This window comes from Hypanus sabinus, chromosome 5, assembly GCF_030144855.1.
Source record: "Hypanus sabinus isolate sHypSab1 chromosome 5, sHypSab1.hap1, whole genome shotgun sequence".
Taxonomy (NCBI): Eukaryota; Metazoa; Chordata; class Chondrichthyes; order Myliobatiformes; family Dasyatidae; genus Hypanus; species Hypanus sabinus.
Genome location: NC_082710.1, coordinates 33,113,915 through 33,258,093, shown reverse-complemented (window position 1 = coordinate 33,258,093; position 144,179 = coordinate 33,113,915). Strand labels below are relative to the sequence as shown.

At 39.9% G+C, this 144,179-nt stretch overlaps 1 protein-coding gene across 3 annotated transcripts; it reads right to left on the bottom strand.

The window, feature by feature from the left end:
- Positions 1 to 31,080: 31,080 nt before the first annotated feature.
- LOC132394037 (GRAM domain-containing protein 2B) lies at positions 31,081 to 134,703 on the bottom strand. 3 transcript variants are annotated; one of them, XM_059969684.1, is made up of 14 exons: positions 134,498 to 134,703; positions 64,271 to 64,399; positions 59,646 to 59,724; positions 57,180 to 57,249; positions 56,310 to 56,413; positions 55,356 to 55,451; positions 54,677 to 54,748; positions 52,763 to 52,843; positions 51,186 to 51,294; positions 47,989 to 48,102; positions 45,393 to 45,486; positions 43,279 to 43,389; positions 38,766 to 38,859; positions 31,081 to 38,372 (listed from the first exon to the last, which is right to left on the bottom strand). In XM_059969684.1, the coding sequence occupies exons 1-14, from the start codon at positions 134,602 to 134,604 to the stop codon at positions 38,331 to 38,333; spliced, it is 1,302 nt and encodes a 433-aa protein (XP_059825667.1). In that variant the 5' UTR covers positions 134,605 to 134,703; the 3' UTR covers positions 31,081 to 38,330. The 3 variants fall into 3 exon arrangements, with proteins under 3 accessions (XP_059825667.1, XP_059825669.1, XP_059825668.1); XM_059969686.1 differs by lacking the exon at positions 134,498 to 134,703 and adding an exon at positions 90,984 to 91,454; XM_059969685.1 differs by lacking the exon at positions 134,498 to 134,703 and adding an exon at positions 77,187 to 77,622.
- Positions 134,704 to 144,179: the final 9,476 nt, after the last annotated feature.

Here is a 144,179-nt window from a genome sequence, read left to right as displayed (position 1 = left end):
TAATCTCAATGCAATGATATTTGGAGAGGGTCTCATCTCCAATATCTGTGTAGCATTGCTTGAGAAAGGAAAGGAAGAAAGCAAGAAACTATTATATTTTACATAACATCTGTCACTGGGGAAGATGATAAAACCAGTATTAAAGAGGCCATCACAAGACATTTAAAGATAGTTGAAGAGAAAAGACTATTTGATGAGTTTGCTAGAGATCTTTGAAGATTTAACATTCAAGTTCAATAAAGAGGAATCAATAGATGTAGTGATAGAGTCACAAAACACAAAATCCGACCCTTTGGTTCACGATGGAATCAAAGAAAACCAAAATCATCAATCATTATCTTCTTGAATAACAGTGTTGGTCTGAGGAGCTGGTTGCGCTAACCCTGCTCCTTATGTTCTTGTGTAACAGTTCTTTTGTAACTCTGAAATATCCATAAGAATATAATGCAAGTTTACCATTTGTTGTGTAATTAATATCCCTCAGTGAACATAACGTTGGATGAAACAAAACAGATGAAATGGTTTATATAAATATATCAGTCATTATGTATTTTCTCTGGTATGTGATGAGTGAAAGAGTACTACCAAGTGCTACCAAGTATTTATCCTGCTCTAAGCCTTGGGTTTTTGTGGTTTGTGCTTGTTGGAAGATTGGAATACAACATAGAGGTGCCACATAATATAAGAAAGTCTGCAGATGCTAGAAATCCAAAGCAACAACTACTAAATGATGGCCGAACTCAGCAGGTCAGGCAGCATCTGAGGAAATGAATAAACAACAGTTGATGTTTTGGGCTGAGACTCCTTTTCAGGACTGGAAAAGGAGGTGGAAAAGTGTCGGTATAAAAAGGTGGGAGGAGGGGGAGGAGGAAAGCAAGAAAGTGATAGGTGAAGTCAGGTGGGCAGGAAAAGTTAGGGGCTGGAGATGAAAGAGTCTGATAGGATAGGACAGTGGACCACAGGAGAAGGGAAAGGAGGAGGAGACAGGGGCTGGTGATAGAAGGTTCAATACAAGCTTTCTGATCTCGGGATATTCATTACTATTAGTTGAGTGTGCAGCAGAAAAAGGAATTTAAAGCAAACTTTGGAATTCGGACTGATTCAGTGGAAGATATTTAACTCTTTCATTTTTAAAAAGCTTATGTTGTTCAAAATTATCATTATATCCTCTAAAATACATTCTATTTTAATTTATTCAAAGCTCCATTGAATAGAAATTAGATGCCACTAATATTTTGGCATATAATATATTAGCATTATTCAAATATATTGGCATGAACTATTAGTTAGACTTGGTGAGGCTGGACAATTAAAATGAAATCAAGATTTCTTTCCCATTTATTGGCATTTTGGTTCATTTGCTTTTAGTGTTATGTGAGTGAGGAGATCTACTGAAATTTGATACTGTAAGATATTTTCATGAATAATCCATTCAGTTTTGTTGTTTTGAACGTGTTGTGCAATGGCCACGTGGAATAGTTCATTACCCGTATTTTTCTTACGTCCTTCAGTCAGAAAATAAACCAGCAAATGATTCCTGAAATGGAATAGTTTCTGTCTGCATTGTTGATTGCTTTTCCCTGGACTCTCACTAATGCAAAGCAGTCAGCTTGTGACTAATGAAGTGTCAGGCCCCTTCAAACATGAAAAATATCACCCCAAAAATTTTTATTCATGCCAAAATGATGGCATGGTTTGCAGCACTGGATTAAACACAATGTTAAATGGCCTTCACCTAAAGTCCAAGTATGCATACTGTGAATTGATTAATGGTTTCATTAAAGTGAAAACGGCCAGGTTATCTGCTGGGATAACATTTACAAAGAGCGGGCTTTATTCGCAGGCATAATGGGATTTTGTATGCAATTTAATTTAGATGTGAAAGAACTGATGACTTGACAGGCCACTGGCTGTCCAGGCTGCTGTGATTTAATAACAAATGATGCTAATAAGAACTTTTGTGGTAGGAGCAACAGAGAGGAAAGACAGGTCTGAAAGATAGGTTGTATTTATTCAAGGTTCAGGGTTATCTGAGAGGAGTTTAGAAAATACAAATTAGAAATAAAATTATTCCTTCTTGAAATTTATATTAAGTCTGGATGCCAGAATACACAATTGCATTTTGTTGTGGGTGAAAATAAAATTATGTCTAATATGTGGTCAGGAAAAAGATGGCAATTATTTAAAGATAGAATGTAACAGCATGTTAAAAAAATTATTGCAGCCTGTTGTACTTTTTTGGTGTTGACCATATTTATTGTAATAAATAATTACTCATTACTGTACTAGAAAAATACTTGCCACCCTCCCTGTTTAAAACTAAGGAATATTTTCATAATTGACCATTATAAATTGCATTTACACTAGTATCATTTTCTAAATTAACGTGTGTATCTTATTTTATCTTACTCCTATCAGTTGTAAGGATTAATCGGAGCTGTGATGAATGAACTGTTCAGCCTCAGGTTTTCTCTACACAATGTTAAAGAACATAAGCTGCAGTATTGGGAACGTGACCAGAGAAAATATTCCAATATCAAGCTGTGCCCAGAGTTTATTTATCTCAGCGCTCAATTATGTGGTTCGGGCAATATTGTTAAATGAAGTTTCAGTTTATCTTTGGAAAAGGTGAATTTTTGTTGAGAATATCAATATAATTACAATTCATTGGTGTTAAATCCTCGTAAGATACTTGTCAAGGGATTTGGAATATTTTACAATGCTACAGTAACGCAAGTTGCTTGGTCAGACTCCTCATTATTAATATAATCATTGGCTGTTTAATTATGTCTGTTCCTTCCGTGATTGTGCTAAGCTGTGGGTGGACTAGCTAATGCACTGGTTTTGGGTCCTCTGTGTGCTTGCAATAATTGCCGTAACGTTCATTATAATATTGGCCACCTTTATTAATGGGATTATAAACTGTACACCAACCCATTGAACCTTAAAATAAATTTCCATCTAGGACCTAGAACAATTTACTAGATCCTCTAGTTTCTTTATAGTGTTAAACAGCACAAAACAGCCACTTTGGCCTAGCCAACCAAGATGCCCATCCAAGCTAATCCCTTTGCCAGTGCTTGGTCGTAACCTTCTAAAATGACATTTGACTTCATATTGCCGATTAAAGCTTCCATTGTTTACCGATTAAAGTGATGAGGGAGACTGAGGCAACAGTAGAAGGTGAGTGTCAGCTGCCTTTTGATCTCCAGGGAATCGTTCTGCTACTGAAGAGGGGAGGGCCTGCTGCTGTGCCTGAGAACGTTACCCAGGTTTTCTGCATTTTAGATATGGATTTGGACAATAGGCTTTTCTCAGTCTTACAGTTTTTTATATTCTGTGTTTTTCACTCAGTCTTCCTTGTTTTTGTGTTTGTATGTGTGGGAGGAGGAGGTGGGGGGGGGGGGTAGGGGGATTTGGGGTCAATGTGCCCGTTCCATTTTTGTGTGCAGAGGAGGAATTTGGGTGTTTGTTGATCCTGCTGCCGTTTTTTCTTTCTTGGGTTTCATGGCTATCTGGCAAAGAATTTCAGAGTTGTACACTTTGGTAATAAATTAACCTTTGACCATTTCCAACCCATGTACTTGTCTGATTATCTTTTTTAAAAGTTGTTATTGTGCCTTCCTTTGGCAGCTGACTCTGCGTAGATACCGCACTTTGAATAATCAAAAACAGTTGCCCATTAAGTTCCTCTTAAATTTTTCCCCTCTCGCCTTAAACCTCTAGTTCTTGATACTCTAATTATGGGGGAGAAAACCGAGTTCATTCACCCTGTCTACAGCCTATGTAATTTTATACACCTCTGTAAGATCACTTCCCAATCTCCTATGCTCAAATGCAGGGCGGCCAAATTGAGAATGCTTTTTGTAGTGTGTGCTCAAATTGGGAATTATCTTCTAAAATTCTCTTGCATGTCATGGTAATCTTGGGCCCAGATTATTATTGGTTGATAAGTTAGTAACAATAATTATGGATATTTTTAAAGGAAAGAGTTCTGTTGCTTATTTCTGTGTTTTCATTGTTTTACTATTAATAAAAGTATGACAGAGACAGATTGAAATGAACAAAGCATTTTAGAAAACCAGTTCAATAATTATTAGTATTAATTTATTAAAATACAATTGCAAAATAACATCATTTCTAAATAGTATAGCTATTGTACCTCAGATATAACATAAGAAATGTGAAAACACAATTATAAGCTTTGGTGCATATTCATAAAAGATCAAGGAAAGGAAAATAAACACACTCTATTCTCAGACTTTTATTACTACACTATCGATGACAAGCTTTTGTCTACATCAGGCTTGGATTTGGTTGCTTTGAGAGTTAGGTACATAGCACTGGTTGCATCAATGACATTAGTCCAATAATTAGACTTGACCAAGTTCATCATTGAAAACGACTCACATGAATGTGTTGATGAAAGTACCTTGCTCAGTAACTTCTGAACTTGTCTGATTTGGTTACAATTTTCATCATTTCTCCAAGTTCCTTAAGGCCCGATTTTGCACTCAAAGCCTCTTCATTTATCCAAGGCAAGATTATCCAGTGGATGTCCAACATATCTCGCACACAGATTGACAAAACCTGCTTCTTTACCAGTCATGCCAGGTGCTCCATCAGTTGGAAAGGCTGGCACAGCTGATAATGTAGCACTAAGACGAATAGAAATACATTTCCATGAACTAGTATCCTTTGTTAGCTGTTCTACTACATTTGTTCCCATCATTAATATTCTACTTTTTGTTGTGTTTCTTCTCTCTGACAAATCCATAATGTGCTAGTAATTTTTGTGTGTGAAACCATCAAAAAGAAAGGAGCATACTCAGCAATAATTCTTTAACATATTCCCCACCACTGAGTGGTTTTCCCATGTTGAGCAATAAATCTTTGAAACCTAAAAATTATCTTTCAGGTTTGAACTACCTGAAATAAATGCCATCAAAATAATGGACTGCATTTTTGTTGCTGATTTCTCATGAACTTTGTTCCTTTTGTCCTTGCTCACTTTTATTGCAAGTCCTTTTGTGATCAGTTTCATAATGCTGCTTTACGGTAGAAGACCCACACACCACTGTTTTAGAACATAAGGTGCATAATGCTTTCTCATAATTTGCAAAATGCTAATGATAACTTATTTTATCATGTCAAATCTTGACACTCTTGAAAATCTTTGCCAGTTCTCCCATCATTTAAACATTTTTATTTAATTGAAGGTGTATCTGCTTTTCTGAATGAGCTGAAAAGGTTAAACACAATTTAAAGATATCTCAACAACAAACTTAAATAACATGGTTTTATTAATATAAATAAATTTTTTTATTGTGAAAAAATAAAACTTATGGAGGTGCTAAATTACACAGAGTACTTACCATTATTATACGGAAGTTCCAGTGTTCACTCACAAATGACAGAAGAAAAAATATATAAGAAGAGCAAAGTCAATGTCAGCTGCCCCAACAGTTTACTATCTAAATACTGATCTGTACACCAGGTCTTTAAGAATTTCAAAATGGATCATCCAGTGTCAAGTTTTCATAACTGTCTGACTGAAGTCAAGTGAGCAAGAGATGTTTCTTGAGAAACCATCTCTTGCTCTTGGGCTGTGAAAAAAACATTTGCTGCTTCAATTAGCAATGAAGATAATCATTATGTATCTTTTTGATATGGGTGGGGTTTAAAGAATCAAGGGGTAGCACTTCATGTCTGTGCCAACAAATTGTTTGCACATGTCTTCTTGGGCACATGTGCTTCAGGCTCAACCCCTCTCCCCAGAGAGAATAAAATCCTCCCCTTATAATTCAGTCCTTCAAGACCTGGCAGCATCCTTGTAAAACTTTTCTGTAGAAGGGTGACCAAACTAAATACAGTACTTCAAGTGCAGCCTCATCAGCATCATATATAACTGCACCATTGCCTCTCAACTTCTATAAGCAAAACCTTGACTCATGAAGCCAGAAGCATTCCTCATCACATTGTCTACCTATGACTCCACTTTCAGGAAAAATATTCTTGTACTCCAAGTTCCCTCTGGTTTCAACATTCCCCAGAGCCCTCTCATTCTCTGTGGAAGTCCTACCTGAACTTAACTTCCCAAAGCACATTGCAGTGATCTGAATTAAAATGTCCATTTGCCGTTCCTTGGCCTATTTACTCAAATGATCAAGAACCCCTGTAATTTTTGATAGTGTATATGTTCTCCACATCACCACCTATTTCAACATTACCTGCAGGCTTACTAACCATGCCTTGCGTGTATGTAACACCCTGGTTAAGATTTCTACTGCTATGCTGTATGTATTTCATTTTAGCAGTTCTGTAAGAGCAGTCTGTTCTGCTTTCAGCTCGTCTGGATTTGAACAAAGAGGCTTGTTATTCAACTTAGGAATGTGCTGTCAGCCAATCAGGACAGTGGAATTGGGAGAAGGTTCTGGAGAATGCTGAGTTGAAGGTCTTTGTTGGCGGGAGCTGGGGGAAAACGGGAGGAAAGATGGCTGAGGATGCCATCCCTGTTGTACAAGGTGCTTTGTGCAGATAAATGGCTTCAAGGAGGAAGGGCCAATACTCCTGTGCGAGACCTGTTTGTTGGAGATGGATTCCGAGCGAAATTCAGAAGGTGGTGTGTGCCTTCATGCAGACCGAGGGTCCAGCGTCTGAGTAACAGACAAGTTCAAGATGAGCTCCAGCTTAAGTGCACATTTGACTGTTTAAGAGTAATGGGCCCTTTTTATTTTTTTCTTTCTTTCATTTAATAACTGCTTAAATTAATGTTCTTAAATATACTTCTTTGTAACTGTATGCAGTGTACAATCTGTTATTTCTTGTCAGGGCAGTAAATCACACCGCATTCACACAAACTGGGGTGCGGATGGGCGAGATATCCCAACCTCATGGATTTGGCAGGACACAAGTTGTATACGCCCTAGATGTATGACGCCTGAGAAAGGTGGGTTTCTTCGCAGAATCCAGTGGCTATTAGCAAGGGGCCAACAGGCTGGTTTTCCGGAGATGCCTAGTGAAAAGGGGGTTTCATGTATATTCTTGTCCAAACATTGATATACTAGATGACAGACAGAAATGGGACTGGCACTGATGGCTAAGGCATGCCACTAGACATGGGTTCCCAGGAAGCAACCTTCTACTGTCACTCTCTGCTTTCTACCATCAAGCCAATTAGGCAGTTCTACCTGAATTCCATGCAATCTAATCTTCCAGAGCAGCCTATCAGGTGGAACCTTATTAAAGGTCTTACTGGAGTCTAAAAGCATGTCTGCTGTCCCACCATCATCAACTTTCTTGGTTATTTCATCAAAAATAAAATCAATCAGATTAATAAGACATGATCTCCCATGATTGCTTTGAAGATTTTTATTTGCTTTTGTATTGATTATTGTTCAAAAGATTCATGGCTCCCTTTTCCTAAAGGTGTCACTGTTGTGCAGGATGAGAAGAATACTTATTTCTAATGTCATAATTGACTTGTGCTATCTACTTGGATAAGTTTGACAGTAAAACACTAAGTCATAAATAATCTAATCGGTCAAATTGTATCAGTTCACTAAAATAAAAAGAAAATTTGCTAATGAAACAATTGATGCAAATCAATGGTCATCAAATACAAATCTACAATTCTCCCGTTGGTGATAGAAAGGGCTAATTTAGAACGGAAACCTAATTCTCTGATGAGATTGAAATATTCTGGATGCTGCTGGGTTGGATGTTTGGTGCTTGAACGAGTTTTGGTGGAGACAACTGGTGCAAAATTAAAGAGCTGTTTATGACTACAGCAGAAAGAAATCAGGGGTGCACGAGGGTGGAAGGAGAGACCGGTAATTTTAAATACCTGGGCATTATCATATCTGAGGATCTGTCCTGGAATCAGCCTGTAAGTGCCATTTAAAAGAAGGCATGGAAGTGCCTTAGAGATTACTTAGAGATTTGCGCGGATTTGTCACGTCATCCAAAACTTAGAGTAATTTCTATTGCTGCACAGTGGAGAGTATCCTGACTGTTGGTATCACGGCCTGGAATGGGAACACCAATGCCCAAGAATGCAGAAGCCTACAAAAAGTAGCGGATATAGTCCAGCCCATTAAGGGTGCAGCCCTCCCCACCATTAAGCCCATGTAAAAGGAGTGCTGCCACACGGAAGTAATATCCATCAGCAAAGAGGCCACCATCATTCCTTCTTCTCACTGCTACCATCGGGGAAGAGGTATAGGAGCTTCAGGTTCTTTACTAGCAAGTGTAGACACTTCAAACTTCAGGTTACTGAACTAGCATGGATAACTTCACTCACTACAATACTGATCACTAAACACAACCAATGGGCTTTCTTTCAAGGACTCCACAATTCATGTTCTAATCCCTTTTTCCTTCTTTCTTTCTCTCTTTCTCCTAGTTTTTAGTCTTTAGTAAAGTCCTCCCCACTTTGAACATGTATTCATGAAACATCGTTGCAGGAAAGCAACATCCATCATCAGGTATCCCCACCACCCAGGACATGCTCTCTTCTCGATGCTACGATCAGAGCAAAGGTACAGGAGCCTCAGGACTCCCACCACCATATTCAGGAATGTTACTACCCCTCAACCATCACGGTCTTGAATCAAAGGCCTATCATTGAAACATATCGCATAACCTATGGACTCACTTTCAAGGACTCTTCATTGCATGTTCTTGATATTTATCGCTTATTTATTTATTTATTTATTTATCTATCTATCTATCTATCTATCTATCTATTTATTTATTTATTTATTAATTATTATGTCTTTCTTTTTGTATTTGCACAGTTTGTGTCTCCTGTACACTGGTCGAATGACCAAGTTGTGTGTCTTTCATTGATTCTATTGTGGTTTTTATTCTATTATGAACTTATTGAGTATGCCCATAAGCAAATAAACTCAGGGTTGTGAATATGTTCCTTGATAATAAGTTTACTTTGAACTTCTTGAACTTCTCTTTCTTTCTCTCTTTCTTATTTGTTTTTTTGTCCTTGCAGTTTGTTTTCCTTTGCACATTGGGTGTTTGTCAGTATTTGTGTGTACTTTTTCATTGCTTCTATTGTATGTCTTTGTTCTACTCTGAAAGCCTGCAAGAAAATGCGTCTCATGGTTCTAAATGGTGATATATATGTACTTTGACAATAAATCAACTTTGACCTTTGAACTTTGAGATTGTGAGTAGTAGGGGGTATGTATTGTAGGATGAACTTGCTCTTGACAAAATTCCGAGGGACAGAGTAATGTGTGCATTAAGTGACAAAAGAATGCAAGACAAACTCTTCAACATGCAAGCTGTTATTGAATTTTTTCCACAAAAGTCACAAAGTATGCACATATGATCTAATTTTTGAGAGGGTAAGGAGAATAGCAGTTTTGATAGAAATCGAATTGAAAAATCATGGTGCTGATGTGAGATTACAAGGCTGATGTCAACACTAGCCATGTTTCTCAATCAGGCAGACATTTGCACGATAGAGTAGCTGTTAGCTTAATGCTTTTGCAGCACCAGTGACCCAGGGTCAATTCTGTCTCTGTCTGGAAGGGATTTGTATGTTCTGCCTCTGACTGGGAGCTGCTCCAGATTCCTCCGACATTCCAGACGTATGGGCTAGCATGCTGATTGGTCAGATGAGTGTAATTGGCCAGTGCTGTCTTGTTGGGCCAGAAAGGGATTGGGCTATGCATGCCGGGCCAGAAGGGGCTGTGAGCCTGCTGTATCTCTAAATAAAATTAAAAGGCGCTTTTAGTAAGAAACCAGCTAGTCCCAGAAATATGAGAGATGGCAAATCTGAGTAACATGATACCATGTAGTTCTGTCTGCATATTTAAAGCAGCATGCTGTCACATTTGTAATAAACCTGGACATCTGCTATCAGCTTGTAGGAGCAAGCAGTGGCTGATACTGAAAAATAGTATCCCTAGTCTGCTTGAAGGCAAGGGAACTCACTGACCGAATGCACCCTGAGAGATGCTCTGAAGTTAATGAAGTTATGAAAATGTGCATGTTAAATGGTTTCCCTGCATCTGATGGCAGAGTGGCTAAAGACTACAGTTAGCCTGTAAGCACCATGGTTAGGTTATCATTGTGAGTGTGGATATCACAAAAGTAATGTTGTAGGCTCAGTGTATGTGAACCTACTAATCTGCTGACAGTTAGAGAGCAAAGAGAACAAAGAGGATGGTTGTCCTGGGGTTAGAGGACTGTGTGTGTGCATGGGTGGGTGAGTGGGAGGGAGGTGCAGGGCTTGTTTTGTTGTTCAGAAAGAAGAGACTATAGCAGATGCTGGAAATCCAAGGAACACGCACAAAATGCTGGAGGAACACAACAGGCCTGGCAACATCTATGGAAAAAAGTACAGTTGACATCTTGGCCTGAAATGTCAACTGTACTATTTCCCATAGATGCTGCTAGGTTTGCTGAGCTCCTCCAGCATTTTGATTTGCTGTTGTTGCATGGTTGCTAGGTGTGTTCTGTGTTGTTCTGCTGAGCATTGTGGGCACATGATGTTGGCACCAGAATGGGTGGTGACTCCGTGGGTGTGTTAGTGATTAATGCAAATGACATACTTCGCCATATGTTTTGCTGTACGTGTGATAAATAACTCTGAATTGGAGTCTGAACCTGCAATGCGGAAGTGGAACTGGAAAAATTATAGCAGACTGTTCCCAGGGACCAACAGTCTTAGGATTAATTTGCAATAGGGAACTTGGATTTGTTGGTTTGGAGGGCAACGTGCTCTCTGTGTGCCTAGTGGAGAAGTACTTTGCTTTCAGTTTGACCATTGCCTTCGACTCTCTGCAATGGGATGGGAGAGGAAGGAAATGAGCTGTCTCAGGCTAGCAGATGCTGTAACAAGACTGCAGAAGTGAAAATCTCCCAGACTTAAAACATAGTACATAGAACATGGAAATCTACAGCACATTACAGGCCTTTCAGTCCACAATGTTGTGCTGACCATGTGACCTACTCTAAAAACTACCTAGAATTCCCCTAGTGCATAACCCTCTATTTTTCCACTTTGTCACTTGTGGAATGAATATGAAAGAGAGATAAATCTTGAACTGCTAGGATACAAGTCCTGTAAGCAAATAGAATGTGTCTTCTACTTGTCACAATGAATGTACAATGTTATATGCTTGAAGATTTTTATGAATAAAGTGTACTTTTTGGAGTGAGGGCAAAAGGTTCACTGGCATAGTGGGGGTGACTGATCAGTGACCAGGAATAACAATCCAACGAAGAAGGACAGTAAAGTAATGATTGAAGAGAGCCATTTTTAATGTTAGAGACTTACAGTCATTATGTAAAGTAGAGGACGCAGGATTAATAACCCAAACCGTGAGACCTCTTATGCAGAGATGGTGGCCGTGGAGAAACTGTAAGAAATTTAATGCAGCAGCAGCAGACCCAGAAATAGAGAAGAAAATGGGAAAAGATAGTGAATATGGAACACTTTGCAATACACTATCAGAAACGTGTGAGGCCCAATTATGATGAATGGAGGAGATTACATGTGCATATATACAAATTGCTGGGAAATTGTAACTCTATGCTTCCACAATGTGTTGCCCTTTCAGTACATTGTATATCAGACAATTTAATGCAAAACATTTCTAGGAAGACTCAACATGTTCAAGATTCAAAGTGCATTTAGTATCAAAGAATGTATAAATTATACAACCATGAGATTTGATTGCTTACAGGCAGACACAAGTCAAGAAACCCAGAAGAACTCAATTTAAAAATGAAGACCAGCACCCGATCCACAGAGAAAGAGAAAACAAAAACAGAAGTTATGTAAACAATAGAAGTTAGCAACAGCATTCTGGACCAGATTGAGTCCTTAGGTTGAATCCCCGGAGCAGGCCCAAAGCCTTGGTCTCAGTTCATCATATTAGCAGGGTAAATCACTGTGAAGCTCACAGACACAAATCACAGCAGCTGGGCGTGTGTCACAGCCTCAGTGCGAAATCCACCCGACCCTTGCCTCCAGTCCTCACACCCTGCCTTTCCAGTCTAACCACACAGGTGTTTAAATTATGCAGACAGTTGGGTTCACTGTTAACCAGTACAGATTTAGAAACTGGAGTCAAACATTAAGAGCATTATTTGAAAGAAATGGACTTGCAGTTCCAACAGTCAGAATTGTAGCCAGCAAAATCAGTCCCACTGGGTTTACACTGGGGCCAAAGATTTGCTAATAAAAGCTGCTCAGCAGCAGTAGGGTGTTAGGAACGACAGTCACAGTAACTGAGATGTCAACTAGAGTAACCATGAGACTCTAAAGCCGGAATGGAAATGGGTAAAGATGTCAAAATGACCAAAGAATGTAATGCTGATGATTAGGACTGAAATACAAGAACAGCAAATCAACATAAAAGGCCTGGAGGTTTGGAACAGGATACTGTGGGTGCTGAGAAGGTGCCAGGAAGAGAGTCGATGATTAGAAAACCATCCTCAATCCAAGAGTTTGACAGTGATCTAGCACCATAGCAAAGGTCTGAATTATGCACAAGCATCTGTAAAGGGCTGCTTCCCAGAGGGATCTAAGGTAACTCATTATGTGTGGTAAACAAAAACCTCAGAACCTTGTGCAAAATTCTCAAAGGACTCTCTCACAATGAAGCAGTGACAATAGCTGACAATGGTATAAGTAGAGCTGGTGATTTTAAGTGGCATGTACTTTAAAGAAAGGCCTGGAACTGTTGATTGCCACTATCAAAAGCAAATAGATGAACTACAGAAGTAATATGCAATTTTATGAAATCTCAAGCCAGAGTTAGATCCTTGAAGATAAAGCGTATAAATGGGCAGAGCATGATGCTCTCTGCTAAGCATAACACAGCTAGAATAAGACAAGGTTTTCTTGAAGTCTTATAGAGCAATCAAAAATACACGGGAAGCAGTTCCTATTTGCAAATGATTCAAAATTCAGGGATTAGAGAATCAATATAAACTATACAGGTGGGTGTTTGGGAAAACATTTTATGCAGGGTAGTTATGATTGGGAACGACTACCAGATCAAGGCCTTCAAAAGAAAATTGTATAGACATTTGAGAGAGAAATTTCAGGGCTGTGGAGGGTAATTATGGAGAAAAATGATGGGATTGCTCTTCTTGAAGCTGGCTTGGACTGAATGTATTCATTTGCCTTCTGTGTTCTAATAGCAATAAAGGAATATAACTTTGTATCCTTCATCCAAACTCTTGTGTTCATAATCTGTTCCAGACTAAGACCCAACATTTAAATCTGATGCTGGGACTTATACACAAATGTTCAAACGTTTATTTATTAGCAAAGCATATATCCTTATACAACTCTGAAATTGGTCTTCTCCAGATAGCCATGAAGCAAAGAAAGAACATGAAAGTCATTCAGAGAGAAACATCAACCTCACCCCTTCCTCACACAAAAGAGAACTCCTGATCATCCATAATTATCCCAATTATTTGCCATAACATATCCAATATTATTGTGCTCTGCTCACTTGATTTTGTTGCATTCACCTCTTCCACCCGTCCAAAACACCCAATATGCAGGCTTGGATCCAATTCTTTTAACAGACCAAATCCATTCAGCAATCAAAGTCCTAATTTAGAGTATTGTGGGCAGTTTTGGTCACCTACCCACAAGAAAAATGTAAGCAAGTTTGAAAGAGTGCAGAGAAAACTTACAAGGATTTTGCCGGGTCTGGATGACCTGAGTTATAAGGAAAGATTGAATAGGTTAGGACTGTATACTTCAGAATGTAGAAGACTGAGAGGAGGTTTGATAGAGGTATACAAAATCATGAGAGGTATAGATAGGGTAAATGTAAGCAGGTTTTTTCCATTGAGGTTGGGTGGGACCACAACTAGAAGTCTTATCATAAGGGTGAAAGGTGAGAAGTTTAAGGGGAACATGAGGGGAAACCTTTTCACTCAGAGGGTCATGAGAGAGTGGAATGAGCTGCCAGCACAAGTAGTCAATGCGAGCTTGATTTCAACATTTAAGAAAAGTTTGGATAGGTACATAGGTAGTAGGGATATGAAAGGATATGCAGGTCGATGGGAGTAGGCAGTTTAAATGGGTTTGGCATGGAATAGATGGACCAAAGGGCCCATTTCTGTGCTGTACTTCTCCATGACTCTATGACTCCTGCAATACAGAATTCCTTCACTAAAGTCATCACCAAAGCATATTCTCCACTTTTAAGACACTCTTGTGACAAATGTCTTTGACCAAGCTCCTATTCCCCACTCCTAATATTAAATCTACATTTAATATTTTTGATATTGCTTTTACAATCTGTTAAGTAAGTTCACCACAGTGGGTGATGTGTTTAAAATGAACAACTAGGGAGAAGATATATATATAGTGTTAAATGATAATGAGAGATTCTCTGTGTTAAGTATCGTTGTATCATGGTTCTGCTGGGTTGAATGGTTGTTTCAGTGCTGCAGTTTTAGGAGGCTATTAAAGTTCATTGTCTTCTTGTAGTACTGTGAAGCAGACAAAGAAACTATTTTAATTTCACATTTGCAGATGAGATTTCTTAACTCTCAAAGCAATATTCACTGTTTGTGGTATTCTAATTGATCTGTATGGAGTCTCCATGGCATTTGAAAATGTCACAGACATTAGAACCCAGCTGAAGTAAAGAATGGAGATAATAGACCTTTTAATATTCCTGTCACATTCTCTACATTGAATAATTCAATGGTAATTTTATCTCTTTGCCTGAGAATTATTTCTTGTTTCTCTTAACCCATTTAACCACCAACCACTACCTAAATATTTGGTCAAAGCAATTTTTTTTCTGGAAAAATGCTGTTGTGCAAAGCACAATTGACTTTAGTAACATTCTAACCCAATGGTACAGCTGAATAAATTTAGTAGGGAATTGATCTACAGCCAGACAAGAAGGTATGAAGAGATTTTCAGTGAACTATTTTTAATTCAATGGAGTATCTTTTATAAATGAGGTTACTGACATTGCCCAGGTCATCTAGTAAACAAACATGATATCATGTGTGTTGGTTTACTCTGGTATACACATTGGGCAAAGTCAAAAAATGAGTTTCATTCATGTATATATGTTGCTGAGAGATCAAACGCCCAAAACAAATGCAAATGGTATTTGCAGAGAGAAAACGTCAGAAAGTCAAACCACTGTGTCCTATATCGAACTTCACAAGCCTGCAACTGTTACCAAGCAAATCTGCATGACTTTGCAGAGTGCAATAGTAGCAATTTGGAGCCATGCTAATTCTTTAAAGTTTCATCAAATAACCCCCACCATAGACTCAAACTGCTACAGGATGATATTGATTGCTATCAGATCAATATTTTTATCCTTGTAGTAGTTTCCATGTAAAAAAAATGTAAAAAATTCTGCTCAATCCTGCTACCTCTTCAAGGTGTTCTCAAGCCATCATTATACACTCAAAGGTCACTTTGATAGGTACAGGAGGTGCCCAATAAAGTGGCCACTGAGTGTATGTTTCCTGCCTTCTGATGCTGTAACCCATCCACATCAAGGTTTGACATGTTGCATTTTCAGAGATGTTCTTCTGCACATCACAGTTGCAAAAGGTGACTATTTGAGTTACTGTTGCCTTTATGTCAGCTTGAATCAGTCTGGCCATTCTCCTCTGATCTCTCTCAGTAACAAGGCACTTTCGCCCACGTAACTGCCACTCACTGGATGTCTTTTGTGTCTTGCACCATTCTCTGCAAACTCTCGAGACTATTGTGCATGAAAATCCCTGGAGGTCAGGGGATACTCAAATCAACAATCTGGCAGCAACAATCATTTCACAGTCAAAGTCACTTAGATCACACTTCTTCCCCATTCTGATATTTGGTCTGAACAACAGTTGAACCTCCACACCATGTCTGCATGCTTTTACGCTTTGAGTTGCTGCCACATCACTGGCTGATCAGATATTTGCTTTAGTGAGCAGGTGTACAGGTGTACCTAATAAAGTGGCCAATGAGTGTAGGCACCGGCATTTTCCTTAACACCGACCTTGGGTTAACAGATCAATAGTTCCCTATTTTGTTTCCTTTTTAAAAATAGTGTCATCACATCCATGGGAGCAATGCCAAAGTCTACAGAGCCCAGTGAGATGATAACTGGAGCATCAATTATATCCAGACTGCCTCTTTTAAAACTCTGAGATGTGGAATATTGGGCTCTTGGGGTTTATCAGTTTTCAACCTCACCAACTTCTTTGACTAATAACTAGTTCCTCATTTTCGCTAGTATCAGGCAGGGGTTTTATGTAATTCCTCTGCTATTTCTTTATTCCCCATTATAAATCCTCTGTCCTAGTCTGTAGGAGACCCATGTTTATCCAAGAACTCTTAATCTCCTATCTACCTCACTGTGGTGCTTGCACTTTATCTCACTTACCTGCTCTGCTCTTCACTTGCTCTGTAGCTGCAACACTATTCAGCAGTCAGTTTCTTCTTTACTACCTTGATGCATGGCATCATTAGCCTGGATTAACACAAAGGCTTTTCACTCTATCTTGCATTAGGGTTGGGGTTAGGCCATAAACGTACACTCAGTGGCCACTTTATTAGGTACCTCCTTATCCTAACAAAGTGACTTCTGAGTGTAGAATAACAGAACACCTTGAAGAGATACTAGGATTGAGCAGAGTAATTTTTTTTTTGTTTGGAGAGATCAAAGGGTAATAACATCTTTGTTTTAATCCCCCTTTAATTTTTGACATTGGTCTCAGTCTTAAACTTTGTAAGCTACATCGCTTCTCTGGTGCAGTCATTCTTCTGGAGTTTGATGTGATGCTCAGGAAACCTGAATACCTTCCAGAGTTTGGGAACTTCTTCCTTTGGCAAATGCAATCGAAACATTTTGTTCCAGAGATGTTCATGAATGTGTAATTATCCCGCCCAATATCTTATCCACAGTAGCCTGACCTACTTCAGTGATGACCTCTTCCTACAAAGCAGAATGATAAACCTATAAAGGACCTTAAGAGTATCGATCGTGTTAGTTTTCTTTATTCACATTTTAACCTGAGCAATTTGGTAAAGATCTTGATCGCTGCCACTTTGGCACTCAGATTGTGTGATGTGGGCAAAAGTTAGTATTGATTGAATATAGTTCAGATGAGTATGATAATCACTACAAAGTCAGGAGCTTTCATTATCTGTTTTGGGCAGCATGACAAAGGGTGTGGCCATTCTATTTATTTTGATCAACATGGCATTACTTTTGGTTGTTTAGCTGCATCTCGACTTGAGGCTTCTGTTGAGCTGGCACTAGTTTAAATAGGCGTTTGGCTTAACACAAGTATGGGTCTTGTGCCCCTTAATACCATCTTCAATCTAGAAGAGGTAGCTGCGAAGTGTTCACACTCTGTATATTCTTCCAAGCTTTTTGTAATGAATTAATTCTTTTTCTACATCTGATTGGTAGCTCTACTTTTTGACTCTGGTGTATGTCTTTCAGTGTCTCACCTGAATAAATTTTGTCCATAATCAGGTTGTTGGCAGCTGACCAATGCACATATCAACGGCTTCACTTTAATTTAAAAATTGTTGATTTCCTATTGTGGCACATACTGTTTAAGCTACATAACTTCCACTGCTCATTGATTTTGATACTGTGCGAGCTCCTTCATTGTAATTTTCACTGATGAAGATTGAACTTCATCCTGCGTCAATCGCGACAGACTGTGCTTAGACACTTTTTTTTGAGGTTGAAGCACTTTGTTCTTCTTTGTGAAAGTGCTGCACTTGTTTTGGGCAGTCTTCAGTACATTTTTGAGCAATTTTCTCCAGCTTTTCTCAAATTCTATGCCAAATGTGACCATGTGTTCCAGGTTTGTATTCGAACTCTCACCTTTGCTATAGCTCTTCAAAGTTCAAAGTACATTTATTATCAAAGTCTGTATGCATTATACAACCTAGAGATTTGTCTCTTCACAGGCAGCCACAACTATTCACCCAACTATTACATAACATTGCTATTATGCACTGGTTTATGTTCTTCAGTGCTTTTAGAAAATATCTCTATTGATATGGCTATTTTAAAAGCACATTCAAATGTTGAGTCTTACATTTTCAGTGAATAGATTGAGTTCTCTCATCTGCAAAGTTTCACATGAACTTGTAGTAGTTCAAGAAGTTTGGCAATATAACAACATGGCAGATGGAGTACACTGTGGAGAAATGTGACGTCATTCACTTTATTTGACGAAATACTGAAGGGGCAGGTTGATGTGTCTGTGCACAACTACATGTATGTTAAATAAAAGCATGGACATGGGGGATGGCTTTAACTGGTGTATTCACACTGCAGAGGGAGAGAACAATGTGCACGTGTAGACAAGAGTGCATGCGCAAACAACAGATCAGTATGTGGTGCTAGGGGTGGTCATTGTTCTAAAAGAAACAGATCCATACATTACACTTCCTCCCCTTTAGATTAATGTAACATAAAACTGTACATGTATAAAACTTTCAATTTCCCTTTCATAAACCTATATTCCAAATAAGCATGCCTTCACAATGACAGTCCATAACAAACATCACGGTTCTAAAGGTTCGGTCTTTTGGGTGGAACTCTGTTTCTTTCAGGATAGTGCCTCTGGACCTGTGGAGTGGTGTCAGGTTTGGCAGGTGTCCTGTCAACAATAACGTATTCATTGCATGTCAGGACCTGTGGAGTGGCATTAATTTTGGCAGTTGTCTTGTCTAAGATAATGTTCTCAGTTTCCAGTGTCACATTGCTGTCGGTGACATCATCACTGAGAGGAAAGTCCTTTGACTGTAATGTGTCCATCTTGTTGGATGAGGTCGACTCAGGTGTGTTCTTCAGGTGAGCATCCAGTATCTGGTCCACTTGCCATCTCTACGTTCGATCTCCAACATCCACTGTGTACATCAGTGGTCCAAATCTTGTAGCTATTCCAACCAGGTGTCCACATGTCTTCTTGGTAATCATGCACTAGGACTTCCTATCTATACTCGAAGTTCCTTGCTGCTTCACCCGGCTGAACTGTTTATTTTGCACTTTGCTCCGTAGATCTGGTTTCAGGAGGTCTATGCGGGATCTCAGATTCCTGCTCATGAACAGCATTGCAGGCGTTTGATTTGTCGTCACATGATCAGAGTTCCGATACACAAAAAGGAGGTTGTCCATCTTGTTCTGTAGAGAAATGCCCTCCTTGTCCATCACTTTAGTGGACTTCTTGAAGGTCTGGATAAGCCTTTCAGCTAATCCGTTCTTTTTTGGGTGGCGAGGAGCTGACTAGAAATGTCTGATGTCATTTTTCTTCATGAACAGTGGGGATTCTGCTGACATGTATTGTGGTCCGAGGTCACTCACAGTTTGTTCTGGTAAACCGTTCCTGGTGAAGATAGATTGCAGAGCAGAGACAGAATTTGCTGAGATAGTTGACTTCATTGGTCTAACCTCCAGCCACTTCGAATGAGCATCCACACCAATCAGGAAATGGAGTCCATGAATGGCCCAGCAGAGTCAATATGTACTCTTTGCCATGGTGATGTCGGCCACTCCCATGGGTGTAACAATGTCTGTAGGGGGCGCATTTTGAACTTTTTGGCATCCCAAACAGCTTTTGCTCAAGTCTTCAACCCAGTTATCTCTTCCCAGCCACCACATGTAGCTCCAGAAGAGACTCTTTATCTTGACTGTACCCAGGTGTCCTTCATACAGACTTCCTACACTCTGCTGTGCATGTTAGAGGGAACTACAACATGAAATCCACACACCATCGTTTTTTGACATACCAACAGTTGGTTTCGTCTCATTGAGTTCTCTGGAAACATAAGGTTACCATCAGCTGGCCATCCTTGCACGGTGATGTCATAGACTTTTGACAATGTCAGGTTATTTCTCGTTTCTCTTTGTATTTCTGAATTTGTTACTGGCAACTGCTCCAGCAATGTTGCATGGAACATTTCTGCTGGGTCACAATATGACTTTTTCAGTTGCAAAAGTTGACAACATGACAAGCCATTAATGTTGCTATGTTGCCTGGTAGCCTTGAACTCCATGTCATTAGTGTGGGCTCCTAGGAACATTGCCCAATGTTGTAACTGGGTAGCAGACATCAGTGGTATTCCCTTCCTGGGATTGAAGATAAACACGAGGTGCTGGTGATCTGTCACTAGCATAAACTTCTGCCTGTAGAGGTAGAGGTGGAACTTCTTTATCCCCCATACAAGATTAAGGGCATCTCTGTCAATCTGTGCATAGTTGTGTTCTGCACTCATCAGTGATCTTGAAACAAACGCAATTGGGTATTTGGATCCATCTTTCATAGTGCGTTCGGGTGCTCGGATCCATCTTTCATCTTCCATCTTTCAAATGGCTCCAGTGCCATAAGGGGACACATCGCACGCCAGTGTGATGGGCAGGGATGGGTCATAATGGGTGAGCACTTCATCCGATGTTATTAGTTTCTTTGTTTCCTTGAATACTCTTTCACATCTTTCAAACCATTCCCAATTTGCTCCTATCGTTAACAGTGCATTCAATGGATGCAGCACTGTAGCAATATTTGGGAGAAACCTGTGATAGTACTTTACAGGCCTGAGTACGACCTGAGTTCTGAGTTTTCCAGTTTGGGTGCCTGCAGCTCTGCCTCATTCTTCTCTTGTGACTTATGTAAACCATGTTTGTCAATGACATGTCCACAATATGAGATATCATTCTTGAAAAATTCACATTTTTTGCTTTTTGCACACATGACTATACTCACTCAGCCTAGTAAGCACTTTACCAAGGTACTGAAGGTGCTCTTTATCACTTTTGCCAGTCACAATGATGTCATCAAGGTAACATTGTGTTCCTGGGATATCTTGGTGCACTTAGAAACATAGAAACATAGAAAACCCACAGCACAATACAGGCTCTTTGGCCCACAAAGTTGTGTCAAACATGTCCCTACCTTAGAAATTACTAGACTTCCCCAAAGCCCTCGATTTTTCTAAGCTCCAGGTACCTATCTAAAAGTCTTTTAAAAGACCCTATCATATCCGCCTCTACCACCGTTGCCAGCAGCCCATTCCACGCACTCATCACTCTCTGAGTAAAAAATTACCCCTGACATCTCCTCTGTACCTACTCCCCAGCACCCTAAACCTGTGTCCTCTTGTGGCAACCATTTCAGCCCTAGGAAAAAGCCTCTGTCTATCCACAGGAAATGCCCCTTATCATCTTATACACCTCTATCAGGTAACCTCTCATCCTCCATCACTCCAAGGGGAAAAGGCCAAATTCACTCAAACTGTTTTCATAAGGCATGCTCCCCAATCCAGACAACACCCTTGTAAATTTCCCCTGCACCCTTTCTATGGCTTCCACATCCTTCCTGTAGTGAGGTAACCAGAACTGAGCACAGTACTCTGAGTGGGGTCTGACCAGGGTCCTATATAGCTGCAACATTACCTCTTGGCTCCAAAATTCAATTCCATGATTAATGAAGACCAATTCACCGTATGCCTTCTTAACCACAGTCAACCTGCGCAGCTGCTTTGAACATCCTACGGACTCGAACCCCAAGATCCCTCTGATCCTCCACACTGCCAAGAGTCTTACCATTAATACTATATTCTGCCATCATATTTGACCTACCAAAATGAACTATTTTACACTTATCTGGGTTGAACTCCACTTGCGACTTCTCAGCCCAGTTTTGCATCTCATCAATGTTGTGCTGTGACCTCTGACAGCCCTCCACACTATCCACAACACCCCCAACCTTTGTATCATCAGCAAACTTACTAACCCATCACACCACTTCCCCATCCAGGTCATTTATAAAAATCATGAAGAGTAAGGGTCCCAGAACAGATCTCTGAGACACTCCACTGGCCACCGACCTCCATGCAGAATATAACCCGTCTACACCACTATTCGCCTTCAGTGGGCAAGCCATTTCTGGATCCACAAAGCAATGTATCCTTGGATCCCATGTCTCCGTACTTTCTCAATAAGCCTTGCATGGGATACTTTATCAAATGCCTTGCTGAAATCCATATACACTACATCTACCGCTCTTCCTTCATCAATGTGTTTAGTCACATCCTGAAAAAATTCAATCAGGCTCGAAAGGCATAATCTGCCCTTGACAAAGCTATGCTGACTATTCCTAATCATATTATACCTCTCCAAATGTTCATAAATCCTGCTTCTCAGGATCTTCTCCATCAACTTACCAACCACTGAGGTAAGACTCACTGGTCTATAATTTCCTGGGCTATCTCTACTCCCTTTCTAAATAAAGGAACAACATTCTCAACCCTCCAATCCTCTCCTGTCCCCATTGATGATGTAATGATCATTGCCAGAGGCTCAGCAATCTCCTCCCTTGCCTCCCACAGTAGCCTGGGGCATCTCGTCTGGTTCTAGTTACTTATCCAACTTGATGTTTTCCAAAACATCCTCTCCAGCACATCCTCTTTCTTAATATCTACATGCTCAAGTTTTTCAGGTTGCTGCAAGTCAGCACTACAATCACAAAGGTCCTTTTCCGACTAGTAAAGATTCTCTCAGCTACTACCAATGATTTAGGGCTCCAGTGATTTTGTAAAATTGTAATTGTAAATACCTTACCTGCTGACTTTCCAGGGGTTACTAATTTCTGGAAGAGACTGCATGTTCTTGGGCCCATTAATCTAAGTGTAGGGGCTCTCTTTTGCTCCTCCACATTGTTTGCGTTACAATACAGTTCAACCCTCTTTTCAACAATTCAGCAATTGCCAGCTTTTATTAGCTCTGTCAAGTTTGTCAACTTTCCCAACTGAAGCCATTGCCACGTTATTTTCACTTTAAATTCAACAGTTATGCACTGTACTCATGTCTTTGTAAGCGTCTGTGACAGCTTTCTGGTGCTGTTTAACTCTCACTGTTTTGTCCCTTAACTGTCAGTGCAGTTGGTGATATTCTCTGACATTTAGGTTCATACTCATCCTCAATTTGTTGTATCTGTGCACAACTATATATCAATTAAATGAAAGCACGCACATGAGAGATGGCTTTAACAGGTGAATTCATATTGCAACGTGAGGGAGAAAGAACAATGTGTGATGCATAGACCACGGTGCATGTGTAGACAGAAGACCAATATGTAGTGCTAAGGGGGGGGTGGGGGTGGGGCATCACTGCTCTAAAAGAAATAGATCCATACATTATATAAGAGAATCTTTAACATGAAAAAAATCGGCAGATGCTGGAAATCCAAAGTGACACACACAAAATGCTGGAGGAACTCAGCATGTCAGGTGGCATCTATGGAAATGAATGAACAGTTGACGTTTCCGGCTGTGACTCTTTTTCAGGCCTGAAAAGGAAGGGGGAGATGCCAGAATATAAAGTTGGGGGGAGGGGAAGGAGGATAGCTAGAAGGTGGGAGGTGAAGCCAGGTGGGTAGGAAAGGTGAAGAGCTGGAGTGGAATGAATCTGATAGGAGAAGAGAGTGACTGCAGGAAAAAGTGGAGAGCATTTTCTGCCTCAGACACCAATGGAATTATTGACCGTTCAAAACCCAATTATGGTTTATATATATCAGAATCAAAAGCTGGAGGGATTAGGCAGGAAAATAACTGAAATGGAAGGTCAGCTCTAAGCTTGTTGACTAGAGGAACAGGCATAAGGGTCTAAATAAAATACACCTACTTTTGCAAAGAAGTGGAGATGTTTTTAAAGAAGCTGTAAAGTATTTCTGCTATAGGTAGATGCTCTGAGCTCCAGTCTTGCATTCTTTTGCTTTAACAAGTCCAAGGTCACTCATTGATCTGAACATTAGTCTTAAATGCTTGTGTGTTTCAGTTTAATGAAAGTACCATCACTGTCCACCTGCATTTTGAGATTGCTGTGAATCACCAGACCCTTTAAGTGTACAATTTCTGAATATAGGCAATGGTTTTGTTGCTTTGGGTAGCATCTAATTTTCTTTTGTCTGTCCCTATAATAACTGTATGTTGCAGCATTCAAGCCCTAGAGCTCACCAGGGTGTACCATGGTAAGTATGGAGAGCTGATAAACTATAAAAAGCAAAACTATTGGGAATACTCAATAAGTCAGGCAGCATCTGTGAAGATGGATAAAGTGTTAATGTTTTGGGTTAATTCCAGACCAGAACAAGGAAAAATTAAAAACCTGGCATGGGTATAATTTGCAGGGAAGAATGGAGAGAACAAAATGTATATCTGGTAGGATAGAAGCAAATGAAAGAATGGATGACACTGACATTTATTCAGAGAAGTTCTTCTTGGACTGTGTACAGTATACATGATCAAATACATCACTATATCATAACTTATGCTCATCCAATGTAAGGAAGCTTCCTTATTAACAAAAGCAATAAACAGATTATGGATTTTCAGTAGCATTGGCTATAACTCACCTGTTCTTCACCATTGAAAGTTTGTTTTAGTTAAATCTGCTGTAATTTCATTATTTTGATGTTTTCTTCATAAACAGTACAGACATAAAGCCTAGAGCTGTAATGCAGGTTTCATTTATGCTCTTGGAAGTTTGATTTTGCCCAGTGAAGAAAGAATATGATTGAGAATGGAATTCCTTTGTCATGGTCCCGATTGTTAATTCCCTATCTTGCCCCTAATCTCCTTTGATTATGCCTTGATTCCAATCAGTAATTTCCCATTTACTGTTAATTCACTTGATGACAGCACACCATCGAGAACTGCAGTATAAGAATCCTGGTGTCACAACCACTGGTTGTCAGTTTGTTGGTCTATTCCTGTGTGATAACTTTGTTTCCTGGCTGCTTAGAACCATTAGTTCTAAGTTCAGCTCCAGTTTCAAGACATTTCATGAAAACCCCGTCTCTGTCAAGACTCCATGTCATAGCTCTATGTCAAGATTCCTCCTGTTTGCTGCTCAACGTTCACATCTGTGCAAGCATCCCCAATTCAATCTCTGTGCCTTTGTCGTACACTTGGGTTCTCCTCAGTCGCTCTGTGCAACAAAATGAACTGGCCATAATGAACCCAGCAGACTCGAATCCCCTGCAACAAACCCTCTCCAGCCAGGGCTCTCTACTGGGCCTGCACAATCAGCTGCTCCGGGATGTCGTGGACAACCTCCGCTCCCTGTCAGTGAACGTAAAAAAAGATCAGTGAACAGGTCGACTGAGTATCCGCTCATCTTAACCATCCACTCCGGGAATGCTGTCTGACCAGCCCGGATAGCCTGTAGTGGCATCGCCCGATGTGTCAACAACACGACTGCTAGGAGAGCTGTACATACCTGAACCAGAGCCCTACGCTGGAGGTCTGGGGAAGTGCCGGGCCTTTCTGCTGCAATGCTCCTTGGTGTTTGAGCAGCAGACATCCACGTACGCCACGGACAGATCAAAGACTGCTTACATCATGGGGTTGTTGCAAGAAAGTGCCTTAGCATAGGCCACGGGATAATCAGACAGAGACCTGCTCTTCATTCCCCACCCTCATCTCAGAAATGAGGAAGATTTTTGACTATCTGGCCTGTGGTAAAGATGCCGCTAAGCGAATACTTGCCCTCCATCAGGGCCCACGCGGTGTTGCCAAATACTCTGTGGAGTTCCAGACTCGGGGTGTAATGATGAGGCACTCCAGGAGGTATTTCGGCAAGACCTCTGTGACATGGTAAAGGATGAGTTGGCGGCTAGGGATGACACTGACAGCCTGGATTCACTGATCTCTCTAGCCACCGGGCTGGGTAACTGACTCCGAGAACATCAGAGAGAGAACCAGTCACCCTACACCTTTGGTCACCCCATGGCACGCTTTACTACCTTCTCCCAGCCCTGGCTTCTCTCCTCCTCCTGCTCCTAGAATAGCTCCTGGTCCGGATGTTTCCACCCCGACAGAGGAACCAATGCAGCTGGGACGGAGCTGTCTTCCTCCCACAGAGTGACTCCGGAGATTAAGAGCAGGGGATTGTTTCTATTGCGGTCAGTCTGGCCAATTTCGAGCTAACTGTTCTCTTCGGCCAAAAGGGAGGGCTCACCAGTAGGAAGCGGGACCCTGGTGAGTCAGACAACATTCCCTTCTGTCCCCCAATCCCGGATGCAGATCCAAGCAACTGTAAACTACAACCAACAGTCCCTGTCTCTGTCCGCCTTGGTTGACTCTGGTGCTGAGGGACATCTGTTGGATGAAAACATAGCTTCCCAGGCCGGAATTCCTCGTGAACCGTTGAGTACCCCTCTGGAAGCCTGGGCACTGGACGGAACACTTTTGGCCTGACTCACTCACTGTACACCACCACTGTCTTTGATTCTCTCTGGGAACCCGACCGGGAACAGGTACAATTTAACTTAATTTCCTCTCCTCAAGCTCCTATAGTTCTTGGGTACCCTTGGCTAAGCTGCTATAATCCCCACATTGATTGGTCCACTGGAAGTGGGAAGATAGCCAGCTGGAGTCCATTTTGTCACTCCACTTGACTACAGTTGGCTCTTTCCCCTGTAAAAGCCACCACAACCTCGTCTGCCATTGGAAACCACCCCCCACCCCCCCCCTCCCCCCACCGACTTGTCCAGGGTTCCAGTGAAGTACCACGACCTGGGACAAGCGTTTAGTAAGCAACAGGCCCTTTCCCTGCCTCCACACCGATTATGCTACTGACTTTCTCCCCAGAGCTTCTCTACCCACCAGTTGGCTGTATAACTGGTCCCGACCGGAGAGGGAAGCAATGGAGAGTTACATCAGTGAATCTCTCGTGGCGGGCATTATCTGACCCTCATCCTCCCTGGTGGGAGCCGTGTTCTTCTTTGTGGGGAAGAAGGATGGTTCACTACATCCCTGCATTGATTACCGAGGCCTAAATCATATAACCATAAAGAACAAATATCCACTGCCCCTCATAAACTCCGCTTTCCAACCACTTCACGGAGCCACCATCTTCCCGCTTTTGAACTGCTTCACGGAACCACCATCTTCTCCAAGTTGGACCTACGAAGCGCCTACCATCTGGTCAGAATAAGGGAGGGTGATGAGTGGAAAACAACATTCAATACCCCTCTAGGTCACTTCGAATACCTGGTCATGCCATTCGGCCTCACCAATGCCCCCACCATCTTCCAAGCTCTGATTAATGATGTCCTAAGAGTCTTTATTAACCATTTTGTATTTGTTTATCTGGATGACATCCTAATCTTCTCCAGCAGTTTCCAGGAACACGTCCATCATGTCCATTAGGTTCTACAGAGGCTTTGGGAGAACAAATTATTCGTTAAAGCTGAGAAGTGTGAGTTCCATGTCCCCTCCGGCAGCTTCTTAGGGTACATCATTGAGATCGGGCAAGTGAGAGCGGATCCTGAGAAGATCCAGGCGGAGGCGGAGTGACCAAGACCCACGACAGACAAGCAACCCCAGGGATTTCCAGGGTTTGTGAACTTCTATCGCCGTTTCATCAGGGATTATAGTCGGGTGGCAGCGCCCCTTACTCGACTCACCTCACCTACGACCCCTTTTCACTGGGACCCCAAAGCAGACGCTGCCTTCTCAGAGCTGAAGAGGTGTTTCACGTCCGCTCCCATCCTGGTCCAACCAGACCCCTTTGTGTCAACTCATTGTGGAGATCGCAGCCTCCGACTCTGGGGTGGGAACGATCCTCTCCCAATGTTCAGGCCCTGATCAGAAACTTCATCCCTGTGCCCTCTTTTCTCGCCAGCTGTCCCCCACTGAATGAAATTATGACGTAGGGAACTGGGAGTTACTGGTGGTCAGACTTGCTTTGGAGGAGTGGAGGCACTGGCTGGAGGGAGCAGAGCATCCACTTGTCGTCTGGACCGATCACAAGAACCTTGAATACATCCAGACCGCCAAATGCCTGAATTCCTGTCAAGCCCGTTGGGCATTATTTTTCGGCCGGTTCAGGTTTACACTCCCCTATCATCCGGGGGTCCAAGAACAGGAAGACTGAGGCTCTCTCCCGTTAATACATTTCTGAGGAGGGCCTTCCCAACCCTGAGACCATCCTTCCATCTTTCTGTGTGGTGGCTGCCCTCACCTAGGAAATCGAGGCCATAGTCAAAGAGGCCCAACGGGCCCAACCTGACCCAGGCAATGGACCCTCCAATTGCTTTTTTGTGCTCGATTCCATTCGATCTCAGGTTGTCTTGTGGGGGAACCTGCTATCCCGGGACTGATCGGACATTGTCCTTTCTGAAGAGGCACCTTCTGGTGACCCTCCATGGACGCTGATACCTGTTCCTTTGTCTCTGCCTGTTCTGTTTGTGCCCGTGGAAAAGTCTCCCACCGACCACCTGCTGGATTGCTTTGTCCTCTACCTATTCCTCACCATCCTTGGTCTCACATAGCACTGGATTTTGTTATGGGACTACCCCCTTCACATGGGAACACTGCCGTACTCACTGTGGTGGACTGCTTCTCCAAAGCTGTGCACTTTGTAGCCCTTCCCAAACTCCCTACAGCTCGGGAAACAGCCGGCCTTCTCGTCCATCATGTCTTCCACCTTCACGGGATTCCTTCGGACATTATTTCTGACTGGGGTCCCCAATTCATCTCCCAAGTCTGGAGATCCTTTTGTCAAGCCCTTGGAGCCTCAGTAAGTCTGCCGTCCGGCTTACATCTGCAGATGAATGGTCAAACGGAACGGGCTAACCAGGATTTGGAAGCAGTACTGCACTGCATAACCACCAACAACCCGTCTGCCTGGAGCACCCATCTCGCTTGAGTAAAGAACACCCACAACTCCCTGGTCAACACCGCTACCAGAATGTTTCCCTTTGAATGCTCCCCTGGTTACCAACCCCCTCTGTTCTCCGCTCATGAAGAGGACATTGCTGTGCCTTCTGTTCAGGCCCAGCTCCGCTGGTGCCTCAAGATCTAGAAGGATGCACGCACGGCCCTGCTCTGCTCCTGAGGATTACCGATCGCCATCGGATTCCTGCACCTGATTATCAACCTGGGCAGAAGGTTTGGCTTTCTTCTAAAGACATCCCCCTCAAGAACGAGCCCAAGAAACTCGCCCCTCACTTCCTGGGACATTTCCAGATTGAGAGTGTTATCAAGCCCACAGCGGTCCGACTCAAACTGCTTAGATCTATGCATGTCCATCCTACATTCCACGTTTACCAATTGAAACCGGTATCTGTCCACCCTTTGTGCCCTCCGGCTCAACCACCTCCACCCGCCTGGATTATTGACGACCACCCAGTGTACACTGTCAAGTGATTACTGGATGCGCACCGCCGAGGCTGGGGCCTCCAGTACCTGGCTGATTGGGAAGGATACGGCCCAGAGGTATGTTCCTGGATTCCCTGCTCCTTCATCTTGGACCCATCCCTCATCCGGGATTTCCATCGGGACAATCTGGACAAGCCTGGTGGATCACCAAGAGGTTCCCTTTGGGAGGGGGAGTACTATCTTGCCCCTAATATCCTTTGCTTATGCCTTGATTCCAATTGTTAATTTCCTATTTACTGCTAATTCACTTGATGACAGCACACCTGGTCTCCATCAAGAACTGCAGTAGGAGAACCTTGGTGTCACAACCATTGGTCACCAGTTTGTTGGTCTATTCCTGTGTGTTAACTGTGTTTCCTGACCAATTAGAACTGTTAGTTCTAAGTTCAGCTCCAGTTTCAAGATATTCCATGAAAACCCTGTCTTTGTGTCAAGACTCCATACCAGATCTCTGTGTCAAGATTCCTCCCGTTTGCTGTTCAACGTTCATGTCTGTGCCAGCATCCCCAACTCCATCTCTGTTCCTGTGTCCTGCACTTGGGTTCTCCTCAGTCGCTCTGTGCAACATCCTTGGCGTTCAAATTTGAGTTGCAGGAAGGAGATAAATACCTCCAATTGATTGATGTTGGAGTAGGTTAAAGGGTCGACACAACATCGTAGTCAGAAGGTCTGGACTGTTCTCTGTTCCAATGAGCTTTGTTGTATTTTTATGTTAGTTGAATGCCCTTAAGTGTTTTGTTTAACAGCTGAATTTTCTTTGAAGGAAAATGATTTAGTTGTGTTTGTTATATACTTAATGTTATATTTTTATATTTAATTTAATGTAAATATTTTTATCCCACTAATTTGGAGTGATAGTTTGGGAGGAGAGGGAAAAAACAATGGAGTGGGAAGAAATGCACTGTTTATTCACATTGATGTGTCATAATTTTACACTAGCAAGACTGTAAAATGTGATTTGCAATGAAGAAACTGGCTGAATCTAATTACACAAGGGCTGCAATAAAATCAAAAAAGCATTCCTTTCTAATTTTAAAATTATTTTCTCCCAGCAGCCAGTTTGATTAACACAAAAACAAACCTTTAAATAGGGTTTTCCTGTCAGTGGAATAATTCTCTCTTAATTCATGCTTAAAAGTATATTGTATGTTTGTCTAACATACGCTTGGATTGTGAACATTGTAAATCTACATCTAGTGGATATTGCAGTATTTGTATTAATCTACAGTGGTCTCTGTTGCTGCCAATTAAAGCGAGTTTAGGAAGTGTCCTATCAGGATCACATGTAACTTAAAGAAAAGCTTGGACCAACCTTGATTTGCTCATGTCCCTTTTGGAAAGAGCTCAATGGGCTAGGTGATTTTACTGAAGTAATTTTCAGTACGTCAGGTGTCTCAACTCTTAAAATGGCCTCACAGTCAAAGTAAGGAAGCTTTTCCAATAAGTTTATCATTTTAGTACGTCTTATAGCTCCCAGAAATACCTTGACATTTATTTCAAATCAAAAAGTTCTTTTTATAATACCCAGGCAGGAGAAGCAACTTTGGGAGTATGGCTCAATGGCATTTTTAAACAGAGCTTTGTCTCAGTTCTTGTTTATAAATGAGGGATTTGAGCAGTGGTCAGGTTTCAAACCAGAAAAAAAAGAATGGCTTAAATCTAATATCATTGTAGTGCTATCTTGACTCTCTGTTGTTGCCAGTTCCTCAAAAAAAATCACAAGACTCATATCCTGGAAGTTGTTTTTACCCACCCTGTCTCTTCTGCTTCCTGCTCCAACTCATTCACGTAATGATCTATTGTTATGTACCCCATAACTGGGTGTCTAACCAGCAGAGAAAGAAGAATTCGTTGGAGTCTGGTGGTACCAAACTAAAGGTGTTTATTAATAAAAATAAGCAAAAACCATACCAATAATGCAAATATACATATAAAACAAGTTATCAGTAATAAACCTGAAAGTGTAGGAATAATAATAATCAATAATAAACAAGCTCTATCGATGTCTAGGGGTAAATAAATTGTCATAGAAAAATATAAAGTTCAGTTCATGAGTGCTGATGTAGTTATGGTTGTTGTATTGTAATCGTTGGAGAGAGAGAGCGAGCGAGATGTAACAGCTACAGTCAGGCAAACCTTCCTTTGCTTTCTTAATCCGTCGTATCGGTGTGGACATTCAGTTCTGACCTCTCCGTCCTTCAGCTAGACCGTTCTTCTGTGGTGGACTCGTCACTCTGACATGAGTGGACACACACACAAGTCCCCACCGGCCCTGCTTTAACACTGTGAGCTTTACTGACCGATCTCCTGATTCGGTCTTCGAAGCCCCCACCTTTCTTGTGGGTTCCAACACTCAATCAGTGTCCACTGGTGTGTCTGAAGGGTGTCTCTCCAGACCTGTCTTTTATCCCCACTCAGGGGTCTCAGCTATCCATCACTCCTGAATGACTGTGTCCATTAAATAAGGCCACTCCTTCAGTCCACTGAGGAATGTTTATGAGCAAAATAGTAGAAGATAAATAACCCTTGCAGAAGTCATAATACAGTAACATCAACTCTCTCCCCCTTTTATCTGTAGCATATGTTCTTGCCTGGGCTTTATCTGTCTCTCATGGTCAGCATAGCAACAGTAATAGTTCGTAGTTCTCAGGAGGCGGGGTTGGGAATGGTTAACTCTTCACCCCATTGTCCATCAGGTCTGTTCATCACTTATAACACTATAAAACTATCTGCAATGCCTTGTATAGAGCAATGCCCTCATTTTCTTTAAAAATAAACTAACACCATGATACTTCTCACAAGTTCACTGGGCAAAGAGACAGATGACAGACAAAATGTCGGAGGAACTCAGCATGTCACGCTGCATCTATTGAGGAGAATAAACAGTCAATGTTTTTGTTGAAACCATTCATTAGGACTCGGAAGGAAGGGGGAACAAGCCAGAATAAATGTTGGGGGAGGGAGGAGGTAAGGAGTACAAGCTGGCTGGATGATAGGTTAAACCAGGTGAGGGGAAAGGTGGATGGGAGGAGAATAAATGTGAGGAAGATTGCAGCATCTGCAGAACATGTTGTGTTTGTAAAAAGACAGATAAGATTGTTCTGTTAGATATTAATCTCGATGAATTAAATGGTTGTACAAAACTTGTTCGTGATATTCTGGTATATACAAGTAGAAAGTGAACTCTAAGGTAGTGTGAAACATGTTTTAAGTTACAATAGCAAGTAACTATCATTAATTAGGTTCTAATATGTGCACTTGGTCAGACAATGTCCAAGAGAGATACTAAAAAATAGATTCATTGAAAATTAAAAGTAGTTATTTAACACTGAATACAGAAATGCAAAGAAGATACAATTTAGAAATGGAAATCAATATGTATTTTGACCATCAAATAGAAAAATACAGAGAATAAAATGCTTCAAAATATTTTGTAATACAATGCATACTAAATCACAGCTGAAATAAAGAACATTTACTGTGGAAGCCTAGTTTGGTCTTTTTGTTTAAAAAAAATTTCAAAACACTCAGCCTGCCTATATAGGATATGTTAACTTTAGTTACAAGGATCAAAGCAATCACCCTGACATCTTCTCTATTTTTCTGAGCATCTTCAATCTGTATTGAGTTTCATGAAACTACAAAGGCTGCAAGAAAACCTCAGATGTCACAATCATTAGAGCTTAGCATAAAAATGAAACATTAGTGATTGTAGTCACTAAGGAGCCAGAAATTCTCTATGGAATATGATACTTAAAATAAACTGTAATAGGAGCCAAACAATGGTGGATCGAAAAGCAAACCTGCAGGAACTAATGCGTGCACATTTGTACTGCTATGTAAAAGATACCTACGTTCAAGAGCTTAGATCTATATTTACTCAAAAAGATGCTAAAATGTGATATTTTGTCAGTGTCCTTGAACCAATGTGTAATTCCCAGTGAATGGAGCACAACCAGCTTCGGCTTGGATCCCAACAAAGCTTTTTTCTGTATCTTCAGATTCAGATTCCTTTTCTCTTCCTATTAGAAGAGAAAATCACAATGGGCCTGGCATCCTTTTGGAACCACTTTGAAGCACTAATACACCGGTCTAATTAACAAATTATTAATCATGACAGTCCAACCTGCTTGTTAATCAATACAATGCAAAAATCCCATTTGTTTGTTGTATATTTGATTGCTTGAGTTCTAATGTAGTATCCAACAATTTAAAACAAAGGGAGAAATGATTTTAATTTACTGAACTTGATAAGCAAAATGCTTCTTGACTGTTAATGTGTATGCCTAGAGTTATTTCAAACAGATGGTATAACAGGTGTTTATGAACACACACTGCTAGTACAGCCAAGTGCATCTCACAAAGTGATATGTGCCAACAGATGGCTGGTTTTCCATTTTCTCTTTGTAGGATACCTGTTAAGAGTAATTAATGAAAATGAAATCCTAATCAGGTATTCTTCAATAAAACACCTGTTTCTGAACTCATGTAATTCTAATAGTGAAATGTATCGCTATCTGGCAGGATGAGTCAAAAACTAATATTAACTGCTCATTAATGATATGCTGTCAAAGTTACTATTGTCAGGAGATAAACAGAAGCTGAGATTTCTTAAAAGAGAAAATCAGAAAACTGCAGATACTAGAAAGCTGAAATAAAAACAGGGCGTTCTATAAACAGTAGGACAGACGTCATTTGTAGAAAAAAAAAAGTTAACATTTCAACTCTGAGATCCTTCATCAAAATCATACTGTCTTCCCAAACCAGAAGCCTAGGATGAGCCCAGCGATCTGCAGTCTGCTGAGAGCTAGATCTGTGCCACTCAAGACTATTAATCCAGAATGCTACAAGTTGAGGTATGACTTTCGTAAGAGCAAAAGGACAACTCTGACTGAAGCTAGAGACATAATTATTTGCATTTCAGCTGTTGCAGGGTTTACATGCCATTATTTCAAGGCAGCATAAATGACAGTGAAGTTTCACATTTTGATGAACTCAATGCCTTTCATGCACACTTTGAAAGGGAGAACGACACTACACCTGCAGCATCTGGTGACCCTATGATCTGTCTTGGGAGTCCAATGTCTGAACATCCTCCAAAAGGGTGACCCCTCAAGACATTGGGCCCTGATGATGCAACTGGCAGAGAAGTGAAAAACTGTGCTGACCAACTAACTGGAGTATTAAGGAACGTCTTCGACCCCTCACTGCTGCGCTCTAAGCTTCCCACCTGATTCAAATGGGCAGCAATCATCCCAGTGCCCAGGAAGTGCAGGGTGCCTCAATGACAATTGGCCAGTCGCACTCATATCTACCATAATGAAGTGCTTTGAGTGGTTGGTTAGAATTAACTCCTGCTTGACCAAGGCCCTGGACCCAGCACAATTTGCCTACCACCACAACAGATCAACAGTAGACACGATCTCACTGGCTTTTCACTCTACTTTAGAGCACCTGGACAACAGCAATACATACATCAGGCTGTTGTTTATCAATAATAAGCTGGTGTTCAACATCACTATTTCGTCAGTGCTAATAGCGAAGCTTCAAAACCTCAGCCTCTACCTATCTGTAACTGGATCCTTGACTTCCTTATTGAAAGACCACTCAATACAGGTAGGTAATAACATCTTCAGCCTGACAATCAGCACAGGCACACCTCAAGGATGTGCACTTGGCCCTCTGCTTTCCTCTCTACCCTCATGACTGTGAGGCAAAGCACAGTTAAAATGCTTTAAGTTAACAGATGACATTATTTGTTGGCGAAATGTCAAGTGGTGACAAAGAATACTGCATACAAAAATAAGATGGATTGACTGGTTGGGGTGGCATGGTACTGTAGTGGTTAGTGCAATACTTGGCCAACTGCTGCAAGATCAGGGTTCAATTCCCACTGCTGTCTGGAAGGAATTTATATTTTCTCCCTGTGACCAGGTGGGATTCCTCCAGCTGCTCCAGTTTGCTGCCACACTCCAAAGACTCAACAGGTTAAGGTTAGCAAGTTGTGGGCATGTGCTGTTGGCACTGGAAGGATGGCGACACTTCAACCATAACAGATTGGAGAAGCAGACTTAATGGGCTGAATGGCCTAATTCTGCGAAGGCCTTATGGACATTTGCAGGCTGCCCAGCACAATCCTCACTGATTTGATTTGATGCAAATAATGCTTCTCACAGTATGCTTCGACATACATGTGACAAATAAAGCTAATCAAGTGGTGTCACAACAAGCTTGCACACATCGGCGAGATCAAACAGCTCTGCACTCCAGACAGGGGAAGTCAACAGAACATACCGAGTCTTCATTGAGGGGTCAGCAACAGAAAGGGCAAGCAGCTTCAAGTTCCTGGGCCCAACACATCAATGCAATCTTGAAAAAGACAAGTCATCAGTTCTATCTCATTACAAGTTTGAGGAAATTGGGAATGACAATAAAATCTCTTGTAAGTTTCTATATAGAAAGGAGAACATTGACTAGTTGCATCACAGACTTGTAAGGAGGCTGAAGTGCACAGGATATTAAGGAGGTGGTAGATTCAAATCTGCCTCAAGCAGAACCCTCCTCACCATCGAACACATCAAGAAGCAGTGCTCTAAGAAGGTGGCAGCTATCTTGAAGGACCTTCAAAATCTGGGACATGCCCTCTTCTCATTACGACCATCAGGAAGAAGGTACAGGAACTTAAAGACACAATGATTTAGTAACAGCTTCTTCCCCTCCACCATCAGATTTTTTTTTTTAAACTTTTTTTATTGCATTTTTAAATGATTACAAAGTATGAAATCTATTAGCACTATCTCATTATTTTTTTGGCACTATATTTACTTCTGTATTTTATAGATCCTAGTCTTTGCACTGTACTGCTGTTCCAAAATACAATTTTCATGTCATATGTCAGTGATAATAAACCTGACTAATTGAGAATTGGTCAAATTAATTTTAAAACTCCAGTTGAAGTTTTAGAATCAAAATCCTTCAATTTATAGCTTTTGCTGCAACGTTTTACCTTATTATAACAGAAGATGTTTTATTAGAATTAGACCTCCTTTATGTAGATGATGCAAGATACAAATTGCATGATTAGAACACATTGTGCCAGGCTGTGCTCCTGTGTGGGCAGCAACTCTGTTTGTAGTTTTCTGCCACAGAGCAGACAAGGTGCCAAAACCAGATGATACATGACTTTTCACTCTGCTTCTGGAACCTGAGTTCTAAAGCAGTTTCACATCATACTGGGCTGGATGTATCACAAACTTAGCCTCTGGTTTTATCTCATCTATGGCTGACAAACACTGACCATATTTAATTAAATGGGGTTAGGGAGTTTCATTAATAATAAACTAAACATTCACTTTATAGTACATTTAATTTATTGTAAAAACTTGCTTAAACTTTTAAGATATTGCTTTTGAACAGTGATTAAAAAATGTGAAATTTGTCAACAGGGACAGTGCCTCAGGGAGGGCCTCAGTTTCTATTACTTGCAGGTTGGTGCAGATTACAGAACAGATCTGTGGGCTATCATAGAACCTCACAGGGTAAAGAAATGTGTGCCATATCTAGCCATTTAAACTAAAGGCCCAAATCATTAATTGTCTTCAAGTATTAAAATAGGCTGAGGAATACAGGTTATATATGGATTATGATTTGTGAGGTTGGGAAAATTTGTTATGCTGACTAGGAAACTATACTTGGGAGAAGAATTCGGAGGATTTAACACATTCAGGTATAAATTGGTTCGGTTCTTCAGATTAACCAATTAGCAATTTTCAAATCGGATTCCATGATTTAAGTTTGGTTACATGCTCTTTTTGAGAGCCTAGAGACCTTCATGTCCAGAATTAAAGGTTTTTGCCAATATGAAAAATGTTTCCTACTTTATCCTTGTACTGTGTTTCCATGAAAAGAAAAATGGGACCAAATTTCTCAGGTTAAGCTAGACTAGATAAACTTAAAGCTAGGGAAGAAAAAACCTGTTTATGTAGGCCCAAAAAAATTGTGTTTTGGAATCCATGGTTGTTGCTCAGAAGTAAATGTACTTCTGCATTAATGTTACTGAAATTTTTCTTGGTTCATAATGATGGCATTGCCCAGATCCTATTATTAACTCAAAATTAACTCATTAAAACAAAAGATTTGCACATAATCTTATTACATGACAATCCTATATTAATTAAAACAAGCTTTCCCTCTGCTCATGACACATCAATCCAGCTCACTCCTCAAACTTGTAATTCAACATTAGTTTTGCAATGATTAATGTATAAACTTGATGAATGTCATTTCTATGTACAGAGTACAATAATGCCTACCTACCTTGTGAAAGAATAGTACAAATTTTAGTATGCCAAAACTTTATTTGTAAAACAAGTGAAATTAAATCCAAAATTTTAAGATCTCAGTTACAATGTATAAATAGCGGATTGCAATAGCTGTACATTTACTCAGTAATGTCTATAGTGCATTTAATATCACTGTGCAATGCACCTACTAATCTGAAGCACTGGGGTGGATTTTAATCCTCAGAGCCCAAGCATGGTGTCAAGGTGGAAATCAGACAGGAAGGATTTTGTCCTCCCATGCCTGTCTGTGATTTTTTTTTCCCTCTACATTGCTAATGTGATCAACCATCCAATGCTCAGACACCAAAGGTAAAAAAATATTTTTATGTTCTTGGAAAATTCTGCACTACAAAAGCAATTTCTAACTTGTCCAAAGTTTATTTTGCATCATTAGACAAAGGGATATTGCATATATTGTACTTTATTCATAATAACCCTAATGAAGTGTCATAGCCAATGGCTCAACTACTTTTAGCTGGTTGGCATCTTGTAAAATACATTACAGTGGAAGTACATAAAGGCCCTTCAACTTTGAGTATTGCTTTGCAAAAGTTTAATTTCTAAATGAAGGACTTGCTGGTCAATGGAATTTTTTTTTTCACATGTAAGGGAAAATAACTTGCATATTTCCTCCGAAAGGCAATGCAAAATTCCTTTAAATATAGGACTGGAGCTTAACAATCTTCACTCTGTCCTGCAGAGTTCACTTTACATTCCAGAGATTTATGGACTTGCTGGGCACAAAATGTACTGATGATTGGAAGCACAGAAGTTCATTCAGTTCCTTCAAGAAGCTTTTGCAGATTCTTCTGTATCTGAAAGACAATATAGGGAGAGAGATGAAATGGGAAATACAGCCACACACTCATTAATTTATTGGGTTTTTTTTGCAAAATTTTCTACCAATATAATCAAAGGAAACAGAATTCAGATTTTAAAATAAACATTTAAATTTAATTTCCTCTCATGAACATAAGTGCACCATTTTCACATCTTTGCAATGGGTGTCAGATAATACCTGAAACTTCCCAAAATGATATCGTGGACTCAGTTGCAATTTGAACACTCATCCTCATTTAGAAAACTCTGTTATCTTGACCCATTCAGCACCTGAAACTTCATACACTGAACTCATCTGTAATATTTTTTCACTCAAGAAGAAGCTTTGACACAATAATATAATGGTATTTGAATAATTTTTTGCTCACCTTTTCCAGCTTTGCAAGATTTTCATTTAATTCATCATAGATGACATCAGTATTGACTTGGTATGGTAAACCCATGTCATGCTGAATGAAGGAACTACAGAAAATAAAAGTGAATGCAATAAATTCTACGTATTACTAATTCAAGTCATAACTGAACACAAAGTTAAACAATAGATTTTAACTGCTGTCATTCATTATTATATTCAAATTTTTTAAAAACTCAATAACTGAATGGCACTGCAAGGAAATAAAACACATTGTATCAATTATAATAACCCTTCATTTCTCACCCAATATTGCCGCTTAACCAGAGCAGATCTTTCTATAGGTAGAGCTAAACCCGACTGGGTCTGGGAGTGGGTGAGGCAAAAGAAAGAATGACTTCACCTACACACACAAATCTCAAGCTGCTAAGCTGACTGAATAATCCATTCTGTAACCCATATTGTTGTATGGTTGTTCTGCTGATTTTCAGGATTAATAAAGATCCAGGTTTTAGAGTTAGAGAATGTAGGAACTCATCCATGGAGAGGAATAAACAGCTGACACTTCAGGCCAAGATCTTTTACCAGAAAGCAGAATAAGGTAGAGGCAGAGGAAGGAGGACAAGCTAGGTGACAGGTGAAAAAAGTAGGTGGAGAAGTGTGGATAAAGTAAGAAGCTAGGAGCTGAAGAATCAGACAGATTAGAGTGGACTATTAGAGAAAGGGCAGGAGGAGGGGTACCGGGGAAGTGATAGGCAGATGAGCAGTAAAAAGGTAAGAGGATTGGGGAATAGAAAAGGGAAGGTGGGGTGATGGGGAAATACTGGAAGTTAGAGAAATCGATGTAATACCATCAGCTTGGCGGTTACCCAGATAGAATACAAAAGGCCTCATCATAACAGCAGAGGTGGCCATGGACCAACACGTCAGAATGGGAAATGGAATTAAAACGGTCGGCCATTGGGAAATCCTGCTTTTTGCAGATAGAGTGACAGTTACTTGATAAAGCAGTCCACGTCAGGTCTCACCAATGTAGAGGAGACCCATCTGGAGTACTGGATCCAGTAGATGAATCCAGCAGATTCCCAGGTGAAGTGCTGGCTCACCAGGACCGTTTGGGGCCCTGAACGGAGGTGAGAGAGGAGGCGAATGGAATGGTCAGTGGGACCTTTTTTTGGTGATGGGGTCCCACTGAAGATGGTGGAAGTTGTGGAGAATGATGTGCTGGATGTGGAGAGGTGATAGGGTGGTAGGTGAGGACACTATGAACTCTCTATTCTTGTCAAGATGACAGGAAGAGGGCATGACTGTAGATGCCCCGGAAATGGAGGAATGTGGGTGAGGGCAACATCAATGGAGGAGGAAGGGAAAACCCACTCTTTGAAGGAGGAGGACATGTCTATGCCCTGGAAAACAAACATCATCCTGGGAATCTCCTAGCTTTTTACTTCATCCCCCCCCCCCTCCTGCTCACCTGCCTTCACCTATCACCTTCTAGCTTGTACTCCTTCCCCTCCTCCCACCTTTTTGTTCTTGCTACTGCTCCCTTCCTTTCCAGTACCGTTGAAGGGTCTCAGCCCAAAACACCAACTGCTTTTACAGCCCCACTGATGTAGTCTACCCGCTGAGCATCTTGTGTGTGTGTTGCTCTGGATTTCCAGCATCTGCAGAAACTCTTGTGTTTACGACACTGCTAACCATTGACTGGAAAAGCCTGAGGTACTAATATTTCCCTTGAGCTAGCTCGATAGTTGTAATGTTTATTGCTCATTAAGCATTTAAGAATAAGCCAAGGAGACAAATAAGAATTTGAAAAAAATTCTTCAGTTTAACCTTTGTGGATAGGTCATATTCATCCCTTCTGAAAACATGGTACCATATATAATCAACATGGTCAACAGTAAAGGTGGCCAACTTTTCCATTGGTTTTTATGAAGTTCAGGGCAAGTATCTGTAAAATTCATATTAAGGGCTGTTTTTGTTTCCAATGAAATTCAAAGACACAGAGTGGAATGCTATGTTGTCTATTCCTGCATTAAACTGTTCCCCTCATAAGTTGAAGAACTACCAGTAAGATGGCAGGGCTTGCGAACACCGGGCCTCTCGAGGGCCAACTGAAGGTGCATTTTTTCCCCCTCGTAAAATTAGTTTTTTTAACGATCCAACGACAATTCTGCTCCAAGAATTTTGAGTACCGCTGGGCTACTCCATCAGTGAGCTGCTCGTTGATTGGAGCTGCTGGACTGGTATTGGCGGCAGAGTGGCCAAGGTGTCAAAGGAGCCAGTCGGGACATCGGGAAACCAATCTGCCAGGATATAGGAGGAGCCGGTTTGTGTTCGGATGAGCCAACCTGGCTGCAGACTGTTACTCACAAGCATCAAAGTTGGTGCAGTACAACCAAGGGAGATAGTCTCAGACATTTCACTTGCGATCGCAGAACTCTGTTGGACAGCGATAATATAAGTTTCCACAAGTCTATTACCCTTGTCTGGTGAAGGGACAGATGACATAGGAGCTGTGTAGCCTTGGTTGCAGTGAGAGTTAGACCTCAAGCCTCTGATTTGCCTGTTGCTGCAGACCAAGTGAGAAGACGTGGAAGCCTTACAGCGTGGTGTCCATGCTTGGCTGTGGCCTGGCCTTTCCCCATTGGTGCTGCCCTCCAGTGTTTGAGCAGAGGAATGACATACTGGACTGCATGTATCTACACACTGCTGGGTTGCTGTACCATCGACTGATGGACACTGTCACTCAGGGTCTTAGGCTATTAATATGGTTTTTCTCTCTCCCCCCCCCCCCCCCAAGTAAATATGCTTTTTTGCTCACTATTTTGAATGTTTTGCACCTTGGCCCCTGAGGAATGCCGTCTCTTTCAGCTGTATCTATGTCAGCTTGGAATGATAATTAAACTTGATTTGATTTTAATAGCACTAAAGTGGTGAAACATGTTCCCACAATAATACAAATTTCTGCATCAGACAACTTTTAAAAATTTGGGGTACAGGTTTCCCCCGCTATCTGAAGGTAGATTGTTCCTATGAAACCATTTGTAAGCCGAAATGTCATAAAGCGAAGAAGCAATTAATTTATATGGGTGTTTATATAATTTATACTGAGTGTTCCCAGAACCGAAAAATAACCTACCAAATCAAACCAAATAACACATAAAACCTAAAATAACATTAACATACAGTAAAAGCAGGAATGATATGATAAATATACAGCCTATATAAAGTAGAAATATTGTATGTATGGTGTAGTTTCACTTATCAAAATCCGAAAGACAACGAGGGGGGAGGGGGAGGGGGAATCAGCATGCACACAACTGCCCGCACAAGGCTTCACGATCACGGTAGTCTTTCTCAGGGTAAACACATGTATAAAGCAGGTGTCTTTTTCTCGTAAAAGCGAAAATCCTCTTTGGTTAGCGAAAACAGGTACTAATGTAGGTCTTTCATAACAGCGAGCTGTCGTAAAGCGAACATTCGAAAAACGGGGGCCACCCGTACACTGCAGAAGTGTGTTTAACACTGAGCGTTCTCAGACCAGCCACGAGTTAAAAGTGGCACTCCCCAAGCACCTCTCGAGCTTGGGCCATTAGGAAACCCACTTTGATAGCTTCCTCTCCTTCAGGAGCACTCTGCACCCACCAATCTCTACCACCCCTCTGCTGTCAGTGGGGTCTGTCCAGCTCCTGGCTTCACAATACATTTGGTAACTGCTCCTTTCCCACCTGTACTTCCCTTCGTATGCTCAGCATGAACAGTGAGTAAGGACCTTTCAGTAGAGCTTAATGCTATTGTATCCTTCTGGGCTGCAACATAATTGCAATCAGTTACCATGGCGATTAAGTTTTTGAATTCTGGACCACTGTTGCATACGTGCAAGTTTAAATTCCAAGTAATGAAATAATGTTGAAACTGAAGTAGTTTCAACAATGAGGTGCTGACGCTTCATAGTTCTAATGACCTAGATACAAACTTGACAACAGCGGTGTCTGCGTGGAATATGCTCGTTATTCCTGTGACTGTGTGTGGTCCCACTGGGTGCTTAGTTTTCCTTCCAAGTCCCAAGGACACATGTGTTGGTTGAGTTAATGGGCCAGTGAACATTGTTGCCGATGTTCTTGGGACTGACAGACTTTGATGTGAACATGGAGGTATGGGGCTGAGGCGGAGAGTAAAGGAAATTGTGTAGGTTTGATGTAAACAGCCGCCTGAAAGTCAACACAGATTGGGTGGGCCAAAAAAAAAGGATTGCCTCCATATTATAAAAGCCCAACTGATTCTGATGCCTTTCTGCAAAAGTAATCTGCCACCTTTCTGACTCCAGACTCAATGTGATTGACTCCAAATGCCTCCTCACCTCAGGGGTCATTAGCAATGGCCAATGATACTCTGCCTTTGGCAGCCGTTAGAAGAGCACTAGAACCCACACAAAGACTGTTTGCATGTTGCTCAACAACTATTTAGCATGTTTCCCCATGCCAATTTCTAGACCATCGATAAGCAAACTGAATGCACATACTCACTCTTTGTGGTGTGCCTGATATTCTGGCAGAGCTCCCAGTGAAGCTAGGCGCTGCTCCAAAGCACAGATCTTTATGCCCATATAGAAAGATGAAAGGACTAGCACAATGACTCTGCAAACAGAACAGTTCTTTAGCAAGCATTCACGGTATCTTGGTGCAGTTACATTTAATGTTGAAATAAAGAACTTCTAATGGATTTTACATTTTGTTCTTTGACCTGTTCAAATTTTTTTTGTCAAAGACTATGTATTTGTATTCAAGTTGAACTTCAGTGTTGATAGGTATAGAGCAGTAATCAGCGGAAACAACTGAAGTTTTTAAAAAATGTACTGCAACTCTTAAATTAACAATTAAAACACTTAACTGGCTTACTAACATGCTGTTGAAGTTTCATAATTCACTATATTATTCTTAACATTAAACAAAATCAATGAATTATACAAGTACAATGATTAATAAGTTTTATTACTGTTCTATTAACAGTGTAAATATTTTGAATGGGACAATGGAAAATTCTCATTAATAACTGACAGTTAAGTACCAATTTCTTTTGTACTGAATTCCTTCATTGCGTTTCGGCCTAATCCTGTGACTCATGGTTCTACAATCTTTCAGCTTCTGCACTCTAAGTGATTTAGGATAAAGAGACTTTAAGCAAATGTACAGAGGCTGTAATATAGGGTGATGTCAGGTGTGTGTGTGTGGGTGGGGGCGTTCTAGTAGGATAAAAAAATGGCTAGTGTATTATGTTAACCATATTCTATCTGAATCCCTGTTGTTTACCATATGGTGTAGGTTTTCACCTTACTGTTATATGACTACAAAGCCAAACAGAAGCAGCATGGGCAATTGTGCTGTTTCTGAAAGAATGATTCCATTCATTTGCAAATTAAATGTTTAGATAATTTAAAGTGCCAATCTCACCATGGTCACCGAGTCTCAGGAAAAGCATTCATAATTAGATGTTGCAGGAACTCCACTGATCGACACCTGTCCATCACCTGCCTTTGGTGCTCTTCCCCATTCCCTTTCTTCCATGGTCTTCTACCCTCTCCTATCAGAGTTACCCTGCTCCATAGCTTTATCTGTCACCAATCAATTTTCCAGCTCTTTACTTCACCCCTTCCCCCTCCCAGTTTCACCTATCACCTTGTACTTCTTCCTCCCTCGCTCATCTTATTGCCCCGACCTCATCTTTCGTTCCAGTGCTGATACAGGTCTCCACTCAAAATATCGACTGTTTACTCTTTTCCACAGATGGGTATGGAGGTGGGGGGGGGGGGGCTGAAAGAAAAGGGGTGTATGTGTGCATACTTGGATTTCCAGCATCTGCAGATTACCTCGTTTGTTCTAAGAAAGGCCAGGGTCTAGGAGGTTCAAGAGAATAATGATGGGAACGAAAGGATTAATGTATGATGAATGTTTCCCAGCCCTGGGCCTGTACTCGGTGGAGCTTAGAAGCATTGGGGGGGGGGGGGGCGGTAATCTATTTAAACTATCAAATATTGCAAGGCTTAGATAGTGAATGTGGAGAGGATGGTTCCTAGAATGGAAAAGTCAAAGTTCAGAGGGCACAGCTTCAGAATTGAAGCAAGTCCATTTAGAACAGAGATGAGTAGGAATTTCTTTAGTTAGACAGCAGCCGAGTTGTGAAATTCATCGTCACAGATGGCTGTGGAGGCCAAGTCAATGGGTATATTTAAAGCCGAGTTTGCTTAGTTAGGGCATCAACTGTTTATGGGGAGAAGACAGGAGAATGGGGTTGAGAGGGATAATAAATCATTCATGAGGAAAGGCGGAGCAGACTCCATGGTGAGTGGACTAATTCTGTTACGTCTTAAAATGATCCACTTCAGCAAAACTCGATATCAACTCCACACAGTTATCCACTAACAGGCTAGTGACGACTTGCATCAAATAGCCTTTCAGACAAAAAGTCTTACATTTTGTGCTGGGATTCAAATCTGCCATAACCTGATCTGGGACTGAGTAGATGTATTGTGATTATTGTGAGTTCCACAAATACATAATACACTACTCCAGAATAGATTCAGAGCCATATACAGAGTCAAGAACACTTACTGATTTATTTTGTAATTAAAAGCAATACTCACAAGACCAGATAAAGCACCAGTAAGGTAGTTACTGACAGATGCTGTTCACCATTCACTCTTACTTTATGTAATAAACCCCACACCACCGAATGTCCTGCAAATATACAACAGATAACAGTACAAAAGTAACTCGGAAATGCAAAGTCAGTGACTAATTTCTCTGCAGAAAGCAAATGATACAGTGTGTGGCAGGATGATAGTTATTGATCTGGAAGCAAAGGTCTTGACATGTTTATCTGCTGACACTAGTTTGAATCTCACTACATCTCAAATTCAGCTAGTTAAGTAAATCTAGTTTCAGTAATTGTAACCAAATGTCCTTCAGGGAATGAAGTCTGACTGTATGGATACCAGTTCAAGACAAGAAGGTTGCTCTTTACTGCTTTGTTAAATACCCTGAAAACTGTCACAGCTCTACCCCAAGTGGCCTGTTTCACATACAGTATACCATAATGGAAGACAGCTGATTACACTGCCAGATCTAGCTCAAACTGCATCAAGTTTGCTGACAATACATCTATGGCTGACCTCATCACCAACTATGATGGGTTGGCATACAGAGAAGAGGTAGAGAAGCTTGCTAGATGGTGTGAGGAACAGCAACCGGAATCTCAACGGACAAGACAAGAGATGATTGTGGACTTCTGGAAGGCGCAGTCGACCACTTTCCATCAGTGGCTCTGCCGTGGAGAGAGTGAAGAGCATGGAGATCCTTGCTGTGCACATACGGACGATCTAACTTGGACCCATAACACCACCTCATTAGTCAAGAAGCCACAGCAGCATCTACAGTTTCTCAGGAGAATGAGGTGTACAAAGCTCCCCACCCCTATTCTAACAACCTTTTACAGGAGCACCATTGAGCATTTTGTCTGGCTGTTTTCAAGGCATTGGACACAAGACCCTACAGAGCAGGGTAAAAACTGCAGAGAAGATCACTGGGGTCTCACCACCAGCCCCATTTGTGACATTTACTGGGAGCATTGTACACAAAGCATTATTGAGGCTTGCTACCAGCCATCCCACAATCTTTGACCTACTACTGTCTGGAAAGAGATACAGGAGCATCAGGACTAGGTAAGACAGATTGGGCAACAGCTTTCTCCCCCCAAGCTGAGAAACTAATGGATACCCTGACACCACTGAAGTCTCATTATTAGGACAGCATGCTATTTACCGTACTGTTTATTTCTGCTACACAATCCATGTGCATTTTGAGTTGTGTTTTATTAACTTATTTGTGGTAATATTTTGTTTGATATGCTATGTGTGGCATATATATTGTGGGTGCACCATGGTCTGGAGGAACATTGATTCATTTGGTTATATAAAAGTACAGCCAAATGACAATAAACTTGAACTTGGTGTCCTTCAGAGAAGGAAGCCTGACTGTATTGTCACTAGATTCAAGGCAAGATGGTAGCTCTTAATCACTGTTAAATAGCCTGGAAATTTGTCATAGGTCTATACCAGGGGTCAGCAACCTTTTTGCCTCTGCGGGCGCGTATTAATGAGTGGACGGTGGGCCAGATAAATGCCATAAAAAAAAAACTTGAAATATGGGAATTATCCATTTAAATACACCTAGTTATGTTTTGCCTCAAATTAATGAACAACGCACGCTAGAAAATCATTTGTGCTTAAGGTTGCCTACCCCTGCTCTATACCAAGTGACCTACTTCCCGTACAATATCCCGTAATGGAAGGCAGCTCATCGCCGCTTTAAAGGGCAATTAAGGACAGGCATTAAATGCTGACTTGACAAAAAAGCCTACATCCAGTGAGAGAAAAAAAACTAAATATCAACTTCTTTTACAGAAGCTAGATGGCTGTATTGGAAAGTTTGTGGTGAACGGATATCTAGCAACACGATTGCTGTTGGATTGCTCTTCCCTCACTTTACTCCTCACACACTCATTACTGTATAGCCAGATTCTGATCGAAGTCCATCGACAAGTTCCTGGCTATATCACCATACAGGGCCGAACTTCAAATAACCAGGTGACAGAATACAGGAAGGAGATAGAGCGCCTAGTGGCATGGTTTCAAGGTACAAAACTTTCCTTCAAACGTTGGCAAAGCAAAAGGACTGGTCACCGGAAGCAGGCTGGAGCACGTACCCTGTGTGTATCAATGGTGCTGGGGTGGAGATGGTTGAGAGCTTCAGGTTCCTGGGTGTAAACTTCACTAACAGCTTATCCTGTTCAAATCACATGGACACTATGGCTAAGAAAGTACACCAGTGCCTCTACTTCTTCAGACGGCCAAGGAAACCTGGCACAACCCAGTTTTTATAGATACATCATTCAAATTATTCTATCCAGATACATCAACCTGCACTGTGCTTTCTCCAAGTTAACACAATATTCTGCATTTTGTTATTGTTCTTCCCTTTACACTACATTGAAGAACTTATGTTTTGAAATGATCTCCGAGAAGGCAAACAAAACAGTTTTTCCCAGAGCATTTCTCAGAGCATGTGACAACAATAAAACAATTACTCCTCTGAGGAGGAAAAAAAACACTCAGGACTCTGTGAAGAAAACATTTTGTGGAAAGCTTTTCATATGCAGAAGAATGAGATACAAATACTCACTGCTGTCATGATAGCTCCTCCTCAAATCAGCTATCTCTTCTACGTGAACGTCAGCACGCACAGGAATGGCATTCTTGTCCACTTTCAATAACGCTTGGCTTGTGCTGTTAAATTCTTCATAGACAAATTAGTTATTTGCATTTCAACATTTTGTAAAAGAAGCATTATTCTAAGCCCATAGAAAATGTCATGAATCCATGTATTCAATACTACAAGTATTCTTAAAACAAAGTTAAGATGAAGCATTTTAATAAGTTGCCAATTATTTTTAAAACCTGTGGGGAGCAGATTAAATTAGGCACTAATTTTCAATTCAAATATATATATAATTGTTTCCTATTAAAATGCCACTACTCTTAATCCACTTTTCTAATGTTATGCAGAGTAATAATAACATTTCCAGTGAACCAGGCAAGTTTAAAGGGTATGAGGGGAGCAGGGCCCCTGGTCAGTGTAAAGGGAGCATGGGGAGTGGGTGACTGATGAGTTAAAAGGAACATAAGAAACCAGTGAGGCTCATGCCAAACCATAGGGATTTCTGAATAATTGGGTACTGGATTATTAGTTTTACTGTACTGCTAGAAGTGAATACTGAGTACTGTATTAAAGTTAAATTGGAGAAACTTGCGTACAAGAAATATTAAGAGTAGAAGAACCAATTTACATCTTTTGATTTTTCAAATATATAGACTGCATGCGTAGTTTTACTTCAGACCACCCACCTGCTCTTTGACATTTATATTACATATGAGCAGAAGTAGGGCATTCAGCTCTTTGAAATTACTGTGATGTTTAGTGTGGTTCCTATTCTATATCTGTTATATTCTGTCTCCCACCCCAATATCAGTGATATCTTTTGTCTACAAATCAACCTACCTCAAACTTGGCTTCTGTGTTAAGACAGTTCCACAGGTTCTCCATCTTTTGAAGATCTCCTCATCTCACTCATAAATGTTTTGTCCCATAGCCTGAGATTGTGACCCTCTTTCCAGACATCTTCTTCCTCTAATCAATTATATTTACTCATCTCGACCATGCTGTGGGCAAATTGGTGAACCAAGAATTTTGTAAGGTCATCTATTTGGTTAGACCTTTGGATGGCTTTGTGAGGTCACATCAGTTTTCACTCTTTGTGCTCCCTCTCCTTTACAGTGGCTTTGAGCTTATTCTGGTCTGTGAACTTTGCAGGTCGTTGGATTGAGATGCAAGTAACAGCCTGGTGTGAGTGAATACTTTTCCCCATTGTGCTTCTGCTACTCTGAGTAACTTTAACTAATTCAAAGCACATGGGGAATTGAGTCTGCAGCTGACTTATTGCTATTTTTTCCCCCGATAGCTATTAGGGCAGCTTCAAAATTCTTGCTTTAGCATAATTTTTTTTAAAAAAGGTAAAGCACATTTAATAGCAAAATTCAATCATTACTAAGGAAGTATGTAGCATCAGCCAAGTTGAACAGCTCCTCACTGAGCGCTCCCTTCTGTGAAATGATCACTTCATTACATTCATGTCTCTTTTAAACTGTAACCCTTGTGCAGTAACCTGAAAGGAGTTCTATTTTGGAAGTTGGTGAGAGGTGCACACCTGCAGCAGAGATTTCAGGATTTCCCCTTATGACTGCCTGTCTTAATTTTCAACATTTAAGGTTCTTTTTAAATTATGCTCAACAATCACAAACGTAACCATTCAAAACAAAATGTTTAATCAAACTTTGCTGTCCTCTGAACACATCGGTATGGTGATGCTATCCATCTGTAATATTCTGCCTATAAGCTGCTTTTGTGAGTCTTAACATCCGATAAAGGGCTGCTGTGCTGCAGGAGGCATCACGACTGCTCAGTTGTGGGAGATCTCATTGAAACTTATTGAATATTGAAAGACCTGGATAGAGTGGATATGCAGAGGATGTTTTCTATAGTGGGGGAGTCTAGGACCAGAAGGCACAACACCAGAGGGTGTCAAACACTATGGGGAGAAGACAGGAGAACAGAATTGAGAAAAATAATAAATCAGCTATTATGGACTGGCAGAGCAGACTTGATGGGCCAAATGTCTTACTTCTGCTCCCATTCTTATGGCTTTATTCCTAAGCTTTTAAAATAAAGCACATACCACAAAAAATTCTAATATTTCAAGTTATATTAATTTTTTTGGTTCATCTCAACTTTTGAACTTTTCAATTGTCTTTTTTTGTATTGAACTGTTGTAGGATAATCTGAAATTCTATCCTATATGTTGCCAACTTTATTTTGCTGTTTTAGCCATTTTTCAGAAGTATATGCACTCAAAATGCAGTGGATTCCAGTTAATTGGGCCATTGGTTAATTGGGGCAGCTGCATATTTGGGACAACTTTGAAAGAACAAAAAAAAATCTATAAAATAGCCAGGATTCCCCTCCACTTATTTGGGAGCTATGCTGCTTAATTGGGTCAGGAGACTGTTGCTCAACAGTTCTAACTAGTGTCAGTTGTGGGAACTTGTGTGGCTATTAAACACTATACTGTGCAAAATGTTTAAAGTTGTGTCAGTTCTGTGTGTTTGTGTTCAAAAAGCAGCGATTTTTCTCACTGATAGTTGGCGAGAAATATGCAGCAGGACAATTCAGAACTCTTTCACTTACTGTGGGTTCAAGCACTCAGGCCTGGAGATGCTAGAAATGGCTGTGAGTGAAATTATTTCACTACTTCAACAAGTTAGAAACTATTAAGAGTTTGAAGGTTATCGACAATCATCTTGAATGTTACAATGAAAATGAAAATTTGGAGGATGCAGTGCGAGAAGGAAGTCCATTATATGTACTAGATGACAGCACCAATTGTGTTCAGTTATAGTCAATCAAAAGAACTCCAAAGTGTACACAGGATTAATTCCTGTCAATAATTATTAGGAATTAATACACAGTTTTAAGTACTGTAGCTGTATTTGTAGTGTTCTAATTTGTTCTGTATTTCACTTAAACACACAATTTGTTACTCAGTTAAATGGTGGCTTGTCCTTTTTATTTTTTCCATGAAACCTCAATAATTGGGCAGGCGCTTAATTAGGCCAAATGTACTGGTCCCGATGTGTCCCAATTAACCAGAATCTACCGTATTACCTTTTATCTGCTGGCTTTATGGAATTTGATGTAACCTTATTAGACTAGAGCCAAAAATGGCATCTTATTAAGAATTGCCTTAAATAATAAATGCAATAAACCTTGGGAATTTTCTGACTCTGGAGTCTGAGAACCAGAACTGCTGAATTGCTCCAATTCCCGTCTTCTGCATACGGTTGGAAAATCTGTCAAATCCTCTATATTGAAATCCTATCCAAAAAAGAAAGGATCATTTCCATTAGGTTCCTTGTGAATTTATATAGATGTATTAGCAAAAATCAATCCAGGCATAATATACATCCCAGGTACAGTAAAACCATTAATCTGGCTGACAGTTTCCATTGAACTGGACGTTATTCTAATTAACAATCCAACACACTTTCAGAAAACTTTTCTTTAAATTAAAAACTCATCCAGATGCTGATTCAGGATTTCCAAACAATCACATAGTAGATCACTGGAAATTTACTGCAGCCTCACTGTGCAAATATATCTATGTTCACGGTCAAACTAGCAACCAGCATCATGAAATTACCCCATTTATCAGATCACTTGAACTATACCGCTTAGAAGCCACCTGCACACATTGACACCACCTATTATTGTCAGGAAGAGATCACAGATGAAATGCACAATTGACATCGAAAGCACAAATTTAATGCAACATTCCTTAATAAAATTTGTGGAAAGCTGGGAAAAATTACACTCCTTTTAATGGAAGAAGCTGCATTAACAAGTTCTGTTTCCTTAAGTAGGATTTTTTTAAAAAAGACTTTAGAACATTTATTGCTGCGTGCTGTTTCAACGTTTGCACAGTATAACGTACAGGGAATATGCCTGGTTAACTTTGTTTAAAGATGTCTCCATCTGAAACTAATTTCAATTTATGCATGTTGCTTTCCTCTACCAATGAAGTACACAGAACTGCTGTGGAGATTGCCATTTGATGTAGTCTTTGGGATCAAGTAATGCTTTTTCACTCCGTTATCTTGAGGAAAGGAAAACACATTATGAAAGACTTCCATTCTTTTTTTATTCTCATAATTAAAATGCATAACATAGAGAAGTATCTTTGAAGTAACAAGTTTAACAACAAAAGAATGATTTTTTTTTGGTTCTGATATTATCAAAGCACTCAAAAAAAAACTAAAGAAAGAATAGCTCTGATCCGAGCCTTTCAGAGACAAAGGACTGCCTGTGTTACATATCTTTAATCCTTCGAGTTTATTGTTATAAGTTCATCCTATAAGGAATTGCAAAGTAGTTTAAATGTCTAGAGTCTGCATTATTGAAAAATTTAGTTCTGTGTCTAATGCAAACCAGAGGAAAACATTAGCATATGATACACTTTATGTTATTTTTGATTGCTGAAGCACTTTGAAATAGCTACATGAAGTGATTGGAATAACCTTCAGGTGAACAGTGAATCACAGGCACATGTCAGGTTTACACTTCAGTAGAATTGGGTTTAAAGTGATTTCTAAATCAGTCTTCAAAACAACTTTAACCTAAATATTTTTTAAGAAACCTATTATAAAACAAACACATTGAAATGGAAATGAGGATCTCCACAAGGACTGAAAAACACGATAACTATAGAAACCAGCCCCTTGAATCAGTCATTCTGCTGCAGATCACAAGATAGGAGTGATAAAGATTACAGTAAATTTCCACTTACTATAGGCAAAGATGTTGGGCGCTCAGCTCTGAGATTATTTTCAGTAAGGGGTGGATTTGGACTGATATCATCAGATCGCTCCTAAGAAAAGGTCAATGTACAAATCAGAATTAGAATATTGGATTTGGTACGAGACTTTGTTCAAAATTTACAGTTCATACAAGATTCTGAAGGGCTAGACAAAAATTGAAGCTTCAACTGATAGGAGGCTCAGGAGTGGGGGATGCCATTTCTGGATAAAGGCTCACCCATTTAAGATTGAAACAAAGAGGAAATCCTTAGGGGGAGTACAAACCCCAAAAATTCTCTGCCTCAGATCCATGAATACCAAGCCATTATATTTACTCACAGTACTACGGCACTGCTTGGAAAACTATGGCTTGAAGAACAATGAAGTGCATTCAAAGCATCATGAGTTATATATGTGTAAATATAATGTTCTATGCCCTACACAGGCTTATTTATTCAAATCCTTGCATACTACAATTACAACGGCCATGCCGGTTATCTTTAATGGTTAGTTTAAAGAAATAAATGAACATTTTAACCAATGAGAAATTCAGATAAGGAACAACATAATGGCTTGAATCTTGTAAAAGGCACAATGATGGAACCACACAGCTTAAACCAGTTCAAATACAGCAACCTCCTGGAAATGACGAGTTAACAGTAGCATTAGACAAAGTATCTAAGTATATTGTATAGGTTGAAATATTTATCGTTAATACTTCGCAAGTGCTATAAGCAATGATTTAATTCCAGTGATAGCTTTGGCAGATGGCAATTCTGGAGATGGGGCCTTTACTGATGTATTAAAGCTATTCAGCCAATACAGTAATTGCTTGTTTAGGGTAGCTCTCCACTACATTGTGCAGCAAAGGCTCACACCAATATGCTGGAATCCAACCTCCCTGCACAAGATCATGCCTGGGATGACAGCAGTGAAAACAGCATGGTTCAAGTGCAGATGACTAAAGACATGTTTACGGAAAGGCAAGATAAATGGTTTGCTTCTCTCCCCTTAAATTAAAAATGGAAGCAATCCAGTGCACGGGACACAACCTGTGACGATGAAGCCTGATGGAAAACAAAGTTCTATTGAATTCAAAGCTAAAGCTGTGGATACATGTTGACATGTGGAGATGCAGAATGCTGCAGTGACGTAATCCAGCAAAACCACATGGATACTTCAAGAATGGGACTTTAACACTGCACTAGTGGGAAGGCAAACCCATGACTATTAGGCAAGTGATTAAGCCAACAAAATGTTGTGTTGTTATAATAGCTAATTTCCCCCAATTGTTGGAAAATAGGGAAAATGTCCACTGAAGGGCATTTAACTAATGATTTACTTTCTTTTTTCTGATATTGCTTCTGCTGTTTACTTTCATCTTGCGTTTTTGTTTTGCAATTTTGAGGTAATAGTGTCGTTTCTCCTCTTTGAGATAAATGAAAATTAGGGATGGTTAAATATGGATAAACAAACAAAAAGTAAAATGCCTGCTCAGGGAATACAAGTTGACCTGACGCCCACTATCTGTAAGGAGTTTGTACATTCTCCTCTTGACCACTTACTTGGGTTTCCTCCAAGTGCTCAGGTTTCCTCCCACAGTTTAAAGACTGGTTGATTGGTTGATAAATACGTTCACTGGTCACTGTAAATTGTTCTGTGATTAGGCTTGGGTTAAATCAGGGGTTGCTGGGTGGCATGACTCAAAGGGCAGGATGGACCAATTTCACACTGTAGTAAAGTTTGATCAAATCGGGAAGGTCATCAATGGACATGCACAAGTTATCTCCATCCCAAATCCTTTGCCATAATAGTGAACAAAGTTTCATGTCGTGCTTCATTGAAAAAAAATCTCCTCGATCTACAATAACCTAACCTTTACATATTCGATCATCTATACTTACCTCTAGATGTAAACAAACAGATTTCAGAAGCTTGTAGGTTGCATCCCTGGACAGCAATGAAACAAACATAAACTGCAATAAAAAAAAGTTCAACATGGTGATGTTGATGCAATCATGATGAGGACATGCCAGTGACTACAGTTGATCAGGAATCTGAGGGGATTTGGTATTTCATTAAAACTCTAGCATATTTCTGTAGAATTACAGTGGAGATATTATGACTGGCTGCATCACTGCCTGGTATGGAGGCTGCAGATGGGTGTACTCTTAGCCTCTTCACCATCGAGGGCATCTTCCAAAGGCAGTGCCTCAAGAAGGGGGAATCCATTATTGAGGACCCTCACCACCTGAATAGGTCCTGTTCTCAGTACCACCATCAGGGAGGAGGCACAGGAGCCTGAAGGCCCACACTCAATGTTTTAGGAACAGCTTTTTCCATTCTGCCATCAGATTTCTGAGTGGTACTATCTTGGTATTCTTCTTTTGCGTTATCTTTTTTGTACCTTTTCCATATCTTGCTCTGTATCACTGCCACAAGAACAACAAATTTCATGACATTCGTCAATGATAATAACCGATTCTGAACTTCAATAACAAAGGAAGATCTGAACTCAATGGTAAGTCTTATCCAACAAGCTGAAGCATTCCATGGAATGCTGCCCAACAACTGGAGACTTACCTTTTCAAATTCAGTTGATATGCATAAAGCATTTGGCACCAGCAAAGCAGTTTTGTGTTTCTTAATCTGAGTCACAGAAAAGGTAGGTATTGTAATCTGATGTGGGGAAAAGCAACACAAAGTTACAATGGCACAATTGTGAGCTATCGACTTTCTGCCATCATTGTGAATTATGCCGAGTTACATTTTAACTTGTCTTTCACTTGACAGGTAAAATTTGTAAAGCTCATCTCCAAACTCTGCATCCACCTTATCAGGTTTCATACCCAGTGGCTGCCTATTGAAAATTAATTCCAAAAGATGGAGGGCAAGGTTGAATACTAGCCTCTTGGGTACTAGCCTCCACAGTATCTAAGGCATCGAGAAGCTGTGCCTCAGAAAGGTGGTGTCCATTATTAAGGATTCCCATCACCCAGGATTTGCTCTCTTCTCATTGTCATCGTCAGGACTGAGGTCCAGAAGCCTGAAGGCACACACTCAATGATCCAAGAACAGTTTCTTCCCCCCTGCCATATGATTTCTAAATGGGCACTGAACTCATGAATACTACCTCGCTTCTTTATTATTTCTGTTTTGGTACTTACACTAATTGATTTACTTTTTTTAAATATTTATTATTATGTATTGCATTGCACTGCTGTTAGTTAACAAATTTCACAATATATGCCAGTGATATTAAACCTAATTCTGAGATTGTTGTCAAGGATGGATACAAAACTGAAAATTCAGCAAGTTATAATGCATGATTATTGCTTTATATATTTATAAATGACACTTAATAATTCACTTATTAATACAATAAGTGTGGTGGATTTCTCACTGGACATTTCTCATTAAGCACCTTCATACTTGTGTACAGGAAGTGACATTAAGCAACCTTGAATCTTGATAATGGCCAGCTTTAGCAAAGACTTCCTCTCTCCCCTTACAAAGAAAACATTAAAAGCTTTAAACCTTTATATCTCTTCCAAAGACTTTGGAATTAAAACAAATCCAGTTTTCAGACACAAACAATTTCCCTTGGTATAGAATGTCCTTTTGTAAAGCACAAGTAAAACCTAGAAAAAAAAAGAAAATTTAGTGCCGAGTTTATTTCTTATGCAATAAAACTATTTACTTCTGTCTTCCTTGTTTTTAGGCCAACAATATATTGTGTTTTAACAGCTTATTTTCCCCCAATCCCTTGTTGTTGAAAAGTAGGGCAACATCCACTGAAGAACAACCGCCTAACACTGCTGAACTGCAAAGCACAATTCTGGCTTCAGGCAATTCAGAGTTCTCAGTTGGAGTGAAAAAATTGATGCTACATTTTTGCTTGGGGAGGGGAAACCATGCTATAACCAAAACATGTGATTCCAACTGTCAAAGTGCACTAGTGTCAGCAATGAAAGGCAAGGTTAAATGTAGCTGTGCACCCGAAACAGCGGCCATTTCAACTATTGTATGTTCACAATGGTCAAGAAGATAGCAGCAGTTGGTGGCGAACTGTGTACAGATATGCTATAAGCCAAGCTCCACACCAAATATGGGAGAATATGAGTACTGTTAATTCTGATTTTCTTTTATCGTGTAGGAAAATTGTGTTTTTGTTGTATACATACATTAAATTTTGTTGCATCACAGCTCATGGAAGCAAAACTTCTGAAGCAGAGCTCAACACACGTGTTATTATATTGCACATTTAGGATATACAGGGGGCAGCTCTCGACTCAACCAAATTCAATTAGAATGCAGGAGTGATACGAAACACCATTCTATCAATGATACTTATTAGGTTCACTTACAACACCAAACACACAAGACATAACCAAGAATGTTGCTTACTTTGTTTTAATGATTCATCCTTTTCAATGTCTTTAAAGATCTTATGATAAGTTGCATTTGTCTTCGAAGGCTGGAGAGGAAAATCAATGAGATTTAAAAAAGTAAATAATCAGTTGTTCCTGTACAATAAAAGAGAGAGAGCTCATAAAAAAAATGGGGTTGTAGCAGTTTCCGATGTATTCTAGTTTTCTATCCATGAAATAACCAGAGCTACTCATAACCATATCCTGGGTGTTGTCCAAGATACCATATGCAACATCTCAAGTGCACTTCATTTAAAATTTGAGCAACAAGGTCCTTATTCAAGTATAGTCATTAATGCAATACTCATTAAATATGCAAATGCAGATCTTCATACATGCAAAGGGACCTGACAAACAATGGAACCAAGGCAAGTAAGACAATTTCCAGGGTGCTGAGCTTACCAATTATTTGAAAAGGTCACCAAATTTCAGATGTTTCCATAACTGTTCCTTAACAGCCCTTACATTTTGCCACACAGGAACTGTTTCCTCAAAATTCTGCGTGTTCTTTTGAACATTTATAATCCATTTGCACGACACCAGTTTGATGCTGAAGCAATTGCGTATTATCATATTCTGCTAATGACGCTGCAGGTGTCACTGTTACACAGCTTTGATTCAGCCTGTATTTCTGGCATTGTGTACAGTCTGCACACTTTACCTGTGACCATGTGCATTTCCCTTGGTGCTCTGGTTTCCTCCCACATTCCTTACACTTGCTGGTTGTTATGACGATAGCTGCTGTAAATTACCTTCAGCATCGTTTGTCTTGTGGGAGAATCAGGAATTGTTAACTGGCATGTTAGAAAGAATGTTGCAGGAAAATAAAAGGAGTGGGATATGTCCAAGAGTGGACAGAAATGTGATGGGTTGAATTGCATACCTCATAAATACATGCTGTATGAAAATAACGCGATGGGCATCGTGTATTAGTCAGTATACTCAATGATCCAAATAAATTGAACTGTGACCCACAAATCATGTATAACCCATCCCTGCCACCACCAGCTACATAGAAGTTGTGGAGGCCTTGGACTGTCAGCTGAACCCACACTTGCTTTGGAGGAGATGTGAAAGGAGAAGAAAAAAAAATTGGTGTTTCTTCTTACAATCCCTATTTTTAAATTTACAATGATTAAAACAGACTAGAATTCACTAAACAATACTATTGACAGAAATACTGAAAATGACCAGTGTACACAGCATTGCTCTTTGAGCAAAACTCCCTTAAAAGCTTAAAGGAAAAATATTCAGAGAGTTGCTTAAAAGTATTACCATTGCAACAAAATATTCAGATTACAATAAAGAAAACCATAAGACACAGAAGCAGAATTAGGCCATTTGTCTCATCCAGTGTGCTCCACCATTCGATCGTTGTTGATTTATCTTCTCTCTCAAATCCATTCTCCTGCCTTTCCCTGTAGCCTTTGATGCCCTTACTAATCAAGAACCTATCTGTTGTAATGTGAGTATTATTAAAAATAAGTTAATACTACTCGGGAAGTTGTTGGTAGCCAGAGGCGGGATCTGGGGTTGGCGGGGTCTTTATTTCTGCTCTTTTTACTCCCAGTATGCATTGTATATAGTTCCTCCACCCAGGCTGCATGAGGTACCTGGAAGCCTCTGTATTGTAAATATCATTTGCCGTCCAAGATAAAGATGCTCTTTTGGCCATCAAGTTGTCGAGTGGTCTTTTTGTAAATAAGAAGTTACCACACTATCAATCTCTGCTTTTAATATACTGAGTGATTTGACTTTCAGTTATCTGAGGCAATGAATTCTACAGAATCCCCACCCTCTGGCTGAAGAAATTCCTCCTCATCTCCATGCTAAAGAAATGTCCTCCTTTTCCAAGGTTGTGCCACTGGTCCCAGAATCTCCTATTAATGAAAACATCTCTGTACACACTCCATCTAGTTCTTTCAATATCTGCTGCATTTCAATGAGATCACCTCTCATTCTTCTAAACTCCAGTGAGTACCAGCTCAGAGTCATGAAACACTTTCACTCCCGGGATCATTCCTGGGCAGTTCCCCTGGGTCCTCTCCAATGTCAGCCCATCCTTTCTTAGATTTGGGGCCCAGAATTGCTCACAACCCTCACAATACACCAAATGTAGTCTAACCAAAGACTCCACATTTTCAGAACCATTCCTAAGTGTATTTTGACTTCCAGGACTCAATATTTCAGTAACCTTGAGTGAAGTAGAATAATTCAGTTAAAGAAAATGCAGCCCCAAAAGAGGAATTTAAATATATATATAGCCAATTAAGATCTATTACTTTTATTATCAATCTCTTCACTACATGCAAAAGGCCATACTAAACTAACTATTTCCAGGCCAGAAATACACATGGAAAAGTCTGCAGCACTTAAGATGGTTAATTATTTTATTATGGGAGTTATATGATCTGGAGAAACTAGAGTGTAGTAAATTACTCACATTGGAATGTTTTTTTCTTTCAAGCTTTGTTTCATAGTCTGTAGAACCGGATGTAAAGACTGCATCATAAGTCTTTGATCTGAAAACCAAATATTTTTAATTATTTCTACAGGTGATTAGCATTTACAGGAGTTTTTGTCCAAAATAAACAAACAGTTGTTTACCAGTTCTGAACTGGAAATGGCAGCGACCTTAGGAGGGTCCAAATTACAGACCTTATGTCTAGAGAGACCTTGGTGTGTTAAGTCCATAGCTCAATGAAGTGAAGGTAGTGAAGGTAGTGTCTGATATGCTTGCTTTCTTAGGCTGAGGTATTGACTAGAGAGTTAGGATGTCATGTTACAGCTGTACAAATCATTGTTAGAGCACACTTTCGTATATTGTGTACAATTCTGGAGGCCATACTGCAGGAAGGACTTGGTGGGAATATAGTGCAGAAGAGAGATTACCTGGTCCTCCTTTCCAGGTAATGGAGGACTGCAAGTTATAAGATTGGATAGGCTGCAATGCGGAAGCAGAAGGGTGCTATTATATACGTTTACAAAACTATAAGCCACATACATAGGATGGATAAATCTTTTCCCTGTGGCAGGGCTGTCTAGAACAGGAGGACGCAGGCTTAAAATGAGAGAATTTAAGAGATCTGAGGGGGTGAGCTTTCCTACAGAGGGTGGTAATTACCTAGAACGAACAGACAGTGGTACAGGCAGACACAATTACTATATTTAAAAGGCATTCAGACAGGTACTTTGATAGGAAAGCTGTAGCGAGAAACAGGCCTAAAGCAGGCAAATGAGATTGGTGTAAACGGGCTTTATCGCTCACATGGATGGGCTAGGCTGAAAAGGCCTTTCTCTCGTTGTGTGATTCTCTGATAAACAACAGTTATCAATTTAGTGATGAATGTGAAGACTGGCACAACAGTGGCACTCAAACAGTTCAGCAAACCTTTGCTGCAGAATATGCAGATACAACCTAAATTTCAAAGCAGTAAAGCTAGACTAACAGTGCAAATTCCCTTTCCCCAAACCATATATAACCATATAACAATTACAGCACTGAAACAGGCCATCTCGGCCCTTCTAGTCCGTGCCGAACGCTTACTCTTACCTAATCCTACTGACCCACACTCAGCCCTTAACACTCCATTCCTTTCCTGTCCATATATCTATCCAATTTTGCTTTAAATGACAATACCGAACCTGCCTCTACCACTTCTACTGGAAGCTCATTCCACACAGCTACCACTGAGTAAAGAAATTCCCCCTCAAGTTACCCTTAAACTTTTGCCCCCTAAGTCTCAACTCATGTCCTCTCGTTTGAATCTCCCGTACCCTCAATGGAAAAAGTCTATCCATCCCCCTCATAATTTTAAATACCTTTATCAAGTCCCCCCTCAACCTTCTATGCTCCAAAGAATAAAGACCTAACTTGTTCAATCTTTCCCTGTAACTTACGTGCTGAAACCCAGGTAACATTCTAGTAAATCTTCTCTCTACTCTCTCTATTTTGTTGACATCTTTCCTATAATTCGGTGACCAGAACTGTACACAATACTCCAAATTCGGCCTTACCAATGCCTTGTACAATTTTAACATTACATCCCAACTCCTATACTCAATGCTCTGATTTATAAAGGCCAGGATACCAAAAGCTTTCTTCACCACCCTATCCACATGAGATTCCACCTTCAGGGAACTATGTATCTGGATCACTATGTTCTACTGCATTACTCAATGCCCTACCATTTACCATGTATGTCCTATTTTGATTAGTCCTACCAAAATGTAGCACCTCACACTTACTAGCATTAAACTCCATCTGCCATTGCTCAGCCCACTCTTCTAACTGGCCTAAATCTCTCTGTAAACTGAAAACCTACTTCATTATCCACAATGCCACCAAACTTAGTATCATCTGCATACTTACTAATCCAATTTACCATCCCATCATCCAGATCATTAATGTATATGACAAACAAAACTGGACCCAGTACAGATCCCTGAGGCACACCACTAGTCACCGGCCTTCAACCTGACAAACAGTTATCCACCACTACTCTCTGGCATTTCCCATCCAGCCACTGTTGAATGCATTTTACTACTTCAATATTAATACCCAACGACTGAACCTTCCTAACTAAACTTCCGTGCGGAACCTTGTCAAAGGTCTTACTGAAGTTCATATACACAACATCCACTGCTTTACCCTCGACAACTTTCCTTGTAACCTCTTCAAAAAAATTCAGTAAGATTTGTCAAACATGACCTTCCACGCACAAATCCATGTTGACTGTTCCTAATCAGACCCCGTCTATCCAGATAATTATATATACCATCTCTAAGAATATTTTTCATTAATTTACTGACGTCAAACTGACAGGGCTATAATTGCTAGGTTTACTCTTAGAACCCTTTTTAAACAATGGAATCACATGAGCAATACGCTAATCCTCCGGCACCATCCCTGTTTCTAATGACATTTGAAATATTTCTGTCAGAGCCCCTGCTATTTCTACATTAACCTCCCTCAAGGTCCTAGGGAATATCCTGTCAGGACCCGGAGATTTATCCACTTTTATATTTCTTAAAAGTGCCAGTACTTCCTCCTCCTTAATTGTCATAGTTTCCATAACTACCCTACTTGTTTCCGTTACCTTACACAATTCAATATCCTTCTCCTTAGTGAAAACTGAAGAAAAGAAATTGTTCAAAATCTCCCCCATCTCTTTTGGCTCCACACATAGCTGTCCACTCTGATTCTCTAAGGGACCAATTTTATCCCTCACTATCCTTTTGCTATTAATATAACTGTAGAAACCATTTGGATTTATTTTCACCTTACTTGCCAAAGCAACCTCGTATCTTCTTTTAGCTTTTCTAACTTCTTTCTTAAGATTCTTCTTACATTCTTTATATTCCTTGAGAACCTCATTTACTCCATGCTGCCTATATTTATTGTAGATATCTCTCTTTTTTCTAACCAAGTTTCCAACTGACACCTTTTCTGGAAATTATACAAAAGAAAAATTAACTTAGTGCGGTGAGGTGGAAAAGCTAAGAATGATAAATATGGTCCACAAGATGGGAGGGAGGAATTATAGAGTAGAATTTAGTAACCAGGTTTATTTACACAGTAACTCAGAGATCTGTTCATGATTAAGATAACAATGGGGGACATTCAATTAAGACAAATCATGTTCATGGTGCTTAAAATACAAATAGAGCATCTGAGTGAAGGTAACAGAACTTTAGGCAATTGTAGGGAATTTGGTGAACACTACAAATGGATCCTGATATGATCAGGAAAAGAACAGGATATACTTAGTGAAGCACCCAAGGAATCTATGGTTCTGACTAGCTCAGCTCACCAAATTATATCGATTTGCTAGATTCACTGTTTTAAAGTTCCAAAAGCATTATGAAGCTGAAGGGGAAAGGGGCCAATAGAAGAGACAGCCAGAATTACAGCAAGGATGGCATCATTTCTTCAAGGAAAAAGACAGCCAAATCTAAGTTACTGCTTAGCCGAAAGGCCATCCCCTGAGGTAGACGAGAATGCAAATCACCTCAATCCTTAATGCAGTATCTTAAACCCAAATAAATTCAGTTACTTGTGTCAATCTTCAGAACACAAAATGAAGACGGTTGCTAATGATTGCTTAATTCAGTTTGCTTCTCCATTCTTCAGCCAGAAGGGCAGTTTCCTCATGAAGGCAAAAGGCCAGCCAACATCTGGATGGCCCAGTCAAGAGATACTGCCTCACAGGTCCAGTGACACAGGTTCAATGCTGACACCCATTACTGTTTGAGTGGAGTTTGCACTTTCCCTCAATGATCATATAAATGGGGACTTGAACAAATTAACTAATAAAACTGTTTGATTTTCTGAGAAACAATACAAAACGAAGTTTCACTGGTATAACAAAATTTAATTTGACAACAGGAAAAGTTAAATGTCAAAATATATGCGTGTTCAAATGAAATAAGTACTACCGGTAATATTTCCCTGTCACTAACTTTTTCATGCTGCATTATAAAATTGTGTCACAATTGACTACTTTGTTTTTATATAGAACACTCTCAAGATTTGTTCTTCAGTAATATTATACACTTCATAAGCACAAAAGACCGCAGACACTGGAAATCCAGAGCAACAGACACAAAACACTGGAGGTTATCAGCAGGACAGGCAGCATCTATGAAAATGAATATACTGTTGACATTTCAGGCCAAGAGCCTTCATTAGGACACCTGCGGCTTTCATTTAATTAAAATCAACGTGGTTAGGATGTATGTTGCCTGTTATTGAAAAAGGGGTTTGTGTTGGCAGTGACCTCTTCTATTCAAGTGTTCAGATGGGTTATACATAGTTTTGTTCAATAGTAGAAACCGAAAATCAAGTGTTTTATTTGCCATTCTTAAGTTTTGTACTGGCAATTGAAGTGAGAAAAATAGATACAATTTTGATCTTTCAGGGATGAGTAGTGGATGAGGTTAAAGCTTCAAAACAACAAATATTTATGGAAGATTTGCCTCAATGCAAACAAAATAACAGAGAATTAAAATACTGAATACCGTGAAGCGTTCTGTGAGCTTCATTGGAAGCTGTCAAGTTGACCTTACCTTGTTAGACCAGTTTTCTTTTTAGTTTCAAAGATTTCTGCGTCCAGGTTCAGAGACTGTAACTGTTGATTAAGTGACTTGCCATTTTTCTTCGTCTTTTCTTCCAACCCTGCATTTTCTGGCTCTGAGCTGCAGACAGATTTATAGTTAGATCAACCCAACACAAAAGGAACATTCTACAAGAAAATAATAAAGACAATCTAGTTCTGAGCAGGTTACCATGGCAATTTTGTTATTGCATTGGCGAATTTTAATAAGGTTCACTAAGCTGAGAGTTCACGGTTCACAACTATCCTGTTATATAATGGCATCCATTGATTTTCTGAACAGTGGTGTGTGCACTATTATAATAAGATGAGCCACAATATAGCTGCTTTATACTGCCTTCATTTTCATTTCAATCCAAGAGGCCAACATCTGTGAACTAGCTTTTGGCATGTATCCCAATAAATCTTGCTTTCTCATTTCAGAAGCAGACTTACAAATTGGTTTTATACTATACGAGACCTACACCAATAGTACAAGCTTTGATATGTGGATCTTGTGCAGCCAGCTGCCACCTGAATGTCTTCATCCTAAAATGCTCCAACACTGTTTGCCAGATAATGATCAAGAATGTGATCCTTCAGTGTCTTTCCTTTCCTCACACCAGATATGTCGAATACATTTGCGCTGCCCCAACAGGTTTCTGGCTGAAATCAGCAAACTCAGCTCAGGTCCACATTTGAATTGTAACGTTTATGTGCAATTATCTGCACTTAATTGGGTATAAAGGAAAACTGCAGATTGCTGGAACAACACACAATTTGTTGGAAGAGCTCAGTGGGTCAAGCAAGCAGCATTTTCGGGGGGGGGGGGGGGGGGGCGGGCGGCAGGGCGATGGTAGAAAGAACTGTCGATGTTCCAGGCTGAAATCCAGCTCTCCAATTACAGATTCCTCCCCCGACTCATCAGAACAGTTATCTGTCTGGTTTCACAACTTGCATCAAGGTGATACAGTTAACTGGGTTTTAGAAAATAAAAAAGACATTTAATTTTTTTTTAAAGTTTTCAAGATTATTGCCGATTTTCATAAGCAGTCTGGTCATAGCTTCAAACTATAATCCAGTTAATATTTAAACCGCAAGAAAATAGAAAGATAAATAAAAGTACCACACAAAATACTCCCTGATGTATTCATAAAGTTATTGAATCATATATTGTAAAACTTCAATGATTTAGTAGGTAAATTGCACACTAAATCAATACAGCAGACTTTAATGATTTATGCCCTGTGCTAACAACCAATTTATAAAATACATTTAACAGAACAAAAGATTCCCAGTGGTATGATTAACACATAATATTTGGCACTGAACCAGGCAAGGAAATACTAAAGCAGGCAAACTAAAGCTTGGTCAAGGAAATAGTCTTCGAGACAGAAATAAACATTTAGTGGCAGTCAGGTTTGAGCCAGCACATGGCATATTTGCCATTATTAGTTGAAGAAATGAGTTACATGTTGTACCTTAGAAAACTAGCTGGGCGAAATCCAGAATAATACATTCAGTTCTGGCCTCCCATTACCGGAAAGATGTTGGGTCTCTGGAGAGGCTGCAAAAGAGGTTTACAAGGATGCCACCTAGATTAGAGGTTTGTGTCATAAGGAGACATTGGACAGAGCTGGATTGTTTTATCTGGAGCAGCAGAGTCTGATGGAGATCTGATAGACGTTCATAAGTTTGAGAGGTAGAGAAACAGTAGATAGCTGGTACCTACCGCCCCTGCCAAAGACTGAAATGCTTAATAACAGAGGACATGTACTTAAGGTGAAAGGCAGCAGGTTTTAAAAGGGACATGTGGAGCAAGTTTATTTTAAAAAGCCTGATGGGCGTTTGGAATGCACTACTGAGGTGGTAGTGGAGGCAAATAGTGGTGTCGAAGCAGCTCTTAGATATGCATAATAAGGTGGAGGAAATGGAAGGTTTTGGACACCCTATTGGAATAAGGAATTAGTTTAGTTCAGTATTTGACTACCAGTTTAACTTGTTTGGCAAAACGTCATCTGCCTGTTCCTTGCACCATCCTGTCCTCAGCTCTGGGACTGTTGCAGCATTCTAGACTTGACATCTAATCAGGTAACTTGCACTTGGTCTGTTCAGTTTTTTTAAAATCTCCCTTTGCTACTCAAGACTAACTTGCTTCCTCTCCTTTCCAGTTCTGATGCAGGGTCCTGGACCTGAAACTTTAATGGTTTCTCTTCTCAGATGCTGCTTAGCCTGGCGAGTGCTGTCAGCATCTCCACTTTTAGTTTAAGGATCATTTTATTATGATACTTGAAATAAGCATTTCCAAATAAAAATACCAAACTTCCACATCAAAAAATTTAACTAGCACACCAACAACCCCAGTACACAATTATTTCCCAGTCCCTCACTGCTTACGCTTTGAATTCTTCCATATTGAAGTGTATGAAGTCAAATATCTACCACCTCAGTCCGCTCATTTAACCACTAACACCTTTTACAAACAACTGGCATCTTCGTCAGTTTATTTTGCCACCTAGTTTTATTTTCGACAAAGAACTCTGAAACACTACGCCATTTTCTCATCCAAGTTATTAATATAAAATGACTAGTTCAGGAATCAGGACCGTTCCCGGTGGCATCTCACAGACATCGATCTGCCAAGAAATTACCCATTTATTCCATCCTTTAATCAACCTTCTTTCCATGACATTTCCTCTAATACCATGATCCCTTATTTTTTTGAACTACCTTTAAGCAGCACCTTTATCAAACTTTCTTTCAAAAACCAGGTGCTCCCTACCTTCACTCTCACCCCCCTCCCCCCGTGACAGCTTCAAAAAGAACTTGTCAAACAGCATTTCCCTCTTAAAAGACCACACACTAATTATGGATACCAGCACTTTGCCAAAATAGATGTTAAAAATAAACAATTATTTGAAAGGTGGAGAGAAAACGAGCTGTGGTGTTATCTTCCAATCTGTTGACACTGTTGCGGAAATCAAATAATTTTTAAAAATTCATCATTAATTTCTCTGCTTTTGAAGCAGCTAACTTTTTTTAGAATGCTATAAATCAGGATACGAGTTTCAATGGATTTGTCTGGCTCTAATTTTTCTTCATTTTCACTTTTTATTGATATTAATTACCTTTAAATTCCAGTTAATTCTTTATTCTACTAATAACGACCCTATCATTGTCTCTAAAATTCCCAGAAGTATAAATATGACAAATGCAAAAGGTTGGCTGAGGCTAGAACTAGAGCTCATGACTTAAGGGTGAAAGGTGAAATGTTTAAAGGAAACAGGAGGCTGAACTTGTTCACATTGAGGGAGGTGCCAGCTGAAGTGGTTGACGCAGGATTTATTTCAACATTTGAGAAATTTGGATGGGAGGAGTATGGTGCAGGTGAATGGGATGAGGCAGAATAATAGTTCGTCATGGACTAGATGGGCCAAAGGGCCCATTTCTGTGTTATAATGTTCTACGGCTGATTTTTTAATGCTCTATTCCCTCTTACATAGTAACATTTAGCAGGATATTTTTTTAATCAAGTGTTTCTATGACCATTTCTTTCCACTTCAATTTTTTGGTACTTTAAAAAGGTCAGTACTGTTTGCAAACAGTCATTTCCATTGGAATATTCCCTGTAATTTATAAAAGTAAAATTCTAATGTATATGATTCACACCTAATGTACTTACAGTAGCTTTTATATGCCTAGAACTATATAGATCCTAATACTGAATTTTCCAAATTCTATATTTATGAAGCCAAGAATACCTCTGCTTTTAGCAGCTTTTTTATGAATTCTATATTACTTGCTATTTATCAAGGCAAACCTGGTTCAAACACAACATCCTTCCCACTCTGTACAAGAACGTCTTGCACTGATCTAACTGCGTACCTGTAAGAACCTCACAGAAACACAAGTAAACAGCTGCCACCGAGGCTTACAAACAGGACAAACTCGGAAAATGACCAAATTTTAGTTTATTGGAAATGCATTAAAAAGCATAAAGTGGTGTGTGTGGGAAAAACGTATGGAGGGAATTCCACTCCTTAAGGCCTTGGGCAACTGAAAACATGACCTCCAAAAGATAATTACTTTTTAATCAATAGCCTGGAATTGTAGACGTATTAATTTTGGGAATATTCCTGGAAGATTACATAGTCAGGGACGTAAAAATTTAGCAAAAAATTTCAAAACCAACATTTTAATAATGAGTGACTTTATATCAGCCCCAATTCATACCACATGTAGAACTTAGATTGAGAGTAAGACCAGGTAGAAAATTCATCTGCAAGAGCTATCAAAGATAATAGATGAAAGATTTCAGCAGATGATGCTACACAAATTACAATTTCACTCCTGAAAGCGTTGGCTCTTCTTCAGGATAAAGTCACTAATCAAGACATCTCATTTAAAAAAAAATGAATCCAGCCACCTCCTAACTTTTTACATTCCAACAAGTTTGTATAACATTTTCCTGAATTTTAATCATTGGATTCTACCATTCCAGTGAATGTACACAGCACTCTTTCACTTCAAATGTGGAATCCTAAACTGCTCAAAGCAGAGTTAGGTACTGAGGAGTAGTTTTGATGGCTTGGCTGTGATATGATTTAGTACTCACACTGCCCTTAATCCCAAGAATCCTGGACATTCATTCCGATCCTTCAGATCAAACTGAACGTCCAATAACCTTTATACCACAATTTTAAACAATTAATTTAGGAATTATTTATTAATAAAAGTTACAAATGGTTGAAATAGACAATCTTATGCAAGCTCATCTGAGGTACATTTAACACTTGGAACCACAGTGGTTCAGTTTCAGATGCACCTCAAGAAAGTGGATAGAGACCATGGCTAGGTTTTACAATGGAAACTGCTGGCATTGGTATCCAACTTCCCAATGTTTTTATTGAAGGAAATTCAGAACTGGATCTTAAATAATTTGCAGACTATGCCTTAGTTAAAGGCTGTGATGATGCAAAGTTGTAAATGTGGAGACAGGCACCACGTGCTTGGATGACACAGAGGGAAACCGTGCAATGTATTAAATGAGTATTATGGAGTAACGTTGATCTAGTAAATATTAATTCAAACAAGGGCTAGTATTGTAAATACATTCAGGACACTTGCAAATAGCATTCAGTTCTTTATGTAAATTGCAAGCATTAAATTGAAGTTAAACTTGCCCGCAGACTAAGAGATTGCATATGCAACAGCCAACATAACATCATTGGTTTGTGTTAATTGGTTGGATCAAGCTAGGCCAAGTTATTTATATACCACTGTGACTGAGTTCAAGCTGGCAGACCAGATGGATGTTGTCACTTAGTATATCAAACATGGTCACAGGGATGAGCAATCAATATTTTCTGTGTACTTGCAATACTTTGGCACTGTATCATTAGAGGTTGTTTTTTGAATATTTGTGTTCATTAATTTCTCCCAAAGGCATTTGGGCCTTCAGAGTTGTCTTATCAATTACAATGTGCTTCCACTATGTATCTCAATGGAACCATTTGTCAATCCCAAAGTATTGAAGTAAATGTCATTGTAATTATTGAAATTGTATTTAATCACCTACTGCCGCCTTTGATCTTAAGGGTATAAAAATGTGAAGTATTTCTGAGTGTGAGAGCCTCTACTGACAGTGTCTTCAGAGTGATGCCAGGTTGTTGTGATGAATAAAGACTTGTATATCACCAACTTCAGTGTCTCTCTCGTGACTTCAATCACAGTCACAACACAGTGCAAAATTAAAAGGAACTAAGATTGGCTCCCTTAAGCACATCCAAGAAAACTGCACGTCTTTCCTGGTTTTACTAAGGACAGTCGCAGAGTGTGCCACAAGCTGTTCTCAATGCTCTACAGCATGGAGGCACAACAAAGAGTAGATTTCTCCTCATTCCTACATTTAATAAAAAGACAAATCCTTTTGAGCATCGTGGTTGACAGTCAGGTCCTCTGCAAATGAAAGAACTGCTGACAGACCATGATAAACAAATCTGGAATCCAGTTTTGTTAGTCAGTAAGGCCAGAAAGAGGAAACAGAAATAAGGAATCAGGCATTCACAAGCACAACAGGTGTAAACAAAACATTTGTTGCTAAACCAACATTGCTAATAAAACTAGTATTCTTGAAATTACATTTTAAAAATGTCAGCAACCCAAAAGCAAGTTCCTATTGGAAAGTCTGCAGAAGCAATTGAGCAGTCAAGTATTTTAAAGATCAAATCAGTAGTATTTTACCCAACACTTTAATATATCATTTGTTCTTGTGAATAGGTATTTTAGTATATGCAAAATGTCTTGATATTGTCTTCATTTTTACATATGACCTTAACATTATCCAGAATACTATATCAGTGAGAGTTAAGGGACTGAATAAAAATTACATTCACATTTACTTGGAAGGAACTTCAGAATATATCCAACTCTTTTCAACTCTTGGTTACAGACTCAAGTGCCCAGCAATTAATCACAATCTGCTCCTAACTGAGGAAAGCAGCTTAAAATATTTCATTCAATCCTTTACTACAAAACTGTGAACATGGAATGTACAAAAGTCTTCAAATCTCCAAAAACCTCCTAGTTGGGGTTTTTCCAGAAGTAACAACACTTTGAATCAATGTGCTCCAATCATAACAGAAAAATTCCCTAACAAGAGAGGACCTGCAGATGCTGGAAATCAAAGCAACACACAAAATGCTGGAGGAACTCAGCAGGTCAGGCACCATCAATGGAAAAAAGTACAGTCGACACTTAGGGCCGAGTCCCATCGGCATGTCCAAAATGTACCAATGGCACAATTATTGTTGACAGAATTTCAGTGGCGATGAGGAGGCATATTGGAATGATATAGATCAGGTGGTGTTGCAACCAACAACCTTGCACTCAACATCAGGAAGACCAAGGACTTGATTGTGGAATTCAGGAATGAGATCTTGAGGGAAACAAAACACACACCCACACCCATGCTCATTGAGGGATCAGCAGTGGAAAATGTAAGCAATTTCAGGTTCCTGAGTGTTAACATCTCTAAGGGTCTATTCTGTTGCTAACATATTGATGCAATTACAAAGAAGACATGACAGCAGCTATATTCCATCAGGTGTTTGAGAAGACTTAGTACGTCAATAAAGATGCTCTCAAAATTTCTACAGATGTACCATGGAGATCATTCTAATTGTATGCATCACTGCCTGGTATGGAGGGGCCACTGCGCAGGATCTGAAAATGCTGCAAACTCAGCAAGCTCATTATGGGCACTATCCTACCCATCAAAGATATCTTCAAAAGGCAATGCATCAAGAAGGCAGCACCTGTCATTAAGGACCTCTATCCAGCCTGGGCATGCCCCCTTTCCTCTGTCTGCTACCATCAAGGTGGTGTTACAGGAACCTGAAAACACACACTCAATGGTTGTAGGAACAGCTTCCTTCCTCCCTTGGCAATCAGGTTTCTGAATGGACAATGAACCCGTGACCACAACCTTACTCTTTTTCTTTTTTTACACTACTTCTTTCTCATTGCAATTTATAGTGTTTTAAAAATGATGTATTGCAATCTTACTGTTCCATTCTGGACTCCTTCCTTAGAAAACTGATAAGGTAACAAATGTGCTCAAGTGCCACATACAAATAACTGAAGATCAGCTGGAATGCCAATTAGATAACCTGACATTTAACCTTGATATTAAGGCAGTTGTTCTTCCAATGAAAGGTATAAAGGGAAAAACAACCGTCTTGATATCAAAGCAATGTTTCCACAATTATATTTTTCATAATTTCCGTATGAATAGGAAAGGTTGAGGCACATGGACCAAACGCTGCATGAAGGGTGATTGTTTTGGATGTTGGGAAGTCCGTCATTGGAGTCACGGGACATTGCAGCAGGAGATCATCAGGACAATCCTACACCCAAACATATTCAGCTGGTTCAACCATCTCCAAATGTCACAAGTGGTGCTCTTTACTGTCAATTTCTTAGGGCTCACTTGCGTTTAATTCCGCTCAGTTAACAAAGTAGTTCTTGTCCATACACATACATTGACAGTATTAACAAACTCAATCAATGATCAGCAAGGTCCCTTGACACATTACTATCACTACAGTCCCTTTCACTATTTACACTGGCAAAGCTAAGACATGGCAGAAACCAATGAGGAACAATTACTACTGTCTTTTGCATCTTCTGTGGAAAGCAATTCAACTCCTGTCTTCCCAAAGCCTTTCCTTTATATAAAAAAAGCCCAAGACTGTTATGGAATATTGTTCTTTTGCCCGGATGAATTCAGCTCCAATAACAATGAGCTTGTCAACATCAATGACAAAAAAAAAACAACAGTTAATTAGCACCTGATCCATCATCCTGAACATTCACTCCAGTACAGGCAGAACCTGCACCATCATCCTCACATCAAACTTCAGTAACTTGCTAAGGCTTTATCCACAAACCTTCCTGAAATTTGTTACTTAGAATGAGAAAAGCAGTGGGTGATCTCTTCTACAAAATTCCCCAATGGTTTAAGAGGCTGATTCATCACCAGCTTCTTAATAGAAATACATATGTAATGCTTCCCTTGTTGGTTACTTGTATGTTCAATTAGATATTAAAACAAGAACTGCTTTTAATAAGTTTGCTATTCAATTGAGAGTCAACAAAATCAAAATGATGCAGATTTAAAAGGTATTTAAAGAAATACAATATTTTGACTTATTGGCAAACACAAGATGAATGGACAACATGGCAAATCCATTTTCATATTTACAAATAGAATTGGTATATTATTGTCACACATCCTGAAATTAGTGAAAAAATGTTCCCATATGTAATGTTCATACAAATCAATTCATTACAATACATTGAGGTAGTACTTTGTAAAGTAATAATAATACTAATAATAATAATAATCAGAATAAAGTGTAACAACTGCAAAGTCCAATGCACATGGACAATAAGGTGTAAGATCACAAGAAGTTGTGAGGTCAAATGTTCATCTTATTATACCAGGGAAACATGCAGTAGTTTTATAACAGCAGGATAGAAGCTGTCCTTGAGCTTGGTGGTATGTGCTTTCAAGCTTTTAGGGTTTAAGGATAGGGATGAGTCCAAGTCCAGGTCAAACATCAGTGATCCCAAAAGTTGTGTTATGGATACTGAGGAGACCAGCCTTCTCTAGGTCAGAAACAGGTTCCAGATTGGGTGTCCAGTTCTACATACAGGTGGGAGTCAAGAGGCTTGTAATACCCCCAGGTTGGAAGTCTGTGCAAATCAAGGTCCATGCAAGTCTAGAAATAGAGGCTTGATTGTCAACCATGACTATGTCCAGAGGGCAAAGCCAAATGTTGGAGCCCAGAGCATGGCGAGTCCAGAGGTAGAAGCCTGAAGGTCAAAGACTGAAGGTAGCAGCCCAAAGGAGACATGAAAGCTCGGGTCACTGGGGTTGGAAATCCTTACAAGTCTGGAAGTTCAAACCTGTGATTGGCATCCTGGGTTGAAGTTGAAGGCCAGATAACTGAGAATCCGGGGACAAGGACTGAAGGCCTGGAGGGAGCCTGCCCTGGGGATTGGAAACTTGTCTGGCTGTGTCAGTAGTTGGGTTGGAAGGATGGGAAAGGAGGTGCTTTTGCTGTCATAGCCTCATTTTTGATTATTATTGTTGCTTGTGTTGTTTAGTGTAAACTATCCATATGCTATATTTGAACTGCAGTGTGTGGCAACCTTTCTAGCTGCTCCCAGCACATCCTTAGGTGTTATGGTTGTTAACACAAGTGAAGCACAACACTGTATGTTTTGTTGCACATGTGATAAGTAGTCTGAATGACCCTAAATGGAGAGAGAGGGACTGCAGATTCTGAAAATCTGCAGCAATATACAAAATGGAGGACTGCAGCAGGTCAGGCAGCATACATGGAGGAAAATAGATAGTTGACATTTCAGGTTGAGACCCATTGTTCCAGTTGATTCTTGTTCTAGAGAATTTGTTTCTCCTTACCCTTCTGAGTTTGAGCATTTTCTAGATATGTACTCTCTACATCTTTCACAAATGGCGGAGAAGGTACAGAAGTCACTTGGTTCAGTTGTGACCGTGGTGGAATAGGTTCAGTGGAGTTTCACTGGCTTGGATGTGACAGCAGTGGAGGTCCACTGGGGTGGATCTACTAGCGGTGGAGAAGGTGCAGATGGCATACAAGTTGTCCCTGTGCCTGACAGAGGAGGAAAACTTCAAGAGAATAAAGAAGGTTGGTTGGTCAGAAAAATAGCAACGGAATTTAATTCAGATAATACAACAAGGTAAGAGAATACCCATTCAATGCAAGATTGATGAGAAAAACAACTTCGGCATACTCCAAGTCATAGATAAAATGACACTTTTTTTTGCTTAGTCATTACACAGAACATAAGAACAAAGAAGTTACATTACAATGTAGATGGGAGATGCCAGTGAGTAGTGGTGGATAATTGTTTATCGGGATGGAGGCCGGTGACTAGCGGGGTGCCTCAGGGATCTGTTTTGGGCCCAATGTTGTTTGTAATATACATAAATGATCTGGATGATGGGGTGGTAAATTGGATTAGTAAGTATGCCGATGATACTAAGGTAGGAGGTGTTGTGGATAATGAGGTGGATTTTCAAAGCTTGCAGGGAGATTTATGCCGGTTGGAAGAATGGGCTGAACGTTGGCAGATGGAGTTTAATGCTGAGAAGTGTGAGGTTCTACATTTTGGCAGGAATAATCCAAATAGAACATACAGAGTAAATGGTAGGGCATTGAGGAATGCAGAGGAACAGAGAGATCTAGGAATAACTGTGCATAGTTCCCTGAAAGTGGAGTCTCATGTAGATAGGGTGGTGAAGAGGGCTTTTGGAACGCTGGCCTTTATAAATCAAAGCATTGAGTACAGAAGTTGGGATGTAATGCTAAAGTTGTACAAGGCATTGGTAAGGCCAAATTTGGAATATTGTGTGCAGTTCTGGTCACCGAATTATAGGAAAGATATCAATAAATTAGAGAGAGTGCAGAGACGATTTACTAGGATGTTACCTGGGTTTCAGCAATTAAGTTACAGAGAAAGGTTGAACAAGTTAGGTCTCTATTCATTGGAGCGTAGAAGGTTGAGGGGGGATTTGATCGAGGTATTTAAAATTTTGAGAGGGATAGATAGAGTTGACGTGAACAGGCTGTTTCCATTGAGAGTAGGGGAGATTCAAACTAGAGGACATGATTTGAGAGTTAGGGGGCAGAAGTTTAAGGGAAACACGAGGGGGTATTTCTTTACTCAAAGAGTGATAGCTGTGTGGAATGAGCTTCCTGTAGAAGTAGTAGAGGCCAGTTCAGTTGTGTCATTTAAGGTAAAATTGGATAGGTATATGGACAGGAAAGGAGTGGAGGGTTATGGGCTGAGTGCGGGTAGGTGGGACTAGGTGAGATTAAGGGTTCGGCACGGACTAGGAGGGCCAAGATGGCCTGTTTCCGTGCTGTGATTGTTATATGGTTACAATTGTGTAGACCTCAGTTGGGTCACTGCTTTAGCATTGTATATAGTCCTGATTGTCACATACAGCAAAGATATTCTATTGTAAAAGGTAGATAGAAGACTTTTTTTAAAAAAACAAGGTTGTTGCCATGATTAGAAAAACTTTACTTATAAGATTGTATAGACTGCAGCTGATTTCTTCAGAACAAAAGCCGAGGAGAGACACAGGAAGATGTAAACTGAAAATTTGAGAGGCCTAGATAAAGTAAAGGACTCTTGCCCCGAACAGAAGGAAGGATTGTAAATTTAAAGTAAATTGGAGAATGATTACAGGAAAGATAAATTTTCCTGCCCAGAAAGTGGCAGGAGCCTTTAACTCACAATCTGAAAGGATTGAAGAATCAAACAAGTATGTAAAGAGGAATTAGGCAAGTCAGCTCTGGTTTTAGCTAGTGTGGACATGAATGGCTTCTTTTTTTAGCAAGAAAGTTCACATATTCTGATCTGTAGAAAATCAAATTGTTTTTAAGTGCACCATCACTATGTTCAGAAAGAATTTGGACAATCTTGGATTAACATTATATGCAAATTCCTGCCGTCTCGGTAGAAAATGAACCCAAACTAAAAATAACTCAAAGTACACATCAACTTGTTTAATTTGGCAGCGCCTTCAAACGTATTTCATCCGAACAATTCCTTACATCAACAAGTTTAAACAAAAGCCCCATTCTGATTATTTACTTTCTTCCTGTTGTTCCCCCAACCCTTCAACTGAATACACGCCCCTTTGTCCGGTTTATGGAAATTAATTGACAAAGTATAATCAAAAGCTTAAAAGGTGAATGCGCGCGGCAGCTGACATTAACTGTTACTACACAAACTTAAATTGCAAAGTTGCTCCTCCATCATGCCCCAGTGAAGCAAAAGAATATTTAACCGGGCGCCTTCTACAGTACATCCCGGATGCTGACAACTGTCATTCAGTCAAATGACAACTCCGTTTTGAAGATGCGCTCCTAATATCTGATGTTTACAGAAATATTCCATAATATTGTTGTGTGTGGGTGGGAGGGGAGGGATGAGTTAAGAGGAAAAAAAATTAAAACGTAAGCCAAAGTGAAAGTTGTTCAGAAACGCAATTACCAAGTAGCCTTTCTACAAGTGCACGCGGACGCCGACGGAGTTGTACAACTTCGGCAAATTACTTAATTTTAATTCAAAAGTACGGCGATTAGCTTTCAGCAGCCGGCGCGAAGCTCAGCCGCTGCCTTCTGTCACGGGGATGGACCGGAGCGGCTACCCGGCTTCGCAAACCGAAAGGCCCGGCTCCCCACACCCGAACCAGTCGGACCTTTCCAAAAGAAAACAACTTGCCCTGCATTTCTCATTGTAAGCAAGAGTAAACTCCCACCCACCTCCCCGCGTTCATTGAAGTTTCTCCGATCCGAGGGCTTTTGTTAGCTGGGGAAGCAAGTTTTACAATTTCAGCTGACTTCCGTCTGCATGTCAGGCTCTGTTGCATCACATCGGAGTTGAAACTTGAGACCGGCTGATCCGCAGCCCGGGTTGCGAGATGATGAGGGAAACAGTGCGATCGCCAGTAACACGAGGTGGAACTAATACGAGTTCTCACGCCACATCAAGTCAGCGGGAGGGAAAAGAAACTTCAGGACAAAACATCAAGAGAGCAGCGTTTCCCGCCTGGGATAACTCAAATTCTTACTGCGATCTCAGCACTTCGGGAGTAATCCCAGATACACTTATTTCCTGACCTCGATGCTGCTCTGACTTCGGAAAAAAAAGTATCCTACATCGAGGAAACTCTTTTGAAGTCTAAACTGTTTGGACGTTTCCTCACGTGGAAAATGGCAGCCAATTAGTACACAAGCAGCTCCCACCGACTGCAGATTTATGCCAATGGCAGCAAGCTGAATGACAAGTGTAGACCGGGACATAAGGAATAGTTCGGCAGTGATTAGATAGACGGAACTGTACAACAAGGAAAAGGCCCTTCGGCCCGCAATGCTATGCCGAACCAGCTAAAAAGTAAATCAACCATGGACCACGGTTAGTGGCGGGATCTTCCATTGAATACCAGAAGGGCCTTGGATTGACTTCTAGTCTCGAACTGAAGAAGTATTCCCTCATTATTATGCAGTGGATTTGTACACGTTCCAACACGGCCCCGAAACGTGCACTCTTCTATTTTCCTCCACCGATGAAGCTGGCTGCAGAGATCCTACAACATTTTGAGCACGTGAAAGACTTTCAATCATCGGGGGGGGAAAAAACGAAAAATATTTAGAGCAATGAAAGAAGCAGCAAGCAGAATTCTCTCTCCTTACCTTTCAATCACCTTTATTTATCAAACCTATATATTTTGTAAGGGTCGTGGGAAAAAGAGGAAAGAAATAAAATTTTGAAAAATGGGCATTTTGACCATGGTCTACTCAAACTAATATTCTACACATACTTGAAAACAACAATACAGTTCTTTTCCTCTCAGAGCTAGGCACAGGAGTCATTAAAAACAACTTGTGTATACATTCAACTAGTACAGAATCAGATTTAATATCACTGGCATGTGTCATGAAATGTATTAACTTTACAGCAGCAGTACAATGAAACATGATAGATATAGATAGAAATATAAAACTGAATTACATTAAGTATGCATATGTCCATTAAATAGTGAATTTAAAATAAGTAGTGCAAAAAAGTGAGGAAGTGTTCATGGGTTCAATGTCCATTTAGGAATTGGATGGCAGACAGGAAGAAGCTGTTTCTGAATGACTGAGTGTGTGCCTTTAGGGCTTCTGTGCCTCCCTCCCGAAAGTAACAGTGTGAAGAGGGCATGTCCTGGGTGGTAGAGGTCCTTAATAATGGACATCGCCTTCCTAAGGCACCACTTCTTGAAGATGTCTTGGGTTCTATGGAGGCTGACTAATTTTACAAGTTTCCGCAATTGACTTCGATAATATGCAGTAGCCCACCCCATACCAGAGTGATGCAGTCAGTCAGAATGCTTTCCATTTTACATCTGTAATAGTTTGAGTGTTTTAGTCGACAAACCCTTTTTCCTCAAAGTACAAATTGTTTATAGGGATTTTTTTTAAATAAACAATTGTTGCATTCAATTTTTTTTTAATGTGTTTTTCAAATAGAATTAATGCCCTTATAGAGTGGATATGGAGAGGATGTTTCCTACGGTGGGAGAGTCTAAGATCAGAGGACACAGCCTCAGAATGGAGGGGGTCCTTACTGAATGGAGATGAGCCAGGGAGTGCTGAATCTCTGGAATCCTTTGCTACAGGCAGCTGTGGAGGCCAAATCATTATACATATTTAAGGCAGAAGTTGAATGATTCTTGATTGGTCAGGTAATGAGGGGATACAGAGAGAAGACAGAAGATTGGGGCTGAGAGGAAAATTAATGATGATGAAATTGTGGAGTGACCATAATGGGCTAAATTGCCTAATTCTGCTCCTATATCCTGTGGTCTTATATCTGCTACGACCATCAGGTAAAAGGCGCAAAAGCCTGAAGAATAACACCATCAGATTCAGGAACAGCTACTTTCCACAAAATGACCTGCACAATCCCAATCCTACTTCAACAACCGAACACTACAGACCACCACTTGCACAACCATGGACATGTTTTTAATTGATTATGTACTAACACTTTGTTTTTGCATACAGTATTAAATTGTACATAAACTGTGTCATCAGAATCTACATGTTGTACGTTTTTCATTGTATCTGGAACCTCCCTGTACTTGTGCATATGACAATAAACTTGACTTGTATATTTAAACCCAGTTTCTCTGCTGAAGGGTTGGCTTCTGTTCGTGAAAAACTATGAAGTGACTCAATGTCTGGAATTATCATATTTAAAGCACCTACCAAGAGTTCAAAATCAGATTTAATATTATTCAGGCTCCTGTACCTCCTCCCTGATGGTCACAATGAGAAGAGGCATATGCTGGGTGATAGGGGCCTTAATGATGGATGCCACCTTTTTGAGGCATCGCTCCTTGAAGATGTCCTGGATGCTACGGAGGCTGGTGCCCATGATGGAGCTGACCAAGTTCAGAACTTTTTGCAGCTTTTGATTCTATGCAGCAGCCCTTCCCCCACACCAGACTGTGATGCAGCCAGCTAGAATGCTCTCAATGGTACGTCTGTAGAAATTTGAGAGGTTCTTTGGTGACATACCAAATCTCTTCAAACTCATAATGAAATATGGGCACTGTCATGCCTACTTTGTAAATGTATTGATATGTTGGACCCGGGATAGATCCTCAGAGACGTTGACACCCAGGAACCTGAAACTGCTCACCCTTTCCACTTTTGATCCCCCTATGAGGACTGGCGTGTGTTCCCTCATTTTACACTTCCTGAAGTCCACAATCAGTTCTTTGGTCTTACTGATACTGAGTGCAAAGTGGTTGTTGCGACACCACACAACTAGCTGATATCTTGATTCTGTATGTCTTTTCATCAACATCAGAAATTCTTCCAACAATAGCTGTGTTGGCATCAAATTTATAAGTGGCATTTGAGCTGTGCCTAGCCATGTTGTCATGGGTGTATAAAGAGTAGACCAGAGGGCTGAGCACTCATCCTTGAGGTGCACCAGTGTTGATTGTCAGTGAGGTGGAGATGTTATTTCCAATCCACACAGACTGTGGTCTTCTGGTGAAAAAGCAGAGGATCCATTGTTTGAGGAAGGTACAAAGGCCTAGGTTTGGAGCTTTTCGATCAGAAATGTGGAAATGGTTATGTTAAACACTGAGCTGTAGTCAACAGACAGCATTCTGACACAAGTCCAGGTGATCCAAGGTCACGTGAAGAGCCAATGAGATTGCATCTGCTGTAGGCCTATTCTGGTGATGGAGTAATTGCAATGAGTCCAGATCCTTGCTGAGACAGGACTTAATTCTAGCCATAACCAACCTTTCCAAGCACTTAATCACTGTGGATGTGAGTGTTACAGGACGATAATTGTTAAGGCAGCTCGCCCTGCTCTCATTGGGAACTGGTATGTTTTTTGCCCTTTTGAAGTAGATGGGTATTTCTGACTGCAGCAATGAAGAGACTGAAAATTATCTGATCAGTTGCTTATTGCCACTCACCATACATGTTACTTTTCAGGAGCAAACACTCAATTTGTGTATGGGTCAAGCCTTATGGGATTGGGCACATGTGATGGGAGCATGACTGGCATGACACCAAACATCAAATGGTCCTTCAGGAAGGGCTGCAGACTGCCTCCTTAAACTGCTGTTTCTTGTATGGCGAAGATGGTCTCCAATGCTGCTAGTGTAGAGTACGTTTTAAATATGAAGATTTCGGGGAACTTTCTCAATGGCGATATTCTAATCTGCCTGCTTCCCCCCCTCACGGGAATTTACAGCACAGAAAACCATTCTGCCCGTCATAATCAGACAGAGCAAGCGTGGTATTAAATTTTTGTCCACTTCACAGTTCTTGGTCCAGAGCCTTGAAGGTTATGCATTGAGTTTTCACCCAATTACTCAGGCTCTAGATGGCCGGAGTTGCAGATTTGTGTTTCTGTAGAGCATTTTGTAGATTGCACACATTGCAATGGGATGGAGACAGTAAATGCATGGTTGTAGTTGGACCCATCCAGGCAAATGAAGAGTACGTCAGTCATTAAAGTGCTCATATGTAGTCAAATATCAACTGGGGATTCACTCCCCGCAGAATAATCCGCTACCTCTCTAGTCAGAGTCACAGTAATTGTGTGAAGATCAGGTAATGGCATGGAAGTTTAAAGGCGGATGGTCTCACACTGTCCTATTGGCAACTGCTGTCACCGACGTGTGCCATTGCCAATTACTAGCCTATTGTATGCTGGCAGGGACTGCTTCCTTATCTGGAAATATGAACAAAACTGACCATTGTCTAATCTGCAATAATCACTGGCTCTAACAACTGACAAAGGGAAGGTGAATGGAAAAGAACCACACTTATGACAATGCTTAGAGGAGTACTAGTGATATCCAGGAATACAAGAAGTCTGGCTTCCAATAACCAAAACCAACATCTTTTATTGTAGATATGACTTAAGCCTGTGAAGAGAACTCTCAATTCCTGTTCTCTAGGTTTTATCAGGTCATCTTAATGCTATGTCTAGTCAAATACTATTTCACAATGAGAAAAAGCCTAGGGAACAATGTTTTATATATCTAAGTACTACAATGTTTTCTGGTACTAGTGATTACAACCGTACAAATATTAACGTGGAGATTATAGTTTCATCTGATCTCACAGTATTACCAAATCAAAGGTGACTGTATTGCTGAAGAAGCCATAAAATAGATCTTTGGAGAATGGCCAAAGACAACTTCAGTGTGATTACTTTGAACAAGCCTATTCAACAACGATATTCTTTGGCACCTCTGCTGAAGTGCTAAGGACTGATAACTAAAGGTCATCAAACCATACTTGCTGTGCTTTGGCAATTGCGTATTGTAAAAGTTCTTTCTGAGCAAGCTATTTGTTATTTGCTGATGATACAAAGGTTGGAGATATTGTGGATAGTGTGGAGGGCTGTCAGAGGTTACAGCAGGACATTGATAGGATGCAAAATTGGGCTGAGAAGTGGCAGATGGAGTTCAATCCAGATAAGTGTGAAGTGATTCATTTTGGTAGGTCAAATATGATGGCAGAATATACTATTAATGTTAAAACTCTTGGCAGTGTGGAGGATCAGAGGGATCTTGGGGGTCCAAGTCCATAGGATTCTCAAAGCCTCTGTGCAGCTTGACGCTGTGGTTAAGAAGGCATACAATGCATTGGCCTTCATTAATCGTGAAATTGAATTTCGGAGCCATGAGGTAATGTTGCAGCTTTATAGGACCTTGGTCAGACCCCACTTGGAGTACTGTGCTCAGTTCTGGTTGCCTAACTACAGGAAGGATGTGGAAGCCATAGAAAAGGTACAAAGGAGATTTACAAGGACGTTGCCTGGATTGGGGAGCATGCCTTATAAAAACAGGTTGAGTGAACTCGGCCTTTTCTCCTTGGAGCGATGAAGGATGAGAGGTGTATAAGATGATGAAAGGCATTGATTGTGTGGATAGTCAGAGGCTTTTTCCCAGGGCTGAAATGGTTGCCACAAGAAGACACAGGTTTAAAGTGCTGGCGAGTAGGTGTAGAGGAGATGTCAGGGGTAAGTTTTTTTACTCAGAGAGTGGTGAGTGCATGGAATGGGCTGCCGGCAACAGTGGTGGAGGCAAATACGATAGGGTCTTTTAAGAGACTTTTGGATAGGTACATGGAGCTTCGAAAAATAGAGGGCTATGGGAAAGTCTAGTAATTTCTAAGGTAGGGACATGTTCGGCACAACTTTGTGGGCCAGAGGGCCTGTATTGTGCTGTAGGCTTTCTATGTTTCTATTTTGAATGATGGGATAAAATGACTACTTCAAATGAGGTACTTTTAGATTCAATTTGATTCACAAATTAAGGTAGTCTTCCTTTTAAATATAAAGAGTGTTAGTAACTGTTATGAGATCAGCTCAGGTTCTTGGCAGAATATCCATCTAGTAGAACGGCAGTGCATCAATCCAACTATTGTTGCATCAACAAGACCTTATCAGTACCTAGTGATAGTATTTACAATTCAAAGATTGGGAAATGTTTTTGGGACATGTTTTGAATACAACGTCTATGTAAACTCAGGTTCACCCAAAATGGCAAATAAACAAAAAAAGCAAGTGCAGCTGACCATAATTTATATTGACGTTTTAATGGTTGCTTAACGTGTGACACAGTTGCACAGCCAGAAGAGCTGCTGTCTCACAGCACCAGAGGTCTAGGTTCAATACCTACCCTCTCTGTTCACTCTGGGTGTCTCCTACATTCCAATACACATCATCAGGCCACTATAAACTGGCCTTCGTGCAAGTGAATCAGGGGAGACAATAAGAATGTGGGGTGATTTAGCAAATGGAATTAATGCAGGATTTGTGTAAATAGGTGGTTGATGTTTGGCATGGACAAATGGATCAAGGGGCCTGTTCTGCACTGCATCTCTATAATTTTTTTTAAAAAAAGTCATCCAGAAAAGATAGTATTATATTTATGTATGTGTACACACACACACACACACCTTTTCAAATATTTATTCAACTTCTTGAAAAGTTGTAATAATGTTGAAAGGATGTAGTCAATAATTTTTTTTTACAAATTCCTTCAAAAGTTCGATCTTCTCTAGGTCAATGAATAGTAGTAGAACCTGAAGGATTTCTATCATTATTATAGAGTGCCACTACTGCTGATTCTATTCTCAATGCCCCCTGTCGCCTTAGTGGGGTTTTAACTTGTACAGTCGTGGAGTAATTGGATTTGTTAGTTTCTTACAATTTTAATTTACACAACAAGATTTTTTTGATTAATTGCCAGAATGTGGGCATCATTGGCAAAGTTGCTATTTCTAGTAATTGTCAAAAGTGCCAGTAGATCTTGTCGAATCATCCTGGTTTATGTAATGAAAGAACTACTGAAACAGTGTAGTTAGATGCAATCTACAACCCAGTGACAATGAAAACCTACATGTCCATTCCCAGACAGTGTTTTCCTGTTTCTCATCTTATGAAAAGGTCCTAAATGAAATCCTAATTGAAGCTTTTCCCCCTGCCAAACAACATGTGCAGTTCCATATGCCACAATCACATTTTTCCCTTTGTTCCTAAATAAACAACTTAGTAAGCAATCATAACATTGACTCAGAGAATTTACTTAACCTTCGATCAGTACTTGGTATTGTGTAAAGCCACATCTAACAAACAACAAATTCCCATGCTATTCACAATAAAATGAGACATGTAAAGAACTTCTGTACCAGTGTAAGTAAAGCTATTCACAATGAGTTCTAAGAAAATGTATTGTGATCTTTGAGAAATACACTTTGAGGTAGGGATTTAAACTTAAAAGCACTTGTAAATATAACTATATAGGTTTTTATGTACATTTTATATTTAATTTCAGGTGCATTTGAAATGTTACCATCAGCTGCTGTCCATGTAAAAGGAATGGCACAGTGGTGTAGTAGTTATCACAGTGTTGGCATGTGGCTAAGTGGTTAAGGTGTTCGTCTAGTTATCTGAAGGTCGCTAGTTCAAGCCTTGGCTGAGGCTGTGTGTCTGTCCTTGAGCAAGGCACTTAACCACACATTGCTCTGCGACAACACTGGTGCTAAACTGTATGGGTCCTAATGCCCTTCCCTTGGACAACATCTGTGGCGTGGAGAAGGGAGAGCTGCAACATGGGCAACTGCCGGCCTTGCCCAGGCGCAAATCCATGGTCTATCGAGACTAACAGAGGCCTACACTACAGTTATCACAACTCTTCACAGTACCAGCTCTAAGACTGGAGATTCACCCTGGTTTTCTCCCACATGCCAAAGACATAAGGTTAGGGTGAGTGTGTAGTGTGAAGAGTGGCAACACTCATCGCTGACTTGATTTTATCCAAATAATGCATTTCACTGCGTGCTTCAATGTACATGTAACAAATAAGGCTAACCTGCATCTTTACCTAATCTTAAGAATTTAGAAAATCAAAATAATAGTCTCCATCAGGTGGTCAGAGCATAACGCGATGGAGTTGGCTCACAGTGGAATGTGGGAAAAAGGGGAAGTGCCAAGGGGTTCAGTTAACATTTAGATCATGGTTATATCACAGCCTGGAGAGAACAAGGAAAAAAAAAGGAGTGGCAATTTTAGAGATTATAATTACATAAATTTTGATTGCAATATTGTCTGAGTGAAGGGAAAGGACAAGAAGGAATTTCCGAAATATGTTCAGGAGAATGTGCTTACCAACCTGTTCTTGGTCCAGCTGATGTTGCATTGCAGATTCTGCCATTAGGGAATGAGGTTGGTCAAGTGCACACGAGAAATCACTTGGATGGCAGTGATCATCATATGATCAAATTTAGAATGGTAATGGAGAAATGCAACAAAAAACCAAAATACAATCTTCAAACTGGAAGTGGGATAACTCCAACAGGATAAAATAGGGATCCAGCCAAGGTGTATTGCAACTAAAAATTGACTATAAAAATGGCAGGAGCGAAAAAAAAGGGGGGATCTTAAAGGAGATTACAGGACAGGATCAACACATTTCCACATCAGGAGAAGCCAGGGCTCCATGAATGACAAGGGGGGGGTGGGGGATTGAGAATATGGTGAAATAAAAAGTAGGATATCATTTCATCAGAACTGATGAATGGTTACCAACCTGTACCATTAACTCTCAATTACTGCCAGAATGTTTTTTTCTTAATTTCCATCATCTGCAGCACATTGCTTTTCTTTATCTTTTTTGCCTAGCACTTTTTCCTTTGTAATGGCAATGGCACACACTCCTGCTCCTCTGGCACACAGCTACTGTGGCTCTATTGGCAACAGATGGAATTACATCCATAGAAAGAGGTAACATGGGGTCAGAAAATGTTGAATTTTGTAGGTGGAGTTAAGAAACTGCAAAAGTAAAAAAAAAACACATCATGAGAAACATATATAGGCCTCAAAATGGAGGCCAAGATGTGGGGTTGAGATTGCAAAGGGAGCTGGAAAGGGCATGTAAAAAGAATAAAGTCACAATTGTAATGGGGGACTTCAATATGCAAGGCGATTGGGAAAATCAGGTTGGTGTCAGGTCGCAAGAGAGGGGATTTGTTGAATGCCTATGAGATGGCTTTTTTTTATACAGCCTAAAAGGGAAAAGGCCATCTTAGATTGGATGTTGTGTAATGACCCAGATCTTAATATATTGTCAACTTAAAGTAAAGGAATCCTTAGGAGGTAGTGATCATAACATGATTGAATTCATACTGCAATTTGAGAGGGAGAAGCACAAGTCACATGCATCAGTATTGCAATGGAATACAGGGAATTACAGAGGCATAAAAAAGGAACTTGTCCAGGTGGATTGGAGGGAGGTACTGGTGGGACTGATGACAGAACAGATGTGGCTGAAGATTCTGGGAAAAGTTCACAAGGCGCAGGATTGACATGTCCCACAGGAGTAGTAGTTCTCAAATGGCAGGACTAGGCAACCGCGGCTGACAAGGGAAGTTAAGGACTGCATAAAAGACAAGGAAAGGACATATAACGTCACAAAAGTGAGTGGGAAGTTGGGTGACTGGGAAGCTTTTAAAATCCAACAAAAGGCAATTAAAACCCTTTAAGGGAAAAGATGAAATATCTAAGCAAATGCTGATAATATAAAGCAGGATACTAGAAGTTTTTTTTTCAGTTATATGAAGAATAAAAGGGAGGTGAGAGTTGATATTGGGCCACTGGAAAATGATTCTGGTGAGGTAGTAATGGGGCATAAAGAAATGGCAGATGAACTAAATAAGTAGTTTGCTTTAGTCTTTGCTGTGGAAGACACTAACTGTATGCCAGAGGTCCGTGAGTAGCAGGGAGCAGGAGTGAATACCATTGCTATTACAAAGGAAAAAGTCCTAAGCGAACTGAAAGGTCGCAAGTCACTTGGAAAGGATGGACTACATCCCAGACTCCTGAAAGAGGTTGCTGAAGAGATAATGGATGCATTGGTCATGATCTTTCATGAATCAGTTGATTCTAGTATGGTCCCGGAGGACTGGATATTTGCAAATGTCACTCCACCCTTTATGAAGGGAGGAAGACAAAGGGGGAAATTATAGACCAGTTAGCCTAACCTCAGTGATTGGGGAAGTGTTGAAGTCTATTACTAAGGATGAGGTTTCGGGGTACTTGGGGACTAATGATAATATAAGTCAGCATGGTTTCTGTCAAGGGAAATCTTTCCTGACTAATCGGTTAGAATTCTTCGAGAAATTAACAAGCAGGGTGGACAAGAGAGGCAGTGGATGTCGTTTACTTAAGATTTTCAGAAGGCATTTGCTAGGGTGCCTCATGTGAGGCTGCTTAACAAGATAAAATCCTATGGTGTTGCAGAAAATATGCTTACATGGATAGAGAAGTGGCTGACAGGCAGGAGACAGCAAGTGGAATAAAGGAGGACTTTTTTTGTTGGCTGCCAGTGACTACAGGTGTCTCAGAGGTCAGTTTTGGGACCGTTACTTTTAACATTGTTTGTCAATGATTCTGGAATTGATGGGTTTGTGGCAAAGTTTGCTGTTGATGCAAAGAATGGGCAAAAGTGGCAGATGGAACACAGCGTTAGGAAATGTATGATAATGCATTTTGGTAAAAGGAACAATAGTGCATACTATTGTCTAAATAGGGAGAAAAATCAAACATCAGAGGTGCAAAGGGACTTAGATGTCCTTGTTCAAGACTCCCAGATGATTCATTCACAGGCTGAGTCTGTGGTAAGGAAGGCAAATGCAATGTTGTCATTTATTTCAAGGGAAAAAATATAAAATAATGCTGAAGCTTTATAAGACACTAATCAGGCCACACTTGGACTATTACCAACAGTTTTGGGCCCCATATTGCGGAAAGGATGTGTTGTCATTGGAGAGTGTCCAGAGGAGGTTCACGATGATGATTTCAGGATTGAAGGGGTTAAAATTTGACAGCTTTGGGCCCATACTCAATGGAAGAATGCATGGGGATCTCTAAAACCTACCAAATGTTGAAAGGACTAGATAAGGTGAATGTGGAGAGGATGTTTCCTCTGGTGGGAGCATCCAGAACTAGAGGGTACAGCCTCAAAATTAAAGGGCAAACTTTTCGGATGGAAATAAGGAATGTTTTAGCCAAAGACTGGTGAATCTGTGGAATGCTCTGCCACAGACTGTGGTGGAGGCCAGTTCCGTGGGTATATTCAGAGCACAAGTTGATAGATTCCTGATTGGTCGGGTCTTCAAGGGATATGGTGAAAGGGCAGCAGTATGGGGTTGAATGGGATCCAAGATCAGACATGATGGAATGGCGGAGTGGACTCAATGGGCTGAATTACCTAATTCAGCTCCTATGTCTTATAGTCTCAGTCACAGTGGATTCCAGTTAATTGGGGCACCCGCTTATTTGGAACAACTCTTAAAGGACGAAAACTAATTGAGAAAACTTCTGGGATTCCCTTCATATATTTGGGACACTATGCTAGTTAATTGGGACAGGAGATTGTTGTCTGTTTATAACCAGCATCAATTGCATGCACTTGTGTGGACACTTGACACCACAGCACGCTTAGAGTGAAGTTTTTAAAATAGTATCAGTTACATGTTTTTGTGTTTAAAAAACAGTAACCGTGAGAAGCGTGCCATAAATCAATTCAAAACCGTTTTGCTCACTACTGTTTCAAGCATTCAGACTTAGAGATACCAGAACAGGCCAAGAGTGAAAATGTAACAATTTCACTACTTCAACAAGTTAGAAACTATGATGAATTTGAAGGAATTGACAATCATCTTGAATGTTACAATGAAAATGAAGATTTGAAGGATGTAATCATCAAAAGCACTACAAGAAAGCAGCCCATTACTTGCCTGGGCAGATTTTGTTCATTTACAAGCAAAAGAACATGGCAGCATTCACTGAACTAATTCCTCTGTTGATAACTATTACGAACTAATACGTAGTTTTATAGTACTGTAGTAGTGTTCTAATTTGCTCTGTACTTCATTTAAATGCATGATTTATTACTCAGTTAAATGTTAGTTTGTTGTTAAAATCTATTTCAAAGAAACTTCAGCTACTTGGGCCAAAATATACTGGTCCTGATGTACCCCAACTAACTGGAATCCACTGAATTTCCTTCTGGAACACATGTTTGCCAAGGAGATCAGGAAAACCTTATAATTTATGTTAATGTATAACTACACAATAAGAGTCGGTGCTGTATGACCCAGGTCATGCAATAAGACAAATATTAGCTTTGGCTGAAAGATCAAAAACTAAACGATTAATGCGCTTGGATCTGCCCAAAACCTGATTGGTTTCCAGTGCAAGCTGTCCACATCCAATGTTGCAGAGTGGTAAATACTAAAGGCACAGGATTGAATCTTGAGAGATGCTTTCAAGTTTGGTGCAGCCATAACAAAGGCCCTACAGGAAAAGGCCACAGTTTGAGGTCTTCTCATATTCACACAGAGGGACATGCATATATATTCCAAACACAAGTCTGAAAGGATATTGTAAGGAATGTCATCCAGGTGGTATAAATCTTGTAAACAGATGGAATAAAGCTTTGCTTGTGAATAGTGACAAAGTTAGGATTGTATTTGCAAATCAATAAAATAGTTTTGAAAATACATCTTTATTTGAGACTCCCTGAAGTTCACTTCCACTGATCCCTCTCTAACAAGATTAAAACCTGGAGTCAGGTCATTCGCCATCTTTAAAGAAGGCTCTTTGAAATTGCTGTTACTATCAGCCAGAAATGCACTCATCATTAATATACCCGTGTATCATGCAATTACATAATAGTGTCAACCAATAACACACCCACATTTCACAGCAGCGGACATGTGGTCACCAAGACCGTTATCCAGCGGAGCAACATATTTGGTCTTTGTTATAGTAACAGACTAAAACCCATTACAACCAAGTCAAATTTAAACTCCAGTCCAGAGGTCAGACTAGGCTTGACAATGTCCCCCAGTCTGCGGTTTCTGGACTAGAGAAGTTCCAAGTTGAGGACTTCAAGGGCATCTATAATATTTCTTTGGGAAAGCTGTGAATGAATAGTACCTTAAAGCTCAAAGTAAATTTATTATCAAAGTACATACATGTCACCATGTACAGCCCTGAGATCCATTTTCCATACTCAGTAAATCCAAGAAACACAATAGAATCAATGAAAAACTGCACCCAACAGGACAAACAACCCATGAGGAAAAGGACAACAAACTGTGCAAATACAAAAGAGAAAATAATAAATAAATAAATAAATAAATACACATATCAAGAACATGAGATGAAGAGTCCTTGAAACTATGTCTATAGTTGTCAGAACCGTTCAGCGATAGGGCAACTGAAGTTGAGTAACTGCTTATTAGAAACTTAATATAACAATAAACTTGACTTTGATTTATAAACACAAATCACTATTTCAAAAATATTCACTTAAATGCACAGCTGACTGTACACTGTACACATTACAAACCCTAGGCTGAAACAGAACACCAAGGTTCAAAATCAGACGTTTGTGGATACACAATTTAGACCTCAGAAACAACATCAAAAATAGTATGTTTTGGAGTAAAAATGATACTTACTTGAAATTAATAATTTTATTATCTTTTTTATTATGAGTTCTTGTAGTCTTCTGTTCATCCTCAGTTGTAGAATTTAGGCTGTGTTCAGTCATTAAGACTGATGTATTAAACTCCCATCAAGTTATCTTCAGAAAGAATGAAATTCTCTGAACGTGAGTAAAGTCAGATAGGGAGAGCTCTGTTTTTCTCGCAGACGCAGACTTCCTTGAACCTGTACCACCGGGCCCAGCCCAAAACCTGAAAGGCAGCCTTCCCTAAGTAAAAGCCAATGAAAATTAAACCGCTCAACAAACTCCAACGAAAACTTCGTGGTAAAAGCAGCAGCTCCGAGTTTTCTCTGACCACTAGTGGAAACTTTATGCCGTATTTTTCTTGAGCAACCCGCGAATCTCTCAGGAGGAACACCTGCAGAGACTCAGCATTACATAAGTGCGTTCCTCCCGCACGGAGTCTTTATCGAATTGTAAACACAATTTTCCGTGCGCACAGGATATGCGCAAAGCACTCAGTCTCACGCCCGCCAATCAATACGGCAAGTGATCTATTTAATGTTTTGTTACAACTCGATTGCAGTTGATTATAAAATGTCCAGTAACGCGCACTTAAAATCAAACCCTTTACTGCTGGAACTTCATAGAGACCGAACTTAAACGTAAACTATATTTGAGTGACAGTTTTCGCTTTTTATTAAGCCCCCATAAAGTTGGGCGCTGAAGGGTATATAATCCTCTCCGTGTTCTCTTTCAGAATGACGGACTTCTGACTTGAAAACTATTGATGAGAGCTCAATCCCATGGACTTGAGTTTATAAATTGAGCATCTGGGGAGGACCTGTATGGAAACTGCTGGAAGAACTGATGAAGCATGTCCACCCCAAACATAACAGTTACTTTCTTCCTATAGTGCTACTCTACCTACTGAGTTTCTCTGACAGGTTGTTTTTCTTTGATCCAGATCCCAGTATCTGTAGTCCTGCCCGTCCTCTTAAAGGAATTTTTATTTGAATTGGTGGGAAGGTCTTAAACTTCTCTGCCTGTTTCCATTATAGGCTTTCATCACACTTGTTCCTGATCGTTGAAGGTCATGTATGTTAAAACTTAGAAGTTTACACTGGAGCAAGGGTTCCCAACCTGGGGTCCACAGACCCCTTGATTAATGGGTCCATGCTATAATAAAGGTGTGGAAACCCCAGTGCTGGAGTAATCCTCAAGTAAGTTCTAGTGTAGGGCAATTATGTAAAGTTTGACAAAACTGGTTACTTTCAGTCAGAAACCTTTGAATGTGTGGTTTGAGTAACATCAAAAATGTACCACTGATTAAATAAAGGCTATCTAAGTGACATTACTCTGCTCGTACATTTTTTAAGAACATTTATTAATGTAGGTATCTGAAATCAAAGCTGATTCATTTCCCAGTAAAAATATATCTCATTTGGATGAGCATAAAATGCACAAATTAAAATATATAGATTAACATTTTCAGTTCCATTTATGATATTGGCTATGATTTGAAAGAAGATGACCCCCGTTATTATAGTCCAGGTCCAGGGAACTGGTGACACAAGAGACTGCAGATGCTGGGAACTGGAGTTAAAAACAAGGTGTCGGAGGAACTCAGCAGGTCAGGCAATATTTGTGGAGGGAAAGGAATAGTTGTTTCAACTTGACACCTACATTGGGACTGGGAGTGGGTGTGAAGAAAACCAGATGGCTTTATTAAACAGGGTTCTGGATTAAAAACCTCGGGTTGGTTCCAGGTTGATTCTGATCTATTCCTGAGTGCATTTGTATATATTGATGAACTTGTTCTGGATTAATATTAACAAATCATTTAGAGAAAGACCAGACACCTAAAGTTTAAAGGAGCTGCTGGAACCAGTCAAGCTAAATCATTGTACAAACAAGCTGGAGGAACTCAGCAGGTCGGGCAGCATCCGTTGAAATGTTAACTGCTCGTTTCAACGGATGCTGCTCGACCTGCTGATTTCCTCCAGCTTGTTTGTACATGTAGATTTGACCACAGCATCTGCAGTGTACTTTGTGTAAGCTAAATCATTGTCTTTATCTATGCTGAACCGGTTAATCTCGACCTCAAGGCAGTGTTATAGTTAACTTCAGGAAGGAAACAGACCAACCTTTCCGCTCCAGGCTTCAAAATAATAATGCTTTTGACAATGAGTAAGTGCTGGGGATTTGATTGCCCAAACAATTTTATCACAGTTGTAAGACTTCTCCATGATCAGATGACAATGTCCTGTTCAGTGCATCTGCCTCCAAGAGTAATTGCCTTCAAAACAGTGTAAGGTCTGAGATGGTACTTATCATTGTCAATAGCAGCATTTACCTGACTTACCACTTAATAAACATTACACTTCTGCTGCATGAAGGGGAAAAACAGCTTTTGAAAACGTCTTCCAGTTGCGCCAAGATGGACTGTGGAATATGAACATTAATTTAATGTTGGGTTCCTGTATGACCATTTTCCTGGTGGTAGAAGTATGTATTATTCAGGTCAGATATTACATAGTTAAGAAATCAGATGACTGCATTGTTAATGTTCCTGCCTTTCAGATGAGGGTAGGTTAATTAAGAGGTAGACATCAAGAGAATAAATTAAAATGAATTTGAAATGAATGCATGCTTAGAACATGTTTTTATGGCTGATATTTTATGGCGGGCATTTTAAAGGCTTCCAGATGTAATGTATTTTCCGCTGTGGAGATGCAGCTTGTTTTTGCACTCCCTACCTTGTTTTTAAGGTGCTGCTGTAAGTTTATCATGTTTGGCTGAATTCCAATTCACTGTGGCAAACTGGGAGCATGTTTCCTGCTGACAGCTCAATGCCCATGTTATAAAGTGGAGACCAGGTCCTCAGCTGAACAAAGCAGGCCAGATACCATGCATGTTTCACCTGAATAAAACCACGTTCAGATTGGCATCAGAGTTGGAAGTAGTGAGGCAGGTTTTTGAAAATGCTGTCGGATTGTGCTCAGTTTGTTAGTGGCACTGATTTGAATGTACTGACTTATCTTACCAAAATATTTGATTGCTTCATCTTCACTAAAACAGAACAAATGAATGTGCAAAATGATCCATTTGGGATCTTCAGTGCAGATCTCAAACGGATCATATTGTAAACAGTGGTGTAAAGACATAGTAAAATTAAGCATTGGGTATTGCAGGAGCAACTTTGAACCGGATACACCGATTCATAGGCCACTTGGTGTGAAGTACTGTGGGCAAATCTGTGGAGCTCCTAATGCAGCCATTTCTGGGCGTAACCGGGCTGACCATCATTTGACTACTCATCAGGCTGTCAGACTCCTTGCTTTTTAAATGGCTAAGGTCCTTCTTGGGTTTCCTGAGAGAGAAAACCTGGGACACTCACAAATATTCTTAAGCTCTCTATGAACCATTCAATTTAGCATCAGGGTCCAGAATTGTATCCTGTTTCACTTTGTGTAATTTCAAATGAATTTCATTGTAGTCCCTTTCCAAAAAGGAATTAAAATTAAGAAATGAACTCTCAGATGCTTACGTGAAATTGTACCTGAGTAAATACTTCTGTGACAAGTGGTTATCTTAGGATAAAAATGAGCTTGATTCAGTATCTTGTGGAAAAGGACACTTGAATTTACAGAAACCACCCAAAAAGAAGATGGGCTTGCTGGCAATTTTCCCCAATTTTGACATGATATTCAGTCTAATACTGTCAACAGTAAAACTGTGAAATGTCAGAACTGTGTAGTTATCAGATGGCAAACCTCCAGGAAAAATCATGGATAATAATTAACTTCTCAATCAATTTCGAAAAATAAATGATGCATATCATACATCTGCTTTCCGAGTCAGTGAGGTCATTCAGTAATTATTATTTAGTATATAGTTTGAAACCTCATTAATGTCTTCTGTAATGAGCTTAAAACTCCTACAAATTTGTAGTGAGAATAGTGCTAATTTTTAAAAAACGGAATTAAGTCCATGTCAAACCATTTAATTGATCCCATTTGTAAAACTGCAAGAATGTGTCCTGTGAAGGACTAGATAGTCACTGATAGCAACCTTTGCATTTTTGGATTTGACTATGCATGTGCAAATATCAGAAATTACAAGTAGTAATAATGATTACTGAAAAATGTGTCGTCATTACAATCACAAAGTTAAAAGTTCTTATTCGGTTAATTACTAATCTACAGCTTGTGGTTGTCCACGTAAAGATCCTGTAAAGGTATAATTCTTAAAATATTTTACACTTACTGGAAAATGTCTGGATGTTATGTTGGCTTTCAGCATGCTTCAAGTCACATGTAGGGGGATTTTGTTGTATATTCTCATGTTGTTATAGTATAAATACTGTCTATATCCGGTATTAGATAAAGTCTGATAACAGAATGAGGCATGGTAAGACTTTCCAAAGGAATGAATCATACTTCTTCACTCTAAGTAAGGAGTCTGTTCTGATTTTTGAAAATTGTACTTTTATATAAACATGAAGCGATTTATGATAGTAAGCTTAAAGAATGAAAGCTTCAGAAATAGCATATTCTGCAACTGCTTATGAAGTAGATGTTGTGAACTGCACTTGATTCTGGCACCTGGAACGCAGTGCTGCAGGAAGCTTAACTATGCATTTCGTAAATGGCCTAAGGAGGGAACAGATCCTCCCTCTTTCTCCTGCCCAGCATGGTGGTGGCACTTCTCTGATCAGAAGCAAGTTACAACTTTTCTATCTGTCATTTCAAGGTCTTGGGAGGACACAGTACCTGATGTTGAGGCCAATTTCTAGGCCCAACAGGTAATTTTCACATACAGCACGTTATTACAGTATAGTTCAAGTACTAATATAAACTGAAGGTGCATTTAGTCTGATGTCAAACAATAGAAAAATGATCATTCTCAAAAACAAAACTACGGAACTGACTGTAAATGTCAAAAGCACAAAAAGCAAACAGATGCTGGATATCTGAAATAAAAAACAAAAATTTCTGGAAACATTCAGAAAGTCAGATAACATTTGTGTATCAGTGTGTATGTGCTGATTTGTTCTCATTAGGAATGACAATAGATTGATTAAATATTTCTGTGTTTGCAACTTCTGATCAATGTCTGTTACTTTATTTATAACTGAAGAAAGTTTTGGTCAAAATCTTTTTAATGGTAGAAGCGTTGCCATCATATAAACTTGTGCAAATGCAGGTAAATGTGCCATTTCAATTTGTAATCGCATTTGTTGGGATTTTTCAGAATTGGTGAGAGAAATATTAGAACCAATTTAGAACTGGTTCAGGATTCCCCTGCAGGTTGAGATGGTAGTAAGGAAGGCAAGTGTAATCTTAGCATTAGTTTTGAGATGACTAGAATACAAAGGCAAGGATGTAATGCTGAGGCTTTATAAGGCATTGGTCAGACTGCACTTGGAGTATTGTGAGCAGTTTTGGGCCTCTTATCTAAGTAAAATCTGCTGGCATTGGAGAGCAATGAAGAGCAGGTTCAGGAGAATGATTCTGGGAATGAAAGGGTTACCATGTGAGGAGTATTTGATGGCCCTGGGCCTGTACGTGCTGGAATTTAGAAGAATGAGTGAGGATCTCATCGAAACCTATTGAACATTGAAACACCTAGATGGAGTAGATGCAGTGAGGATATTTCCTGTAGTGTTGAAGTCTAGGATCAGAGGACACAGACTCAGAATTGAAGAATGTCCATTTAGAACAGAGATGGAAAAAAGTTCTTTAGATAGAGAGTGATGAATTCATTGCCACAGATGGCTGTGCAGGCCAAGTCATATTTAAAGTGGAGTTTGATAAGTTCTTGAGTAGCCAGAGCTTCGAAGTTTATGGGGAGGAGGCAGGAGAATTGGGTTGAGAGGGATAATAAATTGCATGATAGAATGGCAGAGTCAATGTGCAGTGAAAATTATGACTGAGAAGGTGCTCAGGAAGCTTAATGGTCTGAGGGTGTATAAATCTCCTGGACCTGATGGAATGCACCCTCTGGTTCTGAAGGAAGTAGCTGGAGAGATTGCAAAGGTGTTAACAATGATCTTTCAAGAATTGATAGATTCTGGCATTGTACTAGATGACTGGAAAATTGCAAATGTTACTCTGCTACTTAAGAAGGGTGGGAGGCAGCAGAAAGGGAACTATAGACCCGTTACCCTGACATCAGTGGTTGGGAAGATGTTGGAATCGATTGTTAGGGATGAGATTACGGAATACCTGGAGGCAAATGACAAGATAGGCCAAAGCCAGTATGGGTTCCTGAAAGGAAAATCCTACCTGACTAATCTACTGCAATTTTTTGAGGAAATTACAAACAGGGTGGATAAAGGAGATGCAGAAGTTGTGGTTTCTCTTGGATTTTCAGAAGGCCTTTGACAAGGTGCTGCACATGAGGCTGCTTAGCAAGGTAAGAGCTCATGGAAGTACAGAGGAGTTACTAGTATGTGTGGAGTATGGGCTGACTAGCAGAAAACAGAGAGTGGGAATAAAGGGAACCTATTCTGGCTGGCTGCTGGTTACCAGGGATTTCCACAGGGGTAGGTGTTGGGACTGCTGCTTTTTATGATGCATGTCAATGATTTGGACTATGGGATTAATGGATTTGTGGCTAAATTTGCCAATGATACAAAGATAGGTGGAGGAGCGGGTAGTGTTGAGGAAACAGAGAGCCTGCAGAGAGACTTAGATAGTTTAGGGGAATGGGCAAAGAAGTGGCAAATGAAAGACAATGTTGGAAAGTGTATGGTCATGCACTTTAGTGGAAGAAATAAATGGGCAGACTATTATTTAGATGGGGAGAGAATTCAAAATGCAGAGATGCAAAGGGACTTGGGAGTCCTTGTGCAAGTTACCCTAAAGGTTAACCTCCAGGTCGAGTCAGTGGTGAAGAAGGTGAATATAATGTTGGCATTCATTTTTAGAGGTATAGAATATAAAAGCAGGGATGTGCTGATGAGGCTCTATAAGGCACTCGTGAGACCACACTTGGAGTATTGTGTGCAGTTTTAGGCTCCTTATTTTAGAAAGGATATATTGACATTGGCGAGGGTTCAGAGAAAATTCACGAGAATGACTCCAGGAATGAGAGGGTTACCGTATGAGGAACATCTGGCAGCTCTTGGGCTGTATTCCCTGGAGTTCAGGAGAATGTTTCCTATAGAAACATTCCAAAAGTTAAAAGGCCTGAACAGATTAGATATGGCAAAGTTATTTCCCATAGCATGTCATGGTCCCAACCGTTAATTCCTCATATTCTCCTAATTCCCTTTTCCCCGGGCTCCTTGATTGCGGCACCCAATTCTCATCTAAAACCTGCAGCATAAAAACCTCGGCTTTGCATCCACTCATCAACAGATCGTTGATTTAGCCAGTGTGGTAATTCATGTTCTCAGCCGCTTAGGGTTGTGTGTTCTAGGTTTTACTTCTGCACCATGGTTTACCTGTGTAACTCTGTCTCTCCATGTCTAGATAAGTATTGCCTGCCGCCTGCCCTTCTGTTTGCCTTTCAACTCCGGCAACGCTTCGTGTCAAGTTCCAGCCATGCTCTCGCCCTCGTCTGCATCTTAACACTATCACCATGCCAGTGTCCTGTGTTTGGGTTCGCCCCATTTCTTGCAACATAGCAAGGGAGACTAGGACAAGGGGGCACAACTTCAGGATTGAAGGACGTCTGTTCAGAACAGAGATGCAGGGAAATTACTTTAGTCAAAGGTTGGTAAACCTGTGGAATTTGTTGCCATGAGCGACTGTGAAGGCCAAGTCATTGGGTGTATTTAAGGCAGAGATAGATAGGTTTTTGATTAGCCAGGGTGTCAAAGGGTATGGGGAGAAGGAAGGGGAGTGGGGATGACTGGAAGAATTAGATCAGCCTGTGATTGAATGGTGGGGCAGCCTCGATGGGACGAATGGCTTACTTCTGCTCCTATATCTTATGGTCTTATGGCCGAGTGGCCTAAATCTGCTTCAATGTCTTCTGGTAAGAAAAATTTGCCTCTGATGATCTCATCCAGTCTTTTCCCTCTCACCTTAAGACTATGCCATCTTGTTTTAGACTCTTCTACTTTTAGGTAAAAAGAATGTGACCATTCACCTTATCAAAACACTTCATGATTTTACATACCTCTATAAAATCATCCTTCAGCCTTTTATGCTCCAAGGAAAATTTCATTAGCCTATCCAGTCTCTCCTTAAAGCTCAAGCCCTTGGACCCAGAATATCCTTGTAAATCTTTTCTGCACCCTTTCCAACACATTCTTATAACTAGGCAATTACAACAATACATGATGTTCCAACACCAACTCACCAAGTCACCAAACATAACGCCCCAACTCTTGTACTCACTGCCTTGGCCAATGAAGGTAAGCACGACAAATGCCTTCACCATGCAGTATATATTTGTTGCCGCAACGAATGAGCTATGTTCTTATACCTCTAGGTATTTCCATTCCACAAGACCTAATGTGAACACTTCACACTTGTCTGCATTCTTTGTTTCTCTGACATCTCAAGTGAGTTTGTATCATATTATTTTACCACCAGTCTCCTATTTAATTAAAAAACAAAAATTTTATGGAATGAGAAGATCGGAAGCAAGATCTGCACTTCTCACTTTGTCCATGAGCTGCCACTTTATGCCCCACAGTCTTTCTGCTGAAGGTGCATTAATGACATTTACTTATTTTCTTATGTAGTGATACAGCACCAAACAGGCCCTTCTGGCCCAATGAGCTGTACTGCCCAGCAACCCACCTATTTAACACAAGCCTAATCACAGGACAATTTACAATGACCAATTAACCTTCTAACTGGTGCGTCTTCAGACTGTGGGGGGAAACCAGAGCACCCAGAGGTAGCCCACATGTATGTATGAGCGACGCTGGAATTGAACTCCAAACTCCAGAGCTGTAATACCATTGCACTAACTGCTATGCTACCATGGCATTGTTGAGGAGTGAGTTCCAGGACTTAGAACCGTAACCACAATATGATTGTCAGTCCAAAGTTCAAAGTAAACTTGTTACTGAAGTATATATATGTCACCACATAGAATCCTGAAATTTATTTTCCTGCAGGCATACTCAATAAATCGATAAAAGAATAATAACAATAATAGAATCAATGAAAGACTGCACCAACTTGGGCATTCAACCAGTGTGCAAAAGACAACAAATCGTGCGAGTAGAAAAAGGAAGAAATAATAATTATAAATAAATAAGCAATAAATACATTAGATGAAGAGTCCTTGAAGTCCATAGGTTGTGGGAATATTTTAGTTATGGGCCAAGTGAAGCTATTCTGTTTGGTTCAAGAGCCAAAAGACTGAGGGGTAATAACTGTTACTGAATCTGGTGGAGTGAGACCTGGGGTTCCTGAAATCCTCTTCCTGATGGCAGCAGCGAGAAGAGAGCAAGGGGGATGGAGTTGTTGATGACGGATGCTGCTTTCCTGCGACAACGCTCTGTGTAGATGTGCTTAATGTGGGGAGTGCCGTACCCGTGATGGACTAGACCTTCTCCCCGTAACCTTTGATGCTTTTACTAATCAAGAATCTATCAACTTCTCCTTTAAATATTCATAATGATTTGGCCTCCAAGCCATCTGTAGCATTAAATTCCACAGATTCACCAACCCTCTGACTAATTCCATTACTTTTCATAGGATTTTCCATTTAAGGGCATTGATGTTTCCATACCAGGCTTTGGTGCAGCCAGTCAATCTACTCTCCACCGCACAGCTACAGAAGCTTGTCAAAGTATTAGATGTTATCCTCAATCTTTGTAAACTCCTAAGGAAGTAGTGGCACTGCCATGCTTTCTTCCTGATTACACTTAATATGCTGGGCCCGGCAAAGGTCCTTCAAAATAATAACATTGAGGAACTTTGCTGACCATCTCTCCCTCTGATCCTCCTATGAGGACTGGCTCATGGACCTCTGCTTTCTTCCTCCTGAAGTCAATAATCAGCTCCGTGGTCTTGCAGTCAGGTTAATTTGTAGGTCCATTTCTTTTGCAGTTATGTGGGCACAATATCTTGTACAATTACATGTTCGTCTGCAGATCCTGCTGCCATCAGGAACGTTAACAGGGTTAATCTGACTGGTATACAGAAACAAATTGTAAAACTGTAAAGTATGTGAAAAAGCTAACCTGTTTTCAAAACTACTGGCCCTCATTTATATTGGGCTTGTTAAGCTATCAGCTGAACCAATCATCTGACTAGTGGGTAGAATCATAGAGTTGTCCCAACACGTCCATAAGACCATGGGACCATAAGACATAGGAGCAGAATTTGACCTATTGAGCCTGCTCTGCCATTCCATTATGACTGATTTATTATCCTTCTCAGCCCCATTTGCCTGCCCTCTCCCTGTAACCTTTGACACCCTGACTGATCAAAAACCTATCAACCTCCATTTTAAATATACCTGATGGCTTGACCTTCACAGCCATCTATGGCAATGAATTCCTCAGATTCATTACCCTTTGGCTAATGAAATTCCCCCTCATCTCTGCTTTAAATGGATGTCCCTCTAGTCTCAGGCTGTGCCCTCTGTTCCTAGACTCTCCACTACAGGAAACATCCTCTTAAAATCCACTCTATCTAGGTCCTTCAATATTCAATAGGTTTCAGTGAGATCCCCTACTCATTCTTCTAAACACCAGTGAGTACAGGACCAGAGCCAACAAACGCTCCTCAAATGTTAACCCTTTCATTTCCAGAATAATCTCATGACCGTCTTCAGGACCCTCTGCAATTGCCAGCGCATCTTTTCTTAGATAAGACCATAAGACAATAAACTATAAAACACAGGAAAAGAATTAAGCTATTTGGCCCATCAAGTGTTCTCCACCATTCTATCATGGCTGATTTATTATCCTTTTGAACTCCTTTCTCCTGCCTTCTCCCTGTGACCTTTGATGCTTTTACTAATCAAGAACAAATCAACTTCTCCTTTAAATATTCATAATGACTTGGTCTCCAAGTCACCTGTGGCATTAATTTCCACAGATTCACCAACCCTCTGGCTAAAGAAATTCCTCCTCATCTCCATTCTGAAGGGACCTCCTTGTATGCTGATCATTTGTACAAAGTAACAAAGAGTAGGACTGGAATCTTGAGTGCACCAAACTGGGTGAAAGCTCGTAGGTTCGTATGGCTGAAGGACACAGTTTTACAATTTAATTTTAAATGCTAGTCTAGGGTCACAAGTTGCTGAAGTTAATTTTTCAGCAGGTCACACTGGGATTGTTCTGGTTTCCTGGTCTTTTTGCTGAACTTTTTAAACACATCACCAGAGAACTGATTCATTGAAATCCAAAGTGAAGGAGTATGGTTAATGCAAACATTCAATCAGCAACTTTATGAGTTTAAACTTAATGTGTGCATTTATGACTGCCACTCTATTGGTTAGATATGGTAGCACTGGGGGTGTGCAGAGGAGATTCACCAGGAAAGTATTTGGATTGGAGGACTTTGTACTGGGGAGATACTGGATTAGCTGGGCTTGTTCTCTCTGGTGGGGAAGGGTTGAGGGGATACCTAATAGATAAATTACAAGAGGTAAAAATGGTAGTTAGGGTATTTTCCCACTATGTATAAAAAAACAAGAGGACATGTGTTTAAGGTGAGAGAAAGTTTTAAAGGTGCTTCGAGGAGCAAGTTTTCTTTTACACACAGAATGGTTGATATTAGGAATTCTCTGGTGGAATCAAATACAATTACTATGCAAAAGGCACATTAGACCTGCACTTGAGTAGGCAGGCATAAAAGAAAATGTCCTGAAGAATGGTCTTGGCCTGAAACATTGATCGTTTATTCATTTCCATAGATGCTGCCTGACCTGCTGAGTTCCTTTCAGCCTCTTGTGTGTGTTACCATAGAAGAATATGAACTTAATGCAGGCAAACGTGATGAGTGTAGATGGGCAAAAATAGACATGGGGTGGGTCAAAGGCCCCACCAGACACTGGAGCAGAATTGGACCATTCGTCCGTTTGACTTTGCTTCTCCATTTGACCACGCCTAATTTACTTTCCCTCTCAGATCCATTCCCTTGTCTTCTCCCTGTAACATTTGAGCCCTTACTAATCAAGAACCTATCAAACTCTGCTTTAAATACACCCAATGACCTGTCCTCCACAGTCATCCGTGGCAATGAATTCCACAGATTCACTATCCCCTGGCTAAAGAAATTCCTCCTCATCTTTGCTCTAAAGGTAGATCCTATTCTGAACACAAAGTGCACTGCAGATGCTGTGGTCAAATCAAGACGTACAAAAAAGCTGGATGAACTCAGCAGGTCGGGCAGCATCCGTTGAAAGAAGCAGTCAACGTTTCATGTCGAGACCCTTCGTCAGGACCCGACAAAGGTCCTGATGAAGGGTCTCGACCTGAAACATTGACTGCTTCTTTCAACAGATGCTGCCCGACTTGCTGAGTTCATCCAACTTTTTTGTAGATCCTATTCTGAGATTGCCCCTCTGGTCCTAGACCCCTCAGTAGAGAAGACATAATTTTCACGTGTTTGTGCCGTATGACCATGATCTTTTTCATAAAATTTGAATCACAAAGAGGGGTAAGTAATTAATCCAAGTGCAACATCTGTCTCTGTAAACCACACCAGCTTTGTCTGTTGGGACCATGAAACCTGAAGCATGGAATGTCTCAGTGATGGCCTGGAAGTAAAGACACACGTCACCACATTGTAACAAAGAGTCCAAATCTGCTCACGATATGCTGAGGATGCCTTGCAAAGCCTCAGCATTACATTCTTCTTTTTATATTCTAATCGCCTCATAATGAATGCTAACATTGCATTTGCCTTTCTCACCACTGACTCAACCTGCAAGTTAACCTTTAGGGAATCCTGCGCAAGGACTCCCAAGTCCCTTTGCACCTCTGATATTTGAATTTTTTCTCGTTTAGAAAATAGTCTATTCTTCTGCCAAAGTGCATGGCCATACATATCCCTACACTATATTTCATTTGCTACTTCTTTGCCCATTTTCCTAATCTATCTAAATCCTTCCGCAGACTCCATATTTTCTCGACACTGCCTATTTCTCCACCTATCTGTATTGTCGACAAAACCATCAATTCCAAAATCCAAATCATTGATGTATAACGTGAAAGGAACACCGATCCTTGTGAAACACAACTGATCACTAGCTGCCAACCAGAAAAGGTCCCCTTTAATCCCACTCTTTGCCTCCTTCCTGTCAGCCAATCACCTATCCAAGCTAATATCTTTTCTGTAATACCATGGGCTCTTGTAAGCAGCCTCATTTGCTGCACCATCAGAAAATACAAGTAAATAGCATCCACTGACTCTTCTTGGTCTGTCTTGCTTATTATTTTCCCAAAGAATTCCAGCAGATGTTAGGCCATATTTTCCCTTAAGGAAGCCATACTAACTTTATCCTACTTTATCACATGTTTCCAAGTCCATGCCAATTGTGTTGCTCAGTGAACTAATCCTACCTGTCCACATTTGGCCTATAACTCTCTTTACCCTCTCCTATCCAAAGTATTTATCTGGATGGATTTTAAGTGTTACTAATGTGCCCACCTTAATCACTACTTCTAGTAGCACATTCCAGATATGTACCACCCTTGGTGAGAAGAAGCTGCCCCTAATGTCCCTTTTAGATCTTTTGCTTCTGACTTTAAAACAATACTCTCTTGTTTTTAGTAACCTTTTCCTGGGAAAAAAAGACAATGTGCTTTTGCCCTGTCTATGCCTCTCATGATCCTATACATGGTTGTACTGCGAGATTATTTGAGTTATTTTCGCCTTTCGGTCAGCTTGAACCAGTCTGGCCATTCTCCTCTGATCTCCCTCATTATATGGTATTTTTATTCACAGTACTGCCACTCAAGGGATCCTTTTTATTTTGTTTTATGCACTATTCTTTATCGGTTCTAGAAACTGTGTGCATGATAATCACGGATCAGCAGTTTTTGAGATACTCAAACCACCCCGTCTATCACGAATTACCATTCCATGGTTAAAAGTCCCTCAGCTCACATTTCTTCCCCACGCTGATGTTTGGTCTGAGCAATAACTGAACTTCTTCACTATGTCTGCACGCCTTTATATATTGAGTTGCTGCCACATGATTGACTGATTAGATATTGACATTAATGAGCAGGTGTACAAGTTTGCCTAATAAAGTGGCCACTGAGTGTATTTGTCTTTTAGATCACTCCTTAATTTTCTACATTCCGGTCCTATCGACACAACCTCTCCTTGTAATTCAGCTCTCCAAGTCCATGCACTATCCTAGTAAATCTTTTCTGCATTCTTTCTGGTTTAAAACATCTCTCCTATAACAGAGTGACCAAAACCATGGGCAATATTCCATGTGCAGTGTCACCAAAATCTTATATAATTGCAACATAACTTCTCAACTCCTATGCCCAGCGCCAATGCCTTGACTAATGAAGCCCAGAATTCCAGAGGCCTTCTTCATCACCCTGTCTACCAGTGCCTCTGCTTTCAGTGAACTTTTCAATTCTAGATCCCTCTGTCCCATAACACTACCCAGGGCCCTACCATTCACTGTATAAGTCCTGCTCTGGTTTGATCTCCAAAAATGCAACACCTCACATTCATCTGGATGAAAGGCATTTCTCAACCTTCAGCCCCATACCTAGCTGACCAAGATTTCCCTGTATTTTTCATATTCTACACTATCTACAACACCACTTTTCAATATAATTTGCAAACTTATTAACCATGACTTGTACATCAAATCCAAATATAGGTAATTTATATAAACTTTAAATCACAAAGGTCCAGCACTCGCCCCTGTGGCACACCACTAGACATAGGCCTTCAGAATGAAACACAACCCTCAACCAGCACCCTGTGCTTCCCACCAATCTAATCTGCTATCTCCCCTGGATCCCATGTGATCTAACCTTTCATACTAGCTTGCCATGAAGGTACCTTCTGAAAGGCCTTGCTAAAAATCCATAGAAAAAATCCATGGCCTACGCTCATGTACCCTCCTGGTTTCCTTCTTGAAGAACTCCAAAAGACTCATCAGACACAGCTTCCCTTACAGAAAGTTGTATTGACTTATCAATAATCAGATCCTGTCCCTCAGCAACCTCTCTAACAATTCACCCACCATTGTCAGACTCTCTGGCCTGTAGTTTTCTGGCTTGATTTTGCTATGCCGTGTAAACAATAGTACCACATTAGTAACGCACCTGGGTCCTTACAAGAATGTTTCAAACTGTTTTAAGGAATGCTGTCCAATAATTATCATGCCCGGTGTTTCGAGCCCTCAGTTTAACTTGTGATATGTTTGTCACAGTGGTGAGCCACTTCAGGTTAAAATTGCAATTAGGGTCCAATTACGTAATTTGAGTCTATTTTGCATGTGTATTTGGAAAGCACCTGCGTGGCCTTTTTAAAAGTACAGTCAGACAGATTGGCACACATGGGCACTTTCTGAGTTTGTGGAAATTACCGGGCTTATGAGATTTTGGAGTAAACTCTGGGCCACTGGAGGCCAAAAGGAACAATATTCTCCTACTGAAAGATGCCCATTCACTCTCGTACAGTAAGTGAATATGTGCCCTTGATGTGTATAGTTGACTGAGACAGATATGGGTTATTGAGGTCCCCGCTGTATTGATTGCACAGTCACCGCAGAGTGTATGGGAAGTCAGAGACACCCCTCCCACCCCACCATTCCTGTCACCCTCATGTTCCTGATAGTTTACACGTCATTCAGTCTATTAGTTTTCATTGATGGGTTGTTGCATCTTTTTATTACTTCCCTTTTTCTACATTATTCCATTCATTTTATCTATCTTTATTCTAAACTTCTCAAAGAACCTGTGTGTGTATTTCCTTTTAGTACATGATGACTACCCTGTTTCAAATTTCCTCCATTTTCTATTTCATTTCATTAGTTGTGCATAGGATACTGAGGCTCATCGTCTGTACATATGAATTTGTTGCTCATACCTAACGCCTGAATTTTGCATAATGCTTTTATGTCATTTTCCTAATTTAATTGCGGAGACATCCAATGTGACCTTGTTACCTACTAAAAGTTGCTATGCAAGTAACCATGTGTCGAGAAAAGAAATGATAATAAAAAGCTCGATGTTTATTTCTAAGCTGTATTTACTGAAGGGAGTTTCAGTCCAACTTTCTGTGAATTCAGACTTTCCGTTAATAATTACTTAGGTTTAGTGGAGTTACTCAGTCCTTTTAATTTCTCTGGTTCTACTTTTTTAGCAGCTAATTACTCACCATTGCTTAGTTTTAAAAATAATTTTATTTATTTCTATTTAGAACTATAGCATGTAAGAGGCCATTCTGGTCAAGGAGCCCAGCTGCCCCATTACACCCATGTGTCAAGTTAGTCTTTAAACTTTATGGAAGGTGGAAGGAAACTGGAGCACTCAAAGGAAGCTCACGTGGTCATAGTTGGAACATACACACACCTTACAGACAGCAGTGGAATTGAACACAGGTCCCCGGTGCTGCAAAAGCATCATGCCAGCTGTTATTCTACTCTGTCGCCTCAGTTTATATCTGCTAGTTGTATGTTAGTGGATCCTCACAGTGTTAAACCAAAGCTTCCTGGCAATCTGATCTAAATTAAGTGTATGTGGATAAGTTTATCATCATCTGAATCTACTAGCTGTTAACCTAATGTGCACCAATTAGTAGTGTTCAGCATTGTGCATGCTGACCCCTGAAGATTCAGGCCAACAATTTCTGGTTTTAACATAACTCATTCAGGTGCTCTAATATTTTAACTTATTGCAATCTCCATAACGTCTGCTGGTTCAACATCTCTTTGGAAATCTGGAACCCCTCACTTTGGGCTCTTTAGAAAAACCCGCTCTCTTCCCTTTTTACCTTATCCCACCATCCTGCCTTTCCCCCCCCACCTCACCTGGATTCACCTAAAAGCTATCATCTTGTACTCCTCCAATCCCACTACTCTCACCCTTTTACTCTGGCTTCTACCCTCTTCCATTCCAGTCCTAATGAAGGGTCTGAGTCTGAAACACTAACCGTTTGTTTCCCTTTTAGAATTCATTTAAATCTTACATTCATCCCACAACGTGAGGGAGTAAAACTCTTTGCGTTATGACTCCATTGCAATTTACAGACATGTGAATTTAGAAGCCTAATGGCTTGTAGAAAGAAGCTGTCCCGTGGCCTGGTGGTCCTGGCTTTAATGCTGCGGTAGCGTTTGCCGGACGGAAGCAGCTGAAACAGTTTGTGTTTGGGGTGACTGGTGACCCTGATGATCTTCCAGGCCTTCTTTCTGCATCTGCTGCTATAAACGGCCTTAGTGGAGGGACGTTCACATCCACAGATATGCTGGAGTGTCCATCCCAATCTCTGCAGTGCCCAGCTGTCTAGGTTGGTGCAGTGATACAGCCAGTCAGTATGCTCTCAATGGTGCCCCTGTAGGAGGTCTTCAGATTTAGGGCCCATGCTGAAATTCTTCAGTCACCTGAGGTGGAAGAGATGCCGTTGTGCTTCTTTTGTGTGTACAGTCCAGGTGAGATCTTCGGTGATGTGCACACACCAATGAGCGTGAAACTGCTCACCCTCTCAACTGCAGACCCCTTGATGTTGACCAGACCGAGCCTGTCTCCGTTCCTCCTGTAATCCACAATCTGCTCTTTTGGACATTGAGCAAGAGGTTATTATCCTAGCACTACGGTGTCAGGGTGTCACCCTCTCCTCTGTAGGTTGCCTCGTTACCGCTAGAAATAAGGCCGATCAAAGTCATGTCATCTGCGAATTTGATCAGCAGATCGGAGCTGTGTATCCTTACTACCTGTCAGTGATCCGATAGGAAGTCTAGGATCCAGCTGCACAAGGCGGTGTGCGGGCCGAGGTCTCTGAGTTTTCGTCAAGTCTGGAGGGAATTATGGTGTTAAATGCTGAACAGCATGCCTGTCCAGGAACAGCATTCTAACGTGTGCATCCCTCCTCCCTGGGTGAGTGAGGACGGTGTGTAGTGCTGTGGCTACGATGCCATCGGTATACTGGATCTATCGGTAGGCGAATCGCAGGGGATCCAGAGTGGGTGGTAGCATGCTGCAGATCTAGTCTTTAACCAGCCTCTCAAAGCATTTGCTTATAATTGAGGTGAGTGCGACAGGACGCCAGTCGTTCAGGCGTGCTGCCTTGGTTTTCTTCGGTACGGGGACAATGATGAACGATTTGAAACAGGAGGGCACTGCACACGGAGATGGAGAGATCAAAAATATCCGTAAACACACCAGCCAGCTGTTCAGCACACACTTTGAGGACGCACCCAGGGGTGCTGACTGGCCCTGCTGCCTTGTGGCTGTTGACACGTTGGAATGTTCTGTGTACCTCAGCCTCAGAGATGACCAAGGTGCAGGTTTCATCAGCAGCTCCCTTCTGGGTTTCAGTACTACCAACCTCGAGTTGAGCGTAAAAAGCATTTAGCTCGTCCAGGAGCAGGGTGTACTGCTGTGTTTCCTCTCAAATTCCGCGATGGTGTGTAGTCCTTGCCATATGCTGCATGTGCCATTGTCACAGGGTTGTGACTGTATTTTGTCCCTGTGTTGCTGTTTTGCCACTTGGATGGTTCTAAGTAAATCATAATGATGGTATCTCTTGAACTCCTGTTGGTCTCTGGAGACTTTATTCCTCGTGCTGAGAGCAACACGCACTGAACTATTTATCCAAGGCTTCTGTTTTGGGTAGAGCGGACTGATTTTTGGGGAAGAATGTCTTCAATGCACATCTGAATGAACCTTGAGACCACCTCCATGTATTCGGAGATGTTCTTATCTCGAAATACCTCCCAGGTGATGCTGTCAAAGCAGTCTTGTAACATTAAATCTGATTGGTTGGACCAGCAGTGGATAGTTTTCACTGTGGCCGCTTCCTACTTCAATTTCTGCCTATAGGCGGTTAGGAACAAGATGGAGGAATGCTCAGACTTTCTAAAAAGGGGGGGGGCAGAGAAGTGCTTTGTAGGTGTGGTGAACTACATTTACCTGTCTGGACACGCCCCCCCCCCCCCCCGCTGACTGCTCCTGTGGCTCCTCCCACTGACCGTGGCTCCTCCCACAGACCCCGGTATAAAGGCCTGAGTCCCAGCCTCAGTCTCCAGGATGTAGCATGGTGGTCAATTGCTGCTTGTTCTTTCTTCCAGTCAATAAAAGCCTGTATCTCGCCTCACGTCTCAGAGAGTTATAGATGGTGCATCAGTAGGCATTGCCGAAGGGAGAGTAGCAGTAGTCAAGTATGCTTCCTCCCCGTGTGCTTATCTCAATGTGTTGGCAGAACTTCGGGTAAGCTCTGGTCAGCGACACTTGGTTAAAGTCCCCAGAGATGATGAAAGCTGCCTCTGGGTGTGTGGTTTCATGGATATCAATGGTTTTGCATAGTTCATTGAGAGCCAGGTTGGTATCGGTCTGTGGTGTGATGTTTACAGCTGTAATAATAACAGACGTGAATTCTCTAGGCAGCCAGAAAGGTCGACATAGCAGCACAAGGTACTCCAGATCCGGGGAGCAAAAGGATTTGAGGGTGTATGTGCCACATGGGTCGCACCAAGCATTGTTCAGCATGAAATGTACTCTCCCACCTTTACTTTTCCCAGAGAGGCCTTTAGATCTGTCCACACAGATCCCAATTGGTTCAAAGGCTTGGTCTGGTATCTCCTCTACAACCAGGTTTCAGTGAAGCATAGAATGGTACAGTGCTTTGTTTCCCATGGTAGGATGCCCTGCTTCTCAGCTCACGTAGCTTGTTGTCCAGTGACTGTATGCTGGCCAGGAGTATGCTAGGGAGCGGCCGGGTTAATCTAACCGAAGTCCTTGTAAATGCTGCATGATCTACTGAGTTCCTCCAGCATTTTGTGTGCATTGCTCTGGATTTCTAACATCCAGTCTCTCTCGTGTCACTTACGTTAGAGCACGTTTTCAGCAATAAAAGTGTGAAACCCAAGAATTAACTCTCTAAACTTCTTAAAAAACCGTTGGTATTTGACCAAGAGGTTAGTTATCGCTTCCTAACGTTGCCAGCTCTAAGTTGATATCAATCTGGTCAGATTTTATTCTGCCAGTTTTCACTATCTCCTTTTGCAGAGCCACATCAGATCCTCTTCACAATTCTGCCTGTGCACCTGTTTGGGCAAATGTTGCAAATACTTTTGTGACATCAATTGTCTTCACCCATGCTCACTTAATTCACTGTTCTTCCTTTGTATTCTGCTGTATGTAATAGTCTCCATCTGTAGGACAATTAAAATATGTGAACTGAGATGTGGAAACCAAGACCAGTATTTGTTGCTAATCTCTATTTGTGCGTGAACTGAGTAGTTTACTGGATAATTTTGGAGTGCATTTATGAGTAAGCAGGGGTTTGATCTTTTGTTTTGTAGTCAGGGATGTTTCTGGTTCATGCATGTGAACGTAATGCTTCAAGGAAGGTCTTAACATCACGCAAGGTCAGGATAGCAATTGGCAGCAGGTGGACACTAGTGGATTCAGCAAAGATAAATTCATGAACATCAAAAGACTGCAGATTCTGGAAATCTGAAATTAAAAATAGACATTACTTGGAAAAAGTGGAGGCTATGAAGCCCCTCTGCAGAGAAAAGTAGTCACCATGTCAGGCGTGAGACACTTCATCAGAAAGCTAAGTGCGTATTTGGCATGTAGGGCAACATCAAATGGAGGCAATTTGCCGGAGCTATTCTGACCCAACCTTCGTTTTGTCCATTCTGTTTGATGCATTTAATTGTGTCTTGTCATCAGTCTCCTACGTTTTCTCTTAGTTCATTTACCCAGGTCCCTTTGGATTCTATTAGCAGATCAAAATTGTGGCCCTTTAATCCCTCCTGAATGTTTTATCAGAGTGCCCGCGTAAAAAAAAAAGTGCTACAAAATCCTTAGCAAGTCAGGCATTACTAAGGATAGAAAAATAAAGGTTAATGTTTTGGTCAAGGACCATTCACTGAAAATGAAAAAACTGACTATTTAGATATCCTCGATATGAGTGTAATTTCTATTTTTTTCCAGTTCTGATGAAAGGTCATTTAATTGCGGCATCAACAACACTATATGACCTTCTAAAAAAAAACTCATATTCACTGTTTTTGTTTAAGGTTTCCAGTATAATTTTTAGGCTTTGATTAAAATCATTAAAATTTGGCACAGATTGATGCTCCTTGCTCCTTATTAAAATTGCTACAACACTCTTCACTACCTATTTTGTCCAAGCAACCCTGATTCTAGTTAGATCTTTTATTACTGAATGTCTCATTAGAAACTAATGAGATGCTTTGTATTTATTGATTTTTTTTACTTATTATTACTGTTAGTGAGGTACAATGAAAAAATTGTTTTGCTTTCTTTTGCAGACATCTTTAACCTTTCCCTGCTCCAATCTAAGGACTTCCTAGTATTCTAATACCCAAGAAAAACAAGCTAATGAGTCTTAATGAAGATCACTTAGTTGCTCTGAAATCCACTGTCATGAAGTGCTTCAAGAGAAAGGTCATGGCACACATTAACTCCAGCCTTCTAGCCAACCTTCACCCATTGCAATTGGCCTACCACTGGAAAAGATCTATGGGAGATAACATCTCCCTGATCAGCACTCATTTATTTATTTAGAGATATAGCACAGAAACAGGCCCTTCGAGCCAAGCCATGTTTCCCAGTCACCCACCTATCTAATGGAAACTCATTAACAACAGTGCCAGAATTGAATTCTGAGCTCCGGCACCCCAAACAAAAATAGTGTCGCACTAACTGCTATGCTACTGTTTCAGGAGCATCTGGATAGTAAAGACATCTATGTTAGACTATTGTTCATTGACTACAGCCCCACTTCAAGTACTATAATTACCAAACATCTCCAAACTCCTAAACCTGGGACCCAACATGTCTTTTTGCAGCTAGATCCTTGACTTCCTGACCAACAGACTGCAGTCAATAAGAATAGGCAGCAAGGTTTCTGCCTTGAGTATTTTCAACACCGGTGTTCCACAGGGTTGAATCCGCAGCCACCACTCTACTGCCTATACACTCACAACTGCATGGCCAGATTCTGCAGTAACTCCATCTATAAGATACATGATACCATCATAGTGGGCCGTATGTAAAATACTGATGAGCTGGGGAACAGGAGGGAGGGAGAGAGCCTAGTGGCATGAAGCCATGGCAACAAAACAAAAGAGCTGGTCATTGATTGTCACATTGGTATATTTAACACTGAACATCAACAAAAGTGATATTTGTGAGAAAGATTTAATTTATTTCGCCACGAACTGAGATACAGTTTGATGATTATTAATGATCTTCCCTCATTGGTTCAGGAGATTAATTTTGCATTGTGCTTAATTTCTTGTTTTTTTGATGAGCTTCTAAATTTTGTGTTTTGATAATGAAATATTAAACGCTCTCTTAAAGTGTGAAGAACAGGTCATTTTCATGTGATTGCAAAAGGCAGTCCATATTGAAATACTCACCATATATATAAATTGAACTCAGGAGAACTGTACTTGTTTTATTGATTATTGAAAATAAAATGTAACTTTTTTAAAAATTCATACATTAATGTACAGAAGAATTATTTTTAAGGTTCTAGACTAGCATCTAGAGGACTGGACTATCGATTCATAATTCCCTTTCAAAGATTCTGGCTGATGTGATACAAAATTAGAATCCTGTAAGGCATTTGAGTAATTTAAATTAAAGTAATTTAGTCAATCTAGAATTAAAAAGATAGCATTGGCCATGATGTCCATTTTGTTGTAAAACGCAGCTTGGGGGGGGGGGTTAATGGCGCCTAATGGTGACTTCTTTGCTTGCATCTTCAGAAACAGCTCTATTTCTATCTTTAACATCTTTATCTTTCCCTTTCAGCGTTCTTTTTGAAGATCCTGACCTGGAGTTACACGCTGACTACAGTTCTTTGTGGGAATGGGACCTGCTATCCCTGATACCACCTGATGGAATTTTACCTGAGATACTGCTTAAATTATTCAGATGCTGACTGAAAGCCAAGTGAAACACTTAAGAATTATATTTGATTTGATTAGTGGCAATGACATCACATGACCAAAAAAACAAATACAGTATGTGCTCTTTTATCAACGTCGTCAGAGCTCTAAGTTTAGGATCAAAGAATGTCCTTGGACAGTTCAGGTCCAGGGCAGTGATAGTAGAACACATACTTAATGTGGCATTAGGCTCAAATGATAGAACTGGAACAAAGAAGTGCTTAAGTTGCTCTTATTAAAAAGGCAGAATATAAGATTGAGATATTTTATAGGACATTAAAAATCCCACAGTCATTGAGATAACCAACGTGGAGTGGAAAAATAATTACTTTATTACACTATTCAGTCAGTTTAACCCTATTCTATTGTTAAGTATAACTAATCAGTTTTGCAATGAACAGTTGTCTATTTTTCAATTTAGTTAATTAATCGCAGAAGTCTCAATTTAAAAAGTGGAAATCTACCCTTTTTTACCAATATGTATTCAACTTTATTTTGTTGACTTAGAACATGCAAAAGGAAAAAATAACTGCAAGAGCATAATTCTTTCATTATGCATACTAACATTTCCAGTGACAAAACAGCAAGGGAGAAAAACAGTTGAAGAGATATTAATGTCCAATTAAGATGACAATCAAGTTTGCACACAATGTAATTCAATCCTCTTTGAACTGTCTAAATAACCATTGAGAGTGATTGATATCCCCTGGTACTAATGACTCTGGATAACCACAATGATCATCGAGGTGGACTAATCCAGTCTGTGAACAGATGGCAATCGAATAAACATCTTCAGTATTGAAACTAAGCATTTTAAATATTGGAACCAAAAGGTATTCAAGGTGAAGAAAAGATGAAGAGATTGCCTATCATTTAGATGACATCTACAAATTCTTGATGAGAAAAATTGTTGAATAGCTAGTTATTTTCAGACTCCACTTTTGGGTTTCCAAGGATTTTTAAGGAGTACAGCCGGATCAGTCCCAGACATGTCCTCGTCTTGATTATTCTTTTTTAAACTGGGCACAGAAAATGAATTTGTATGTCTTTTGATCTTAATTTCTTGTTCTTGGATAGTGGTAATGGAGAATGATTTCTGCAGAGCCATTGAAAGTGGGGTTGGAGTCAGTTGTCTTTGGGGTTGGAATCATTACTCAAAACACAGTATGGACCATGCTGCTGGGATTTACCTCTCTTTCCACTGTCATGTCCTGAGGCCACGGAAGCTTTGTCATGCCAGATTTTGGTGGTTTCAACCCACTATTCTCTTGTAACCATTTACTCCTTGCCTTGACCCCTTTATACATTTTGTCTATCATTACTCCCTTTTGTCACTGAGTGATATCTGTCCTCCACCCTATCACAGACTGTTTAGATATTTTCTGTCTCTGGATTTGCTGAAAAGCTGTTAATCAATACACGCAAGATGTCAAGGAGTATACTTCTGAGAAAGTCATTCGTCTGAAAGTCCATAGTTAACTCTGTTCTCCGCAGATGTTGCCCAAATTACTGAATGTTTGCAACATTTTCTTCACTTTTTACTGTTTAAAGAAAAACATTTTGAAGAGTAATCAGGTACTCAAAGCAAGGGCTGTCCCACTTTTTGGAATAACATGCCAAAAAGTTAAATGATTATATATAGAGTATTGGAAGAAAAGAAAGCAAAAAAAATTGAGATTGTGTTATGGGAAGTCATGGGAAGAAAATAGTTAATGCAGGAAATTGTAAGTGAGTGTGTAAGGAGTGCTTGTCAGATGCATACTGACATTGGGAGGAAAATGGTGAAATGTTTGGTAATAAATACTATTGCTCACTGGACTGACAAATGTTAGTGCTAAATACAATAAATCTGAATTGAGATCTAGCACAGATTTATGCCTTAGACCATGTTTTAGTTAATATGATGTGAGCTTCCTATTGTGATTTTCTGTCAGCTTTTAAGATTATTTTTGCCTTGTCAGAAGATCTCATTATGATGCAACAAATCAATTGTTGGGGTGTTTATATGATCTAACCATTAATAACTCTCTACAATCCCAGTACAATTCCCCCATACACTGTGCTGTTATCTAATATAGTCAGTCACTGAACTCTTAACAATGGCACATGAGGAAAGGGGAAGGGGGAATAATAATTCTTTGCCAGTGCAAGATAGTTGGAGTATAACTTTAGCTATAAATTAATAATTCACGTATGAGCATTTTGGTTACCAGAGTTTTATTAACACTTTATAATCAAAATGCTGGAGGAATGCTGTGATTTTGAAAAAAATGTTGTTTACTTGATGGCTCAAGGGAATTTACTCGGTGACTAACAGAACCAAAAAGCCTAGGGGAGGTCTACAATCTTTTCCCAAGCTATATGAGATATACCAGCTAGTTGAGTGGTGTTGCAGCAAAAGCCTTGCACTCAATGTCAGTAAGACCAAAGAGCTGACTGTGGACTTCAGGAAGGGTAAGACGGGGGAGCACACACCAATCCTTATAGAGGGATCAGAAGTGGAGGAATGAGCAATTCCATGAGTATTGATATCTCTGAGGACCTTAGCAGGTCTCAACATATTGATGCTGCTATAAAGAAGGCGAGGCAGGGGCTATATTTCATTAGGAGTTTGAGGAGATTTGGAATGTTACCTAAAACGCTCACATTCTGACTGGCTGCAACAGGTATGGGGGGGGGTGGGGGGGGTGCTACTGAACAAGATCGCAGTAAGCTGCAGAGTTGTAAAGTTTGTCGGCTCTATCATGGGCGCCAGCCTCCGTAGTATCCAAGACGTCCTCCTTCTCTTATCAGGAAGGAGGTTCAGAAGCCTGAAGGTACACACTCAATGATTCAGGAACAGCTTCTTTCTGTCTGCCATTTGATTATTGAAACCATGAACAGTAGCTCACTACTTTTTAATTTCTGTTTTTGCACTACTTATTTAACTATTTGATATACGTACAGTGCCTACAGAAAGTATACTCCTCCTTGAAAGTTTTCATGTTTTATTGTTTTACAACATTGAATCACAGTGGATTTAATTTGGTTTTTTGGCACTGATCAACAGAAAAAAACCTCATTCATGTCAAAGTGAAAAAAGATCTCTACAAAGTCATCTAAATTAATTACAAATATAAAATACAAATTAATTGATTGTGTAAGTGTCCATCCCACCTTCAAGTCAGTATTTAGTAGATGCACCTTTAGCAGCAATTACAGCCTTGAGTCTGTGTGGATAGGTCTCTGTCAACTTTGCACATCCGGATATTGCAATTTTTCCTTATTCTTCTTTACAAAACTGCTCAAGCTCTGTCAGATTGCATGGGGATCATGAGTGAACAGTCCTTTACAAGCTCAGCCACAAATCATCAACTTGATTGAGGTCTGAACTCTGACTTGGCCAGTCCAGAACATTAACTTTGTTGTTTTTAAGCCATTCCTGTGTAGCTTTGGCTTTATGCTTAGGGTGATTGTCTTGTTGGAAAACCAATCTCCTAGGTCGCAGATTTCTTGCAGACTGCATTGGGTTTTCCTCCAGGCTCCTTGTATTTTACTGCATTCATGTTACCCTCTACATTCAGATGTCTTCCAGAGCCTGTTGCAGTGAAGCATCCCCACAGCATGATGCAGCCACCACCATGCTTCACAGTAGGTATGGTGTGTTTTTGCCTTACACCAAAGGTAGCGTTTAGTCTGATAGCTAAAAAGTTCAATTTTGGTTTCATCAGACCATAGAACCTTCTTCCAGCTGACTTCAGAGTCTCCTACCTGCCTTTTGGAAAACTCTAGCCAAGATTTCATGTGAGTTTTCTTCAACTGTAGCTTTCTCTTTGCTACTCTCCCATAAAGCTGCAACTGGTGAAGCACCCAGGCAACAGTTGTTGTATGCACAGTCTCTCCCATCTCAGCTACTGAAGCTTGTATCTCCTCCAGAGTTGTCACAGGTCTCTTGGTGGCCTCCCTCACTTGTCCCCTTCTTGCACAGTCACTCAGTTTTTGAGGATGGCTGCTCTAGGCAGATTCACAACTGTGCCATATTCTTTCCATTTATTGATGATTGACTTAATTGTACTCCAAGGGATATTCAGAGACGTGGAAATTTTCCTGTATACATCTCCTGACTGGTACTTTTCAATAAGCTTTTCGCTGAGTTGCTTGGAGTGTTCTTTTGTCTTCATGATGTGGTTTTTGCCAGGATACTGACTCACCAGCAGATGGAATTTCCAGCTACAAGTGTATCTTTACTACAATCAATTGAAACACCTTGACTGCACACAGGTCTTCATTTAACTAATTATGTGACGGCTCAAACCATTTGGCTGCACTAGTGATAATTTGGTATGTCATATTAAAGGGGTATGTAATTCAATGTTATAAAACAATAAAACACGAAAACTTTCAAGGGTGGAGATGTATTTTGTAGGCACTGTATATATATTTACTGTAATTCACATTTTATAAAAATATATTATCATGTATTGCATTGTACTGCTGCTGCAAAGTTAACAAATTTCACAATATGTGCCAGTGATATTAAACCTGATTCTGACTCTGATGTTGCATTAGCGCAAGTTTCATTAAAAGGAATCAAATGGTCTTATGCCATTTTGTTAGCTCATAATCTCTGTTAGTTATAATAACTATTGAACCACTGTCGAGTAGTAACTGTGGTCTGACATTAATGAGGACAATGTTTGTCTTGGCTGGTGTGCCTCACTAAGATCCAAGGACAATCATTTCCTGTCAAGATGTGAAATTTCTAACATCGTATTATTACCTTCTTTGGTCAAAATAATATGCATATTCAAATAACCTAAGATCATCCATTCGGACTGATGTAAAAACTAAATTTAAAAGTAAATTTCTTGCTGTTTATTACAGCAGGTTTGAGCTAATCATTAATGCATGATTAGTTTGCCAAAAAACAGGGTAGATTTATGCTCAGAGACTGAGAAATAGTTGACTCAAATGAGAAAGATGCTTCAATTAGCACTGATGCTGGGGAATCACTGGTATTAATAATGCTATCACTGACAACCTGGCAATTAAAAACCCATCAACAAAAAATGAAATACATATGCAACCACCTTGAAATGGTAGAATAAACCGGTTACGCTGCGTTTCATTTGTGGCTGGCCTGTACTTTCAATCTTTATACCTAATCTAGCCAGAATGTAAAAGATTAATAAGAGTAAATTCTAATGGTAAAAGTTAAAATGATTTAAAAATGAAAGTGGGGAGGAAGAAAGGTAGATTGAAAAGGGAACTTAAATATAGGCCTCCTTCACCTTCCCACGAGAGTAATTAAACACACCAGCAGCGAATAACAGAATTATTTCTTCAGTAATATCATAATCTATGGGACTTGACATCTACTTATATGTTACAGTTAAAAGATTGATGTTTTTAAAAGGATAAAATGCTGTGCACATACGTATAATATTTATACCCAATCATAAGATGCATATAATTTAGGAGGTGAGTTCACTTTTTATGGCATCAGGTTCAAGCTTCAATATTCATTGCATTACCCGCATCTATAAAAAAGGCAAGATATAAAATCTCCACCTACATATACTCCCCCATGCATTACTCTTAGTGACATTCAATGAATTGGCTATGATTTTTTAGTGTAATTTTGCGTCCAAGCCGTGTGCTCTGATGTTCTCACAGCTTCAGTCTGAGACATAAATGTAGATTGCTCAGTGAATGTTAATAAACCTCTAATGACTGATGGAAGAGGCAAAGACATGTGGGTGATTTAGCCACTTCAAAATGTATAAAAATAGTTTTTCCCTTTTCCATATTACGTTCTAATGTAATTTCTGCCAGGTCAACTCAATCTCCACAACTGTCAGAAAGATACCGTCTATCAAAAATACATTTTCATATCTTGAATCACCAAAGATTTAATCAATTCAGGTAATGTTAAATTTGGTCTTGTTCAGAAAGTAAGCATTTTCCCACATCCTCAATGGCGCACTTGCTGCTTTTATCTAAGTAAAAATCAATGTCAATAAAAGCTAAATTCATCTTTTAAAGTTCTACTGGAATCTACTTTGAACTTGAAAAAGATTTGTTTTTTGTCCCTTTCAATTTGCCCTATTAATATTGCAGGCTAAACAGGAGTCAACAATGGCTGGAAAAATACAGTTTGATGTTCAAATATTGTAAATATCTATTACTGAACATATTAATAACATAAGTTGTAACATAAGCTAATATTAGCTTGAATTTTACCAGTACGTTACATTATAATTGAAGCTGGGGTGATCTTGGTTCAGGAGTGAAAGTGATGTATTCAAAATCAGATTAATTATAAATCAAAAGGCGCAGTGAAATTTGTTGGTGTTAACAACCAACACAATTAAGGATGTGCCCATAATTGTTGCCACATATTCCGGTGCTGTTCTTAACCTGGTCGTGTGGAACTTTAGGCTTCTGCATCTGTTATTCAGTGGTACTTGTGAAAAGATGAAATGGCCAAGGTGGTGGGCATCTTTAATGATGGATAGACACAAGAGATTCTGCAGATGCAGGACTGATGAAAATACTCAGCCTGAAATGTCAAATGCTTATTTCCCTCCATAAATGCAGACTGTCTCGCTGAGTTCCTCCAATATTTTGTGGTTGATGTTGCAGACTTGGGGAGGTTCTTCTGATAGATACTGGCAGTGGTGAGGAGGGATGTGCCCATGGTGTGTTGAGCAGATCAACACACCTCTGCAGCTTCTTTTATTCCTGTGAAATCAAACTGACCATGATTTAACCAATCAGCAGTAGAAGCTTGTTAGAATATATGGTGGCAAGCCAAATCTCCTGACTTCCTAAGGTTGTTGTAGCACTTTCCTCATAATTGTATCAACAGTACCTTGAAAAGTATTCAGCCCCCATAACTATTCTCATGTTTTGCTGTCTCATTTTCTAAATTTTAAATATATTAGTGTAGGATTTTTTGAGCTTATCTACAAAATATTGTTCATCATGTCAAATCAAAAGAAACATTCCAAAACCTGTCAACAATTTACTGAAAATTAAAAACAAAAATTGTGAGGCTGAAAAAGTATTCATCCCCTTTGTCGTTACAATGTTAATTTTTATCAGGTGCAATAGTGTATATTAGCTTACCACTGACCCAATCTGGTGATGTAGAAAATTGGGGGATCACCTGTTTTCAATGAATCCCTAAGAATAAATACCCCTTCTCTCTATAAGGTCCAAGAATTTGGTAGATTTTCAACAGGACAAACCAAAATGAAGGCAGAAGAGCATTCAAGACAAAAGTTAGGGAAATGATTATAGAGGTGGATAAATCTGGGGAAGGGTACAAGACCACCTCAAAAGTAGTGGAGCTCAGTGCAGTTCATCATGAAAAACTGGAATAAGTATAATACCACAGCCACACTGCCTAGGTCAGGCTGCCACTCCAAACTTAGTTGCCGGAGAAAAATGGCACTTGTAAGAGAAGATACTGTGACATCAAATATAACTCTCAGAAGGCTGCAGAAGTCAGCGGCTACAACTCTAGATGAGGTTCATGGCTCCACAATCTCTATGGAAGAATGGAAAGGGACCATCGCTTAGAAGATACTCTAAAGATGTGCAAGAAGGTCTTGTGCTTGGATGAGACTAAAGTGAAACTTTTGGCTTGAACATTAAGCAGGATGTGTGGAGCAAGTCTAAAATTGAATGTCAGCCAGGTAAAGCCAACCATACTGTAAAGTATGGTGGAGGTAGCATCATGTTATGGGGATTGCTTTTCAACAGCAGGTACTAGAAATGTAGCCAGGACTGATGAAGGATGAATGCTGCCAAATATAGAGAGATCCTGGATAAAAACCTGCTAGCCTCTGTCAGGAAGCTTAAACTGGGGAGCAAGTTTATTTTTCAACGGAACAACGACCCAAGGCAAACTGCCAGAGCAAACACAGAGTGGCTTCAAATAAAGAAAATTAATATCCTTGAGTGGCCCAGTCATAGTCTTGACCTTAACCCAATAGAACATCTCTGACAAGACCTCAAGACTACTGTCCAACACTGTTTCTCAATTAACCAAGCACAGTTGAGCAATTCTGTAAGGAGGAACAGACAAATCTTTCTCCATCACATTGTGCAAAGCTAATAGAGATTTTTAGAGAAAAATATCACATTTACTGCCAAGCAAAATAATCTTTCTGCCCCAGAAAATTTAATTTTTTATGTGGTATCTAGTTGTTTTGCAATTCAGCTTTTACAATTTTCTCAGCTTTTTCTTTACCTCTTTATTTCTCTCTTGATTTCTGCCATCATTTTCCGTTCTGTGATTTACAAACCTTGTGGTAGGATTTATAGATCTCTAAAAATTCTTTAAGAACATTTTTAAGGAGTTTTTCTTCAATTTTGAATTAAAAACAATAATAATTTGGAAACACTGAATTGGTCAGTGGAAAGAGTTAACATTTCAGACCCGCGATCCATAATATAACTGGGAAAGGGGGACCTGTAATCAGTGTGGATAACTTCTCTCATCTCAGCACTGAACTATTTATACAACCTATGGACTCACTTTCAAGGACTCATGTTCCCTACATTAATTATTATTGTTATTTAGCTTTTTTAATGTATTTGCACAGTTTGTCTTTTGCACATTGATTTCAGTCTTTGCACGTAGTTTTTCATTGATTCCATTGTATTTCTTTGTTCTACTGTGAAAGCCCACAAGATAATGAAAAACAGTACGTACTTTGATAATAAATCTACTTTGAGTTGATGGCATTGTGAGTTGGGTGGAACAAAGGGAATATCACTGTTAAATTGAGGATGGATATGTTAATGCTTTGGTCGAAGATACTTCATCAGGTTAAAAGCCCCCCTTTATACTCGTTCAACACACAGCGCATAAATTGCACAAGAAAACCTGCCAATGCTGGAAATCCAAGGCAACATACACAAAATGCTGGAGGAACTCTGCCGATCAGGCAGCATTTATGGAAAGGAATAAACAGTCGATGTTTTGGACTGGGACCCTCCATCAAGACTGGAAAAAAGTTGAGAAGTCAGAGGAAGAAGGGGAAGGGGGAGGAAGAAATACAGGGTGGTAGGTGATAGGTGAAACTGGAAGAGGGGAGGGGGTGAACTAAAGAGCTGTGAAGTTGATTGGTGAAAGGGGTAAAGGGCTGGAGCAGGGAGAATCTGATAGGACAAAATAGAAGAGCATGGAAGAAAGGGAAGGAGGAGCAGCAAAGGGGTTGTGATGGATGGGCAGGGAAAAAGGTGAAAGGGTGAAACAAGAATGGGAAATGGTGAAGGGGGGCACTTGCTGGAAGCTCAAGAAATTGCCGCTCATTCTAAGAGGCTGGAGACTATCCAGGCAGAATGTGAAGTGTTGCTCCTCCAACCTGTGTGTGGGCTCATCACGGCGGTAGAGGAAGCCATGGACTGACATGTTGGAATGGGAATGGGAAGCAGAAATGAAATGGGTGCCTACCAGGAGATCCCACTTTTTCTGGCGGATGGAGTGTAGTAGGAGCATGGTGAAGCAGTCTTCCAATCTATGTCAGGTCTCACCGCTATACAGGAGGCCACACTGGGAGCACCAGATACAGTATATGACCCCAACAGACTCATAGGTAAAGTGTTGCCTCACCTGGAAAGATGGTTTGGGTCCCTGAATGATAGTGAGGGGGAGGTGTAGGGGCAGGTGTGGCACTTATTCCACTTGCTAGGATAAGTACCTAGGGAGATCAGTGGGGAGGGATGAATGGACAAGGGAGGTGCGTAGGGAGTGATTCCAGCGGCAAGTGGGGGGAGGCAGGAAGGAAAATCCAGGGAGGGGGGTGTTCTAAATTTACCTGCTTTTGTATCACAGGTAATCTACAAAAAGCCCTTACTGGTTTTGAGCTTCTGTTCAGTAAATCACAAAAAACCTTGAAAGACTACTGATATAATGAGAGTTACTGACTTCAATATATAGATATAAATATTTAAATTTCTACTTGGTAATAAACCACCATGTCTGAAACATTTTATGTATAAATCAGCATCTATTTTCTTTGCACAACTTCTAGCTTTAAAAATGGTTTTGTAGACATTGTTTTACCATGAATGGTAAGAAACGTAATTTCTTATCGATAATAAAGGTTATTTTATAAGGAAGCAGCTGGTGCAGTAGAATGGAATGCCAGTGAAGAGAGAGAAATGTCATTTTCAGACAGGATTGCAACCCTGAAGGTGGACAATGAAAGAACTAATTGTTTCTTAGGCATGTAAGATGGTTGTCTCAGCCTTAGTCAATAAAGCATTAGCTTTAGCAAAGCTGATTTTTATCTTCTCCTCTATGTCCACTCACCAAGTAAAAGTTCTTTTTAGCAAATTTGTGTAGGTCTTAGAGTATCTTATCGTTTTGTCGGGCTTGTGGAATATTCTTGATTCCAGCCTCCACACGGGTTCTTGAGCATACCTGCAGTATTACTCCAGAATATTGATGATTTGACCAGCTCTCATCTCAAAGTGGAAATTTTCATTAAATTATTCTCCAAATTTCATTCTTTCCTCAGTTTCGAACTCTCCCTCATTCTCCCCCAATATTTATGTTTCCTCTTTTGGGAAGATCTCACTCTAAGTGCACCAGCTCCTGATTATTTTTCATCACCTCCCACTTACAGCAAGGTCTCTATTCCACCTGCTCAATTCTTTCATCTTCATTTCAACTATTCTGACAATTACATCAATAATATCAACATGTGTTTCCCAGATGCAGCAGCCTTTTATCTGCACTTATTTAAGTTTATCAAACTATAGTTACTATGGAGATAAGGATTCATGTAAACTAAGGAGACCAAACAGAGAGAGGCCATTTTGTGGAGTATCTTTGTTCAGTCCACAAGTGGGAGACCCTGGCTTCTAGTTGCTTGTCAACCATCTCCTTCTTTATTCCCTCTGACCTTGGCCTCATGAGAATATTTATTGCATTTCAATGAATAGCACCTTATCTTTTTATTAGGTTGGTTATAGCTTGACAGTGCATTCAATAATAAAAGTGAAAGATAGATGGAACTACCCCCATAGATCAGGTAGCACCTTTTCGAAAATGAAAGAGAGATAACAATTAAGGGCAAAAAAATGGGAGAGGTTAGAATAACAGTTTCAAAATGTAGAGAAAAGGAGAAGGAAACGAAATAAGTCATGGTAGGACAGATTGCAGGAGAGATCAAATGTTTTGGGATAATAACTGTAAGATGAGAGAGAATGATGTTGAAACATAAACTTCCGGTAATGCTCCCACCCCTTCACTATTCCCCATCCCCTTTTCCCGTTCTCACCTTATCTCCTTACCTGCCCATCACCTCTCTCTAGTGCTCCTCCTTCCTTCTTTTCTTTCTTCCATGGCCTTCTGTCCTCTCCTATCAGACTCCCCTTACTCCAGCCCTGCATCTCTTTCACCAATCGACTCCCCAGTTTTTTACTTCATCCCTCCCCCTCCCGGTTTCACCTATCACTTTGTGTTTCCCTCTCCCCTCCCTCCATCTTTTAAATCTACTCCTCATCTTTTGTTCTCCAGTTCTGCTGAAGGGTCTCGGCCCAAAACATTGACAATTATCTTTTCCATAGACGCTGCCTGGTCTACTGAGTTCCTCCAGCATTTTGTGTGAGTTATTTGAAATACATAAGGTCAGAATGGAGCAATTATCAATGGGCAAGGCAGAATCATTTAGCAAAAGAAAATACCAAGGATACTGGAAATCTAAAAATAAAACAGATAGTGTGGAATTTGCAACTTCTATGCCTATCTGTTGACGTCTTTCTACAGCCGAGAATGTTCTGCCTCAAGCATATGTTGCCATATTCACAACTACAGCCTTTATATTCAAGTCCAATTATTCATAAATCCTATGAAAAGCAAAGGGTCTCTGCTTGATGTTCTCTGGGCTCATGTTACTAAGTAAATTTCTGTGCAAGTATAAGCCAGTCTACTGTGGCATATTTTTTTCTCCACAAAAATAACATCTGGCCATGATATATACAGTAATTGTAATTGCAACTCAGATCTTGAGCAAATGTTAAGTAGGCTAAATTGTGCTAATACTTTGCAGGAGATCTGAATGGGACAAATGCAATGAAACTGAAGTAAATCTCTGACTGCCACATAATCACTTGTGTCAGTTTACTCTGCTGGCAGAGTCCCTGTATAGTACAGCAGCAGGGTCCAATTTTTCTGGGGACTTTTCATCCAGAACATGAAACCTCATGCAGGATCAGAGATCCCATTGTTTTCAACGAGGATTACATGGCAAAGATTTAGGAGGCAAAGGGAAAGACGAGTTTGTTTTAAAAATACTTTTTCTTTAATTGAATGTTTTAATTGCTCAATTTTTGTTTTAATTGACATCTTAATTTCTAAGATTATTTGTATTTCAAACTCAAAGCAGTTCACAGTGCTTTACATAAAACAAGATACAAAAATCAAACATCAACTTTCAGACAATATAAAGAGAATAAAATCACACATAAAAATAAGAAAATTAAATCACAGTGCAGGAGATTCTAATTCAAAGCTAAAGCAAAAATAAAAGTTTTAAGCCTTGATTTAAAACAGCTTGAAGTTGGGGCAGACTTCAGATCCTCTCGAAGGTTATTCCAGATATGTGGAGCATAATAACTAAAAGCTGCTTCGCCATGTTTGGTTTTGACCCTGGGGATGGTAAGCAAACCCACACCAGATGACCTGAGAGCTCAGGAAGGTTCATAATGCAGCAAGAGATCGGAGATATATTATAGCCCTACCATCTAGTGCTTGTAAACTGTTAGAAATATTTTCAAGTCAGCCCTCTGATGGACAGGAAACCAGTGTTGCGATCTGAGAATTGGAGTGCTACACTCTATTTTCTTGGTCTTAGTGAGGACTCCAACAACAACGTTCTGAATGAGCTGCAGCTGTCTGAGGGATTTTTTCCAGAGACCTGTGAAAACGCCGTTACAGTCATCAAACCTACTAAAAATAAATGCACGGCTGAGTTTCTCTAGATCTTGCTGAACCGTAAGCCCGTTAAGTCTTGCTATATTTTTAAGATGGTAGTAGGCTGACTTTCTAATTGTCTTAATGTATCAGTTAAAATTTAAGTCGCTGTCCATCATAACACCAAGGTTTCTAGCTTGGTTTGTGGTCTGTAATGACAGGGATTCTAAATGAGCATTGACTTTTAATCATCCATTTTGGCACCAAAAACAATTTGGTGTTTAACTGGAGGAATTTTTGGCTCATCCAATCAGTAATTGGTTCAGTACAGTTTTTTTTAGTGATTGTATGGGACTTGATGACACTGTTATATAAATCTGAGTGTCATCAGCATAATTAAGGTAAGATATTTTGTTGCTTACCGTGATTTGAGCTGGAGGAAGCATGTATATGTTAAACAGAAGAGGCCCTAGTATGGACCCTTGAAGCACATTGCATGTCATTTTTGTTTGGCCAGGTATGCAGCTAGCAATCGATACAAAATACAGTCAGTCCTCCTTATCCGCGAGGGATTGGATCCAGGACCCCTCGCAATACCAAGAAACGTGGATGCTCAAGACCCTTATTTAACCTGTCTCAGTGTGGTGGTCTTTAGGACCCAGCGGAACCCTGGGCTTTATTTAACCTATCTCAGTGCGGTGGACATTAAGATCTGGTGGAGCTCTGAATCTGCAGTGTTTCTGTTCACGAAAATAATCACGATAACGATTGAAAATAAAATGGAAATAATGAAGTGATCTGAAAGAGGTGAAACGTCATCCGTCATTGGAAAAGTGTTAAGCTACAGTCAGTCAACGATCGGAACAATTTTAAAGGATAAAGTGAGTATAATGGAGCATGCGAAAGGCCCTGCCCGGATGAAAGCTACAACTATTACTAAGCACCGCAGTGGTTTAATTATTGGAATACATACGTTTCTTAAGTGTTTTATATGCATAGAAAGGTAAAATATATACTATATACTAAGACAAACGTTTGACTAACTGATGCTAAATAATACTAGATGTAACTGTTCCAACTTACTTAGTAAGAGAATTTCGGATTTTTTCGATCCCGATTCACGATAACCTACGTACATCCTCCCGTATACTTTAAATCATCTCTACATTACTTATAATACCTAATACAATGTAAATGCTACGTAAAATAGTTGTTATACTGCATTGTTTAGGGAATAATGACAAGAAAAAAATGTCTGTACATGCTCGAACAGCAAGTGCTGGAAGAGCACTTCTGGGTTTTCTCGATTCGCGGTTGGTTGAATTCGTAGACACAGAACTCGCGATAAGGAGGGCTGACTGTAGTCCCTGTCCCGTAAATATGATTCAAACCACTTAGGACTGTACGGGAAAGTCTCACCCAGTCTCCCACTCTGTCCAGTAATATACCATGGTCAATGCTGTCAAAAGCAGCACTAAGATACAGTAAAGTCAAAGCTGAAACCATCATCATGGTTTAAATGGATGTCATTTAAAACTTGGACTTGTTGTAATGTTGTTGAAATCCAGACTGGAAAATATCCATACAATTGCTTAGTGCCAAAAAGCTGTTAAGTTGCAGATAAACAACCTTTTCAATGATTTTACTTAAACATGGTAAGTTTGATAGAGGCCTGTAGTTATTAATTATTGAGGCATCTAGGTTGTTCTTTTTAAAAAGGGGCTTAATAACTGCAGTTTTCAGGTCTTTGGGAAGCAGCCTGATAGAAGAGCATTTGCAGAATGTCTGGTGCCATTCAACTAAAAACATTTTATATAAAGGTTGCAAGTAAAATTTCAAGGGAACAGAGGAGGATTTCAGATGCAGCACAATTTTGATTGTTTTTAAATGTCTGAGTGTCACACTTAAAAAAAAATTGATGACAGGTTCTATGAATGGCGATTGCCTAACTCCCTACTCTCACCCTCACCTCTCACCTACCTTCCTTTGAAGGTTTCAGGTTTGAAGTGTTTCAGGGCAAGTTATTGAATCCTGGAGTGTGGAGGACCAGCAAAATTGGTGCTTATATCGAATCCTGTTTAAGTGAGAGCATGACTGGAGATCCCACGTGAAGGGACTCTGTGTAATAAGTCAGATCAACAACCATCTTCCTCAAATAAAGAATTTACTATCATCTCTCTGTCAAAATGTTGTGTTAATCAAACTAAGAAACAAATGCATGCAACACTTACAAGCTCAGAAATGTGTCTGTGTGGAAGAATATTTCCATATTAAAGTGTTGTTTTGTTGGCCTCGCAAAGCCATCATTTTTAGATTCTGTGAAAGGTCTGCAGTGATTTATGTCAACTGGCTTATTTGATCTTGATAATGCAGTTACTATTTATATGACAGAAAAAAAAACCAGAGCATTAGTGCAGGGCTTGGATCATGTTTCTGTAAACTGTTGCTATTTTAGTTCCTTTAAATAGAATCAAACCACTGGACATACTAAGAATCAATGAAGCAGAAAGCTAGAAAATCATTAGTTCTTGAAAGACCTTTGTATAATTAACATGGAGTGACAGTAATACACACAACTAAGTAACACCAAGGCTAAATATTTGTAAAGGATGAGGACTACCATAATTGGGCCTTCAATATGTTAATAGAAGCATTTTTCTGTTACTGAAGTCAGAAAATCATGCAAGTCATTACCTCCTCTCCTGTATACTGTCTAAGAAAAATATTTTTGAAAAGTTTACTAACTTCATGACACATCTGTACTACTTACGTGCATTGGAAGAAAATGACTAAGAACAGGAAAGCTGGCTGATACCTTTTAATGCAGCATTCATCTGATTAACATCCAAACTCAAGGGTCACCAAGGCTAATTTCATGCCACTAATGAATGCCAAATCAATGGTGGTTTGTTCACTTGCTGCAGACTGGAAACTCAACTTGAAATCTTCCCTGGTCTTTGTGATTTTTAAAAATGACTTGGACAAGGAAGTGGAGGGTGTTTTAGTACGTTTGCAGAATACAGGAAGTTTGGAGGTGCTTTGGATAGTGTAGAAGATGCTGATCATGTAGCTTCTTAGCAGTGAGTCACAACAGGATGTAGGCAGAATGTAGAGTTGGGTAGAGAAGTGACAGATGGAGTCAGAGGTAGATCTTTCACATAACTATAATTTATAGTTATGGAGTCCATTCCAGAAAAGGGTGAAATGATACACTTTGGAAGATTGAACTTTGTGGTAGAGTACAATATTAGTGGCAGGATTCTTTGCAGTGTGGAGGATCAGGGGATCTTGGGGTCCATGCCCGTATAGTGGTTTAGAAGGCATAAGATGTATTGGCCTTTATTAGTCAGGGGATTGAGTTCAAAAGCTACAAGGTAATATTGCAGCTTTATAAAACTCTGGTTAGACTTCTGTTCAGTTTTGGTTGTCTCACTATAGGAAGGATGTGGAAGCTTTAGAGAGGGGCTCAGAGGAAATTTACCAGGATGCTGCCTTTATTAGAGAATGTCTTGAAGGAAAATGTTGAGGAAACTCGAACTTAGAATTATGGAGGATGAGAGGTGATTTGATAAATATGAATAAGACCTGACAGGCACAAATAGAGTGGAGAGTCAATGCTTTTTTTCCAGGGTGACAATGGCCAGTACCAGAAGGCATCTGATTAAGCTGAGTGGAGTAAAGTTCATGGGAGAACTCAGAGGTAGGTTTATTGCAAAGAGTGATGGTTCCATGAATTTCACTGCTGATTGTGGTAAAGGCTGATGCAACAGGGTCATTTAAGAAGTTCTTAGGTAGACACATGGATACAATAGATATTGAAGGTGATGACCTGCATAGGAAGACAATATTAGATTGATTGTAGAATATGTTTCTATAGGTTGGCACAAGATTGTAGGTTGAAAGGCCCCTACTGTACTCTGTGTAACCTGAACAAACCTAAATTGATGTTGCGAGATGTTCTGATTGATGGTCATATGGCGAATATCGGGAAAATAATGACGCCTTTTATCCTTGTACACTGAGTGGCCACTTTATTAGGTACACCTGCTTGTTACTGCAAATATCTAATCAGCCAATCAATCGTGTGGCAACCACTCAGCGCATACAAGCATGCAGACATGGTTAAGAGTTTCAGTTGTTTTCCACGCCAAACATCAGAATGAGGAAGAGATGTGACCTAAGTGACTTTGACCGTGGAATTATTGTTAGTGCCAGATGGGTGTGGTTTGTGTATCTCCGAAACTGCTGATTTCCTGGGATTTTCATGCACAACAATCTCTAGTGTTTACAGAAAATGGTGTGAGAAGCAAAAATAAAAATCCAGCAAGCAGTAGTTCTGTGGGCAAAATGCCTTGTTAATGAGAGAGGTCAGAGGAGAAATGGCTGGACTGGCTCAAGCTGATAGGAAGGTGACTAACTCAAAAAGCCATGCGTTACAACCATAGTGTGCAGAAGAGCAACTCTGAATGTACAATGCATTGAATCTTGAAGTGGATGGGCTACACCAGCAGACAGTTATGAACGTACTCTCAGTGGCCACTTTATCAAGTCAAGGAGGTACCTAATAAAGTGGCCACTGAGTATATGGTATACCACTAATGACTGGAAGAACATAAATATATTTGATTTGCTTTTCTCAATTTTAGTTATAAATGTTGCTACGTCACAGAAGGTGAATAATTCAACACTGGTGATACCGTATGTATGGTCATGCTTAATGTAGATTGCAGTTTGATGGCATCTATGACGACAGGAAAAACTTATTTTATACCTACATGTAATCAAATACAAATACAAACAAAATAAATCACTGAATTTGCTTCTGAATATACTGAAACACTATGCAATATACATCCTAATGCAGTGGATTCCAGTTAATTAGTCCATCAGTTAATCAGGGCAGTCACTTATTTGGGACAACTCATAAAGAACAAAAACTAATCGAGAAGATAGCCAGGATTTCCTTAGAATGGCTGGCAATTTCTGCTGGTGCCAAACTGTATCGGTCTCTGCCATTACTTTGGATTCATCAGCTGCTTGGAGAGGGGGAGCCTGCTGCATAGGAAGCAGTTTGCTCTCCATATCTTACTGCCCTGGCTTGTGTATCATGTTGGCAGCTCGGACACAATATCCATGGGCGATCCCAATGAACAGAGGGCCTCATGCCACTTAATTGGGTCAGGAGTCTGTTATGGAACAGTTTCTAAGTATAACCATATAACCATGTAACAATTACAGCATGGAAACAGGCCATCTCAGTCCTTCTAGTCTGTGCCGAACACTTACTTTCACCTAGTTCCACCTACCTGCACTCACCCATAACCCTCCATTCCTTTCCTGTCCATGTACCTATCCAATTTTTGTTTTAAATGACAAAATCGAACTTGTAGCGTCAATCACGGGAATTTGTGTGACCATTAGACACTACAACATGTTTAGAGTGAACAGTTTTTAAATACCGTTGGTTGCATGCATCTGTGTTTGTGAGAAATAAACTGTAAGACAATTCTGAACTGTTTTGCTCACTGCAATTTCAAGCATTCAGGCTTGGAGATGACTGAAATGGTGGGAGTGAAAATGAAATGATTTAACTACTTCAACAGGTTAGGACCTATGAAGAATTATAAGGTGTCAGCAATCATCCTGAATGTTATAATGAAAATGAAGATTTTGAAAATGAATTCACTGAAAGCATTGTATGAAGGCAGTCCATAATCTGCACTAGTTGTCTGTGCTGATCTTGTTCATTTACAGTCAATCAAAAGAACACAGCAGCGTACACTGGATGAATTCTTCCATTGAAAACTATTAGGAATCAATACACAGTTTACTATAGTTATATTGATATTGATAATATATTGATAATTTTTTCTGTATTTTATTTAAGTACATTAAGTAATTTGTTACTCTGTTAAATGGTAGTTTGTCTTATTTATACCTTTTAAACTATTTTCATGAAACTTCATTAGTTGCTTGCATTTGTGTTCAAAAAGCAGTGATTTTTGTCACTGACAGTTGGTGAGAAATAAGCAGTGAGACAATGTAGAATTGTTTTCCTCACCACTGTTTCAAGCATTCAGGTTTGGAGATGCCTGAAATGGCTGAGAGTGAAAAAAAAACAATTTCACTACTTCAACAAATTAAGAACTTGAAGGTATCAACAATCATTTTGAATGTTACAGTGCATATGAAGATTTGTAGGATGCAATCATCAATAGCATTGTATGAAGGCAGTCCAGTACCTGCACTGGCTGTCTGTGCTAATTTTGTTCATTTACAGTCCATCAAAAGAACACGGCAGTGTGTTGGTTGTCCATTGTACCTGACGATGTCAGTGAAAGCTGTGTGGGAAAGGTTTTAAAATGGAAAAGCCAATGGGACAGTCCCATTCTCTCAACCTCAGAAGTCTGGTCCAGTGGCACAAGTAGTTGTCACAATCTGGGGTCTTCCTTGGTTGTAGTTGAACAACCATGACTTCTGTGCCTTATCATGCCCTTTGCTTTCCACAAAGCATTGAAGAACTGCCTTCTTGGCCATTGGATCTCACTGTTCACCTCATTTGCCTGGTCTGCCAGAGCTGACTTCACCATGCTAGGACAGACATGTCCCTATTTCACTGGGGTGTGAGGCCTGGTATCTACCCACACCTGGTTTAGCCCACCCGTTGAATCTGTGCACAAGGGTATGGCTGCTGTTGCATGCAAACACCTACTTGGAGCCACATGTGAGAGCTGAGTGAGCAAAGGTGAGTGAGCTACCCCAGAATGGACAAAACAAGCCCCTTCACCGGAGGTGATACCCCTCCCTGGACACCCCATACACAACTGTGTACTCTGGATGAATTCCACTGTTGGTAACTTAGGATCTAATACACAGTTCTATAGTACTATAGAAGCACTCGTAGCATTCTAATTTGTCCTGTATTTAATTTAATACATAATTTGTTACTAGTTAAGTAGTAGTTTAACTTTTTTATAGTTTTTTAAATATTTCCATGAAACTTTGGCTAATTGGGGCAACCACTTAAATGGGCAAAAGTGATGTGTCCTAATAACTGGAATCCACTGTACAACCATTTACCATCCCTACAGATGGAATTTCCTGTTAGTACAATAAAAAAGCAGATGATTACTTAATAGGCTTGTATGTTGTGCCCTTATCTCTAGCATTAATGAAGGCAATTAAGTTATTTTAAAGATTTTAACTAAAGCTAAGGAAAAAGAAGTCACATTCATGAACTAGTATCAACTACTCAATTCTAGCCATAAAATTTACAACTTCATAAAAGGTAAGTTTCTTGCAGCAGGTACAAAATGTTTAAAGCAACTCGTGATGATAAATGTTTGATTCTTTGCCTCACAGAACATTCTCTTAAAATTTAGCTTGAAAGCTTGTCAAGATTTTCCAGAAAGGATAAACACTGATGATCGACTAGGTGTAAAACTTAACACGGATTTGAAATAGGAATTTTATGTTTAAAGTTAAAGAGGACAATTGGAGTCTGAGAGACTTCAAACAAAGACAGTCTGGGGGGAAAAAGTACTTTAAAAACTTACCTTGCAAACAGAGACTTTATACTTTCCGTAGGACTGGACTGGGGAGATTTCCTGACAAAATCATGTCCAAGAAGATGCAGAGCAGAACATTCCAAATCATACTTCATAATTTTGGTATATTAACTTGACAGCAGCAAGAGACGGAACTACAAGTTTGTAATGGCCTGATGGTGGAAGTTTGGAATTCTATTGATATCTTGACCTTAATAGGGAACGCAGCCTAACCTAGCCCAGCCCAGTTTCAACCAGAAAATACTTGATATATCGTTTTTCCACTCCGTCTGTCTAGTTCATCTGATAAAGGTGTTTCTATGGAAACCAGTTCTTCTTTTTGGTTGTTATTTTATTACACCAGCTCTAAACACTAAACGAATTTTTTAACTAACTTGCTGGAGTATTTCAGATCTTCATTTTGCATCTGTAACTCTTCCAGTCCTCCCTAACTTGGTCAACCAAAGCAACCATGCACGCTTCTAACATGCCTCAGTATTTAAGGTTTACAAAACACCAAATATATCGAGTATGACAGAGGATGCTCTACAAGTTAGATGCAAGATTTATGCTATTATGCATACCATATATTGTATCCTATCAGTTTCTGCACTAAATCTACTTTGTAAGCAATTCAGACAACTTAAATTTGATTGTAAATTGATGCAGTCTATTAATTCTGAACATGAAATAAAGGGCACTTCAAATTGTGGGAATAGGGTGCAAATTAACTGCAATAACTCTAACAATAGAGCTGCTGCCAAAGTTCAAAAGTCCTTCACTGCCTGAAAAGTGCTTTGGGGAATTTTAGATCAATACAAGTCCTTACTGAAAGTGAAGCTGGGATTATATTTTAAAAGTCTGAAATGCTCTGCCAGAGGAGGAGGTGGGATCAGATACAATGCCTGTGTTTAAGAGGCAATAAGGCAGACACTTTAAAGGGTAAGGCACAGAAGGGTATAGTAAATAGAATTAATGCAGGTAGGCAGAGGTCAGTATGGATGGGATGGGCAGAATGGCTCATCTCTGTGCTGTAGACCTCTGCAACTGTAAATGTTGATTGGTGAAATACTTTGGGTTCATCCTGTGACTGCAAAAGGGATCTTAATAAACACACACATTTTATTTCTGTTCAGGAGTATAACTTCTTGTTAAATATCTATTATAAAAATAACTTTGACAAAATACTTAATGCTTAAATCTTGATGGACAAAAAAGATAACAATTAGGTTGCTTGTATATTATTGCCTTTCAAATTGTATTTGCTTAACTGATGACTTTTGGTGACAGTTGTGGCCTTTGTCTTGTTAGGAGTCAAGAGACATTGACAGTTTGTGGAAAGAGTAACTCTCCCTCCGGGTAGTGATATGACAAGTACAAATGCATGTTGTATTTATTTATCCTTTCAGGGCTATTTATATGACTGCTACATACAAATAAAATGAATAATATATTGCATAAAAATAATAATACTAAAAGGCCAAAATTGCTTCAAGAGTGGTATGGAACAAATGATAACAAATTATGATAGATAAAGCTGTTAGTAATATTTATACATTAGTATAGCTTGTTTCTACAAATTCCACAGGAGGATTTTTTTTCCTTTTCACTTTAGAGATACATCGCAGAATAGGCCCTTCCACCCCTTCGAGCTACCCCAGCAACTCCTAAGACCTTGATTTAACCCTAACCTAATCACGGGACAATTTACAATGACCAATTAACCCACCCGATACATCTTTGGACTATAGGAGGATACCAGAACACCCAGGGAAAACTCCACACATTCCACGGGGAGGATGTACAGACTCCTTACTGATGATACCAGAATGGAACTCTGAACACCGACATCCCGAGATGTAATAGCATTGTGCTAACCGTCGTGTTACCGTTGCGCACCCATGGATTAAATATAAGCTGTAGCTATACCAAAGTGAGTAAAGTATAACCACGCTACCGAGTTCTGTAAACACTCTGGTTGGAGAATATTCATCATGTGTGAACTGTCTCAAATCTCAGAATTGAGTACTTTATTGCCAAAAAGAATGTATTCTACAAGTTTATACTTTTAAATTTATTACTGTTGCTGTAAACAGGCTTGTACATAAAATAGATTTTTTACATTCTTTATTATTGATTCAGCACTTTACTAAACTATAAATGTTGTTGTCTTTAGTGGCTAATATCTTTTATACAAAGGTATTAGATTCTTCAGAACCGAAATCAAAAGAAGCGCTGTTTCCAGGTTTAACCTAAGGGGGCAACTCTTGACCTCAATGATCCTGAATCATGAACTGGATATTTGATCTATAATCTCACTCAGTATTACATATCTTGGAAATGAATCTAAACAAACAATGTACAAAGTACACGGACTAGAAATTTAATGGTGTCTAAAAAGATGAGGTTGAAGGGGTGCAATGCAGTGGTGCCTTGCTCAAAATTGGTGGGGCTTGTTGCCCGAAATCTGGCATATTTTTACCCATTAGTGAAAGCTGTTGAGTTGCAGATTACCGTGGAGATGGTGAGGGGAGGAGGTGTATGTGGAGATGGTGAGGGGAGGAGGTGTATGTGGAGATGGTCCACCAAGAAGATTGGAGGAATAAAGAATTCAAAGGGAGGGGAATGTAAGTGCTGTTACATGCCCCATGGGTATCTTGTGACTGTTTTATGACCATGATGTAATTGAGAATTGTAAGCATGATGTAATTGTCTTGTGATGGTGGAGTGATGTAATTTTCCCTCCAGTGTGAGGTCACATGATGTAATTTTCCCACCGGTGAGATGTCACGTTATGGCAACAGGTATATAAGGGGACCCCCCTGTTATAAAGCAGTTATTTTGTTAGTTCGTTGGTTAGTTTTGCTGCATATTCTTCTCATGACCCAGTTTTGTTTTAAAGTGGAGTTTTTACTTTCTATTGTGAGGCGCAAAACCGTTGTGCTGGCGGTTTTGCCAGTCGCTGCCAGTTCTTGTTTCGCGCACCTTGGTTTTACCTCTACAGTCTAGTATTGGAGAGTGAAGACTTTACCAAAGTACGGGAACCCAAAGGATTGAGTAAAGTTGGTGTTGTTCGGCGGTTTTGTAAAGGATCAACCTTATTGAATCTTTGTTCAATAATAGTGGCCTGCATCTGAGATAACCCCTGCAAGATCAGGAAGGATTGCGCAGTGTTTACCCTCCAGCAAAAGAGGTCAGATCCTTTAAGCCATTTTCCTTCGTTCTGAACCCTTTGGACAAGGCATCTCTTGGCTGAGATCAGCAGTAACGTCATGTCTTCGAAGAAATCAGTTCTCAGAGAAGTCTCCCCTTACTGACTGTAGAAATCACTTGGAATTTCGAATTTACTATTTAAGACTGTGTTTGAATTTACCACTTTAAGATTGTGTTCTAATTTACCACTTTAAGACTGTATTGAATTTACCACTGTAAGAACTATTCCAGAGTTTGGCCGTTTGTTAAATTGCCGTATAGCAGTTAACTTCTGGTTAAATTCGTTGTTTGTTTACTTTTCACTTTTGTTAAGCAAATTTCATAAATGTTTATGTTTGTTTCTAAAACCTGAGTCAATTTTATATTCATTGTTGCCCAGCATGTAACAGTGTCGATAAAGTGAATATTGATGATTGTATTGCATAGACACGACATTGAGAGATTTTCTGGGGAAAATGATCTGTGACAGAAGGTGTGAGAGGGACAGTCAGGTGAAGAGGTAGTCAAAAGAGATTCTGAAGGAACAGGGCATCTGTGGTGAATTGAGGATTTGGAGGGAGGGTTGGCTAATGTTGGAATCAAACATTCGTGAAAATCTCTTCAAGGACAACGGAAAGTTATAACTTTTAAGAGCTGTTATAAACACACAATGTAGAAAGCACTGCTGGGTGAAGGACAGTGGGTCTGAATGGAACCTCTGGCCAGCTGCAGAGTATGTGGTAAGTTACCCCAGACATCTGTATCTGTCCAAATTCAAACAAGTTAAACCTCCTCAATATTTAATAGGACATTGTGCTACATATTTTCATCCACTGTTCTCTGGCTTGCAAGCCTGTTTTTGACAGATGCTCCCTGTGCATGAGTGCCATACTTCTATTATCCATGATAATCCACTGATTATCTATAATCAGTGTGCCACGACCTGTGAAATTAAAGATTTAACTCTTCACTATAATAGTTGCTAAATCTAAATTCTGAAATTACCATTTATCTGAGGACTTTCCCTCTGTCAGCCCTTTTCATTGGTTAATATGATCGCCATGACTGCTTTTCCATCAAGGGTGTAACTTGGAGCTGTGGAAACTGCATGCAAGATAAACAATTTAGCAGATTCAGTAATTAGTTTAAAGAAACTGTTGATTTTTTTTTTACAATTCTTATATTGCCAAGGTTTTGCCTCAGCATTTTATATCAACTTTAATTGGTATGTTGTTGTACGCACATACTTGCTAAGGCAAAATCTTGGCAATCTAAGAATTGTAAAAGAAAAAGCAACATTTTCTTTAAACTAATGTTCAGTGAAAAATCTAAATGCTGAGAGTAACACTACAGTTACAGAGAAATGAAGTACCAATAAGACCATAGGAGCAAAATTTGGCCACTTAACCCATTGAGTCTGTTTTTCATTCCATTCCATTTTGGCTGATGTATTATCCCTCTCAAATCCATTCTCTTAATTTCTTCCCATAAACACTAACACCTTTACTAATCAAGAGTAAAGTCATGTGGAGTAATAAGATGCAAGGTCCAATACAACTTTATTGCAAAAGAAGTTTGTTCAAAAGTCCAATACCAGTAGGACAGAAGCCTTCCTTGAGCATAGTAGAATAAATTTTCAAGCTTTTCTACCTTATTCCTGATGGATGGGGTGGGGGTGTAGAAGAAACAATAATGGGGTTGCTGGGGCCTTGGATTAAAAGCATATTTGTAATGAGATGACAAAACAATAAAAATAAGCAATTTGAGCTTGAACACAGTAAACTTTCACTTTGGTTTTGGCCCTCATTGTCTCCCAAATAATTTAACAGCCTTTTGACATTTCATCATTTGGGTAGCTGAAGAAGATAAAAGGGGGAATTTCAAATGTGTCCATTTAGAAGGGAAGGAAGAAGAGAGAAAATTTGGAAAATGAAAATGGTACTTGATGTGCCTCCACAGCTTGGGCAAGATTAAAGTTCAGTTACACAAGAGATTTTGCTGATGCTGGGAACCCACACGCAAAATTTTGGAAGATCTGAGCAGGTCTGGCAGCATCTATGGAAAGGAATAAACAGTCAATATTTCAGCCTGAGATCCTTTATCAGTAGTGTCAAAAACATTGACAATTTATTCCTTTCCATAGATGCCGCCAGATCTGCTGAGTTCTTCCAGCATTTTGTGTGTGCTGCTCTTAAAATTGAGTTTCCTCTCTCACTGAGTGCATGTCTTGGATTACACAAACTATGTAATCCCGCAGCATCTTGTCCGAACTTGTACTATTCCAGCAGTGGTTAACAGTTCTTCTCAAATCTGTGGCAAGGCCTGCAACAATTTCACCAAGAAATTGATCACAGCCTTTAAATGTGTGTATGGCTGAACCATAGGACTAAAGGTGAGGCACTCTTATTGTTCATCTAGTTTAACCAGCTCCTCAAGTGCTGATTTCCTAATCTGACTGGAGCCAGCAAGGGTTTAGACCGGTAAAATCTTGTCACTAAGGGTGGTGGTATAAGAAAATATTCATCTACACAATCCTCATTAACACATGATAATCTTGATGGCAGTCTCTGCAGTACTGCACTGCCTGAGACTATTATAAGAATATAGAAGATAAATGATTATTTAAGTATATAAATGTTTTAGAAGCTAGAAGTCCTGATAGATGGCCGGGAAAGATTTGCAGTTTGATTGGCAGCTTATTAACCTGCCAGGTGAGAAACATTCCACAATGAGGCCACTGCTAAAGGGCAGATACTGTAAATTCTTGCTGCTCAGAGAGAGGCGAAATGGCTGATTTGAAAGGTAGGGTGATTGCAATGACCAGATAGAAATGGAGTGTCATTGAGCTGGGAGATCATAGGGAGAGACGTAGGGCCAGGAGAAAGCATACCTGCGTTCCCCAAATATCACTTATTGAAAGCATACCTAAAATATCTACAAGCAAAATGAAGAGACAACCAACAAATAGGAGGCATATCATGCAGACAGTAACCCGTATTTCTATATCCTCCAAGAGGAAACATTCTCTCAACGTTCATTCAGTCAAACCTCCATATGATGTTGTATGTTTCAATCAAGCTGCCTCCCACTCTTCAGTAGCTAAAAGTTTACCTTGTCTAATCATACCTGATCACAGGCTTCCCATATCAGGTAACAAACCTGCTCTGAATTTGTTCTAAAGAAATAATGAGACTAGTTTAAGAATAATGAGGGTAACCTTCAGGATGGTGAACCCATGAAATGCAGATGGTGCAGCTGGTGGAGATCTCGAGAACTGTGCTAATCCACTGGCTGGAGTGTTCACCGATATCTTTAACCTCTTGCTTCAGCAGTCTGAGATGGCCAATTGCTTCAAGCAGGCTTCAATTACACTGGTGTCTAAGAAGAGCATGGTAACCCGCCTCAATGACTATTGTCTAGTAGCACTTACATTCACTATGATGAAGTGCTTTGAGAAGTTGGTGATGAAGCACACCAACTCCTGCCTGAGAAGTGACTTGGACCCGCTCCGAATTGCCTTCCGTCACATCAGGTCAACAACAGACGTCATTTCATTGGCTCTTCACTCTACTCTGAAACACCTAGACAGTGAAGATGCATACATCAGGATGCTCTTCACTGACTACATCTCACCATTCAATATTATTATCCCCTCAAAATTAATCAATAAGCTTCAAGACCTTGGCCTCAGTACCTCCTTTTTCAACTGGATCCCCGATTTCCTCACTTGCAGACGCTAATCAGATTGGATTGACAACGATCACCATCAGCACTGGTGCAGTAAAAGACTCTGTTCATAGCCCCCTATTCTACTCACTTTATGTTTATACTTATGAGGTTAAGTGCCGCTTCAATGCCATATTTAAGTTTCCTGATGACATCTTTGTTGTTGGCCAAATCAAACATAGTGACAAATCAGCATTTAGGAGGGAGACTGAAAATTTGGCTGAACAGCGCTTCAATAGCAATGTCAGTCAATGTCAGCAAAACCAATGAGTTGATTATTGAGTACAAGAGGAGGGAACTAAAGGTCCTCATCGGAGGATCAGAGGTGGAGAGGGTCAGCAACTTTAAATCTCTTGGCATTATCATTTCAGAGGATCTTTCCTGGGTCTAGCATGTAGTTGCCATTACAAAGAAATCACTATAGTGCCTCTACTTTCTTAGGCATTTGTGCAGTGCATGCTCTCTTTTCCCTATTGCCATCAGGAAGAAGATACAGGAGCCTCAGGACTACATCACCAGTTCAGAAACAATTGTTACCCCTCAGCCACCGGGCTCTTGAACCAAAGAGGATAATTTAACTCAACTTCACTCACAACATCACTGAACTGTTCCCATAACCTATAGACTCACTCTCAAGGTGTCTTCATCTCATGTTATCAACATTTATTTATTTATTGTTATTATCATCATTATTTTTTTCAGTGTTTGCATGTTTGTTGTCTTTTGCACATTGGTGTTTGTCCATCTTTATGGTTGTGATCTTTCATTGATTCTATTGTGTTTCTTTGTATTTATATGCCCACAAGAAAATGGGAACCAGGATTGCATATAGCAACATATACACACTTTGATAATAAACTTACTTTGAACTTTTAATTCAACGTATTCCACAGTATTCCAAATAGAGTCTCAGCGATGTCTGAAATATAACCACACTGTTTCTTTATTAATTTCCTCACAATAACATTCTGCTGGCTTCCCCAATCACTGTCTATGCCTTCAAATAGCATGCTTAGTGAGCCATACGAGGGAACACCCAGATCCTTTTGTATTCATATCTCTATAATCTATCACTGTTTAGACCATATTTTTCTTTTTCAATTTTCTTGCCAAAATGGGTAATTTCCACACTAACTCTCAAGCTGACCTTTTAACATTACTGTGCTTCTGCTTAATCTGCAGCGCACATTTCCCCACACCCTCCAATTCCTCATCTCCAGCACTGCTAGCACAGGCTTATCACATAAAGGCTTGTCCAATTCGTTCTTTGTGCCCAGATATCCTCATGTTGTTTGTACCTCAGTTTGCTTTAGTATTGAATTGGCCAATCCATTGGGCACCTTCCCTTGCTTTTCTTCCAACTACCAAGCAACATGCAAGTACATTCCTCGCCACCTCATTTCTGAACCATATGCAAAGTTCAAAATAAACTTATTATGAAGTTACGTGTATAGAGTTAGAGAAGAGTACAGCACAGTAACAGGCCATTTGTCCCATCTAGTCCATGTTGAATCATTTAAACTGCCTTTTCCTATTGACCTGCACTGGGACCCAAGCCCTCCACACCCCTATCATCCATATATCTATCCAAACTTCTCCTAAACCTTAAAATTGAGCTTGAATGCACCACTTTCACTGGCAACTCATTCCACATGCTCATGACCCATTGAGTGAAAAAGTTCCACTAATACTTTTCACCTTTCACCCTAATCCATGACCTCTAGTTGTGGTCTCACCCAATCTCAGTGGGAAAAGCCTGGCTGCATTTACCACATTTATACCCCTCATAATTTTGTATACCTCTATCAAATCTTCCTTCAATCTTCCACGTTACTGTATTTCTTGTAATGAGTCCTCTTCTTGTAAGGATTTGCAGGAAAAATACACTGATTATTTTGTTTTTTATTCTTGTTGACTGTTTTCTTGACTTTGTTCTTCCTGTGAAATTAGCTTCACGTAGCTCATTTTAATATGTTAACTGGAGTGGTATTTGTACAGCACTCATTTTAACTATCTGGCAGTACTGTGTGGGGTGTAGAACAGTTTTCAGAACAGCGAGCCAAGAATTTCTATAGCATGTTGTATTTTTATTTTGAAAAGGAATGTTGTTTATGAATTGTTAAGTTAATGGCTGGTAAAAGTTGGATTCCATGAAGAAAGTACCTGCCCATTTCATCATTTCTGGGTAATACTATTTATAAGAAACTTGGCTTTGGCTTACAGGGTATGAGTGATGAAAGGGGAAGGTGGAGAATTTATTTCTTGGTACTAAATTAATGCCCATGTATTAGAAATAAATTGATTATGCATATTTTTTTATTACTGGAAGACACTATCTATTTACCTGTTATTTATCTATTGAGCTCAACAAGCCCATGCACCCAGGTGACCAATGAACTAATTGACTTGTATGGCTTTGGAATGTGGGAGGAAACTGGAGCAACTAGAGGAAACCCACATGGTCAAAGGAAAACCATACCAACTTTTTATAGAGAACGGCAGGAAATGAACACCGACTGTTGGCGCTGTAAAGCATTACACTACAGTATGCTACAGTGTCACCCATCGTGGGTAAAAAGTGACGTCTTGTGTCAAGTAAGACACAATGAAGTGATCTGGAAACAAATGGCTACAAAATCTCTGCAATATTCAATTGAAAACATCTTTTAACAGAAAAACAACTACTTATTTCATTGACAGCAGCAAGTAGTATCACAGAATGTATTATTTTTATGATGGATGATGAAATAAAATTCCAATAAGATGATCTGCA

Excerpts from the sequence above, each read along its gene's own strand:
- LOC132394037 (XM_059969684.1), bottom strand. The coding sequence starts at position 134,604 with ATGAAGTATGATTTGGAATGTTCTGCTCTGCATCTTCTTGGACATGAT. Across the intron at positions 56,414-57,179 it reads GGATGAATCATTAAAACAAA|GTTTTACTTGTGCTTTACAA; the intron begins GTAAGCAACATT and ends TTTTTTTTCTAG. Across the intron at positions 45,487-47,988 it reads GAGGAGCTATCATGACAGCA|GACATTCGGTGGTGTGGGGT; the intron begins GTGAGTATTTGT and ends GTATATTTGCAG.